Source organism: Orussus abietinus, unplaced genomic scaffold (genome assembly GCF_000612105.2).
Source record: "Orussus abietinus isolate OABI.00-Male unplaced genomic scaffold, Oabi_2.0 scaffold138, whole genome shotgun sequence".
Taxonomy (NCBI): domain Eukaryota; kingdom Metazoa; phylum Arthropoda; class Insecta; order Hymenoptera; family Orussidae; genus Orussus; species Orussus abietinus.
Genome location: NW_019394314.1, coordinates 121669 through 248858, shown reverse-complemented (window position 1 = coordinate 248858; position 127190 = coordinate 121669). Strand labels below are relative to the sequence as shown.

General features: G+C 39.7%; 5 protein-coding genes across 10 annotated transcripts; 1 reads left to right on the top strand and 4 right to left on the bottom strand.

Annotated features, from left to right (window-relative positions):
• Positions 1 to 60: 60 nt before the first annotated feature.
• Positions 61 to 13744, bottom strand: LOC105700417 (protein krasavietz). The gene is made up of 8 exons (XM_012426240.2): positions 13560 to 13744; positions 3017 to 3088; positions 2655 to 2935; positions 2271 to 2575; positions 911 to 1154; positions 607 to 826; positions 358 to 519; positions 61 to 279 (listed from the first exon to the last, which is right to left on the bottom strand). The coding sequence occupies exons 2-7, from the start codon at positions 3075 to 3077 to the stop codon at positions 368 to 370; spliced, it is 1263 nt and encodes a 420-aa protein (XP_012281663.1). The 5' UTR covers positions 3078 to 3088; positions 13560 to 13744; the 3' UTR covers positions 61 to 279; positions 358 to 367.
• Positions 13745 to 23747: 10003 nt separating this feature from the next.
• LOC105700403 (retinol dehydrogenase 14) lies at positions 23748 to 37506 on the bottom strand. Of its 3 annotated transcripts, none has more exons than XM_012426212.2 (8): positions 37418 to 37506; positions 31466 to 31561; positions 26583 to 26733; positions 24901 to 25137; positions 24621 to 24806; positions 24391 to 24497; positions 24026 to 24115; positions 23748 to 23924 (listed from the first exon to the last, which is right to left on the bottom strand). In XM_012426212.2, exons 2-8 carry the CDS (start codon positions 31469 to 31471, stop codon positions 23820 to 23822), a joined length of 882 nt encoding a protein of 293 aa, XP_012281635.1. In that variant the 5' UTR covers positions 31472 to 31561; positions 37418 to 37506; the 3' UTR covers positions 23748 to 23819. The 3 variants fall into 3 exon arrangements, with proteins under 3 accessions (XP_012281635.1, XP_023287503.1, XP_023287502.1); XM_023431735.1 differs by lacking the exon at positions 37418 to 37506 and adding an exon at positions 37341 to 37352 and having other exon boundaries at positions 31466 to 31554; XM_023431734.1 differs by lacking the exon at positions 37418 to 37506 and having other exon boundaries at positions 31466 to 31734.
• A 5708-nt stretch (positions 37507 to 43214) lies between these two features.
• LOC105700413 (esterase E4) lies at positions 43215 to 53965 on the top strand. Its single transcript, XM_012426236.2, has 8 exons — positions 43215 to 43800; positions 49337 to 49462; positions 49646 to 49817; positions 51317 to 51693; positions 52348 to 52519; positions 52619 to 52812; positions 52897 to 53044; positions 53484 to 53965. Exons 1-8 carry the CDS (start codon positions 43576 to 43578, stop codon positions 53798 to 53800), a joined length of 1731 nt encoding a protein of 576 aa, XP_012281659.1. The 5' UTR covers positions 43215 to 43575; the 3' UTR covers positions 53801 to 53965.
• LOC105700414 (retinol dehydrogenase 14) lies at positions 53934 to 71252 on the bottom strand. Its single transcript, XM_012426238.2, has 5 exons — positions 71181 to 71252; positions 59743 to 60016; positions 56482 to 56721; positions 54525 to 54907; positions 53934 to 54139 (listed from the first exon to the last, which is right to left on the bottom strand). The coding sequence occupies exons 2-5, from the start codon at positions 60011 to 60013 to the stop codon at positions 54035 to 54037; spliced, it is 999 nt and encodes a 332-aa protein (XP_012281661.1). The 5' UTR covers positions 60014 to 60016; positions 71181 to 71252; the 3' UTR covers positions 53934 to 54034.
• Positions 71253 to 73780: 2528 nt separating this feature from the next.
• LOC105700415 (esterase FE4) lies at positions 73781 to 109215 on the bottom strand. 4 transcript variants are annotated; one of them, XM_012426239.2, is made up of 14 exons: positions 108883 to 109215; positions 98102 to 98227; positions 97950 to 97994; positions 97694 to 97738; positions 97539 to 97583; positions 94181 to 94225; positions 93222 to 93260; positions 93048 to 93089; positions 87965 to 88133; positions 86041 to 86417; positions 83324 to 83495; positions 83038 to 83228; positions 82799 to 82949; positions 73781 to 74250 (listed from the first exon to the last, which is right to left on the bottom strand). In XM_012426239.2, exons 1-14 carry the CDS (start codon positions 109105 to 109107, stop codon positions 73940 to 73942), a joined length of 1983 nt encoding a protein of 660 aa, XP_012281662.1. In that variant the 5' UTR covers positions 109108 to 109215; the 3' UTR covers positions 73781 to 73939. The 4 variants fall into 4 exon arrangements, with proteins under 4 accessions (XP_012281662.1, XP_023287505.1, XP_023287504.1 ...); XM_023431737.1 differs by having other exon boundaries at positions 94181 to 94222; XM_023431736.1 differs by having other exon boundaries at positions 97694 to 97735.
• Positions 109216 to 127190: the final 17975 nt, after the last annotated feature.

Below are 127190 nucleotides of genomic sequence, written 5' to 3'. Positions count from 1 at the left end.
ATACAATTCAGAAATATTGCAAAATTTACAATTTTTCTCCAATGATAATAGATCATAGTATTTTCCTTTTTTTTCTTTTTATTAACAATTTAAACAGGATTTCATTTTTCACGAATATCTCACGGAATAGTCCTCCATATGGAAGTTATTTTTTGCATTATTTCGAAATTCTTTTTCATTAATGTTTTGCTGTCAAATATCAATTCGAGAATTCTGGGAATATTCGAACAGAATACTGACTTACTGCATTGCGGTACTGTTGCTTTTATGTGTGTGGCCCTGCAAATGTAAATATATTCAATATGTAAAACACGAAAATAGTATTAAATAATGCACGTATTGAACTATCCATTTTACCAAGGTAAAATTAGTCTTCTTCCTCCCCGGATTCGGATTCTTCCTCGGCATTTTGCAACCACTCGATGAATTTTTTCATTTGATCCAAAAACAGCATTTTTCCTTTAACTGAGTGCCCTTCCTTGTACCACTTTAGGATTACTTCTTCCGAAACAACATCAGCTGTAATACAAATGAAGGATCGTAAAAACTCTAGTCAACCGTAATCAATTGCCGGTGGCATGTGTATTATATATAGTTGGTATGTACTTTTGTAAAAGAGTAAAACGATTTTCTGGAAGACTTTCATGAAGTTCATATTCTCGTAACAGAACTCCTGAACTTTCAGGATGAGAGCAAGTTCAGATCTGGCAGTGGATGTGAAAGCACCAAACAATGGTGTGTAAACTTTTAAATGTTTCAAAGCCTGCTCGGCCACTAAGTCTTCCTTCTTGTTCCATTCCGCTTGGCCCATAACAACGGTCCAAATCTAAAATCCATGCATATTTACGATAAAAACACATTTATATTTTTTATCGAAACGTTCTTTACCGGCTTCCAGAGAAATACTCACTAATCCAATCACTTCGTGTTCAGGTATACCAGTTCGTTGCGCCATTTCTTTGAGATCGAGTACGATATCTTTAATCGGCCGATTGTCAGCTAGGTCGTCTAATAAAAGTTGCTGAAGATCTCGTTTCGCTTCTTGACTAGCCTGAGCCTTGTGTAATTTTACAATATCCGCCAAGCCAACGGTTTCGAATACGGAACGGAAATACTCCTCTGTTCTCTTATTCGGTGGCACGAACTCCATTAGCCTAAAATGCGATAACATGATTCAACGAGGTTACATTTTTTTCACTTGAAATTTTTTACATATATATTTTTTTTTACGATAAAATGTATCATTGAACTTTTATCTGAATTGGTAACACATGGACTGTGACGTGGTAGAATTCTGCGGTCATAATTAAGGATGAAGCGCAAACTTTCCACTCAATTCATTAATTTATTCATTGGAAAATTATGGTGAAGTGAAACACCTTTCAAATCAGTCGATTCGAATAAGACACATTTTTTTAAAGGGTATTGGACCAAACTGTCCGAAACTTTGATACATTATCCGCGAGCACCTAAGAATTATCCTGACATTTTCAAAATTTGAATGTTCCAAAAAAAATTTGTTTACTTACAAGGGAACATTCCCAAGTGTCCGCCTCCGATCTTATTGAGTTTCATATATGTTGAAGAACACAAAAATCTAAGAGACACGTGTTTTTTTTTTATATCTACAATGGTCCACAATTAAGGGGTTTAACAACCCCCCAAAGTTTAGCGAAAAATCGTTTTCTTTTAAATATTTTTCGTAGGAGCAATGGAGGGATTTCGACGAAACTTTGCATAAACGTATTCTGTATAAGGACGGTGACAACACAATATTGTTCAGCAATGTTGCACCCCCTCAAGGGGGTGAACTACCCTTCAGGTGACATTTTTTTGTAATATCCATTAAACAAGCACTCCTACTTAAGTTCCACTTACNTATATATAAAAAAAAAACGATTTTTCGCTAAATTTTGGGGGGTTTTTTAACCCCTTAATTGTGGACCATTGCAGATATAAAAAAAACATGTGTCTCTTAGATTTTTGTGTTCTTCAACATATATGAAACTCAATAAGATCGGAGGCGGACACTTGGGAATGTTCTCTTGTTAGTGTCAGGGACGGTCTTAGCACCTTCATAATTATGTAAAATTTTTAAAGAATAGGTTTATCCATTTTTTAAAAAAAAAGTGTATTCGCGTAACTGACCGTTTAAAGCTACCCTTCACATCACATAAAGAGGGATTGTGAGTTTGTTTTATTGTCCTTAATCTGATGATTCAAACTAGTATTTGAAACGCAAACGAAAAAAGTATGTAATATTGTAGCACCTTCCTTCGATACCACCCCGTTTTAGGGCTGTCATCAAACTGGATAACCCCTTCTCTTGTTTCCAAGTAACAAATACTTCTAGTAAGAAGTCCAGTGCCAGATTGTCCTTAACAAGATGCTCGTTGATCAAGACGCCAAGTACAGTGGGCGGAACTGAACCATTTGAGATCCATAAAGCCGTCATCCTTGCCAACTTAATTCTTTCCTTTGGTGAGAAGCCCTTCATAAATACCAGTACTTTTTTCATCTCTTCCTCAAACATTTTCTCCAGGTATTTATAACGCCGCATTAGGTGAATGAATACCTGTTGATAAATAAAGAATTGTTTAACGACCTTCGTAAACATTCCAAAAAATTTTGATACTTGCAAGTACACATCGGACCTGTTCAAAATTCCGCATGGATTCCATGTCCTCGGATTGTTCAAAGACGCACACGGTGGTCTTAACGGGTTTGTCTCCATCCAGAGCGATAGAACCGCCAGGAACCAGGAGACCACCCGCTATAAGAATGTCGAATAACGCCTCTCCATATCGGTGGTAATCCAGTTTGGATCCCGCGGTGTCCAAATACTTAAAGACCGCCTCTAGGTCGTTACCTGCCTTCTCCAGACCGAGCAAGATTGCGTCACGAAATCCCGTTGGGTCATACTTCTCTTTTTCATCTGCCATAAACAGACAAAAACTTATTCAAGTCATTCTTATATAACATGCCAGTGGAACTTACTCGTATAAGTTTACGTTACCTCTTTTTCTTGTTTTTATACGTTGGCCTGACAGCACTGGTTTTTCTATTTTTTGACTCATACAATACTCTTCTGAAAAATCAAAGAATACATTACTGCAACACAAGCATGGAAACATCTTGAAAATATTATACAGCTTTTGGCACCAAACTTAAAAATGCTGTAGACAAAAAATCTAACGATATGTATAATAATCATCTTTAAATTTCAAGACATGAGTTCGATATCAATCTAGCTTTCTTTCGCATTCGTCCAATTAAATAAAGCACGTAGGGGGCCAGTATGCAGAGGTCATTTAGACCGTTGACAGACTAATTCACAGATTGGAAACTTGGGAGGGACAAATATGTAATAGACTTCTCAATTGAGTTTTGCCATTGAGTTACTCAAGAAAATGCGTCGCGGATACATCCAAACGATCCGTTTTGGTTCCACTGAGTACGGTGCATTTGGATACGGACCATTTACACACCAGCACTTTAGAACACGTATTATTGTACACAGTGCAAAAACTGTGGTAATTCGGTCAGCATACGGTATTGGACGTCAGTTACTGGTCTAGCTAATCTTCTGAACACGATTATCAATACATTTTGCGGTAAACGTGGGGTTTAGGGGACCTATCTCCGATGACCCTGACATATGTTGCCAAGGACGTTTCCAGAGTGACCTTCACAAGATTTTAACCGTCGTTCGTTGTTTGTTAAAAAGTTGTGTTAAATGTAGGATCTTCCGGCACATCCGGCATTGCCAGAGGGACCGTCATCGCAGCCGCTTCTCCCGTCGTCCCGTCCCGTCAACGACTGCAGCTCGGCGTCGAGTCCCGAAAGGCGCCATACCGCCGGTTCCGAAGGGCGCCTTACCGCCGCTCCCGATGGGTGCCGTCCCGTTACGCCGAGGTGCAGCCGTTGAAAAAAAGGGGACTGTCCCGGCCTGAACGAACGTCTTACCGGTGAGCTCGAACCTGTCCAGGGGGCCTTCTAGACCGCCATTGTCCAATACCGAGCCGTGAGCCGATACCGCACCGTGATGGCCGCGAGTCCGTTCAGACCTGGGCAATGTAATTCTCGATCCCGTCCGTTTCTGCGACTCCCGGATAGCGTCGCGGGCCGACCTTTTGTCTAGGGAGGGTGGCTTCCAAAAGGCAACGACGTGGGGGAGGGGCAGCCCCCACGCGCCCAAGAGCCATCCGTAAACCTCCTCGTGGTGGGGCTGGATGCGGATCCCTATGGATCCGTAACGAAACGGCAAATGGCTACTGGGGAACCATGAGAGATGCTCGCTCTGCGGAGTTTGACCGCACTCTTGTTCCCCCTAGAGTTACCGGCGAAAGGTGGCCCTCATCATGGGAATACTTCTCGACCGGACGGCTGGAGGTGCTCCGGGTAACCCGTCCCGTGTCCTCGGTTTATCCGGGTGCGGGTTGGGGGCCGGCCCTACCGGCCGTAATAAGAAGGCCGGCGAGCTAGTACGGGTCGATAGGTGGGATAACCGATCCGATATTTGCCGGGTCAACTCGGCCGATGGATCGGGTTCCCACCCGACCTAGCCGGGAAAGCTCGTCAAACCACGCTGGAGCATTACGTCTCAGCTGGCGCCTTGCACGGATGCTCGCACCACGCGGGTGCAGGGGAGAGACCTCCACGTTGGTTCCCCGCGGGCAACGGGCGGGGTCAAGCGGCCTCCCTTCGGGGAGTGCGTCGCGGAGGCCCCGACCCGGCTAGCGCCTCCCCAGGGTTTGTCGAGCGGTCCAGAGCATTCGGATTTTTCCAGGTCCGTCATGGGACAACCCCCCTGATAGTGGGGGCGGTAGTGACGTGAGATTACGTATACCCTTCGGGGTGCCGCTAGAAACCAATGGTTTAGGCGCGGTTGGCCTTCGGGCCGGTACCTCGAGACTTGTCTAGGGAGGGTATTCCGGTTACCGATCCCGCCTCTTACGAGCGTGGCGGGCCGCGGAAAGTGTTTGAAATTTTTATTGTGGAATTCAGGCGGTGGAGATTCCCACCCGCTCGAGTGTATAGCGCCCCGTGTCGTTGTCGTTTTGGAATTAATAATGTTTCGTGATTACCGTGGCTGCTGGTAAGCAGGTCGGAGTGGGTGGGAGGTGACGGACCATACCGCGAGCCGGTGCCGAATCCTGTTGCGCAATTACCGAAGACACCGGGCTCTTACCGAGGTCCGATGGGGCACGTAAAAGGTCCTACCGCTAGGGCGTTGTGCCCTTTTCGAATTTCCACCGGGGAGTTTGATTTTCTCGATCGCGTACCTTATTTTGCTGAATTGGTCCCGTTCAGTTTCTAGTTCCTTGCGTTAGTTTTCCCTTTTCCGACTCTGTGCGTAGAGTCGTTATGGTATTGTGACGCGCTTCCGTGGTAGGGTCCCGTTTCACGGAATAAATCTCCCGAAGGGCTTGTCTGTCGCAACTTTGGTTTTATTCTTTCATTGACCTTGCCGTTCCTGCGAATTCTGAGATCGACTCCTTCTCACTCGTGCCTCCTTCATAACGACCCCCCCAACTCTACCTTGCCGCGAAGGGCGTAAGGTCCTCGCGGGGTTGAGTGGCCGGTCGGATACGCCCGGGTGGGTCCCGTCGACCGGACCGAGTCGGCTTGCTCGCGCTACCGGGTACCGGGATTCCGAGGTGCGCGCGCGCACCTGGCGCCCTAAATAAATCGGGCTCCCGGAAGAGTCGATGATCGGGCGCGACACCCTTGTCGCTAATGTACACCGGGCGTATGACTGTTTGCCGACCAGGGATAGGAATTCCCGTCGCAGTACATAGATACTCAGTAAGGTATTTCTTTAACTCAAGCGTGTTTTGCTCAACATGCTATACTACGAGTTTCTTGATTACAGTGTGCAGCAACTAGTTTCCTAATGTATGTATTGTGATGTAGCAAAGTTTTTGTTCGTCACAAGGACATTTTCGGTGCCGGAGCGTGGAGGAGTCCCTCTGGTGATCGTTAGGTTAAGATATTTTCTTAATGGTAAATATATGTCAAACTTGCGGTCACAAGGACATTTTCGGTGCCGGAGCGTGGAGGAGTCCCTCTGGTGATCGTTAGGTTAAGATATTTTCTTAATGGTAAATATATGTCAAACTTGCGGTCACAAGGACATTTTCGGTGCCGGAGCGTGGAGGAGTCCCTCTGGTGATCGTTAGGTTAAGATATTTTCTTAATGGTAAATATATGTCAAACTTGCGACAATCGTAGCTATGCGCAGGCGTAGCGCGAATGCAAAATTTACAGGATCGCGGAAAGCGCGTGAGACCCCGAATTTTGAGGTCCTACTGCGATCGCCCGGCGGTTGACCTAACTAGACGACTTAGTGACCAACTTCGACTAGGTGAGATGGCAGGCCGGAGCCCGGTAAGGAGTTTCGCGGGGCCCACTAGGAGGACGGCGACCCTTGAGCGGAAGATCTTGCGGTGGAACCGGCATTGCCAGAGGGACTACCGTGCCGGTATCAGCTCAGTAACGTCCCATCCTGTCTGCAGCAGCGCCTTGCGTTCCGACCAGCGTACCGAAGGATCGTCCCATCTCCCAAAGGACGTCACAGTGCTGCCGCTTTCGAAAGGAGCTGTATCGGGCTCTTACCGAGGCCCTTGGGGGCAACTATTAGGTCTTCCCGCTAGGGTGTTGTACCCTGTTCGAACTCCTACCGGGGTGCCCGAGTTCTTGGACGCGTGCCTTTATTTTATCGGTTAACCTCTCGTTTCCGTTTTTTTTTATATTTTAATTTTCGAGCTCCGTGCCTAGTTCCCGACTTCGTAGGTGGAGTCACGGAAATCCTGTAACGAGCTCCTGTGCACGTGTTCCGTAGGATGTTACAATAAATCTCTCAAAGGGACTATTTATCGCAAAACTCCATTCAATATTATTTCATATACCTTCCGGCTCCACAGATTCCAAGGCCGACTCACCTTCACTCATTCTGTTCCGTACCGAACCCAACTCTACCGTGCCGTGAAGGGTACAAGGTCCTGACGGGGTTGAGCGGCCAGTCGGTCCAAAATAATGGGCTAGGTCTGATTGTTTCGGCTACCGGGTACCGGAAGTTCAAGGTGCACATGTGCGCATCTGGCGTTCTTATAGAAATCGGACTTCCGGAAGAGCCAAAAATCAGGCTTGATTCTTTTTGGTACGCGAATTCCCAAGCGTATGACCAACTGCCGATGAGGGGGGGCCTCCAAAAGGCAACGACGTGGCCCCCACGAGAGGGTGGCCCCCACGAGCCCAAGAGCCATCCGTAAACCTCCTCGTGGTGGAGGCTGAATGCGGGCCCATTCCATGGGTCCGTAACGAAACGGCAAATGGCTACTGGGGAACCATGAGAGATGCTCACTCTGCGGAGTTTGATCGCACTCTTGTTCCCCCTAGAGTTACCGGCGAAAGGTGGCCCTCATCATGGGAATACTTCTCGACCGGACGGCTGGGGTACGTCGGGTTAGCCGTCCCGTGTCCTGGTTTTCCGGGTGCGGGTTGGGGGCCGGCCCCACCGGCCGTAATAAGAAGGCCGGTGAGCTAGTACGGGCCGATAGGCGAGATAACCGATCCTATATTTGCCGGGTCAACTCGGCCGATGGATCGGGTTCCCGCCCGACCTAGCCGGGAAAGCTCGCCGAACCACGCTGGAGCATTACGTCTCAGCTGGCGCCTTGCACGAATGCTCGCACCACGCGGGTGCAGGGGAGGGACCTCCACGAGGTTCCCCGCGGGCAACGGGCGGGGTCAAGCGGCCTCTCTTCGGGGAGTGCGTCGCGGACGCCCCGACCTGGCTGGCGCCTCCCCAGGGTTTGTCGAGCGGTCCGGAGCATTCGGGTTTTTCCAGGCCCGTCATGGGCCACTTGGCCCCCATGGTAGCCCGGCTACAGGTGCGGTTGGTCTTCGGACCGGTACGTGGTGTCTGCCGATGAGGGGAAGGTTTTCGCGTCGCAGTATATACTTCTTTTTGTCTTGTCGGTATTAAAATATAAATTAAGGTACCTGATGTTTTGTTACACTTTACACATTAATATAAATGATAGATTAGATTACAGACGAACAAGTTTGATTAATTATTTTATAATGTATAATGTACACTTCAATATAACATAAATTACAACTAGATGCAGTATTGCATGTAAGTATTTAAGAAGACTTAAAATTGACAAACTGATTTGTTACAAAATATGAAGTATATTATAATAAGACTTGTCACAGTAAAAATCAGTTGAATTTTATTATAATGAAAAAGTATGTTAATATCATTTCAGATCATGCCTTACTAAATCGTATGTCATATAGATGTATTATCATATTACAATAAATTCACCACTGTGCATTGTGCAACCACAAAAACAGCGTCGGTATATAAAAAAAAACATGCGCCAAATACATCCAATTGGAAAAACATATTTTGTAAAGGAATATCCATATAGTGGCGATTAATTGCACAAAAGCAATGAAATCATTTACTTTTGCCAAATACGTTAATGGATGTTATATGCAAAATAAAATGTTACAAAAGTATACCCATAATGGAATAATTCAGTACATAGCAGTAATGAATCTTGCTAGACACATATAGTATGTTGCATTCAAAACAAAATATATCTTAAAACTAAAAATATTTGGCGAGCCTTAACGATTATCCGTTTTGCACGTTTAAGTAATTGTACTGAATTCGAGATTTTGAGAGTGTAAATATTATTGTGGGGCTCGCCCAACATTTTTTTATTTTTAAGATATATTTTGTTTTAAATGTAACATACTACATGTGTTTAGCAAGATTCATTACTCCTATGCGCTGAATAATTCCTGTACGGGTATACTTTTGTAACATTTTATTTTGCATTTAACACCCATTAACGTATTTGGCAAGATCGCCATTATATGAATAAGACTTTGCAAAATATATTTTCCCAATTGGATGTATTTGGCGCAAGTTTTTTTATACCGACGGTATTTTTGTGGTGATTTCAACTCTTTTTGAAATTCCTATTGAGTTATATACTGAATGAATACTTGAATATCGAAATCCATCAGATACACATCGATGACAAGTTCAAAGGGAATTCAGGTAAGAAGCCTCTTTGCATTGATTGAAGTTGACTACAAAACTTCTGTTACTGTACGAAAAAAATGTATTTATTTAACTTATATGGGCGTGTTATTTTTTTAATTATCTAAATGATGACACTAATGATATATCATTTTCTGAAGTAATCATTATTTGATGTATCATGTGTTAACATTAAAAAATCGACATCAGTAAAGTCTCAAACTAAGGGTCAATGTTAAAACAATTTGACGGTAATAAAAGAATAAATCTACTGTACACTTTAATATCAATATAAGCAAACTGTCTGTTTGGAACGACCTACTAGAAACCACAAAACTAAGTGTCGATCTATGGTAATACTATGAAAGAACCAGCAAAATATTAGGTGTACAACTTTGCTTCCGCTGTTTTCCTATAGATGGCTTTAGCGGTAAGTGGCGGAAGCAAAGTTGTACACCTAATACCATATTAAAAGTATCAATGTAAGTGCCATTTCCTATTAATAGAAAGTTTTGAATAAACTGTATAATCTCGTATAAATAAAAGCATATAAATAATTTCCGTAAATAAATAAATAAATAAGCATATAAATATAAATAATAAAAAAAAAAGAAATAAAAACAAATAAATAAAAAAAAAATCTGTTTGGAAGGATCGATACCAGAAATCACCAAGCTAAAAAAGTCAATTGATGTCAAAGATATGAAAGGGCAATACCAATAAACGACTATGCTAAAAGTATCAATATTAATACAATTTGGTATTAATAAAAAGTTATGAATAAACTTCTCACAGTCTAATCTAATATAAATACAAGCAAGGTATCAGTTTGGAAGGATCGATACCAGAAATAACTAATTTAAAAGTATCAATCGATGTTAAAATTATGAAAGGACAATGCCAGGAAAGTACGAACCTAAAAGTGTTAATTGAAACAAAACTGTGAATGTGAATCTATATCAAATATCGGCAATGTCCCTAATTTGAATGGTTTTGATAGTGATAATTAACCTAAAAATGTCATCAGTGTCTAATCTGAAAAACTGTCAGGAATATTTAACCTGGAAATTAAATGTTTAACCTGAAAATGTTGTCGATGATTAATAACCTACAAATCATCAATTTTTCATAATACAGAGGAAACAACCGGAGTCTCACTGAGCTCGTTGTGTGCCACAGAGCTCGGTGTGTCAACACGTCGAAGATGAACACCAATCGCAACTGCAACATAAGTGTCCACGAGGTTAAGCGCAATTCTGATTGGTTCTTCACCCTTGACTCGTTGACGCATCGTACTCTGAGTCTACCATGGCGCCACTTGTGGTAACTCTAGAGAACTTGCGAGGAATGCCGGTGCGACGAAATGAATCGGGTAGAAGGTTATGAACACGCTAAGAGAGCGAAACGTGACCTTGAATATTTTCGAATTAGCGTACCGTATAGTGGATGGCTCTAAAAAATCTGAAAAAATTACAGGCTCTATAAAACAGAACATATTTTCATTATGCCAAACATGAGTCCATGATAAGTTCCATTATTCGAGAAAGAAATATTTATCAAATTGAAGTGCCGAGCTTTGGCGTTAAGTATTTGGTGCCGTTTGCACATGCTTTTAAATGTATTTGGCGCGAAAGTCTCCCAAGTTTCTTGATTAGTCACATCATTCGTGCGAAATTGAGAACATAGTGACTCCCATATTCGCATTATATTAGACAATCCAAATACAAGCACATGCTTGATACGCAGCCTAGTCTCGCTTACGAAACTCTTTGTACATTCAACTCCCCTAAGTCCCACCAAAAGAAGTAGTCGAGCCGATAGGATCACTTTCTTTCCTTATTTAATTGTTCATGTTACAGCGGCGTTCCGTAATTCTAGCCCCGAAAATCCAAATATCACGCCGGCCTTATCCGAATCTTGACCACCACGTAACAAGTGAAGCCAGGGATTCCGATACTAGTACTTGGATAGTATCTTTTATATAATAACGTGTTTATTATATATTTTAAGACTTATTTCATAATCCTAATTCTAACACAAATAGCAACGCATATCTGTCTGTAAGCGATAATCTTAGAAAATACTCAACCAATTTTTCTAGTTTTTGGAAACATCTAAAGAAAATATCTGGGAAGGTTTTAGGTTATTTGGTATTTTGGTATTGCAAAAAAATAGCTGAGTAATTGGAAATAGAGAATTGAGACAGGGAGCAAGTCTTATACAGTAGTAAAAAAAATTAACCCCAATGAAGTCGCTTTCCAAAAAGCTAATTATTATGTAAAGACAAAAACTTTTTTTTTTGAATGTACACGCAAAACATGAAAGCTACTAGACTGATTTTTATCGGTTTTTACGAATATTTTCCATATGATATTGCAAGTGTTATAAACATTATCTCATTGCTTTATGATGTTGGAAAACTTTTATAAACGTGAATTAAACTATTAAAAAATACGAAACAGGCCTGGACAATGTCAGGACAAGTGATATTTATGAAACAGAAGGATGTTTATAGTGATGCATGGTAATAAAAACACCACTGCGTGAAAAAAATATTTTGACTCCTGTGTGAAACCAGGAGGCAAACCTAATTATAAATAAATGTTGGCTGTAGTTAAAGTATTTTCTTATATATAATTTTGTCCCATTAAATTGGGAAAATATTACACTGTGTGGTACCTAGACCGATGATTGTCAAATTACGTGTTAAAGCTATCATTTATTTACATTGTATCCAACAAAAAAGTAGGTGCTGGCTCTGGTATTCCTAATGCATGTGTAAGCAACCTTCATATCACACTTATAGAGTCACACTGTAATTTTATTTAATCAGTTAGCCGAGTTTGACGAGTATACTCGTCGTGAAAACACACATTTCAAATAGGTCGATGCAGTAAACTGGTTAAAACAAAATTCCTGTTATAAGCACTGGACGACAACTGCTTTTGTATCATACTGATGGCACAATATCACAGAGAAGGTGTTCACATTAAATTATAAAAACATACTTAACATAATTTTGAAAAGTAAATGATAAAATTGATTTGCTATGTAAGTAAAGCAAGCAAAAAATTGTGACAAAGAACTTCTGCACTAAGCCTCGACATAAATATAAGTTACTATATATTGTGATTCTGGAAAACTAATACAAAGGCACAATAAAGTATTATTAAAAAAAAAAAAAGTACATCAAATGCTAATCAGAATGTAGGTGAAACAATTTAAAAAACATCTCTATAGTTGTGCTTATAGGTTATATTAACACTTTACCGACCGGCGAATTTGGAAGTAAATGGCGATCACGGGTATCGTAAAACCGATTAATAGGCTTCCGGTCGGTAAAGTGTTAAGAACACTCGAATCTTGTTACAAAAATGCATTCCCCATAAAATACCATAAATAAAGGCAAATTACAATTTCAGTTTGTACCATTAAATAAAGAAAGTAAAACTTTTCTTACTACATACAATTTCACTGATACTACTAGTATGCAAGTTTTTAATGTGGTAGGTTTGCTGGTATCTTTAAAAAATTGAAAATCTTTTCTAAGACTTATAATGTCTATTTTTATAATGATTATATCTCAAAACGTTTTTTTTCCCCCAATATTCATTCAAGATTGAAATCAAATTTTAATTCTTTCCCCCAAAAAATATCAATTTTATGAACATTAATGTGATAATGCACAACATTCTGCCTTTCCTTGAAGGCTTTACTAATTTAGTCATGATTACATACCATTCTTTGTTATTTGACTTTAATGTCATTAAACGAAAACAATCAAATTTAAAAATATCTCATTTAAATAACAATCTCAAATAACTCAAATCACCTACTTGATATGCATGAATATACTTATTCAAATATTTATACGAATATTGTATAATTGTCAAATACAACGTCAACTCAAGCAGTTGTTTCAGATAATTTAAGCATTACGCTGCAATTATAGGAAACAATTCTGATTTTAATATTATATAAGCTAGTAAATCATCTATTTGTAATGTACGGTAATATAGATAATAATTATAATTATAACAATGGCAGTCAATTGCGATAAAACTCAGGACATAAGTAATTACACATTATATGTTTCAATTTGGGAAAAAGCTTGATCTTCCCACAGATTACAAGAGAATATTCACATTCATATTCTCCATGCCATCCTAGCAACCAATTAATTTACTATCAAAGGGAAACATTTCACTACAAGGAACTGTCCATGAAAAATGATCTTGACGTATACAAACAATATCGAGTTAGCTTCGCGATATTATTACCCCTTCCGCATCCGAATGCTCGTTTGATTAGATTATTTATATTGAAATTGTATAAATTATATAAATTATAAATCTATAGAAACTGAGGTTAAGGTCACTCGCTTGGGCCACGATGGCTGAGATCGCCTTTAGACCTCTCATACTCAATAATCGGGTGGTTACAATGAAATATTCAATTCTGAGTGTGTACGCAGAACTCTCCTTAATTCGCTTACTTGAATGCACGTACAACTGTAGAAACGTTCCTTTCCAGGCGTGTACAACTGTGGTTAGATATTTCACGAAGGACCACGGGCAGTTGAGGTCAGTGAAACGAAGAAATAATAAAATGGAAACGGAAAAAGATGGCCAACTGCGCAGGTACAGTAAAGCGTCGGCTCCGCCGGAAGTATGGCCGATGAATTTCAATTACTAAGGTTCCCTTTCCACAACACCAGTGAACCGATGTTCAACTAGTTTATACGCAGTTTACACACGTAAACCGATTGAACTCCGGTTAAGTCGAACTTGAGGAACCTATTCAAGTAAGAATATAGGTTTGTTCGCGCAGAGATGAGTTGGGCGATTTCTACGGGTAGGGTCGCGCGATCGCATCCTGTGCTGCCCCCTGGTTTCGTACATTAGTTTTCACTGCTTTTGCCCCCAAAGGCGGCGCAATGAATTTCTGGTAGAGGCTCGTGCACTTGTGGTGATTGTCGAATATATTTCACCACTTTATCTATAGTTATTGCTTTATTATCACAGAAAAAAGAAGCGGATTTCCACGTTCGCTCTAGAATTGGTCACACAGTCTTCTCCTCAATTTTCAACCGTTTTCAAAATATTTTACGACTTAGTCGTCTTTTCGTTCGAGGTAAGTACAGTAATGAGCACGCGGGGTAACGCAGATTCCCCCGTCCTGAACGCATCGCGCTCGTCGCGCGCTAAGCCCCTGGTGGTCGATGGCCGGACTTCGTCCCGGGCCCGCCACACACTCGCGATAGCGGTGCCATCTACCATTCGCCGTTGGCGGCTCACGTACTTGTGATGGTAATACCATGCGACAGTTAACGGTGGTGGTTTACTTACTCTTACCGACACTGCTTGCATTTGATGGTAAGAGAAGAACACTCATGACGCCCTTTTTGCCTTTAGCCTTCACTTATTTTATTTATTTTATACGCAAATGATACAATAGGATATGAAACAAATAGGAAACAACAGATGATATTACTACAGGTAGTTGTCGGCTTAAGTGATAGTGGATGGTTTCGCGACAAATAAACTAATAATAAAGACAGAAAAAGGTGGTCGTAGATATCAAACGGAACATCAAATACGAATAACGTGTAGTCACTTGCTAAATTCATTTCTGATGTATATCTACCAATTGAATAAAATTTAACCCAAGAGCATCTGCCGCACTAGGCGGCTTATCTGTGTGCGAGATCATCTTACGCACCTGAGTATTACTCACAATCCGTCTGCATCTATCAAGGCGGCGGTCCTGGAAAACCGGAATTCCCTGGCCCGATCGGCAAGCCTAGGGATCGAGCCGACCAGTGACACAGTGACGTCGACGCATTGTACGATGGAGAAACACACCTGCACCCTATCGTTAGGAACCCCGCGGAGGCAGCATCTCTGCGTTCATGTGTCGGGGGAATTCATGCAGCACCCATCGGACGGAACAGGCGATTTTATTCGTATACTTCGACTTACTCGTTTGGTTTAGGAAGCTCCCCAAGGTCAAATTCGACACAATGCCATAAAAGACTTCTGTACTCATCGGACCTTGAAGCGATTTATGCTGTTATTAGTGGTCGGTTGGTCGAGGAAGCATCGGGTTCATAAGGCGCACGAGGCGCCCGTGAACCGCCAGCGGGGTCCTCTACACGTCTATTTCGCCGGTAACTCCTGGGGCGAGGAGTTTTCTGTCGTTCCTAACCTGGCGGTTAAACCGGTCAGTTAGGTGGACAGGACTTTTACTACCCAGCCTAGTAATCATTGGCCATTCTGCCGAGGGTTCCCCCGTTCATTGCTATTTACTAATTTTGGCGCTATTAAAGTGAATAGTTGTCGAGTACTGTTTGAGGGGTATGTGACGAAAATTTCACAAAACCGACATTGAGTATCGTGACAATTAATGTGAAAGGGGCCCATACTAAATGTGTATTTTTACTCTGAATCTTGTAATGACTCAAGGATTGGACTTTATAAATCTTCTGAAGGCGGCCCTACGTCCGCAGTTTCGGACTGCCGGACCAGTAATCCGCCAACAAACTTGGCGCCTATTTCCCGAACTTTGGATTTGGTAGCGGACTCACTTCCCCGATCCTCTAAGGGCGCCAGTCGGGTTGTACCGCCCAACGCGGTGATTCTCTTTATTTCCCTATCCGACCGGATAGCTCCATGCTAGTCAGAGAGGAGCTGGCTTCCGGCCACTACGATCGCTGAAAAGGGCAAGGTACGGTACAAAAAGAATACCCCGTCGAACGAACGATGTGCGAATTTTAATAAGAATGAAATGAATAAACAATTACACCCAAAATTACATAAGCGAGACTCTAGCTCGTTTGCATATCTTCTCACTCGGGAGCCCTTAAGCCCTCCACGAGGCGGCGCGAGTACATTACCGCAGGGGTCCCTTACGGCTTTAACCGTCCCCAAAAAACGCGACTCAACGACCCTGGCTCTCCCTTCGATCGCGCAGCCTCCCTCCGACGCTCGGTCCCGGACGTCTCTGCGTGTGGGCAGCCTTGGCGTAAACTCCGCCATAGTCCCCGCAGACCTCTGGCGCACACACGCACAGCACTTCACGTATCACGAAACTGACCCGAAACTACTCGCCAGACCGAAATAGGTCGTTTTCCACAATTTCGAAATCTAAGGCGAACTTTAAACGGCTGGCCGAAACACGAGTGCAGGCTAGACGCAGACTAAGGGGTCGGATCGCGACGACACCTTTTCGAGGTCCTCGCGACCCCCCGCGTCATTCCAGGCCCCACGGGGTCACATGGCCTCGCAGAAGTCCAGTAGAGGGACTTCGGATTCGCTTTCGGGGTGATAGTTCCTCGCGAGGCCCTCTTACCGACCGCGGGCCCTGCTCCGTGGAGTCTCGGTGCCAGGGCGGGACTCCAATCCGCCATGATCCCACGGTGCCATCGGTGCTCCAGGTCATTCTCTTTGCGTCCACGAGCCCTGACCTCGTGGATGCGCCGCGGTCGGCCCGATCGACTCCGCAACACCCTTGAGGGTCTGGAAGGGTCCGCGTTTCCCAATATGGCGGCCTGATGGAGGGCTCTCTCTCTTGACACAGGGTTTCTGCCACATTGAGGCACCTGCCTCGAGCCCTTTTTGACCACAGTTTCGCGACCTCCCCCCGTACCTCGGAAGCCTTCGGACCGGAAAGGGCACCGCTTTGGAACATGGAGGAGGCTCCACAATCCGCCGCGTTACAAGACAAATTTGTTTTCGAAAAGGCACGCAACCACCAAGTAATCACTCAATAGTACATACCCACATTATTAAATAACAGTCATCCTTATATTTAAGTACCGGCAGCAATATAACGAAGTAGTTTAGGCATTGTATTTTGTAAACTGAAAAATTAAACCTGTAAGTCGGTAGCAGGTCATATAAGCAAATATCTAGCGCCTTATGGACTTAGATTTCGGATAAGATATAAATAATCGGTTATTAAGTAGATAAATTCACGACAGTCCTGTACTTGGCGATACTGTTTTACACGTAATTGGTTTTAGAGGCGCTAATTCTTACTCAATAACAATTTTCAAAAAAATTGTTAAAGAAATTATTATTTTGAACCTCATGTTTTCAAAAATATGTACTCTACATCTGGAGGTGTTTGATGCTAGGAAATATGTAGTGGGCGTTCAGAATAACTACTGATGTGTTCGTAGACAAATTCTTCAGGTATTCGACTGGGACTTTCTCATCCGCTTGATTATACTGAGTACTTCACTACGAAATTCCAATTTTTCATCTTGTGTAAAACTACTCAAAAAGGGAAGGATGCTTTCGAAAAATGATCTGTCTGGATTTGCTGCTGGTACTACCGTTACAGTTGCAGGAGTAGCTGGAGTTTTTATGAAATCGATCATTGAAGACTCCAGATCACGTCTACGCTTCTTTGAGATTCCGTTACAGAGGGAAGGCCGATGATCCTCGGGAGATTCTTCTGATATTGTATTTACTGTGTTATCCTGCGATTGCTCTAGATTCTCATTTTCTGAATCAACAGGTTGGTTGCGCTGAGCGTATGTGGTACCAGCAGCTTGTTTCAAGAACGACAATTGCCGAGCATAAATGTATCGTCGCCCGGAGTCAGCAGCTTGTCCAGATTTTGATTTTTTCCTCAAATTTTTAAAATAATTGTCTTTAATGTTTCGCCACTTCTTAATCAATTTAGTGCCTGCAACGAAAAACAAGAATATGTATTGTTACGACAATGTCGTCAAAACAGTGACACCACCGACAACTACGTAGACCGATTTAGAAGCTGCATCTTCATCTTTTTTGGCCGCGAATTTAATCATTTGACCAGGGACTGGGGTGCGCGAGTAGGACAAGAACTAAGGAAATAAATTACACGTTTAAATTGTGAACAAAATAAACTGTATTAAGGATAAAAGACTAATTTGAACGAACTACTAAATGAAACAAAGTTAAATATTCAATAAAGTATGTGACACCTAAAAATGATGAATGTTTTCAGTTTTGTTAGCTCGGTGAGCCAACCGACGTTTTCCATCAATGCGCGTTAACCAGGTGTTAGGGAAAGGTTAGCCCTTCATGAGACTCGCGAGTTCAACGTTCTCATTTCGATCGATCTCAATGGCGTTCATTTCATAGTGAATTTCCTCGAAGAGATAACAGATGGCATTACTGACCAGAAGCGTACTAGCATTCACCGTCAACCCATCTTTCTTAACCGGTTTAGTTCCACGCAGCGCGATCGCGCTTTTCGCGTACTGTGGTGAACTGTGTCGCAATGTTTGGCCCCGATCGTCAATTCGCAACGCTATCGTGCTTCCTGGCACAATCCGACACGGATTTTTGAAAACCCCTGACACTAAAACGGTTAATCAGCTTCCCGTATACGTGTAACCAACATCGGCTCGGTAGTAAGCACAGGTCTTAGTGTTGAACGGAGATTCGAATCTCGTTTCTGTGTTGAATGTTGACGAGGCGTAAGGCTGGTGCGCATGCGTCTCACAGTGCGCTATGGACTCGTCGAAGATGACGGGCATTCGAATGTTCAACGTTTCAACAATTTTAAGACTAAATCTACACTTAAACGGTCAAAGTTTAAAGTAGGAGATAAGGTAAAAAAAATAAATTTAATCACGTTTTCGAGAAAGGCTATACACCTAACTGGACGACAGAAATTTTTATGATAAGTCAAGTTAAAAATACCGATCCAGTGACGTATAATCTCAAAGGCTATCAAGATCACCCCATTGAAGGCGGCTTCTATGAACAAGAACTTAACAGCGTTAAATGTACCGACGTTTATCTTATAGAGAAGGTACTCAGGAAGCGCGGAAATAGGCTTTTTGTGAAATGGTTAGGTTTTGACGATTCGCATAACAGTTGGTTTTGTAAGTCGGATTTGTAAAAAGTACGAAAATAATGGGTAGGCAGTTTTACACATTTACTGGTTTATTTCATTCTGTCCGCACCCCCACGGAAAAGTATCGGTCATATCTGGTACAACGATTCTTTTATCGTCCTGCCAACTTAGTGCTACTCTTCGTTGTCGAAGTGTGCATACTGTATTTTAATGGTATGCAGCTTTAGACCGTGCTTCTGCAACGTAAAAGCTACATCCTACGAGGGTTCGAGCCTCGCGATTCTTGAGACATGAAATTAATTTAGATTTTGTTTGTCGGCTTTCCGTTTTACTTGATCCGCGCGCAGAATTCTATTCCGAGCACAAGGCTAGCTGATACTAGAGGAATGAATTTGGGGTTCCTTTTTGAACCTTGTTCAGAGAATCCTAACTTTACTGTGGGAGTGGCTGATCAGCCTAAACGAGATCTATTCCTACTGATTGAGTTTTAGGACCGGGTTGCGGACTACTTGGCTCCGTGAATCTATGATTCTTCCCAGAGCTTGGCTCTACGGGGGTTAGTGCTACTTATTTTAAATTGGCCAGTACTCTATCACTTCGTCTCTCGCTTACCGTTCCTTCGCCTCTCTTTCGATATCGTTTAAACTTTTCATACAGAGATTTTAGTGTATCGATGGTCGTTAAGATCTTTGTCTTCTCCCTGATCGTTAGCGTGACGTTTTTTTTTTCAAAATTTTACAGAGTAGCGTAATATTCCGAATACCAAATTTTACCTACTTTTCAATTTTCGCGTTCGAACTTTGTTTCTTCAAAAGTTGATACGCCCCCTCCACAATCTCAATAAATTTCTTACACTTTGCAGTATCATTTTAATCGCATGCCAAGGCTTTGCAAAAATTTCAAGTTCTAGGAATTAAACGATAAGACTCTACCCCTTGAATGATGACATCCTTTGCGCGTTTTCAGACTATTCGCTTATCAATAAATGACGGCGCAACGACACCCTTGTGTTAGTATGCAAACGGTAAACGTTGAGGTGACATTCGGAAACGTAAATAAAAATGGGACAATCGCACGGAAGAGAACGACGTACGAGGAAAAGAGAGCAATTTCGACGAGATCGGTATCAAGAGTGGATACGGCGCTCGGATTTACCTGAAAGACGTATCACGTATCAATTTCGACGACAATAATTCACATGCAACGTTGAATCGAAATCCACCGAATCCTGCCAACGGTTATAGAGATTCTTCTGACAATGCAACCTCGAATCAAGGTTCTGGAAGAGGCGCCGGATAAAAATTTCGACTAGTTCCAATATATATTGGTTTAAAGAATAAAATATGAAGTTTCTGTATTTTATTTCTGGTTAGAGAATTATTCCACCCGATCCTCCTTTTAGATAGTCATGAACCTCCGCGCGTCGCAAAACATTGATCTCCTTACCACCCGATGCCTGTACCGTGAGTTCCCAGAATAACGTTGCGAATCTTCCGGTGTCGAATGGTTGAAAAGTGCCTACGGATTCCAACGTCGAGGAAAACAACGGCTGTCCTCCAAAATCGACGGACAAAAGTCTTAGAATTGCGACTGTTGACGGGTATCTGTACCGCGAATTTTTTGACCGATAAGGGCCGACAAATTCGCACAATTACACCGCGAATCTTCCGGTGTCGAATGACCGACGTGAGCCGACGAATTCCTGCGTCGAGAGAGATAACGGCTGTCTTATAAAATCAACGGGAATTCTCAGAATTTCGTCGCGTCTTCCGCCCTTGCGCCGCGAGTGGGAGTAAAGGTGCCGACGAGATTCTTGGAATCGAGTGGCGGATGGCAGAATTCGTGGAATTGAATGGCGGATGGCAAATTTCGATCTCAATAGTGTCATCCGCGGGGGGTGGGGACGTTGCGTCGACGTTTTGGTGGGTGGGGTGGAGGGGGGTCCGGCGGGCGGGGACTTGTAGGCAAGGCGGTTGAGGGTAAGGGGGGACTCACACTCATAGGCCGGCGGTGCGCATGGGTGCGTGTGTGTCCATGTACATGTGTACGCACACGAAGGGGTCCAGGGACTTGTGGGCAAGGGGAGATGGAAGGGGAGAGGGCTCACACGCATAGGCCGGTGCTGCTCACGTGTTTGTGTTTGTATATGCTTGCACGCACACTAATCTGTCCAGAACCGGCCCAGTATATCTACTGTCCCCCAATTTGACTCCAATTAATAATGTTTGCCCAGGCCTTGCAGGAGGAACGTGGAAACCACTCGCCAGATCGTGCGTCCACGATCTTCAAAGATTTGCTCAAAATTTGGGCAATGGCCTTTAATAACGGCGGCCGACTTTCTTCTGTCCAATGGAACACCGTTGAACCTCCTTGTTCCCTCTCTCTTCATCTCACATCTTCCAGAATATTCTAAGTCAAAATCCCCTCCTCTCATTTATCTATCTCTCTCCATTTCTCCCTCCATCTCCATCTATTTATCTCTCTCCACCTCTCTCTTTACCGATACGACTTATTATATAAGAATAACCACTACAATATATAGATGGGTTCATTTGAAGATGTATTATAATTGTATAAAGATTCGATATAGAACGGAGTATCTTAGAATCCTCAACAGTGCCTGTTTACTCAACTCACAATTAGGTAAAATCTAAGTTAGCCGATTTTATTGTTTCTGATATTGGCAGTGCCTCTTTTTGGACCAAATAGATTTAGACTCTGAAGGAATTTTAATAAGTGAAAAATAAATAATAGAACAACTTAAATAATGTACTTACATATTTCGTTTTTTTCACTATCGTTCTTTTCGTCGAATTCTTCGCACAAAATCCGACAAATATTGGACCACGCGCTCCTCTTTTTAGTGCGATCGTGGTATTCTTCTTTGGTGACATCCCAAATTTCTGGATAATTTTTTATTTCACCAATTAAAAGTTCTATGTCAAAAATGTCGTCAAAAAACTCCACCATGTCTTTACTTTGCGATAAACAACTGTTCCGTCTGTATCGGACAATATACAACAATGTATTGAGCGACCAGTTATGTGTACGACGCCGCTGCGGCGTCGGAGGGATCTGCGATGCAATGTCCGCAGCGTGGACGTGCGGCGCCGCAACGTCGCCGGCGGCATGTGTGCGGCAACCTATCTAATCGATAGTACCTCTGACGATGATTGCGGCGCCGCAGCGGAGCCGTACGTCCAAAATGCGAATGTGTGTATCAGCCTTAAAGACGCGGGTGAAATAATTATATCATTGCTCAATTTTTTCAATGAAACTTTATCCACGGCAGTGCGAGTTTTCCTGACGGATTTAAATAAAATGGAAAAGTGATACGCCAGACACTAGTAATAGTGAGTTGGGACGGAATGGGAGCGGGTGGCGTTCCTCATTCCTCACAAACTGTGAGTGGAATGAGACTGGCCTGTTTCACTTTTTCGTATCCTTCTCAGTTCGCCTCTACACGTGGAGTGAGATTAATAGTAAAGTGAAACTAACGTATTTCAAGTTTCTGGATTTGCTTACAGTTATTACAAGTGCGATGCATTGTGTAGCTTCACCGTATTTTGAAGGGGGAAATTTGTAACTTACAAGGAAACATTCCCAAGTGTCCGCCCCCGATCTTATTGATTTTCATATATGTTGAAGAACACAAAAATCTAAGAGACACGTGTTTTTTTNTTTTATTATTAAAACTACTGGTACAATAAAAAGTAATATTTTATTGTCCTCCCCCCCTGGTCGCGGGGGCTAAGTCAGGATGGTCCTCGGTTATCTAAACCTAAGAAAAAGTATCGAAACTTCTACGATTTTATGGTGTTTCTCTGAAAAAAACCTGGGCCTCCCGGACTTAACCCGATATATGTTACCTGATGCACGTGCAGGACACAGATGCACGTCTAGGGAGGGTTACATGGGTCGTAACATATTCCCGCACCTGGACTAGCCATCAGTGCACATTGTACACATTAAGAGTGTCTCGCGTAAAATTGCTAGATCTAATTTACTAATATTTACGTATGATAAATTTTAAAAATGATGCGTTTAGCAGATGCCGGATATAACCGGCGCTGGGTGCGACAGGGTTAACTCTTTCGCATTCCAAAAATATTAAGATGACATAAAAGGCACTGAGAAATTTAATCGACGTCGAGAAAATAAAATTCATCTATACCCTTTTTGGCGGTAATGTCATTCCGAGTACTTAAGTGGTAACATAAGCTGGCGAGTCACGTTGCCGACATTTATATTTATGTTGAAGTCTTTTACAGTCTACGTTGAGAATTATTCGAACTGAAGCGTTCCATATGTCATTTTGTAAAGTAATGATAAAAAGATCCACGTAAAACTGTCGAAATCCCGTGAATTCATTACTCTAACGACTGTTTAGGACCAAAGTCGCCTACTCTGACGTTTAGCTACAACTAAATGTTTGCACTAAAAACACGCGTTTACTATGAGACAAGCCAGCATTCTCTTACAACCGTTGGTGAAAGTATTTTCCATATTTTCCCGACTGACTCCGTAATATTCCATTTCTACGGTATTCTAAATTGTTCGAGCTAGGTCCTGAAACTCTTCATTTTCAATTCTAAGACTCCAAGAAGCGTAAAACATTGAAAACGCGCAAGAGTTACAGCATGTTGGTTCAAGACCATGATAAATAAATTAATTGTTGAAAAATGAAATTTCATGAGTTTCAGGACCTATTTTAGGACCTCCATATTCCCGTTGTACAATTTGAAACGAATCGGTACATCTAATTCGGAGAATACTTTCATCAACGATTTGACTTCTCAAATATATAGAGGCTGACTCTTTCATATCACCTTAATATGTTGTAATTTAATTTTCAAAATATATATACCCAATTTCACATAACTTGGCCTTAAGTTATTCTTCAAATGTTTCTCTCCTCAACTTTCAAGCCAACTAGATCGCAACATTTATCCCACAATTCTCTTGCTATCTTTTCGTCTCGCGCTGTTACTGAAGGAGTTACTTCCTGAAAATAATGTCGCAGATAACATTGTTTTCTCCATAAATAATATTAACAATGTACGTTCAAAATAATGGTTTTTAATATTACGTAATGATATACGATACCTTGCAATCAACAAAATATTTTCCCGAAACTCCTTCAACCTCATCACTTATTGATAAATATATTGTCGTCTGAGCTCCTTCCTTAGAGGTCTGAAAATTTGAGTAATAAAATATATTATTAAAGGAATATTTAATGAAATATGTATACTGCAGAATGGACAAATAAAATTAGTTTAATTATGAAGTTAAATTTATCTCTTGTCATGTGGCAGAATTCTGCCGTCACAATTCAGCATAATTAACGATGGCGGTGAGCACGAATTTTCTAATTTTTTAATTTCAGCATAGGTTGGTGACACTCGGTGTCATCTTGGGCGATCACAAGACTTACTAGAAAAACTACCTCTTAAAATAATATGACAAACCTTCAGGAATAGGCCAAGAACTTTCATAGAACATTTCCAGGCAAAAGGCATATTTCTAAAAAGATCTGTTTTCACCACTCCTGGATGAAGACTGTTAGACGTGACTCCTAAAAAATATCATAACATTGTTACAATCACACATGTATAAATTCCAATACGAAGTTACACGAAACGTGATTCGTACCTTTTGCTACAGTAAATATTATTAATAAATAATGAATTATTCTTACTCGTTTCAGATAATCGCCTTGCCATTTCATTGCTGCATATTAAATTATACAATTTACTATTAAAATAGACCTTCAAGTCGTTGAAGCTTTTTTCACAATTCATGTTATCACACTCGACTCTACCCAATCTGTGAAGGATTGACGATACGTGTACGATGCGACTGGGCGCCGACTTCTTCAACAGATCTGCAAAATATTTACTTCGAATAAATATCATACATACGTATAGGAATTATTTTTTGTATAAAAGTGTTGTTAAAATTGTATTCATATTACACACCTATCAATAGATAAGTCAATAAAAAGGGACCGTAATGATTAATCTGCATTCCTATTTGAAGACCATCTTCGGTCTTGTAATTCTCTTTTATATGTGCTCCAGCGTTGTTAACAAGAACATCTAGACGGTTTTCTGTTGAAATAATCTCTCTGGCAAATTTTCGTACCGATGTTAAAGAACATAAGTCCAAATGATGAACCAATATGTTTTCATTCTTCGATTGATTTATAATGTCTTCTGAAATACAATGTTAAACTTCCATTCTAGAGTTCATCTTGTACTGAGAAAAAAGTTTGGTTGAATTAAAAAAAATAAATGCTTGATATAAATGAGACAGTTACCAGCGGGGAAACTAAAATGCACTTAAACCAAGTACAAATACTCCCATTCGTACAAAAGAAATTTTATTATTAATATGAAGTATGTACTCAAAGAAATATTTAGTTGTAGATTGTGACGTCTCGATATGAGAAATCACATCTCGGAGGTCAGCGAGGTTTAAAGAAAAGAATAAATATGTAGGCCATTCAGCTGAGCCCTACGCGGACATTTCAATATGGATGGTGGTATGGTATAGTGTTACGCCCTACGTAACGCTCCCTGCACGTGCGTTCGTAATGAATAAATATATATATTGCAATGGTATGCACTTTTGACCGTGCCTATGCACCGAAAAACTGCATCCTTCGAGGGTTCGAGCCTCACGACTCCTGAGACCGAATTTAATTAAATTTCAAAAATAGGAAAGAGAAAGTGACTGGCGAGAGAGCGAGGAGAGCGTTTCACGAGCGATCAGCTGAGCTTGTCAATATTTCGGATTTTGGGAAGCCTGTCCGCGAGAACCAGTTCGAGCGAGTTTTTCTAACGCTAAACGCTCCGGCGCTGTCCGGTCTAGAATGGAATTTGGCAATCTGTTATGTTTACCTTTAGTGTTTTCGGCACTGTATAAGTCTCTACATGCAAGAATCACTCTCGCGCCCCTCTTAGCGAAATCAAGAGCAGTTTCCTTACCTATACCTAAAAGAAACTCGGTAAAAATAACAAATATGAAACATTCCCTACTTCGCCAATACGCAAAGAGAAAAATCATGATTCACTTCGTATTAAGTGTCGCAAAATTATGTTGATAAGCAACCGTTATAACGTTATTGCAAAGCTGCTCTTAGATTTTGTGATAGATGCTGTTTTGGAGAGTATCGAAATTGAGAACGCTAGCAGCAACATAAAAATAAGTGCAAGTACATCAATAGTACATTGTGCACCAAGGAGGCAAAATGGGTTTTTTAACACCCAGCATGACCTTGCGATACGAGTCATAGGCTCGCGAATGGGCACGCGGGGCGTAAAGGACCTCTGCATCCATGGTACACACGATACTTTATATAACAAAAGCATGGGTTACGCGTCCTTTTGCGTACAGATATGGACACTTTTTCGTTCTAGGACGTTTTGAGGCTTTTTCCTGTACTGCCCCCACTCCATCCCATTTATTGACATCTTCTGTTGCAGAAAGGTCAACTTTAGGTACCGAAGACAATCGCGAGAAGACGTGTAAACTATGCTTGTGTGACATAAAATGCATTTATACAATTATTTATTTACGCCGCCCTATGACATTAAAAAATTGTGAAATCAATCAGAATCTATTATGTCCAAATATACTGATATACAATTGTACACACCTCTGTTTGCACCAGTTATTATCACGACGTGGTCATTCAACGTCTTGTCCGTCTTAACTTTACCACACGTTAAAACGAGATACGTTTTCACCACCGCCGCCAATCCAGTTGCACATGCTGCATAAATAATTACTGACCAAAGACACGGATACTGAAAAAAATTAGTGACAAATAAGTATTTCCCACAGTTAGAACAATTATTAAATTACTACACACTAATAATTACACTTTAATAACTTTAGAGCCTCATGTTCTACATTCAATACCATTATCTACATGAACTATTTTGGAATTTATAAAAATTTATAATCATGTGTAAAAAAACCTTCGCCATATGCATATACAGTATAACGTGTCAAAGTATCAACGTGTGACACTGCACCTCAACGACTATTTCGGCGCATCCCAACCATGCGCAGCGATATCCAAACGAGAGAAGGGAGGTCGCGCGAGAAGGAATCACGGACTGCAAGTGCGAGGCGACGAACAGAGTTCTCTTCAATTTTGTAAGTGGAACCGCGAGGATCAAGAAGTCTCTCGTGGATTCTAGCAAGGATCGCGCGCGCATGCATTTTGATCATGGCCAAAAAATTAACTTCTCGAATTATTATCGGGATCGAATCGCGAATCGCGTGACGCTTAAGAACACTAAACGTTTGTGTTGGGATTCGTCCTTATCCTCTGAGGACAGGGCATTGCCTCTCACGACTCGGGCTAGGACTCAAAATCCCGAAGCGAACGTATGCCTTTTTATTTGTTTATTTTCAGTACCTAAAACCAGTGAGCCTGTCAAAGCCGCCATCCCACATCCTTGTCGCTCCAATCCTTCCACAAAAATCCTACCAACTTCTCATCGGCTCTGCATTGTGTCAGACTCCGACTACCATAACCTCTGACAAACCTTAAACCAGCCAATCGCTGCGATTGGATTATTTAATATAAGTCGCACTAACCCCCGTAGAGCACAGCTCCGAGAAGAACCATAGGTCGCGGAAATCATTAGTCTGCGGCCCCTATTACAAGGAACAGTTCGTCGAAGACGAACTGCCCTTCAGATCAAGGTTGATCAGCCACCCTACTCGGATTAGAATTCTCACTTCCAGTTTAAATAAAACATTTCACGGAAGGATGCATACCCCTTACCGTTATTTCAGGGGATTCTCGATAAATTATGCAAAATATATTACCACCCTTGATTTAAGTCAAGCTTACTTCCAAATTTCTCTGTCTGAATCTAGTAAAGAAATCGCCGCGTTTGCCGTCCCGGGAAAAGGCCTGTACCACTTTGTCCGAATGCCGTTCGGATTGACGAGTGCACCGGCTACCTTTCAGCGGTTGATTGACTGTCTTATCGGACCTGAAATGAAACCCCACGTGTTTGCGTATTTGGACGACATTATTGTTGCAGCGCGTTCCTTTGATGAACACCTCCATTAGTTACGGTTAGTGTTTGATCGACTTAAACAAGCTGGGCTTACTATCAACCTAGATAAGAGCCACTTTTGCGTTCTCAAGTTAAGTATCTGGGATTTCTCGTAGATGCGGAAGGCCTTCGATCCCGACATGGTTGCTCCCGTGTTGGACTTTCCTCCCCCTCGGACTGTAAAACAACTTCGCCGTTTCTTGGGCATGGTAAGTTGGTATCGACGGTTTATCCCTCAGTTCGCCCAAATTAGTGAACCGTTAACCCGTCTACTCAGGAAAAACTTTGTGTGGATGTGAGACCACGAACAAAATTCCGCTTTCCGAGAGATTCAACGTCGTTTAACTACCGCTCCCATTCTTCTGTGTTCCGACTTTTCGTTGCCTTTTATCGTGTAGACAGACGCGAGTTCCTTCGGTTTAGGCGCGGTTCTATCGCAAGAATAGGGCAATCGCGAGTGGGTCATCGCCTATGCTAGTAGGACGCTTAACGACGTCGAGCGGAAGTATACCGTCACCGAATTGGAGTGTTTAGCCGTTATCTTCGCAGTTGGCAAGTTTCGACCTTACATAGAGGGTTACCATTTCCGGGTGGTCACGGACTATAGTAGTCTGCGCTGGTTGCATAACTTGAAAAATCCAACCGGGCGATTAGCGCACTGAGCTCTTGCTTTGCAAAGTTATGATTATGAAATGCTCTACCGAAAAGGGAGTGCCCATACCGTCCCGGATGCCCTCTCGCAGGCGGAGGAGGATAATGTCTCAGTCTTGTGTACCGCTGAATTAGACACCAAGGATCCATGGTATTGTCAGCGCGTGGCAGAGGTACAGAGGGACCCTGATAGATTTCCTGGCTGGCGTTGCGAGGGTGAACGTTTGTATTATCGTAGGGCAGATCCGATAGTTGGCGAAATATCTCACGATTTCGATAGCTAGAAATAGATGTTACCAAAAGACCTGAGATACTAAACATTGCAAGAGTCTCATGATGACCAACAAGCGGGTCATTTAGGCGTCGACAAAACCTTTCGTCGGTTAGCCCGCGACTACTTTTGGTTCGGAATGTTTAACGATGTGATGACTTATGTACGCCGTTGTCAAATGTGTCAGAGCATTTAGGTGGAACAAGGGCGTTCGGCAGGATTGTTCGGTTCCCGTGTGGTAGCACAACAGTGGGATATGGTGGCCGCGGATATTATGGGTCCATTTCCACCCAGTAAGAAACAGAACGTCTATCTGTTGGTTATTCAGGACGTCTTCACCAAATGGGTAGAGTGCAAGCCGCTCTGGAGAGCTACGGGAGCTCTTATGCGAGAAGCAATGGAGGAATTGGTCCTTTGTGGGTGGGGCGTACCTAAGGTACTACTCACGGACAACGGTACCGAATTTGTGAATTTCGCGCTGAAAGAACTGACGGAATCGTATGGAATCAAGTTTTGTCGAATCCCTCCGTATCACGCTCAATCGAACCCCGTCGAGTGAGTGTATCGCGTCCTGAAGACCATGTTGGTGGCGTGTCTAGAAAATAACCATCGCTATTGGGATAATCACTTACCAACCCTACGTTTCGCGTTTAATACTGCCCATCATAGATCCAGAGAAGACCTCCGCCGTTTTTGACTTTCCCACGCTGCGCAACTTGAAACAACTACGCCGATTTCTAGGGATGGCCTCGTGTTATCGGAGATTCATCACAGAGTTCGCTACCGTCGCTGAACCCCTGATCAACCTCACCAGGAAGCAAAGGGAATGGGAATGGAGTTACCAACAGCAAGCGCTCTAGACGAATTAAAGCTCCAGTTAACGTCAGCACCAATTTTGGTCTGTCCTGACTTCACCCTCCCGTTTACGCTCCAGACCGACGTTAGCAGCGTGGGCCCTGGAGCCGTCCTTACTCAGGCCCGCGACGGTGACGAAAGGGTAATCGCATACGCCAGTCGTGCCTTAACCGACGTCGAGAGGAAGTACACGGTCACTGAACAAGAGTGTCTTGCGGTTATATGGGTCATCCGTAAATTCCGATATTACCTAGAGGGCTATGAGTTCACCGTGATCACAGCAGCTTGCGATGGCTCCATAACCTTAGGAACCCGACTGTGCTGTCTTCAGCCGCGAAAAATCGCTCCGCCAAGCTGGCTACCCCGTTCCACGGACCATTCGTCATTAGCAAGGCGCTATCACGAGTGGTCTATGTAATAAGCGATCTTCAGGGGAACTCCCTAGGGAAGGTTGCCATAGAAGACCTCAAACCTTTCTACTCTTAAACCTTCCCGCAGGATCTCCCTTTTCGCTCCAGTCACTCCGTTTCGAACCGGACAGCATTGAACCTGTTACAGTCACTTCTCTTTCAGAATTATAACCGCTTCCGTATCATCGCAATCCCAGTCTCAGACCCGATGGCGGATTTGGAGGGATGGGAGGATGTCTCCGCCGACGAGGGCCTGGATTCAGAACGGGAGGACGAACTCGTCTTGTCGGCCCAGCCCATCGAACAACCCGAAGAAACCAACAGCGATCCCGGGGACTTCGAGCTCGTTGACGAGGAGGTGAACTCTGATCCCGAGGGGGACCGCTCCTCGTCGGCCAATTCCACCAGATGGCCCGACGATTTCGAGATCAACGACCTCGAGTCCGACAACGAGGACGAGGCAACGTACCGGACGGCCGGCTTCGACAGAGAGACGACACGGAAACCCTTCCACGAAACCCTTCGTCGACGGATACGATTCCGAATCCGTCGCCGCTGCTGACCTATCGGTTGGTCGATCCACCAGAGGGGGTCCCTGACAGACTCCGCCTATTTAGAACCATGTCCGGGCAGATCGACCTGATCCGGCCCTACTTGGGAGGCCTGCTCTGGCTGGAAGGGTACCAGTCTGGGTTAATGAATGCGTTGGGGAAAATGGTCATCCGTTTAGGGCATCAGGGCCGCGAAGGGTGCGGGTTAGCCTGGCCCCTTCTCAACAGAACCCAGCCGGTGTATCGGTTCAACGCCTGGCTAGGGGCAGTGAACCCCTTCGTGGACGCGGCCACCCAAACCCGGGTAAAGGCGACGGCGCCTAAATGGATGCTGCCACGCAGGCTGGGGAGGAAGCCACCGGCACTAACAGGGGCACTCAAACGGAGGACAAGTCTCAGGAGCCGGCGGCCACGATCGCGTCGAACCCGGAGGGGCCCACTCTCGAGGCCATGGAATGAACGCCCTCGGACGTTCCTAGCCGGACCGCAAGGTCTCTACTATGCCGACGGTGTGTGAGTGATGTGTTATTTTGAACATTTTAATTTTAAACGATTGAACTTGACAACAGTGCAGCAGTCACTTGATTACTTTTACCAATTACTTGGTTATTTTTAAATGATATTACTTTAACAAAGCTATTTTCGAGCTCAGGTATAATTTTGTTTTCTCAGTGGCAAATCTCAAAATAGAGAATATTTTGCATATGTACTGAATCACTTACCGTCATGCTTCTTCTTTACAACCGGTGACCGTAGAGTCCGATTTTAATTAGCAACTTTCATAAGTATGTTGGAGTTTCAGATTTCCATACTGAAACCTTAGAAAGAAACACTGTCTAAGCACTGCACTTTTTTCACACGGTATTTCAAAGAACAACTAGGTAGGTAGCAACATTTAAGGGGAAATGAAAGGCGTTTAGAAATTTAATCGACGTCGTTAAAATAAAATTCATCTGTACCCTTTTTGGTGGTAACGCCGTATTGGATATTTAAGTGGTAACATAAGATGGCACGTCACGTTACCGACATTTATATTTATGTTGAACTGTGTTATATTCTACGTTGAAAATTATACGGAATGAAGCATTCCACGTGTCATTTTAGTAGAATAATTTTAAAAAAATCTAAGAAAAGTGCCAAAATCTTGTGGATTCACGATTTTTAATACTCTAATGGACCAATGACGTCATCTATGACGTTTAACTGCAATTAAATTTGTAGTCCAAAAACACGTGTTACCCGCGGGACAAGCCACCATTCTCTTGCAATCATTCGTGCAAGTAATTTCCAAAATTTCCCATCTGATTCTGCAACATTTCATTTCGATCCTGAGAAAAAATAATTATACATATTCATAAACCATTATATGTGATTCGTCAGATGTTATTAGGTCCGAAAAATGGCGCGACCTCATTGTATACGATCACGTATCATCATACATGTTTGTATATGTATGATCAAATCTAATTAGATCGCGACATTTTTTGCGTGTGCTCACATCTGAGGAATTAGATATAATCGCACATGAATATATGTAATTAATTTTTGTCGGGCTGTTGTCACAAAAATCAGGTTTCTCATCGGACCGAGTTAACTAACAAATTTCACGCTTTGTTCTGAGTTTGTCCAAGGGATCGTTAGTAAGGATTTGTAGATAAGCTCTGTTTGAGACCCTGGAAAGTTTATCAGAGTTGTCGGGAATCAAACCCGGGACTTATGGAAAGAAGTACCCGAGTAAAAAAATTACATATAACCATATGTAAATCTATACAGTCATGTACTCTTTTGTATATGGTTATTTAAAACTGCATATGATCAAGATAGAATGATGTCTGATCATGTACGAAACGTATACTGTTTATGTATGATCAAATGTAGTATCATATGTCATTATACATGGATGCCTACGTGACCTGATATATTTTTGAATAGCTATCAAGGAACAATATATAATCAGATATAATACTTCAATATAGATATAATCGGATATAATACTATATCAACTCAGGCAATGCAATACCTACTTATTTATGGATTCATGTATGACAAGATATAATTGTGTATAGCTCCAGAATTAGAAGTATATCTAATTATGTATGTCGTGGCCAAACTGTAAAATCTGGCTTTTTGTAAAACGTCTACTCGTTTTATTAAACGTGATCAAATAGTCAGATATTCATTCAATTCTTTGCTTTGTTTTACAGTTCAGCCAGCAATTTTATAAAGCGACAAGGCATTTCTTAAAACGACCAACGACACAACGTCCTATTATCAAACTCATTATATTGTTTTACATGTTGACTAAATCATTTGTCATTGTATGAAAAGTGTACATAGAATGAAGAATATTATCATCTACATATTTGTTCCATTCATGTATGTTCTGTAGATTACGCGAATAAAATAAAAATGCTATCTTAATCATTTTACCATTTTTTATTAAACTTTCATAATTATTATCATTCATTATTGGATATTAATAATTAATAACATATTATAACATTACACCGGTTGATGAAATCAAACAAACACTCTATGACAGGCCGGTCTTAGCTATTTACGACCCGGCACTTGACACGGGGGTTCACACGGACGCGAGCGCGATCGGATTAGGGGCTATCTTAAGTCAGAAAAAGGACAAGGAAAAACAGTTCATCTTTTATTATAGTCGAAAAACGACTGTAAACGAACAGAAATATCAGTCGTTTGATTTAGAAACGCTTGCACTAGTAACCGCATTAGAAGTCTTTCGAGTTTATCTCTTGGGAATTAAATTCACAGTCGTTACCGATTGCAGTGCGGTAAGAGCGACTGCCGAAAAGAAAGACATTCATTCTAGAGTAGTGCGATGATGGGTGTACATGCAGGATTACGACTTTGACGTGGTGTACCGCCCAGGCGCGCAATCGACTCACGTGGACTACCTTAGCCGAAATCCCGTAGATTGCTTACTTATCGATATTAACGAGGGAGAATGGATAAGGACTGTGCAGGAACAAGATCCGCGTATCATGGTGATACGACGAATCTTGGAAGCCGGAGGAGTACAACCCGATACGAAGCAATACTTTGAAAATTATGACCTTAAGGGCGGAGTAGTTTTTCGAAAAAGCGAATCAGAAAACAAGTGGGTGGTTCCACGGATGCCACGTTTTTTTAAGATGTGTCGCGACGATCAGGGTCACTTCGCACTTGAAAAGATTTTGGAAAAGGTAAGGGAAAATGACTGGTTCTCCGGAATGCGTCGGTTTGTGTTCAAGTATGTTCGAGCTTGCCTGAATTGTTTGTACTATAAGTCAACCTCGGGACAAAAAGCCGGGGCTCTTGCACCCCATTGAGAAGGTCGCCGTCCCGTTTCATATCCTGCATTGAGACCATGTGGGGCCATTTGTTCGGAGTAAACGGAAGAATACGCAAATTTTAGTAATTGTAGACAGTTTTACGAAATTTTTCGTTCTCGAGCCTGGCCGAGATACGAAAACAAAATGGGTGATCAAAGCACTTGATCAACTGTTCGCCATCTTTGAAGTTTCATCCCGAAGCATAAGTAATCGAGGAACTGCTTTCACGTCCCATCGTATCGCAGCATTCGTGCGAAAGCTCGGGGTAAAACCTATCCTAAATGCCGTGGCTACACCCAAGGCAAATGGACAATGTGAACGAGTAAATCGGACTTTTTTCAATTCGCTCGCCGCTACTAGTGCAGGGTCGCCTGAGGACAAATGGGACCAGTATGTCAAGCAGGTCCACAGTGTGATTAATAATGCTATTAATTGTACGACTCAAAAGAGTTCGGTACAGTTACTTTACGGGTTCAAGCCTTGTAGTGCTGCGTATTCGGCGCTGATCGCCGAAATTCAGGTATCCCTGGACCAGGTGGACCTCCGAGAGCTTCGCAAGGAAGTTAAACGAGCCACGGATGCCGAGCAGTTTCTGCTGAAGGCGCAGTCCGACGCCAAGAGATACAAGGCGCCGCGCTACGACGTAGGAGACGATGTAATGGTGGCTGCCAATCCTGCGGCGACGCGACAGAGTCGAAAGTTGATAGCTAAGGCTAAAGGGCCATTTAAAGTCACGGCTGTACTTCCCAACGACCGGTACGAAGTCGAGGACCCGCGGTAACTCCGAAAAGTCAAGGGACAGAAGAGTGTCGTTGCAGTCAACAGTTTACGTCGATGGATTGCATTCGACGCTCTTGAGTAGAGCAAGGTAAGATTCTTGTCACCCGAGCCTAATTTTTCTCCTGTATAGATTGAGGAAGGAAAACACGATCGGGGTTGGAATCGAGGTCGACCGAGGCGAAGCCAAGGTTCGACCACATTGGGCCGTAGGAGACCGATGAGCGCGCTGGAGTGAAATTCCGAAGGATCATTGGTAGTTGGACTACCAGATGGCCGCATGCGGCGCTGCTGGAGGGTCGAGGCGGCAAGGATGAGACAAGCGACGTCACGGGGTGGAGTCATCGTTGGCCGAGTCAGGGGGGCTCTAGCTCGGGTCTGATGGCGCAGACCGGGTGGTACGGGACCCATGGCGTAGGCCGGTGCCTTGAGAAAACCGTTGTTGGTCAAGTCACGAGGTGCTCTAGCTCGGTGTCGGTGGCGCGGATCGGGTGGTAAGAGGCCTGTGGCGGAGACCGGTGCATGTGAGAACAGTTTGGTCGAGTCTACAAGGCGCTCTAGCTTGGTCCTTGTGGCGTGGGCCAAGGGTTAAGGGGCCTCGCGGCGAAGACCGAAGCCACGGAAAGCCACGGGTCGGTGGGACTCAAGCGTAGTCCGATGGCAAGAAGGTACGGGTTAGAGACCACTGGCAACGCCGACGTCAAACTGCTGAGGAGTCGGGTCGCTTCTAGCCGAGAGAGCCTCCGGTCAGGTACTCGTGCCGCAGGTGGCGTCCAGCAAGGCTGTTGACCGGGGTCCGGGCCAGCTGTGCAAGACGAGAGGGCGGCTGAAATTGCGGACATTCTCACGATCTAAACCATCAGCTGACTGGACCAATGCATTACCTTTCTCAACCTAATCCCAGGCGCCGCCCTGATAATGCCGGCAACGCGAACCGTGTTCGGTGATGGGCCTGATCACCCCATCGCTAAGTGGACATGTGCCGGGTTGTGGACACGACCGTTACAGGTTCCGAGGATCCCACGTCAATGCTAATGCCAGCGAATTTTATAAAGTTGTTTCAGGTGGACATGAGAGGTGGAGACAAAGTGTGCCGAGGATGACACACGGGTCAGGGAGACCGAATGAAGGCGCCTTCCTTTTCCCTCTGGACCACATCACCCCATCTAACTCTTGAGAAGATGTAAACAACGCGAGGGATGACCCAATGTACAATTTGGCAATAATATCTGATTTGAGTACTTAATAAAATGAAAGTACTAACATATTTGGCAAAAATAGTTGATTCTCATTTTTTATTAAAAGAAAACGGTTTNGTAAAGTATAGATTTTTTATATTATATTATGTATTTATTAGTACAGTATTGTATCGGGTCCAAAATCAAAGTGCGCGAAACTGTACCATGGCCATTATTTCGGCATACGTAGGACATGCGCAAGTAGGATGGCGTAAGAGTAGGGAAGCCTCGAGAGAGGGAAGCGCGGCTCGCGAGCGCGGAGCGTCGCGAGAGCGCTCTCTGCGATATCGATCGTGGTACGATAAAGAACGATTTTCTCTCTTGGATGTCGACCGCGGAAACATATTAAAAAAAAAATAACGTTTTTCGGGGGTGAACTTTAAAGGTCCGTTTCACCCCTTAAATCGCCGAGTTAGCACGTATAAAAAAATACGTCCCTAATGTTCTTTCATATACTGTAACATATCACAGAATGAAGAAAATCGACGAGATACACCTCGGGTTCCTTGGTAGTTATTACAGGAAATTTATGCACTGATAGAAAAAAGTAGTACAGGACTTTTCGACTCCTTTTTCAATCAAGATAGCGATGTATCAACCGTAACTACGAGCTCTGTTATACCCTGTATAATTGGATATACTTCCGATTCTGGACCTATACACAATTATATCTTGTCATGTATGAACCCATGAAAAAATAAGTTTTGCATTGTCCTAGTAGACATAGCATTGCATCTGATTATATATTGTTCCTTGGTAGCTATACAAGAATATATCGAGTCACATAGGCATCGATATATAATGACATATGATGCTACATATGATCATACATATATAGTGTACGTTCCACATGTGATCAAACACCATTATGTCTTCATCATGTGCAATTTTAAATATCCATGTACGAAAGAGTACATGGCTGTATAGAATGATATACGATTACATATAATGCTTTCTTCGGGATGTTATTCGGAATTATTTGAGCTAGGTCCTGAAACTCTTAATTTTTTATTCTAAGCCTTCTAAAAGCGTAAAACGGAAAAACGCCAAGTAGGTTTTAATTCACATTGAATAAGATTTTATTTACGAAAAATGAAATTTCATGAGTTTTAGGACCTACCTTCGGGCCTCCATATTCACGTGATAAAATTTGGAACAAATCAGTACACCCAATTCGGAGAATACTTTCACGAAGGATGTGAGACCTTTCAGATATATGTAGGCTGACCCTTTCATATCACCTTAAATCGACGTACCATCTTACTGCAGTTTAAATGGACTTCTTACTCGATCACGTACAATATCTAGGTACACTCACTTTTATTCGTATACGTGTAGCTTAAAAATGGTATCGCAAAAGCAAGTCTTTAGTAGATATCGAGATTCCGTCTGACTGAAGCAAGTTTCTCATATAGACTTATTTTTTACATGTAGAATTTGCCAGCAACGGACGTGCGCATGTGTACGCCCTTATCCGGTTATACCTAATTGGATATCCAAGAGGAGAAATGAGGTTACTTATTTTCGCATCCACTTAGAAGACATACGTGTGGTAGAAGAGTTTCTTGTCTAGAGATCAGATAACAAGTTCGTCTTGGATCTAATCCGCTCAAAACACATGCTGTGTACAAAAATGTAGCCAAATACATTTATCTTTATTAAAGTAATTGCAAAAATAGCTGAAATTTCTCCCTTCCCCATGAAAAGCTCAAATCAAGTATTCTTGCGAAATATAGTAGAAGACTGATTTGGAGAGGGTTTCACTTCACCTTAAGGGAATCAAATGCATATCAAGAATCAGTCAGTATCAGGGCAAGGTTGTCCTTATCTCCTATATGGTATATCCATGTCGGTCAATTTGCCCTCTAATCTGTAAATATCTAACTGACAATAAACTAATATTTACTATTCTTATCCAGCAGGATTGGCTCAGTTTGCAAATGAAGCACTTGTGTACACTTGTGTATTTGCGGATCTCTTAATATTCAGTGAAAAGCAAAGAAGATTAGTTAGAGCAGAAGGTCCCATAACGTCATAATGTATTTATCCGTACACGAGTATCATCGCTCTCTCGTGCTTCTCTTGTCGAATTAATTTCTCCCACAACCACTCTCCCCAGAAAATATTATTCGTAATTATCCCTCTTTGATTTGAAGAAAAAAGAAGCACGCGTAAATAAAATCTCAAAAGACACCTTAGGTGTAAAAAAACTTCGCCAAATTCATTCTTCTTTCTTTCTTGAATTGCAAAAATAATTCAAACCGTTTTTTATTTTAATAAAAAATGATAATCAACTATTTTTGCCAAATATGTTAGCACTGTCATTTTATTAAATACTCAAATCAGATATTATTGCCAAATTGTACATTTTGTTCCACGTGATACAAGGTACAACATGGGCAAAGTCACGAGGTCGCGAGATGGAAACTCGATCAAATCAAATCAAACGGTAACATAAATCATCCCGATTGGGGGAAATGACCACGGCCTTGACCCCGGTGATCAAAGGGCGAGAAATTACGAATTCGTCTAAGGGTAACCATCGTGTCCAATAGTACGTCATAGAACGCGGGCCAGAGTGGGAACCCGACGATGTAGTAATAGGGCCCATGGATTCCGCGGGTATAAAAGGCGTGGATTTTCTCTCATCGAGGTCCTTTCTGATCGAAGGAACCTCTGGACGTGGTAGCCCAGTGCTGCTCCTCCAGGAAAACATCCTCAATTCGCGATACCCTCGCTAAGCGTGACGGTATTGCGCGGCTCCCCCTGGCAAGTGGATTTAAAAGCTCGAGGAAACGAGGCAATAGCTGCCGTTTCTCACGAGAATAGCAAAAAAGTTGATATGCTTTTAGTTTATGGTGAGTGTCATAAAAATGCAATCAGAGCCAAAGCTATGTATGCCGAAAGGTATCTTGAACGAAATCAGCCATCTCGAGCCATATTTGAGAGAATGTGTGAATCGCTTCGACGAACTAAAAGTTTTAATGTTACTAAAGGTAACGTAACGGAAACTGCTACTTCTGGTGGAAATACTATTGCGGTCCTAGCAGCGATAACAGAAAACCCTCATATTAGTATGCGGCAGATTTAACGAGGATTTGAAATTAGCAAAATAAGTGTACTACGAATTCTTCATAACGAAAAACATCATCCCTATCACCTAGCACTTCATCAGGAGCTCCGTGGAATGAATCAGGAATTCCATGGTATGAAAACCGCGTTCAGTTCTGTCAGTAGTTCCTGCATGAAATGAACAATGATAATTTTTTTTTTTTTACAAAAAGTGTTGTTCACTGATGAAGCAACGTTTACTAATCGCAGGTAAATTAATTTGAAAAATACGCACTATTGGGCACCAGAAAATCCTCACTGGATGAGATAAATCGACCACCAACGTCAATGGAGCGTTAATGTGTGGTGTGGAATACTGGGCAACCAATTGATTAGGCCATATTTTATTAATGTTCGACTAACAGGACAGAAATATGCTAACTTTTTGAATAACACTTTACCATCTGTATTGGAAAATGTACCATTAAATATCCGTGTACAAATCTGGTACCTGTATGATGGTTGTCCTACACATTACGCATGTATGTAAGGCAAGTACTGGATATAAAATTTCACAATCGATGGATTGGTCGTGGTGGACAATTTCTGTGGCCTTCACGCTCACCAGACCTTACTCCTTTAGACTATTTTCTGTGGGGCACATTAAAAGATGCAGTGTATCGGGAACCACCAACGACACCTGAGAATATGAAACATCGTATTCGCGAAGCATGCATTACATTCAGTCCGAATATGATTCAGAATGCAGTTTCTTCATTACTTAATAAATTGTATCACTGTATTGATGCCAATGGATATCACTTTGAACACTTACGTTAGTTGCGATAAGCCACTAGTCACTCACTGCCACGTAAACATCGTTGTCCTGCGGAAATCTGTGATAAGGTTGAATCTTCAACTTGATATTACGTGAAGAAAATTTTCAAGTAATAAAGTGAAATTACTCGTTAGCTATTAGGTTTAGGGCTAATAAAGGTCAACAATTTTTACCCAGAATTCAATACTCTACCATATTTTGCTATAAAAAATATAGTGTTCTGTTTAAAAAAACAAAGTTGTCCTTTAAATCTTTGAAACGCCTCGACCTATAAAAAAAATTGATGCACTACGTAGTGCACCATTTTAAACCATGTAACTTTTGTATATAACATTTTTTCGTGCGACGTATACTTTGGAAGTTATAACGGTGCACACGTTGCGTGGGCCATCCGGTATATATAAGATATATATATATATATGTCCTTATTTTTGGTCAGAGATTGGCAATATAAATGATATTGATTAAACCAAATTATAATTAAACTTATTACTGTGGTGTTTTAATATACGAAACGTGTCGCATCATCCATAGGACTACGGTAGCCTAGTGGTCAGCACTACTATAGTCTGTTACCAAAATGATTCGGGTTCGAATCCCCGGTCACCACCGTGGGGATTTTTTCAATGTCAGATGTTTGTATATCTCGAAGATTTCGGGTCCCTGAACAGATCGTGGTAAATTGTTCCTAAAAAAAATGCATTTAGTGCAAAATACATAATACTTTTTTTAAATTATTCCACCTACATTTAGAATACGTCTTATATATGTATAAAATACGTATAATATTATACGTGAATAGTATGTATATTAAATGAAAGTGGAATGTTCACAAATACATATACTATACTTTGACGGCGCGGACATTTGTACATGCCCCAGCACATTCCGTATACTTTTGTATACATCTATTAGACATCTGAATGTTTTAGCCAGATATCAGTATACCATATCTAGTTGTCCGTGTGGGATGTATATTGAAATGATTGGTCCGCATAAGTATCCGTATATTAAGGTGAAGTGAAATACGTGGAGAAACTTGATCGACGTCGGTAAAGAAAATTTTTCAAAATACCTACGTTACTGACGTTAGTTTTTATATCGACAGTGATGTAGAATTACATTGAGTGTTGTACTAAATAACATACTTCATCTGTCGTTTTCATACAATAATTATAAAGAAATCGAAGGAACACTCCAGAAATCCCCTAAATTCATGGTTTCTGATATCCTAACTGATTGCAAAGTGCCACCCTGCGCCATCTGTGATTTCCGTGTGAATTACATTCTCACCCCGAGATCTCGCGTTACCATCGTTTTGCATAGAAGCGCATAAGACACTTTCTTGCCTTTATCCCGTTCAAATCCGAATTTATTGATTATCAGTGTTCTAAATTGTAGTATAATTGTCCTAACACTTTCGTTTCTCATATTAGAGCCTACAATAATTGTATATTTATCGAAATACGAGAGCTCGACGAAATATGATGTGTACGTACTTTTGGGTTCCGGCCATAATTTTGTCGCATTTGTTCACAAATAATATATGTATTTAGCTACTGCCACCTTCGACCTTACTTGCAAGGATACTGAACTACAGGCCTATATCAAATTATCCACCAATAAGTATGCAATGTAATTTATGTGATTCCTAAAAGTGTCTGTATAGTAGAATGGCTAGTCCCCATATGTACCTATATATTAAATCGACCATTTCGAAGTATACGTATTTATGGGTACCAAACCTTAATTCTTATGCGTTTATTTGCAAATGATATGTATATGTATATGTTATATTGTATGTATATTATATTATATTATATACTGCCACTCTCTAACTTACTTGCAAAAATACTGAACTATAGCTTACTGTTACTTAAATTATTCATAAGTATGAATGCAAAGTAATCTATGCGGTCTCCATAGGTATCTAACATAGAAATGCCTGTCCCCGTAATTGTCCGTACGCCAATTAGTTGTTACACTCATTTCGATTTTGTAAAATCGTCATTTGTCGATGCAGAAAAAAAACCATGTTTCCTAAAATTTTACTCGATCACGTCTGATGCGAGAAATGCTTTGTACCGAATTTTACCGTATCTGATATGAGACGAATTTAATCAAATATCGGTTTTCCTGCTTTCACTTCACCAAATCAAGAGTTATCAATTTATGCGGGAATATGTAAACTAGATTACAACGTACGTTTTCATTAAATTTGATTAACGTTTCACAGCATGATGTTGCATAAGAGCAAAGGTATTTCAAGTTTATTCATATTTCTTCAGGGAAGATTATATTCCATGTGTTAAAGGAGAATTAATTTGAATTAAATTGGATTTATGTTTAATAGTATTCGTATTTTTCCCGAAATCCTTTATAAATAATTGATGAACAAATGAATCACAACAATTATTCGCAATTAATCTAAAATAATAGTGCGTAAGGTACTGCCATAGTTAACTTTTGGCTTTGTGGTCGAAATTTCAACGGTCTAGTAAGTACGTGAAAATAAAAATAATTGGATGGTTCTGATAAATTCTGATGCATATTAAAGGAAATGTAAGGATCTGTCCTGAAACGTGACAATGCATCTACAAACTTATGGGGACAGTCCTCGTAAGGGCTAAAAGTCTCCATATGTTCTGTCGGGTCTCTGAATTGGACCTGACAAGTACTATTCTGTAAAGATGTACATATATGTATGTCATGTATATACAAACAGTCTCTTTATCCTTATCAACACTTATTATTTATACACCGTTAAAAATATTCACGAGAGAACCCGTTTAGTTCATTAGGTTGTAGTAAAATTACAATTTGATGCCCTAAAAGTGAATCACTATACATTTCTAAATAATTTATAATTTTATAACATAAAGCAGGAGGTTAGTGCAATCGTGTAACACTTGCGCATTAAATGTATATTATATATATAAATACATAAATAAAATGTTATGAAATTAGTATGTGAAATCTGAATAGAACTTCGGAAATCATATAAAGTAAAAATATTTTTGTTTTACAGGGCAGAAGTCTTAAAAGTGAATGTCAGTGGTAGAACGTGAGGTTAACATATGTTTGGAAGATATCGAGAAGTAATCTAGAATTGACTTTACACACCGTCCGGGGCAAACCACCAACTCGTCCAATGTGTACCCGAGTGCGTCATTGGCGAACCAAGCTAATCTAGTCGTATACGCGCGAGAAATAATAATTCCTTAAGGAAAGTCAGAACCGGGTGAGCCATCGTCGGAACGTTCCAATGAAATACGATCTACTAGTGTCCGATACGAAATCGCGGAGGCGTGCGCTCATTCTGGAAGAATAACTTGTAAAATCTTCGGCAACCTCGGACTGCCGCGCACGGTAAACCGCCACCATTGTTCCCAGAAGACAATTGCGTTTCTCACGCTTCTTCCTCTTCTTGGGAGTATAAATTCTTTCGATCGAGCTCGCGAGACCTCCAGTATTTAACCGAACGCCGGACCGATCGTTTCGCAATCGTCGGATTTACCCGATCTTGCATAAGAGACGAGAAAGAACGCTTTGTCGTTGCCGCGCCGTATGCGTTATCTTGTGCAAAGATGAGGACTCTCGTTGCCATCTTGCTCTGCGTCGTCTCCGCCGTCTCCGCCGTCTCCGCCGTCTCCGCCGTCACCGGGAGCAATGACACGGAGAACACCTTCGAGGTCAGGACACCATTGGGATCCGTTCGTGGATCCTTTCTGACTACGAGACTCGGGAAGAAAATATATTCCTTCCGCGGCATCAGATATGCAGAACCACCTGTTGGGCAACAACGATTTCAGGTGAGTTATCGGTACTTGCTTTTTTCATATCATTTACGATAGATTGTATAAATAGACGTTTTGTATTCATGTAAATGACTACCTATGGATGCGTACGTTTATTATTCCTACGAAGGAAAACTGTTAAATGTAGCTATCTGTATTATGGTTTGGTTGATAGACGTATCACGTTTCTTGTTATCGGTAATGTTGCATACCCACCGAACACACTATGTTACAATTACATAATACTGGAATAACATGATATGTAACGAATGTTATTTAAAAGAGACATTGATATCATATAACGTCGAATTGTTACCGTTCGGAATCATTGTTACAAACTTGTAAGCTTTGCAGTTATACAATATTAGCATAACGTATAACACGTTACATTATTCGTTTTATAACAGTATTATATAGCTGCGGAGGAAATAGTAATACAAATCTTATTTACATGTTATATGTATGTTACACTACATGTTACAAACGTTATGTAACGGTTATATTATTGTTACGTGACCGTGTTTGGTGGGTACTGTTTTGGCAATAAATTCTATATCGTACGAGTTTGATCCCTAGGAAAATAATTTTATTAAACTATTAGGTAACAACTAATTTAAATAAAGTATATTTTTATTAATGCGAAGTGAAGTTAAGCCAAGTAAAAGGCAATACGATTCTGTTTATCGAAATAATTGATATTTTAGTTTAGTGATAAAAGACGACACTATTACGTGTTGTCAACTGAATTGTCATTCACGGAACAACATTTTTTCTCATAGTATATTTTTGAACTAGTACTTGTTGATTTGCAATTATTATGATAACGAAACCCTGTGATAATCTATCTCAGGTGAAATAGTGAAACACTTAAAGCAACATATTTGGAGATTGAATATAAACAAGACTGAGCTCGTTTAAAAGAATTAATTAATAAAACCACGCGGTGTCAATGCAGAAATCGTGGCTCGCGTTATCCTTCGTAGACTATATGTAATTAATAACAATATAGAGTGAATATGTAGGAAATAAAATTAACATCTCACAATTATGTTCGTCAGAAGCATTAAATGCCTCGGGAAGAAACGAAATCTTAAGGAACCTTCGTACAGGTCATATGACAGACATCGCATATGAACGGTAATTCGTCAAAACGAATCTAAACGACTCTTTCCGTCTCAACTGACTGGTACTCGAGTTATTATTACAGAAACTTCGGATGATTCATACGCACAAGTACTCCGACAAGAGACGTATACATACATGAGCCTCGTGATAAAAGAGCTTGACCTTCGCCTCTTGCTAGGTGTGTCAGGTGTGAATGCAATTCAGTTCATGAATTGGTCGCACCTTCTACGTTTTACAGAAGTCATTGGATTAGTAATTAACAAAAGTACAATAAGTGAGTTAACGACAACTATCAAACTAATTTATTCTGCATTGTTCCTATAACTGTGAAGTCCATCAAAGAGTCCTTGGCGAGGAAAGAAATAATACACTTTGCTTCTGTCGCTAAAACTAATTAAACAGTACCCAAGCAGTACATATATGTTATAAAAACGTTGAAAACAGACAATTAACCAAACGTTGTGTAAAGGAAAAAATACTACGTTGAATCAAGGATAAAATGTCGCGCGGATAAAAGAACTTTCTAACTAGAATAAAAACGTTATATCATCGGTTTAAGAAATACGCGATTTCCTAATAAACAAAAAATAGTGGAATACATGTTATAAATAGTGCAAAATCGTTGACTGTAGTCGTATGAAGGAAGCATACTACAAGGAAACGTGTTTTGTATGTCTTAATGTTCGCCCTTTCCACGATAAATTCAACGTTAATGTTGTGTCAATTGTTGTTTATTAAATAAACTACTGTTATAGTCATGTAGTGTGAACATTGTTTAAACATTGATTCACGAAGAAAGTGCAGGAAAGGGAAAACCACAACTGTGGTAACCGCAACTAATTTACGAGGCAACATGAGTACTTATACATAAAAAAAATTGACTTTTGTAATCCTGGGCGTTTATTATAGTTATCATGTTCCTCTGTTTTTACTTACGCGAGAAAAAATAATTATATATATATTCATATATGATTCGTCAGATGTAATTAGGTCCGAAAAATGGCGCGCCCTAATAGTAGTATGATCACAAATGATCATGTATGTTTGTATATGTATGATCAGATCTGATTAAATCACGACATTTTTCGCATAGTAAAGTACGGATAGACGCCTACGTTTTCACCGTATAGTTCTAAAGTCGTTATTTGCTTCCGTTTCCGAACAATTCCATGTTCATATCATACCGCCATATTTTATCTTCATTATATTCTACAATTATTTGCCTAGTATCAATGGTTGTTATAATAGCAAAGTTAACGAAGAAAGTTTTCAAGTTATCTTTAAACTTATAAAAATGAACAGAAACAGTTTTTAATGGTTAACATAGGCACAGGCGTCCCTCAATTTCCACGAAGTATCCGTTCCACGTTTTACGCGAATAAAAAAGCGATAAATAAAGTTTGTCAGAACAAAAGAAAAAATATTGGAAATGAAAGCTAGGACATATAAGATTTAGAAATACATATTTATTTCAAATTGCTTAACGAAAAAAATAATGACGTTCATAAACCGCGTAAATTGTGTTATAATTTACCTCGTAAAAAGAGACTCGCGTAAATTGAGGGAGGGGGGTATTTACGTTAGAACAATCATTTATTTCCTAGTTTAGATAACAAGAAGTAATTCTAAGACAACCCAAAAAACTTTGAAAATATCACCTTGTAGCTTATGAGACTTCAGTCGAATATTCCACATATACGTGACATATAATGCAATAATCCCCGTAATCTGTGCAATCCTCGTGGAACCACTTTCTATAAGAAATTCCCTGCATCCGCACAAAAATGTTATAGGTTAGGCATCTCTCCTTTATAGGCAACTATCCGGACCTTAAACTAGAGTATTCATCCTAGGTGCGGATAGACACCTTCGTACATATAAAAATAAACGTTACAAAGAGAGGTTAGGAAACCGTTGGAGGTCTTTATTTGATATATTTATGAAGTAGAAATGAGGTAAATATGTCACCTTACGTGTCAGTTTTCTTTTACTTTTACCTCTACAACAGTTGATTCGAGTTGAGAAAAACTACAAGCAAACCTGATGCACTGATTTCTTTAGGCGATCATAACATTACGCGCGTGCACACTTTGGGAATGTTGTGTTGTAAGTGAAGTGTCGGGGAGAGGGGCTATGCGAGCAGTGACGTCAAGTTGCTGAAAGTTCTTTTAATATAAAAAATATCTGGGAAACGTGGCATCTATCCATACTTTGCCTTATGCTCACATCTGAGGAATTAGATATGATTGTACATGAATATATATTATTAATTTTTCTCGTGTTGTTGCTACAAATATCAGTTTTTTCTTCGGACCGAGATAATTAACAAATTTCACGCTTCGTTCCGAGTCTGTCCGAAAGATCGTCAGTAAGGATTTGCAGATATGCTCTGTTTTAAGGTGAAGTGAAACCCCTCTCAAATCAGTCGATTCGAATACAACACTTTATTTTAAGGGTATTAGACCAAACTGTCCGAAACTTTGACACATTACTCCTGATCATCTAAGAATTGTCCTGACACGTTCAAAATTCGGATTTTTGAACAAAATTTTTTAACTCAACCCAGACCAGAACCAAAATGGCGTCGAGCTCTCATATTTCGATCGATATACAATTATCGAAGGCTCCGATATGAAAAACGAAATGGTCGGGACAATTTTACGACAATTTAGAACACTTTGATAGTCGATATACTCACATTTGAACGGGATAAGGGCAGGAAAAGTGTTGTATGCGCTTCTATGCTAAAACGATGGGAATACGAGATCTCGGAGTGAAAATTTAATTGATCTGGAAATCACAGATGGCGCAGGGGGTCCCTCTGCAGTCAATTAGGGCCCCAGAAAGCATGAATCCAGAGGATTTCTAGTGTTTCACTTCGATTTCTTGATATTTATTGTACGAAAACGACAGGTGGAGTATGCCATTTGGCACAATATCCAATATAATTCGACCCAGCTGTCGATATAAATACGAACGTCGGCAACGTAGGCATTTAGAAAAATCTTCTTTATCGACATCGATCAAGTTCCTCGACGTGTTTCACTTCACCTTAAAATCTAAAAAATTTGTCAGGGTTGCCGAGAATCGAACCCGGGACTTACGGTAACTCTAGTAGCAAAAAATATTTGTCTTATATGTTCTATATATTTAACGATCATCGTACTGTTTGCAAATATTTAGCAAACATTTGAAATATTTGCGAAAAATTTACTTTAGAATATTACTTTTATAATATTTGTATAATATTCGCTCCATGTCTTTTCGTAATATTTGTCTTATAGATATACAAAATATTTCTTTTCGTTTTAGTATAAATAATTTTTAATTATAATCTGCCGGATACATTATAAACGTTTCAAAAATATTTAGAATCAAAATCACATATTTTGCTACCATAATGAAATAGCGGAACATAAATATTCGCCGAAAGCGATAATCTGAACAGAGTAAATCTGTAATATCAACAGATATTTTTTGTTGCTCCTACAATTTTATAATGCTTCAAATACCCCAGTTTCATTCCTGTCAATATTAATGGCAATTTCCAGCTGCACTTACAGATAGCTCTTACAGAAATGTTTCTGCCGACTGTACATTTGAGAAAATTAAGTTAGCTGAATTAATTGTTTAATGAGACAGCTTCTAACTGTATCGAGAGCAGAAGTTTCCGATAGATTGGCATCTCTAACTTTTAAGCTCTTACTTTTCTCCGTGTAGAGTTCTTCTGCGTGAAACTTCCTTGCATCCTCGATATTGGAGGGTAGTTTCACCCCTTAGAACCGTTTTACCGCACGTATAAAACAATACGTGACTCTTAGAATATGTATTTTCAAAAAATATAAAAAATTAGACAAAATCGGCGAGGAACACTTCAGGAATGTTTCTTGTTATGGCTCGTGTCCACGTAGAAGTAAAACTTGCGAGAGCTACCCTCAGATAGTTCTTGCCATCGTGTACACGGTTTTGCAAAAGAACTTGCGCAACAATTTGCACTCTCCCGTAAGCTCATGTACACGCCTGCTTGCATAAGTTGAAGTTGCGCAAACAGATTTCGAATCGGTCCCGAAATTCTTGCTGCAAGTTCGGAGCGGGTTCGAATGTGTTTTGGGTGTTTCGTTGTATGACACTTTCAATTTCGAATATCTCCCACTCAAGTAAAATTGAAGCAAGTTTGTGATTACCGTGTACACGCCTAAGCAAATTACTCTCGCAAGTCGTCTTGCAAGAACTTGCTAGAGCGACTTGCGGGAAGAAATTTGCTGCAAGTTTATTGGCAGTGTACCTTCAACTGCAAGTCGCTCTAGCAAGAAGTGGTGCAAGTTACTTGCACGTGGACACGAGCCAGTAGACGTTTTACCTTCAACGCGCGTGATGGACAGGCATCGAATCTTTAATACCGTTCTACTAATTGTGAAAATTTCAGCAAGCTGTTCCGGTCAAACCTTGGAGCGATGTCTTCGACGCCACCGAAGAAGGACCATCATGTCCTCGCTACCTAGGAGAAATCGTATCAGAAGATTGCCTACGACTAAACGTATACACGACAAAGGTATACGCATGACACTTATATCCTATAAATTGCATATAAACGCGTAATTCAAAATAATAATTTTTAACAATATTAGCATCGTTAAATATGAATAATCCCGTATTCATTTTACCGAAGAATGTTATTGCATGATGATGTCGACAACATGGTTCATACCATTTTTTAACCGGAGCACTTTTGCAGCTGCCATCGCAAAATCCTGCCGAAGACAAAGACATGGGTCGATCGGTATTGGTATTCTTCCATCCTGGGGGATTTTACGGATTTTCTGGCCAGAGTTACATCGAGGGACCTCAATACCTCCTCGATCAGGATATTATCCTTGTCACTGTTAATTACCGGCTTTCAACATTGGGTACGTTGAGTTAGCTTAATTTACATCGATCAGTTGGTCCACGTCCTGCTGGAGTAGATTAATTAAATTGCCAACGTAAATGGTGGTATGCCGAGGGATCGGGGTAAACTAAAGGGGAATTTACCCGATGCCAGTAATTGGTACGAGTCACTAAAACCAATTCGTCTCATATAAACTGCCATTTCAGTACTGGAGTGAAGTCTCGCCCAAGTGCCAATGAGAGGCGAGGGAATAGAACGCAATCCTATTTTCTGGCACGAGTTGCAACCCCCACCATGTGTTTCACTCTACTGTTTTGTATACCAGACACGTGTAGACGCGTTTTTCTAGGGCGGCAGGCAAATTGAAAGAGCAAATTAAAGCAGTTTTTAGCAATTTTGTGTTGAATTTTGTGTTGAAATGGCTCAAAAGTGGACAGAAGACTCCACCTTGATATTTGTTGAATTGTATCGAGGGAAAGAATGCCTCTGGCATTCGAAACTATTGGGTTGTTCGGAAAGTAATTTCGTTTTTTTAATTAAAATTTTAAAAAATTAGAACAATTGGGGAAACTATGTCTACTTATGTATCTTAGTCCCGGGCAAAAGGAAGTCTGAAATACGGAGATATTAATTTTTACGGGTTTAACACGCCCCAACTTGAGGCGTTGAACTTAGTGGTATTCTATGCATACATATGATTTCGCGCACACATATGCAACGTATATAAGTGTATATTTGGCGCGAAACGTTACCGAGTTTTCTGATTAAATTAGAAATAATTGCTGTTGATGTAATAACGCAAAGAATCGGGAATCTACAAAGTGTACAATCTAGTGTTGAATAATTCAGAAAGAAGATATTCTAGATTAGAAGAGAAAATCTTTACCCTGTAAGGACCAAAGGCACGTATGTGTGTCCTTAGCTTATCGTACCGGTGGTTTAATTACGATTCTCAAAGAGTTCAGTGACTTGCATACTTGGTTCTGTAATATGATTCGAGTATTTCTTTTTTTTTCGCAGAAACTTATTGTACGGCAGAAATTGTAATTTTTGAAAGAAACATTTTTGGTGGAAATTTCATGCAAGCTAGAAATATTAATTTTTAAGAAGGTGATTTTTTACAGAAACAATGATTTTTGTAGGAGATATTCGTCGCAACCCTGAAGTTGAGATTTTTATTTTGAACGGTGGTATGGGGAGAGGGAGGAGGAATTCTGCCGAAGTCAAGAAATTTCTTTAACAAGATACATTTAGGTTGTCGGAAATGTGTAATAGAAATGGTGGTCACGGTTTAGACAGCGCTATTCTTGTTGAACAAGGAATCGAAAAGTCCTGTACTATTTTTTCCTACGGTGCATAAATTTCATGTAATAATTAATTGAAGCACGGTCAATCGAACGCAAGTGTTGCCACTGCTTGCCGTTACGTGGCAGCACGGTCACCCGGGCTTTTTTGAATCGTACCATCCCGCTTAATTATATATTCGATCGTATCGAATAAATATCGTTGTCATTTCAGGATTCATCAGCACTGGGGATTCGTTAGCACCTGGCAATCTCGGTTTGAAGGATCAAGTCGAAGCTCTTCGATGGGTTAAAAGAAATATCGTAGCGTTCGGTGGCAACTCTAACAGCGTTACTATTTCCGGATATTCGGCCGGTAGTTGGAGTGTCATACTCCACATGGTCTCCCCGATGTCGAGAGGACTTTTCCACAGAGCTATTGCGATGAGTGGATCACCCACGACTCCTGAACCTCTTCCCACCGAACAAAAACATCTCGCGAAGAAGCAAGCTGAGCTCTTAGGATGCCCAACTGATACAACTGGGAACATGTTGCTCTGCTTGAACACGAAGACCATAGACGAATACGTAGAAACTCTAGGGAAATTTTCGGTAAGTATTTTCAACTACATTTTTCTACATATGTTTTTTACGTCAATGTAATATAACGTTCTTTTTCTCTTTACGTTAATACATTGATTCTTCTATTGCAACCATTGGGCTCGACATATATCAGAAATAATCCGATTTGAGATAAAGAGTAAAATAACATATAGTGATATACAATAATATATATACGGTAAATTCGACTAGCCCCCACCCTGAGTGTCCGATGTAGTCGGTGTAGATCGGTCGATAGGATGTCGGGGGAAGTTGAAGGGTTGGTCGTCGATAGGCGGTAACACGTTGCCCAATTGTTGCTCAAAATCCGGATCCTTGGCTCATGAGGTCCTCCTTCGCGATGCGCTCTGGACGAAGGTTGCGGGTCAAAAGAGCGAGCGCTGGCCTTCCGATACCACCGAAATTGTAGCACCGGAGAGACTACTCGGACAACCCGATAGAGGCCTCACAGATCGGTTACATGCGATTTTCACATCAACTTAAAAAACACACTCAACATTGTTATCCTCGTGAGACCCTGTAAAATTGCTAGAGAGTGGAGCGCCCTTAAATTGACGAAACGGAGGAATAAAGTATAAAAGCATAATTTTAGTACCTCTGTATAAGTGATGAATGTTATATGACAATAAGGATGTTTTGTTCTAGGAATGGCACGGTGATCCGATTTTGGTCTGGAGTCCCGTTGTTGAACCTGAAGTTCATGGCAGAGAACGTTTTCTCCCTGCTCAACCGGCTGACTTGATACGAGAAGGAAACTTCCATCAAGTACCTCTTATCACAGGAGTTACCAAAGACGAATTCGGTGGCGTTGTCGTCGGTAATTAATATTAACTTTGGCAAAGTAACGCAACTTGTTCTTTTGCGATACGAACGTGATAAAAAATAATCATGAAAATTCATATGCCAATGAAAACAGGTCTGCTCGAAGAGTCCAAGAAGGGCAATGACTCGACTTTCCAGGATCTAAATCAAAATTGGGAACGAATTGCGCCAATAAGTTTCCAATATGAGCGAAATACCAATCGATCTCGAGAAATCAGCAACGCGCTCAAAGAATTCTATTTCAAAGGAAAACCAATCAGCAAAGACAACGTCGATGGACTCGCGCATGTGAGTAGATAATACAATTTTTGCATAAAAATATTATCATTGTAATGTATTTGATTTTATTAATACTCATATTTTTCAAATTAGATGTACGCCGACAGCATAATTATTTTCCCGGAGCACCGTCTCGTTAATCTCGTAGCTGCGGCTTCCAAGGAACCAGTGTACTATTATCAATTCGCTTATCAAGGACGCTACAGTTTTGCAACGTGGCCAGACACTAAGAAACCATACGGTAAGTTTTAGACCTACAATTAATTGGAAATCTCCCGTATAAAGGATTCCCCACAAAACACCTGTAGGGTAAAAAGAGACAAGCTCATTGGATCATATTGAGCTATCACATTTCACCTACAGAAGTAATGAGATCAGATGTTAATGACAAGCTTAGAAGCATTTTTAATTAATAATTCTCAGAAGCTTGGGTAGCTGAAAGCAACAATCAATCAAGCTCTGAAAAATCCTTGATGATAAATGAATCGTCCAAGGCATTAATTCCAATTCATTAATGAATTAATTAATTGGAAGATTAATCAGTCAATCAGTAATTTATTGATTTATTTTGTAGTTAAATCATGATTTTTAAATGAATCACAGAAATTAAAAACAGAATACCGTTTTGCCGTGTGTCGTCAAAATGGACGTAATGATGTTCAGATATAATATCTTTGCAGGCGTTGTACATCATGACGACATGTTGTACCTCTTCTACGTGAGCTTCTTTCCTTACTTCGAGGAAGGCTCACCTGAAATACCCACCGTTGAGCGCATGACCGCCATGTGGGCAAATTTCGTGAAAACTGGAGAACCGATACCGAAGGACAACCCAACATTCAAAGATGTCGTTTGGGAAGTATTCACGCCAAGTAATAAAAAGTATCTGCAAATCACCGACAACCTGACAATCAAGTCCGGCCTCTACGAAGATAGAATGAAAGAATGGGAAAAACTATTCCCTTTGAAGCCACTATCGCAATCAACGAAACACTAATAGTCTTGGGATTCTAAGTTGCATACTTGCGACGTACCACCGTTGAATCTCCGCAAAATGTGCTCTTGACTTCTGATTAATGTTATCCAGCAGTTTCTCAGCACGGTATATGATGTCAGATTTGTAAAAAATCAAATAAAAACCATTTATTTCCAACAAAAGTAATTGATAGTAAAAACAAGGAGTATGATTTAGAAGTAATCTCTGCGAAATTCTATCCTGTCAAGATAGTCTTTATATCTTTGGGTCCGTAGGCTGCAATTTCACCAGACCTTCGCTGAGTTCCCAAAACTTTTTTCCTTTTGCGGGATCTTTCACAGCTTGGGAAAGTCCATGTTCCTGAAATAAAAATCGATAGTCAATATAATTATATTTATATGTGGTGAGGCAAAATGTCGAGAAGTATTTTAATGTAAGTTTATATGTCGGCAAATTTTTACTCCTTCTTATTACAAAGGTCTATGTAAATTTTGCCAACCTTCGCTCTCCAAGACAGAGAAAAACAAAATCTTTGAAAAGCATCAAACGTTTAGATAAGTAATCAATAATATTACTTAGGAATTTGAATCTAGAATTTCAGAGATGGTTTAAGAAACACTACAATTATTTATCGTTTATAGGAATAATTAAATCATCTGAACCTCGTTTAAACCGAAGATTTTATACTTATATTCGCAACTGCCAACATTGAAATTTCTTGAATATTGAAATCATAGTTTCTTACTTGACAGTCCATGAAGTATTTCCCTGACACGCCAGACAGTTCTTCCGAGATGGCAAGATGAATACTAGTCTGAGCACCTTGTTCGGGGGTCTTGAAGAAAGCTTTTATGATTAACATCAGGCCCCAGGACAGAGGAGCAGGTACGTTTCTCCATATTCCACTGTCGATCATTCCAGGATGCAGGCAATTAGCAGTGACACCCGTGCCTTCCAAACGACGTGCCAATTCCAACGTAAAGACTATGTTCGCATATTTCGAGACGTAGTACAGATAGGCTGGGAATTTGGTTGTGGGGTTAACATTTTCCAAATTCAAGGAAGCGAAGCGATACAATTCGGACGCTACGACCACGATACGACTAGGAGCCGAACGTTTTAGCAAATCTGTAAGAAAACATATATAATAAATAAAAAAAATCCCACTGAACACCAAACCTAACAGTTACGTAACTTAAGGTGATGTGAAACCCCTTCAAATCAGTCGATTCGAATACAACACTTTTTTTAAAGGGTATTAGACCAAACTGTCCGAAACTTTGACACATCTAAGAATCACTTTGATCATCTAAGAATTGTCTTGATACATTCAAAATTTGGATTTTTGGAAAAAATTCTTTAACTTATCCCAGGCCAGAACCAAAATGGCGTCGAGCTCTCATATCTCGATCGATATGCAATTATCGAAGGCTCCTGATATAAGAAACGAAGGGGTCAGGACAATTTTACGACAATTTAGAACACTCTGGTAATCGATAAACTCGCAGCTGAACGAGATAAAGGTAAAAAAAGTGTTGTATGCGCTTCTATACTAAAACGATGGGAATACGAGGTCTCGGAGTGAAAATTTAATTGACCTGGAAATCACAGATGGCGCAGAGGTTCCCTCTGGAGTCAATTAGGGCCCCAGAAAGCATGAATTCAGGGGATTTCTGGAGTTTTACTTCGATTTCTTTATAATTATTGTACGAAAACGACAGGTGGAGTATGCCATTTGGTACAATACGCAATGTAATTCGACACAGCTGTCAATATAAAAACGAACGTCGGTAACGTAGACATTTAGAAAAATCTTTTTTATTGACGTCGATCAAGTTCCTCGACGTGTTTCACTTCACCCTAATTGACTGCAGAGGGATACTCTGCGCCATCAGTGATTTCCGTATCAACTAAAATTTTCACTCCTAGACCTCGTGTTACCATCGTTTTAGAATAGCAGCGCACAAGACACTTTTTTGCCTTTATCCCCTTCAAATGCGATTTTGTCGATTATCCGAGTGTTTTAATTGTCGTACAATTCTCCTGACACTTTCTTATCTCATATCAGAGCCTTGAATAATTGTATATCGATGGAAATATGAGCGCTCGACGCCGTTTTGGTTCTGGTCTGGGCTAAGGTAAAAACTTTCTTTCGAAAATCCAAATTTTGAAAGTGTCAGGATAATTTATAGGTTCTTACGAGTCATGTGTCAAAGTTTCCGATGTACTGCGACTGTCCTATCCAATGCCCTTAAAAAAAAGTGTATTGTTGGAATCGACGGAATTAAGGGGAGTTTCACTTCACCTTCTAAAATGTCACAGTGACCGTGCTTATAACTAGTGAAGGAAATGAAAAGTTAAGTATTGATGCCCACAAATGGAGAAAATGAAATGCGTGTTAAGGAAATTTATTTCGTGTAGCATTTGTTGCTCTTATTTCATGTGCATAAATAAAAAAAAAGAAGTTAAGGAATAATGTCTATAGTAAATGGTTCTTTGCTCATTCTATAACAAAGTCGGAAATGTTCAGTAGTCTTATTATTGATAAGATATTAATAAATGATTAAATATCAAGTTAAGTATTAGGATCAATTTTTTAAACGTCGGAAAAAGAGTATAATAAGGAAGCAAAATAATGGGCATGCAGCTGAAGTTGTCGTGTTCAAATATATATGTAGGCTCAATGTTTATTCTGGACGTACCGATCAAAAGATGAGTCAAGAGGAAAGGCCCATAATGGTTGGTAGCCATTGTCATTTCTAGACCGTCTGCAGTTACTTTCCTGGTGAAGGATTCCGCTGTTCCAGCATTATGAATCAGTACATCCAACCTGCTCTCTTCGCGATTTATTTGCTGAGCGAATTCTCGAACGGATTGCAGAGATGATAAGTCCAATTTACGGACGATGATGTTATTATTTCCTGTAGACTTGGCCAGCTCATCTGTAAACAAAAATTGGCATAATCAGAAACCCCGACAAAAATACGTTCGTACAAAAATATTACTTCATGTTTTTCTGGGAATTCTAAAGATTCTGACAAACCTTAACAATATTCCATATGCATAAAAAATCCAAGGGAAGTATTCTTTAATAAATTTAAAAAAAAGTTGATTATTTAATTAATAAAGAAATTTAAAGTCAAACGTTATGCAACCTTTAAACTGTAATATTAAAGTGTTTATATCGGAGTTTCTCAAAATTCCTGATTATCATTTTAATGGTATACTTATATTCTATACGTATCCAGTATGATAAAACGGAAATCAAAAACTTCTTTATAACTATCAAAAAGATTGAATATGATTAATTCTTTATTATTGTTCCTATTTCTGCTTCGATTCGCAGTTTAGATTTCTCATAATGTACGCGGAAAAAAAGAATGGTTAGGAAACCCACAATTGTGGTAATCGTAACCCTATTGCAAGACAATGTTTTAATGCAACAATGTTTTAATGTGTGAATATGCACAGTGGGACTATTTGAGTCCTACCGTAAAACAACAAACTTAATTGAATTATTATTATGTTTTTATATTATGTTATTCCTTTATTAATAAAAATAAATCAACTTTGTTCATTTAAAAAGAAATAAAATTTCTGTGCAACATGGGCCTTTTTATTTTCTAAAATTCCGTGCCTCAAAGGATTAACCAGCGTAACATAGTAAAAAGAACATAGTAAGGATTACTTCACGATTTTGTCAACGTAACTACCCAGACAACCCATGAAGTAGAATATACGTAAATGAAACGTCTTAATTAGGTGTATAAGTATAGCAAGTGTACATCGTCTATCATCCACCTAAAAAAATATATATACATCCTTTAGATATTTTTAAGAAACATACTTTTCATTTTCATAACGATCGGTTCATAACTTTTTGAGCTAGAATTCCCGAGAATCAAAAAAATGTGTGTTTCTTAAATGAAATTACGAACAACATGAACCAACATTTGGGATGATATCATAATTTTAAAGGTTTTTTTACTGCAAAATAAAAGAAAAAAAATGGTGAAAATCGAGATATTTTTATCAAACACCTGTCAACACTTAAATTTTTACAATTTTTACTCGCAATGAGGTTCATATTCTTAGAAAACATGTTAATAATGTAAAAAAACCATTTTATCAGTTTTTATCTCATCTAGCCTTTGAAATTATCTAAAATAAAGTTCATAGATAACTATATCTTACATACGTTGAATAAACATTTATATACGATTAATTTACGGATATTCCACGTTTCGCGGGGCCTGAGTACAAGGAACGAGATATTCCAGCATTGTGCATTTAAAATTTAATATCCATTTCCATTATCCATATCCCTATCCCTATCCATATCCATATCCATATCCATATCCATTAACATTAATATGCATTTAAAAATTTACCGTCGATATAAAAAATCCAATTATTATGATCACAACGCTATACTTCTGTCAGTGTTCTCATACATTTATAACTCAAGTAATACAATATCATTTGATGCTCAGAAATGTGGTTTCTCGACGATTACTTCCTTTTTCCCTCTTCGAGAAGGGGTAGGGTCATTGTAACTTAAGGGGTTATACCACTTTGAAATTTTACAAAAATCAAAAAAATTTGTAGGCGTTTATACTTTAAACGCGTTTTTCTTAAAACTGCATTTTAAAAATCGGTGGGCACTCTAGCTCCGCCAATTTTCAATCAATCGTCTTGATTCTTTTTTTATTTTATTCGTGATATATTTATCTAGCGAAATACGTATTATTTTTTCAATGTATTGATATTCACGTTTTTTATGCAACATTAATTAACGACATTTAGGGCAAAATACGTATCTTTCCTTTCAAGTCGATGTCATTTTGTGAAAAATGCATATTTTTGAAAACGGCTAGGTATTTCCCTAGCTTTTGGGCTACAGAAATTAATTCTTTTTCGTTCATTGATCTAGCTTAAACCTGGACTGAGTTATCGTGCCCACCGCACGATCATCGATTTTCGCAGCGCTCCGGTAAATCGCCTTTCATGTCGCCAATTTTGTAAATAAAAAAAAATACAACAAAATATTTTGTTGTTTAATAGTAGTATAATACATTACTGTATTTTAATTTGGATAACAACGTTTTAATTCTTAAAAAAAATTCTTGAAAAACCGTAATTTTTGGGTGGGTCAAAGTGGTGTAATCCCTTAACGTAAAGGGCAGTAACGGGTCTTATATGCATATGAACTGTCTACATCGCCTGCGAGAAGTTTTGCCACCTGGCGGCGCTGTCGAAAGTAACGATGCCAAATTATTGTTTCTGCAATCACATAGGCAAGTTTAGAATAACCTTGCAACGTGCATAACCTTTCTATAATACGTAGTTACAGCTCCCAGATAAACTTTCCATTTTCCTGTGCGTATTGTAACCACTTCATGTAGTTAATATTACCATTCCAAATGGTGATCGCTCCTCCACTTTTTAGGCGAAGCACCACGGATGCAGTACTTATTCGCAAGATTACATTTACCATTCCGTGTGGTAAATTTCATCATTTACGTGGTTTTACTTCCCACGGTATTTTAACTATGCCACTAAATTGCAACTAAACTCTTTTTTCATGTAGCATTCATATAATGGGATACTGGCAACTGTCATATATCATGGTAATTATCATGTATTAAGGTAATCTTAAATTATTACTTATGTTAAAAGGTGGCACATTTTTTACTTCAAATAACTCTATCAGTAACACCTATTAATAGCAAATTTCTTTTATTTTCTCCAAATTAACCTAACGCGTGTAATCTCGCAAGGAAATAATTTACTGTTAACATTTTTCATTCCGTTTATTTTCTTTTCTTTATAAACTTGAACTAGATAAGAAAAGAAATATTTTGAAATGTCATGCAAATTTTAATGGTTCTTTTCAATGACCATTCACAATCTAATACTGAAGCGTGTTATTTCTTTGTCTTAACTGTAAAATCAAAATGTACCTTTCAACTGATTTGCTGTTTCCAAATTTCGACACGCCATAATCACCCTGGCTCCTCTTTCAGCCATATCCTTGGTGGTTTCTTTACCGATGCCGGAAGTACATCCAGTTATAATTACAGTTTTTCCATTCATTTTCGCTGTGCTTTTGCAGACTCCCAATGTCAGATAAACGTACAATCGAAGTGCTATCAACAGAAGAAGTGCCCCACCTATTGCGACACCTGCTGCAAGAAAGCACAGCGTAGGGCAAGAAATGATGCTCAGGATCATGATCTGCAAATGCACAAAATGACATCATGTCTCATTGTTATCATATACCAATGAAATGCGATACAAAATGCTTAAGGTGAAGTGAAACACCCTTCAAATCAGTTGATACAACACTTTTTTTAAGGGCATTAGACCAAACTGTCCGAAACTTGGACACATCACTCCTGATCATCTAAGAAATGTCCTGATACATTCAAAATTTGTATTTTTCAAACAAATTTTTTAACAGCCCAGACCAGAACCAAAATGGCGTCGAGCTCTCATATTTCGATCAATATACAATTATCGAAGGCTCTGATATGAGAATCGAAAGGATCAAGATAATTTTACGACAATTTAGAACACTCTGGTGATCGATAAACTCGCATTTGAACGAGATAGAGGCAAAAAAAGTGTTGTATGCGCTTCTATGCCAAAACGATGCTAATACGAGATCTCGGAGTGAAAAATTAATTGACCTGGAAATCACAGATGGCGCAGGGGGTCCCTCTGTAGTCAATTAGGGCCCCAGAAACCATGAAGATTTCTGGAGTTTTACTTCGATTTCTTTATAATTATTGTACGAAAATGACAGGTGGAGTATGCCATTTGATACAATACCCAATATAATTTGACACAGTTGTCAATATAAAAACGAACGTCGGCAACGTAGGCATTTAGAAAAATCTTCTTTATCGACGTCGATTAAGTTCCTCACGTGTTTCATTTCACCTTAAACAGTATGCTAGAAATAATTACGAAAACAACATGTCAAACAACGCAGGCATCACTAAATGTACAGTATACGTAACGTACATGTATATTAATTTCGAAATCAAAAACACCTTCTTTAAGTGTAAAAAAAACTTCGACAAATATATACATGTACCCGTCAATAGTTCTTTCTGATCATAATTTCGGTTACATTATGTTATTCATATAACAACTGATATATCAATTATTATACATCAAATACAAACAATCTTGCTTCTCAGGTTCATTCGGATCTTTTATTAGCTAAAGAATTAAAACACAAATTATAAAGCTATACGATTCAAATTGTTAAAAAAGCTATCGAGATCCGTTGCGATGTATCAAATACAAAAAGTATATCGTTTCTGGTTGATTAATACCTTTTCTAAACTAAAGTATTAAAACAGAAGTAGACATAAAAAATACAACAAATTTTTTAAATATTATTGGCGCGCCGCAACTTTTAAAAATAAGACGAAAACGATAATTTTCTGAAAGCAATATGGGCTTTATGTTTTTACAGTACATTGAAAGAAGGAGGCCAACAATGATATGAATATATCATAAAGTGCCCGCTGATAAAAAGTCGAATATTTGGTGACATTGACATAGTAAAGTTTCAACACCTGTAAGGTAATTTATTGATATATTATTACGAGGCACGCCAAAAATGTTTAAAAAATTGTATATATTTTTGATGGTATAGATTCCGTATTTTAATACTTTAGTAAAGGTATTAATGATCCCGAAGTGATATACTTTTTGTATCTCATACATCGTAACGGATCTGGGTAGTTTTTTAACAATATGAATTATATAGTTTAAAAAATTCGATGTTTTAATTCGTTAGCTAATAGAAGATCCGAATGAACCTGAGCGGAAGGATTGTTTGTATTTGGGGTATAATAATTGAATTCAGTTGTTTTGTGACCGGATTAACATAATGTAACGAGAAGCTGAGTATTCGAGAATCTTTGTGCGCATGCGTAATGTTGCCACTACTGAAATTTCGGCCCTGTCGAATGTTGTAGAAACTTTTAGCACATGCGCAATGCGCAACTGGAAATTCAGCCCCATTGAACATTCTAAAACGTTCCAGGGATGTGTTACCGTCCCGAGGGGACGAGGGGAGAGAGGGTTGCGAAAACGTTGCTCGAGTTGGTTCGTGAAGTGTGCGTACGCAAGGAATTAGTACTGACAGGAATTTGTGGCGGGCCCCAGACGAAGTCCGGCCATCGGCCACCAGGGGCGTGGGGCGCGACGAGCGGGGTGCGTTCTGTCCGGTGCAACCCGCGTTACCCCGCGTGCGCATTACCAACCCCACCTAGAGTTCGAAAATTCTCGGTAACATTAAATTGGAGAAGGTAACTGTCAAACATCCCGTAAGTTACCGGGAACATTGAGAATTTAAGAAAACGTTAATTTTGTTATTTATACTTTAGGTTTCTTCGTTTAAATAACTTTTTTTTTTCAATCAACTTCAAAGTTCAAACTATAGAGTAATAATTACTATTAGAAAATATTGATTAAAGGGTCGTATTTACCTCCAGCTAAAAATATTCACGTATCTACAACTTCACGGAAAATTCCATGCGATTTGTTTCAAATTAACTAATATTTCATTCTGCGACGAAGCGAATGGAAGGTTTTGATTGGCTACGGAGAACGTACAACGGAAATTCCCCTCTACGATGTTTCTCTATAGCTAATCGAAACCTCTCGTTCGATCTGTTGAAAAATTCAAATTCTCATAATTTCTCGATAAAAAAGGCTTTGGAGAAATTACCGATAAGTTACCGGGAATTTCTCTTCGTTTCTGACGTAACTTACTGGATTTAGAACTCTAATCCCACCACTCCGACGGAAAAGACCGTCAGAGCACGATCGCTATTAACCGCGTCCAACCGTGTGCCTGGCTCTCGCGCTCGTGCGGAGGCCCACGTCCTCACTTTTGTAATATTAAAAGTACTAAATTATCAACCTAACTGTGTGGATCATTGCTTTCCTAATAATAATAGTGGGGGAATATACCCGCCAACCCTACAAATTCTCTTCCGGTGGCGCCATTTGTCTGCTAGGTTGAACTATCTCGAGCGCAAGGAAAAATCCAAAATCCGTTGCAGAATTCGTGGAATCCTAGCCAAATTGGAAGAATTTGTTCCGAAATTCTCGGTATGCTAAGTAAAATTTTCCCGAAATCACGCCCATAGTCCCATTTCCCAGAAGCAGGGGCCTGATGACGTCAACTCGCGCTCGATGACGGCTGCTTAGCATGGACGAGAACCGTCGAAGGCTCTCGAAGAGTGCAGGAATCTGTATTCAGAACGGCCCTGATTATTTGCTTATGTTATCAGCTCGCATTATTCTAATGTTGAATTTAATGAATGTTTGATGCAATTTTAATGTACTCTGCATGGAATTAGATCCTTTAATGTATTATGCATGAAATGAGAAACAACGTAAATAAGAAAGTCGTATTAATCAGCGCCTAATAACCTAAGTCTGTACGTGGTAGAAGGAAAATTTAGAAGTAGATGATTGATGAATCAGCTTGACCGAGAAATTCTCTCCGAGAAATTTACAAAGAAAGTTGTATCAGTTATTCTCACGCGTGTCGTGATTTTGCTGTGTGAGTTACATTCGTCATACTTACTGCAAGATTTCTAAGTTCAAGGCAATCCACGTCGTGGAAGAGTTCGTCGAGAAATACGAGTGCAAAAACTGGATATACGCGTGTTACTGTAATGGAAACTTGAGACTGTGAACCGGGAGAGCTAGTACGTTCTGCAAGTACTTGTTATTGCGCTTCCATTAAACACGTAGGCGCAGAACAAATATTAGTCGTAAAAATATATCATTTCTTTTTTATACGTTACGTTTGTATTGCGTTTTTCTCTGTTACTCCGGTATGCTTAAACGTAATGAAAGTTCCTTAAGAGTTTAAAACGATTGTAGCGCCATTTAGGGTGATCTATAGTTTAAGTGTTGTGTGATACATACACTGTTAAAAATATTTGTTCGAAATATACCTAGTTTACATGCAATCGATGTTTTTTCAAGATACAATATTTAAACATTTCCTGCACAATTCTGTTCGGAATTTTAATGTATAAATATAAGATTTTCTAACCTCTTTGTTTACCAATTTGCAATCGCATCTGTGAGAATTATTTCCGGTATATCTACAAATGTCAAAAGATCTGTATACGAAAACTCGGATACTTCTTAACCGACTTCGAAATAGAAGGAGATTCTTAATTCGAATCATACATTTTTATGTATGTTACATAACTTTTCCCAAGGTTCATCGATTTTAATAATTCTTTTTTTGTTTTAAAGAGGGTATTTTCAAGGTGGTCCCATGTAAGTTTCATCATGATCCGATCATAAAGTCCAAAGATAAACAACGAAAATCATGAACGCGTAATTGGATTATTTTATTTAATCGACCTCTTTTATGTTCTTTGTATATATAAAAGTCAAATACCACTTTCTCACTGACTGATTTGTCATTGTCCAGCCCAAACATGATATTTGGAAGGTATTCTTTTTGTAACATAGATGCTCAGTAAGAAGGGATTTTTCGAAATTCAACTACTAAGAAGGTGAAAAGGGGTAAAATGTGTTTTTACGAATTTCTACTTACACATATCGCGAGCAAAATCGCGACGGGGCATGCTAGTTTCATATAATTACAATTTTTAAACCTGAAGGTGATATGAAAGGCACTAAGCAACTTAATTAACGTCAATAAACTGAAATCCATCGATACCCTTTTTGGTGGTAATGCAATTTTGAATACTCCAGTGGTAATATACGCTGGCGCGTCACGTTATCGACATTTATATTTATGTTAACGTCTGTTATACTCTACGTTAAGAGTTATACAAAATGAAGCGCGTCTTATATCTTTTCAGTAGAATAATTATAAAGAAATCGAAGTAAAACTGTCGAAATCCCGTGGGTTCACGGTATTTGATACTCTAATGGACCAACGGCGTCATCTGTGCCGTTTAGCTGCAACTAAATTTTTACTCTGAAGACACGTGTTATCCACTGGTGAAGCCAGCATACTTTTGTAATTGTTCGGGAAAGAATTTTCTATATTTTCCCATCTGACTCTGTAATATTCCGTTTCTATGGTGTTCTAAATTGTTCGAGCTACGTCCTGAAATTCTTTATTTTCGATTTTAAGGCTTCAAAAAGCATAAAACATCAAAAAGGTACACGGACGACGTCATTTTAGATTTAGTCCATGATAAATGAAAAAAAAAAATTATTTAACTTAGATTTAATGAGTTTTAAGACCTACCCTAAAATCTCCATATCCACGTGGTAAACTTTGAAACGAATCGTTACACAGAATTGGAAAAAAAGTTTCACGAACGATTGAACCTCACAGATATATTATATGTGTATAATATACATATATATAGGCTGACCATTTCAAATCACCTTCAGTACATGCAATGTTCAATTTTTGTATCTATATGCACAGGTAAATTTATCTCACGCATTACTGAAAAATAATTTGCAGCGTCTGCAGCTCATGTTTGAATGATGGTGTGGCGAAAACGAAAACATTGAGCAATGTCATATTTACATCATACCCTGATTTTCCATTCCTCCCTCACCTCCTCCATTACATACCCCCCCTCTATTTTAATTAAATAATTCATAATTATACATAAAATATCAACTAACCATAATTATTGTTATAAAATGTATACATAAAAGACGGTAAACGCATGTGTCAGAATGGTAGTTATGATGAATTAGTGTATGATTAATTACTTGTGACAGTTGACTACTTTTTATGTCTGGTCTCTATTAAAAACAATAGTTGATATACAATTAGTTAATATATTATACCTACATATGTATATTAGATACACATTGGATTGTTACAAGAATTATTATTGTTCTTCAGGTTAATTTAATCAAAATTAATTTCACGTTATAATGAAGACTATTATTTATATATCGGTTTTATATATAATAAAAATCTCTTTTATTCCGATGGTTTCGAAAGCGTCTCTCACTGAAATTTCTGAATGTTCGGTATATTCTTTGCAGCATCTGTATAAAGAAAATAATACATGTAATAGACGTGAACAATCCCCAAGATCAGAAAACTGGGTAGAGTTTCGCGTCAAATACATTTAAATATTTATTTCTCAATTAAGAGAATTTATCATAGATACATGTTTGGCATAATGAAAGTACGTTCCGTTTTATAAAGCCTGTACTTTCTTTAGGTTTTGTACAGTCATCTGTTATATGCTATGCCAATCTAAAAATATTCAAGTTTACGTTTCGCTTTCTTAAGGTGAAGTGAAACCCCTTTCAAATCAGTCGATTTGAATACAACACTTTTTTTAAGGGTATTAGATCAAATTGTCCGAAACTTTGACACATCACTCCTGATCATCTATGAATTGTTCTGACACATTGAAAAATTTGGATTTTTGAAAACAATTTTTTAACTCAGCCCAGACCAGAACCAAAATGGCGTCGATCTCTCATATTTCGATCAGTATACAATTATCGAAGGCTCTGATATGAGAATTGAAAGGGTCAGGACAATTTTACGACAATTTAGAACACTTTGATAGTCGATAAACTCACATTTGAACGGGATAGGGGCAAGAAAAGTGTTGTATGCGTTTCTATGCTAAAACGATGGGAATACGAGATCTCGGAGTGAAAATTTAATTGACCTGGAAATCACAGATGGCGCAGGGGGTCCCTCTGCAGTCAATTAGGGCCCCAGAAAGCACGAATCCAGAGGATTTATAGAGTTTTACTTCGATTTCTTGATATTTATTGTACGAAAACGACAGGTGGAGTACGCCATTTGGTACAATACCCAATATAATTCGACACAGCTGTCAATATAAAAATGAACATCGGCAACGTAGGCATTTAGAAAAACCTTCTTTATCGACGTCGATCAAGTTCCTCGACGTGTTTCACTTCACCTTAACATGATTCTCATCGTCTTCTACCCGCATTCTTTCCAAGTTCTATAGAGTTGCCGCAAGTGGCGCCACGGTAGACTCGCCATAGGGCTAGAGTTCTAAATCCAGTGAGTTACGTCAGAAACGAAGAGAAATTCCCGGTAACTTCTCCAAAGCCTTTTTTATTGAGAAATTATGAGAATTTGAATTTTTCAACAGAGCGAACGAGAGGTTTCGATTAGCTATAGAGAAAGATCGTAGAGGGGAATTTCCGTTGTATGTTCTCCGTAGCCAATCAAAACCTCCCATTCGCTTCGTCGCAGAATGAAATATCAGTTCGTTTGAAAGAAATCGCATGGAATTTTCCGTGAAGTTGTACATACGTGAATATTTTTAGCTGGAGGTAAATACGACCCTACAATCAATATTTTCTAATGGTAGTTATTACTCTTTAGCGAACGAACCTTTAACGAAGAAACCTAAAGTATAAATAACAAAATTTTCTCTTAAATTCTCAATGTTCCCGGTAACTTACGGTATGTTTCACAGTTACCTTCTCCAATTTAATGTTACCGAGAATTTTCGAACTCTACATAGGGCTGGAATCCCAATGAGTGCGTTGAATATCGCACCGAGTTCGGCGCGTCAATCAGTCGAGAACAAAAAACCAATCAGGAAAATCAACCTCAACCTCGTGCATCACTTCCGTGTAGTTATAATTGGTTTTCATCTTCGACGTATTGACGCGCCGCGCTGTGTGGCACGCAACGCACTCAGCGGAACTCCGGCCATGAAGTACCGTTTCCTCTACATCGCGATAGATTGATAAACATCGACCACATTCATAGGTTAACCCATTCATTGGCAGCTAGAAAATATCTCGTAGTAAGCGTATATACCAAGCTAGCTCAAAATTTTCCTGGCAGGGAATAGGTTAAGCGTAAATGCCGTTTCCTCTGTATCGTGACCAATGAATACTTTTCAGGTTACTAAACATCAATGACAGTTTGAGATTAAAGATTCATGATATTATTGCAGATTAGACATTCATGACATTATTGCAGGTTAGACATGCATAAAAATGGTAGGTTAATTATTTAATTCGAGATGTTTTCGTCAAATTGTCAGGATAAATTGTTGACATTGACATTTGCAGATTAATTATTACTATAAGAACTATTCAAATTAGAGAGACTACTGATATTTGATATGGTTCCGTATTTAAAATTTTCTTCCAATTGATATTTTTAGTTTTATACTTTACTGGTACCGTTTTTTTATAGTTTTAACATTTATTGACATTTTTAGTTTGATGATTTCTAGTACCGATCCTTCCAAACAGACACCCTGCTTGTATTTATATTAGATTGTACAGTTAATTGTTATTTCTTATTCATACCAAATTGTATTAACATTGATACTTTTAGTACAGTACTTTACTGGTATTGTCATTTCACAATTTTGACATCAATCTACTCTTTTAATTTAATGATTTCTAGTGGACCCGTCCAAACAAATACTTTAGTTGTATCGATATTGCATTATATACATTTATGTCATAACTTTCTAACGATAGCAAATTGCAATAACATTCATACAGTCTGTTTGAGAACTTGTTAATGCAATTATGCAGACAAATCCTGCTGTTCTTGGCACAGAAATCTTTTGTTGCAATTGTCGGGATTTGAACCCAAGACTCAACTTGTAAACTTGTTTTTAAAAAAACCCGTAAGTAATTACACAATTGAAAAGTCATTCAAAATGTTATAAAATCATATTTTTACTTAGAAGTGCATAATAAATGTATTTAAATGTATATATATACCCACCAAACACATTATGTTACTGTTACATAACACTGGAATAACACGATATATAACGAATGTTATTCAAAAGATACATTAATATCATATAACGTCGTATTATTACCATTCGGTAATATTGTTACAAACTTGTACGCATTGCAGTTATATAATATTAACATAACATATAACATGTTACCGATATGTTATGCATACGTTACATTCTTTGTTTTATAACCATGTGTTATCGCTACGTAGAAAATATTAATACAAATCTTACTTATGTGTCATACGCATGTTACATAACATGTCACAAACGTTACGTAATGGTGATATTATTGTTACATAACCGTATTTAATGGGTATCTAATACACATTTTTGGTATGCGAGTTTCATGGCATTCCAGTACTCGGCGAAGTATTTTACACGGAAGTGTGTTTGTGGGTACATTACTTCTAAAATTATACCTCTCATTTCAATTGTATCCTTTATTTATAACATTTTTATCAGCAATATAATATTGATTTTTTGTTGCAAAGGGTCATTTTGACGTCAAGAGCTAGAAGTTTTTCAATTTTACTCTTATCTTTTTTGAAATAGGTATAATTCCAACATAAACTATTTAGGTTAATGATAATATTTTATTGTTGGCATCGCGATGATTGTGACAGGCGTTACTCTGCATGAGAACATCGGCTGTACTGCCAAAAATGGCTGAAATAATTATATCCTGTTTCGAGAAACGTTAATAACGCCTCATTGTATGAAAGAAATGGATTCAAATGTCATTAATAGTAATATAATAAATTTGAGTAAAACTGGGGTTTAGGGAACCAAACCCCGATGATCTCGACCTTGACGTATGTTGTCAAGGTCACACTCCTGAGTGACCTTCACAAAGTTTTAGCCGTCGCTCGTTGTTTCTTTATTAGTTTCTCGTTCTTGAATATATATTTCAAGATTCTCATATTGCTACAGTTAACTGCTGACCGGCTGCCTCGCGGCGACCGGTTTCAAATTGTTAACCTAACCTAACCCAAACTAACTTAAACTAAATCATTCCAAACATTAGAAATACGATACATAAAGTTAAACATACATTAATATCCTCGCCTATTTTAACACTTTACCGACCGGCGAATTTGGAAGTAAATGGCGATCACGGGTATCGCAAAACCGATTAATAGGCTTCCGGTTGGTAAAGTGTTAAAACGATTTAGTTTGAGCTGATTTGGGGTAGATTAGGTTAATAGTTACATCAAATTCTAATTCACTTAATCATATTTTATTATTTGATTATATTCTAATGAATATATTGAGCTAATAATTTTAAAGAAAGCGTAAATACGTTCGCCGAAATACCTTCCTTTAAATAAGTATTTAGCAAGATAATGCATAAAATGATGATCGTAGATACCATAACGAGGAGTATTTCTTGGCATGTTTTCTCCATATTCTTTGTAGATTTTGCATATGAACTTCACTTCTAGGATTCACAAAATTGCATACATGATTTGCTGTCGTATGTTCTGAGACTTTAAATGTATACTCGGTAACGGAAGTGTACGTTCACTTCATCAAAATTATTTTGTTCATCACTTTTTAACAAACACCAAGCGACCGCTGAAACCTAGAGGAGGTGACCTTGACAACATATGTCAAGGTCGAGGTTATTGAAGATGGGTCTCCGAAACCTGTTTTACCATAGGTTTTTTAATCAAAAAAATTCATGAACTCGTTTCTACCTAATTTCTTCCTTGCTGACCTTGTTACATGAGAATCTCCTCTTAGGAAGTTGTCGTATAAAATTTATGCGCTTGCTTTATATGCACTTCATTCATTTTACCGATTATCAGAATCATTACATTCCTCCAAACATTTTTTACCGTTAATACGTACCAATTTCCTTTTAATTTTAGACGGCATTTATCAACACAATTTACAGCTTCTTTCAGCTTGTACACTATTTCTTTTATCATTATTAATATATGACCATAACTTCTTAATTCACGCGACATATATTTCTTAACTCGAGAGAAATTACATGAAAGTAGCACTATTCCTCTGAAACCAAACTCACTTTCCTGTCATTACGCATTAAAATGTAGTCCTACATAAAAACTACTTAAATAAAATGAAACAAGTTATGTATACAAGTATGTATGCCTTTCCTATGAACATAATGCCGCTTGTGTATAATAATGAGTCATTTATGTTCGCTATGAAAACAATGCCGTTCATAAACAAATGTTTAATACATAAATATTTGGGTACATTTGGAAGAAATTCTAAATTTAATAAAGAGCCAAATTATTGAATAAAATTGTCGGTTTGTAATCATAAAATCGTAATAAATAATTTATTAAATGACTAAACCAATAAATAAATAAAAAAACGAGTTAAATGTGGTGTCGTCGTTGCGACGCAATCAAGAGACATTATATCAAGGAATATGAAATCGTCATTTCAGCAAACGTCAAGGCTTAATAAACTAGTAAAAGGAATAATAAATAAATTAGTAATTGAATATAGTAATAAATAAATGTAAAAGTAGTTAAATAAGTTATCGTCATCGCAGTCAAGTGGCAGCGCCAAAAATATATGAGCTGTAGTATAAGCATATCGATTGATTAAATTTCACTACAATTGAAGGAAATTTAATACGAACTTACTGTCTTTCGGCTACGTTCGGATTCTCATGTAGATGATTCTTATGCTTGTACCTCTTCCTTGATATGCTCGTATGCGACTGAACAAAGCGGTACCTGTCTGGAATAACAGGTATCCCCTCTTTGGAAAGCTCATCGGTCGGTGATGGCCTTGACTCTTCTTTCAGTTCCGGTTCTTCACACCGATAGCTTGTACCACACTACTACTTTTGTATCTTGAATTCTGCAACGGCTCTGAACCAAAAGGTGTCATTCTCTGTTCTTTTCTGTCCTCGAAGTCGATGCTCAAAACCTCGAAGATCATTGGACTTCGTGTTGGCACGCAATTACGGATTGGTCGCTTCTTCCGGAAGAACAGGCCAACGTAATGCATACTCGCAACTTGGTGCAATGAACGCGCGCACTACTAAACATTCATTCAATTTTAATTACGCTACTCGTAACGCGAGAAGGCCGATGCGAGTTGCATAGAATTTGATCGCGGATTTGAATGGTGATTACGAGCCGAGAAAAATTCCCACTTACGATACACATTTTTACTTGCTTCGGCAAACATGAATCACTTGAAAATGAACCCGCAAGATTTTCTTGCAGAAAGGTGTTTGCTGCATAGGCAAGAAAAAGCTGTTGCCTCTGCAATCATTTTTACCTAAAATAGCGAAATTACTTTGTACGAAATGTGATTCATCTGTATTTTCTTGCAAACTGTTAAAGTCGTGTAGAGTATTTTCAATGACATGTGGAATTTCGAAGAATAATTTAAAAACTCTTCGCAGTGGAGTAAATATTGCAGTAACTTTGATATTTTTACAAACGTCTCCGTTATTATTGACAAACTCCTACATGTGTTGTCTAGTAACTATTTCTTCAGGTTCAATATAGAGATTGGATTTTATAAAATATTACTTTCTCATGTGTTCCGGGTTGAAGCGTTCAAATAGATTTTGCAACAAACTCAACGTGTTTGTAATCTTATTATGTGACTCGGTGAATTGGTAATTTTTTCAAAAATTCAGAAATTACTTTTTTTAATTCCATTATAACATATAACATTAAGGTGAAGTGAAACACGTCGAGGAACTTGATCGACGTCGATAAAGAAGATTTTTCTAAATGCCTACGTTGCCGACGTTGGTTTTTATATTGACGGCTGTGTCGAATTATATCGGATATTGTACCAAATGGCATACTCCACCTGTCGTTTCGTTCAATAAATATCAAGAAATCGAAGTAAAACTCCAGAAATTCTCTGGATTCATGCTTTCTGGGGTCCTAATTGACTGCAGAGGGACCCCCTGCGCCATCTGTGATTTCCAGGTCAATTAAATTTTCACTCCGAGACCTCGTATTACCATCGTTTTAGCATAGAAGCGCATACAATACTTTTTTGCCTTTATCCCGTTCAAATGCAAGTTTATCGATTACCAGAGTGTTCTAAATTGTTGTAAAATTGTTCTGACCCTCTCGTTTCTCATATCAGAGGCTTCGATAATTGTATATTGATCGAAATACGAGAGCTCGACGCCATTTTGGTTCTGGTCTGGGATAAGTTAACAAATTTTTTCCAAAAATCCAAATTTTTGAACGTGTTAGGACAGTTCTTAGATGATCAGGAATGATGTGTCAAAGTTTTAGACAGTTTGGTCCAATACCCTTAAAAAAAAAGTGTTGTATTTGAACCGATTCATTTGAAGGGGGTTTCACTTCACCTCAATGACACAAAAACAATAAAATTAGTTACTTTTCCCAAATACATACATTGGGTGTTATATGCAAAATAAAATTTGGCGAAAATATATCCGTAAAGTAATAATGGAGTGCACAGCAGTAATGAACCAATCTTGCTAAATACATATAATATGTTACAATTAAAATAAAATATATCATAAAAATAAAAAATTTTAGCGAGCCCCATAATAATATTTATACTCTCAAAAATCTCGAATTCAGTACGATTGCATAAATATGCGAGACGGATAATCGATGAAGCTCGCCAAATATTTTTTTTTATCTCGAAGATATCTTTTGTTTTAAATGTAACATACAATATGTGTTTAGCAAAAGTGGTTCATTGCTGCTTTGCGCTCAATTATTATTTTACGGGTATATTTTTATCAAATTTTATTTTGCATGTAATACCCAATGTATGTACGTATTTGGCAAAAGTATCTGATATCATTGTTTTTGTGCGATTAATCGCCATTATATGGATATAACTTTGCAAAATAGACTTTTCCAATAGGATTACTTTAATTAAAATATTAAGTTATTTAAACATCTTATAACCGAATTGTGGTTTTCTCCTTGCGAAACGGCAAAATATGCATTCATCGCTCGTAAAAAAACTAATGGATATTGGGAAATTAATCCATTAATTATTAAAAAGATAATCGCTAATGGAATATGATTCAATTACCTATTACAAAAGTAATGAGTGATGGATTTCATTAACATTATTAATTAAGAAAATAATAACTAATGAAACTATATTCTATTGTTAAAAGTACAACATTATTTGCAACCCTGCTTTTACCATTATCATGACTGTTACCAACGATTTCAGAATTGGAAAAAGGTGTGAAAATGAATAGATAAATACATGCTTAATGTTGTTCCTGAAACCCCGATTTATTTTACTGAAGATTTCGAGCCATATAACATCATATCACGGATCTGATACAATACATTTATAATTACAGTACACACCAATATTGTGCGAGCAACAATGTTAAAGCTCACGAGATAAACTTTCAAAAAGGATATTAATGTCTTCTGTGGGACGAACGTTTCCAAGGGAAAAGTCTTTCCCAAATATTGAATCCATGCTTGTCATGACTTTTCATATGTCGCATGTCAGTTATGTGGAGATACAGTTGGCAAAGTGGGGTAAATGCATCCCATACGACGTTCTTGAATGAGTCGTTGTCCTGTGGGACAGGTTCTCCAGTCTTTGCGAAATTCGTCCACATGACGGCAACGCGCTGATCCGATAGCGTTGTAGCCTGAGTTAGTAGAACGTATTCATAAAGGCTTTCGTAAAATATGACCATCTGATCATCCTGGTAAGCAACGGCTGTAAGAAAAATGTATTATTACATTACTTTGGCACCGGATTTTCATAATAATATACCACTCCGCATATGAAACATTGAAACATGGGCACGTGACCACCGCGCCCTTAGTAGCACAATAAATATTTATTAGTAGAACGTATTGATAAAGGCTTTCGTAAAATATGACCATCTGATTATCCTGGTATGCAACGGCTGTAACGAAAATGTAACATTACATTACTTTGGCACCGGATTTTCATAATAATATACCACTCCGCATATGAAACATTGAAATATGGGCACGTGATCGCCGCGCCCTTAGTAGCACAAAATATTTCACTTATATTTTCCACAAATGTAACAAACATCGTACGTTATGTAAATACTTACCAAACATGTGTATTACTTGCAAAAAATTTACTTTAGAATATCATTTTTATAATATTTCAATAGTATTGTAGTAGCTCCATGTGTTTTCGTCAGACTTTTCTTTAAATGTACAATACATTTCGTTTCATTTTAATACAAGTGTTTTTTAAATATTATCTGCCGAATATGTTATAAAAGTTTTAAAAATATTTAAGATCAAAATCACACGATTTGCTCCCACAGTCGGAACGAAAATATTGCAAACATTTTCTCGTGTCTTTCGATACCAAACGAAGTGTTCGATAAAAATCGTAAAGTAAAAAATGTATTTGGCGCGAAACTCTACCGAGTTTCCTGATACGTATGTATTTTTATTATATGTTTGTAAATTAAAAATATAATTTAGATACATGTTTCTAAATTATTAAAATTAATTGTGATTGAGATTTTCTACAAATATTTCAGATATCTTTAAATGAAATCTACGAGACATTTCAAAAAATTTGTCGCTGGAGATATTAGCAAAGATTACAAAAAAATATTTAGAAATTATTCTGTGCTACTAGGGGCGTGTTGGAAGTGAAATGTTTAAGTTCAAGAAAATTATTACATATTAATAATTATTCTTAATTATTGTTTGGCAACAAGAGTTCGATACTGCTTTTCCTGTGCATAGTTATTACAATTTTTTATTTTTATTATTTTTATTTCGCTTTAAATATAAATAATTAATTAAGAGAATAACGCATTAATATTAACGAAAACGTTTATGCAAACTGTGGTAATACTGGAACACAACGATGACTGTACTTAAAGAGTAATTACCCAGGCAACCCTTGAAGTGGAATATTCGTAAATTAATCGTCTAAATTAGGTCTATAGGTATAGCCAATGTATATCGTCTATTATCCACCTAACAAAATATCTAAAGGATATATATATATAAATATCTATGTCAGTTGTAGATGAAAATGATTATTCCAATATTTTATTTAGTTTTTTTTTAAGAATAAGTTTACAACAAGATGCAATAAGTATCTTTAGCACCGATCGAGAAATACCGGAGCGGTCTTCATAAGTCCGAAAAATATTAATTCCTTCATAGGCTTTGGTAACATCATGGTCAGTGTTCCTGCTTCCTACCTGTGAGTCTTGGGTTCAAATCCCGACAATTGCAAAAGAATTTTTCTTTGTCAAAAACAGCAGGATTTGTCTGCATAGCTGTAATGAACAAGTTCTCAAACAGACTCTGCTCAAAAAGTGTTATGAATTTAATTTTCTTTACGAATACATATGTATATCTATAGACCATCTATTGTAGATATCGACGATATATATATAGTACGTACCATGTCGGAACATCTAGCCCTTGAAATTATCTCAAATAAAGTTCATATATATATCTTACATACGTTCAATAAACATTTATATACGATTAATGTACGGATATTCCTCGTTCCGCAGTGCTCGGGTAAAGTGATGTGAAAGTGGGGTCAAAAAGGTCTCGTTTATGAAACTTTTCTCCGTACTGGGTGTTGTTACGTCCCACGTAACGTCACCCCTCCAACTACATATATTAAATATGTTAAGCGTCGTAATTACTTTTCTCAAATACTATTTTACTAATATCGTGTTATATCGTCCTCGCTCGTCTGTCAATTTTCTACCGAACACGTGTTAGCAACGTGCTCAAAATAGGTAACCGTCACCATGCGAAAGGTGATAAGAACGAGAATCCCTTGTTCATAATCCTCTAGGACAACGATAGCCCGGGCCAGTGGTAGCCCAACTTAGGGCTTCGAACCTGCATTGTTAACACAAGTAAGAAAACTCATAGAAGTGGATAATGTTAAGTTGAGGGCAGTGTCCTCCCTCTACTAAAATTTTGAGACAATGCAGTTTAGGTACAGTATAAAAAGGGACGCACCTATGCACCCTCAGTTTAGTTCAGTTCAGTTTAGTTCAGTTTTGGTCCAGTTCAGTGACAGTTTATCGATAGACGACGAACGTTTCACAGAGTTTCAGTTTCTTTACAAGTACGAGCGACGAAGAAAACCAGTCTTCTCATTATTCAAGGTACCATATTTTCCTATGTTTTAATAAATCAATCATTGACCTTTATACGAACTTTTTCTTTTCTTCACCCTTTTGAAAGGAGAAACAACAACAATATCCAATTCCTACTATTCCTTTGATATAAGAGGGCGCGGGGCTTGGTCTATCTTCCCCTCTATATCTAACTCTTACTATCTCCTTGATATGAGAGGGCGCGGGGCTTGGTCTAGCTTCCCCTCTATATCTAACTCCTACTATCTCCTTAATATAAGAGGGCGCGGGGATTGGTCTAGCTTCCCCTCTGTATCTGATTCCTACTATCCTTTTCATATAAGAGGGCGCGGGGCTTAGTCTAGCTTCCCCTCTTCATCTAACTCCTATTATCCTCCAATATAAAAAGAAAACCGGATCTTTGCCTGGTTTCCCCTCTAAACTTATCCCTATAGACATTCCCGAAACTAACGGCGATAACGCCCAGGCGTTGGTACCAGGGGACCCCAGAAACTCCAAGCCAATTGTTGTAACCCTAGAGTAAAATAAAATCATCTTTATCTATTTCATAAAAATAATCAATTCATTTCTTCTCTCCCAGACGTAACAGTGTACCGAATCGTTTTAAACATTACAACGTGAATGTGTAGACTTCAAGGAAGGTCCTGACACTCGTGAAACTTTATTTTTATACATAATTTTAAAAAATATATAAACAAATTAAAAAAAAAAATGAAATTTACGAGTGTCAAGACCTTCCTTATAGCCTCTATGCTCACGTTGTGAGGTTTGAAACGATTTGGTACACCCAGTTCGGAGAAAAGCTTCATGAACAGTTGACCTCTCGGATGTCACTTTCACATCCCCTTAACTGTTTCAGAAAGTTTAACTTTCTGAAACAGATCCGTTTCATCGCATGCACACTTACACGTACACTACCACGCCATAAGAAGTTTCACTTTCAAACATTTAGAAACGTTCAAATCGGGCACGGATAAACTTCGGTCAATTTTGCTTGGTCATTCGACACTGTGAAGTACTTAAATGAGGAGATATTTATTCGACTTTTAGGAAATTAATGTGTTTTTTTTTACCTGGTGTATTTAATGTTTGTGAAAAGTTTCATACGACACATAAAACTGTAGCTAAAATCAAAACTCATTTGTTACATTTCAGCGGTTTTCTGTATGAATCCTTTGCTGAACAAGTTTATTCTGAATGAGCTCAGTAGCGATGAAGAATTTAGAAATTTATTGGAAACCAAGTCAATCTTAATTGATTCATTGCCTCACTTCAAGATTTAAAAAAGAAATTTGTTTGATAATAATTAATTTATAATGAATAATTATGAATTTTTTTAAATCAACAGAAAAACACAAAATAAGGAGAGATAATTGCTGATATTTGAGGAAAATTCCTGTTTTTCTTAAAAAATGTTGTGATAAATTAAGGTGATGTGAAAACCGCTGAAGAAATTAATCACGTCGGTAAAAAGCAATTCTTCTAACTGACGTTGACCACCCGAACCAATCTGCGATCTTCACCCTTTTCGGCCATTACAATATTTATGATACTGAAGTGATAACACGCGAGTCGTGATCGCCTAGTGAACTCCAGAGATCCGCCCCCTAGTAGCACAGAATAATTTCTACATATTTTTTTGTATTCTTTACTAATATCTCCAGCGACAGATTTTCTTAAGATATCTTGTAGATTTTCATTTGAAGATATGTAAAATATTTGTTTAAAATCTCACTGACATATTTAGTTTTAATAATTTGTAAGTATATATAAAAATGATATTTTTTATTTTATCAACATATAACAAAGATTTGTTCATTATTTGGCGATTAATATTTGCAACTCATTATTAGTAAGCATTCAACGACTTTATTTGCGGAAAAATATCCGAAATGCATCATCGGGATTTGAACTCGGGTCCTCTTGGTAGTGGCCCGGTAAGAAGGCTGGAATTCATTGGAATTAAACATTTTAATTCCAGTGAATACCTGATTTTTCCACTGCCCTTCATTCCATTGGCGATAAAAGAAAAAAGCAAAATCTAATTCCTATCAATTCACTTTGAAAAATAGAGAGGAATGGGATTCAAAGGAATTCAAAAATACGAGAATAGGAATAGGCAAAGGAATATGAATCTCAATACTCTTTGTGGAATTGAAACAAATTTTTTTATTTACACGGAAAAAAAGAAAAAAACGAAAAAAATTCGATTTTTATGATTACGTACGTTATACTTAAGTTCCTGTCAGTGTCCTCATATATTTCTACCTTAAGTAGTAAAATAATATTTGATGCTCAAAGGGATGCTTTCTCGATGATAACTTCCCTTTTCCCTCTCCTTCGAGAAGGGGTAGGGTCATTATAACATAAATGCAAGGAATAATAACAGGTCTTATATGCAAACGAGCTGTCTGCATCGCCTGTGAGAAGTTTGGCCATCTGGTGGTTCTGTCGAAACTAATGGTGCCAAACCATTGTTTCCGTAATTACATAAGCAAGTTTAGAGTAACCTTGCAATATGTAAAGTCTTACCATAATTGTGGTTACAGCTACCAGATAAACCTTGTATCTTATTATAGTTATTATAAGCTGTTCATAAAGTTAATATTACCATTTGAAATGTTGATTACTACTGCACCTTTTAAGCCCAGCGCCATGGACACAGTACCTATTGGCAAGGTTACGTTTATCATTCTATGTGGTCAATTTCACTATTTGTGCGGTTTCATTTACCACAGTACTTTGACCATGTCGCTATAGTAATTATAATAAAATTATTTCTTTCCGTGTATTGACATTAAAGGCGTAACTAATTATTGCGTAAATTACAATGGCAATTTTTTACAATTCTTTCCAATGATACCTTCTCCTCACTTTCGCACATAAAAAATGTGAAATTTCATGTTTATTTAGTAAATACTTTTTAAAATGCATGAGGTTTAATCAAATTTATATTTGGAATTCAGGAGAAAACAATACATTTGAAACCAATCTCAAATATTGGAATTCAACTACTTAATCTCTCGGGTATATAAAGTGGAATTGATTTAAATTTGAACTTATAAACTTATATTCCAAAAAAAGAATTCAAGGCAATTGAATGTACAAATTTTTTAAAGGAATTGGAAGGAATTAGGCATTCCTATAATGTATTCCTCTGAACGGAATACAAAACAATTTAATATCGACATTTCTTGCCGGACTAGAAGGAATTAAAACAAAGCAGAAATATATTCCTCTTTTCGGAATTGCACAAAAATCAGAGTACAAAAGGAGAATAGATTATAATTGATTCACAGAAAATATAATCCTGCTGTGGGAATTGGACCTGGAGAGAAAAATCAGGTATTAAATAGAATAGAAAAATCATCACTTTTATGTTCAAACTGTGAGACATTGAATCCTATTGTATTCAAGCCTTTTTACCGGGGGTAGTGCATTGTCCATTGATCTATCTGAAACATATGTACTGTCTACACTTCTAATCAGGTATATAAGATGTAAGTCGACAATATAAATATATTGCAATGTTAAAGCAAATTATTATTGATTTATCAATAAAAAGTCTACTAGTTTCTCTCTTACATTCTGTAATTTAGAAGAAAGACATATCAATTTATCTATTTATACATCTACAATCGCACAATATCGATGCAGCCGCCAAATGTTCGTTATGAATTTCGAGTATCGTTGATATACCTGAGTACCTGATATACGTTCGAGTACCGTGTATACCTGATTAGAAGAATAGGTTGTACTCATCAGTCAGATAGATCAATAGACAGCGACTAAACTGCCACCAAAAGGATGCGACTTCAAATCTCGAAGATGCATTTCAGATATCTTTCCGCAAGTCGTTGAATGCTCACCAATAATGAGTTGCAAATATTAATCGCCAAATAAAGAACAAACTTTGTTATATGTTCTTAAAATAAAAAATATCAATTTTATATATACTTATAAATTATTAAAACTAAATGTCATCGAGATTTTTAATCAATATTTTAGATATCTTCAAATGAAATGTATAAAACATCTTAATAAATCTGTCACCTAGATTTTTTAGCATGATTACAAAAAGTTATTTTACAATTATTCTATACTGCTAGGGTTATTAGCTATCCAGTTAGTATATGTAGGATGTAACAGAACTGGTAGTCACGTTTTATACAGCGCTATCCTTGTTGAAAAAGGAGTCGAAAAGTCTTGTACTATTTTTTCCTACAGTGCAAAAATTTCCTGTATTAACTAATTGAAGTACAGCCAATCAGTCGCGTTTCCCAACGGAAGGTTGCGTTCGGCTGTCTGCGGAGTAGCAGCCTTCCCGGCGTCCTCTCCACTATGCGATCCGTTGGGGAACGCGATTGATTAGCTGTGCTCAGGGGGTCGACACTGCCATGTATTGGGGTGTAACGCTTTATGCACTACCGCCATCTTCGGTTGGAGTAAACCTTCTTCGCGAACTAAAATATTTGGCGGGCTATTCAAATTCATTTATTAAACGAAGGGATATTTTCGGGATTTAAAAAGTACTTGCAATGATCAAAACAGACGTTGCTTAAACTGACACGCAAATGTAAGAAAACAGTATATTAAACATAAAAGAAGTTACAAAAGTGTCAGTGGCGCAACGCCTGTTTTAAATCACTGTAAGAACTGAAATAATTACATTAAACATTAATTAAAAAGTAACATATTTATTAAGATAAAAATATTAATTATTATGAATGTATAAATATACAAATTCTATACAAATTTAATTTTTGTTATAATTACTTTCATGAATTAAATGCGATCTATAGATCGCATTTAATCCGTTTAATTATTACAATTATTATAGTAAGAAACCACAAACTGTTCTTGATTTACACTTTTACTCACAAACTCACGTTCGCGATTTAATACCCGAGGTAATCGAAATTTGTAAAAATATTGCCACTAATCGAGGTTAGGTTCACTTTGGTTCACTTGTCCCGACTATTTTTATGCGCATCTACGCTGCGCCTCCTGGAGTCTCTTGCTATTGGTTAGACAATTTTTTCTCTGTTCTTCTCTTTCTATTAGACTGAAAAGTCACCACACCAGCGCAGTCTTTGCTAGGAGTAGGTGAACTAACTTTAGCGTTACACCTCTCCCATAAGGAGTGTCGACCCCCTGGCTGTGCTTCAATTAGTTATTACAGGAAATTTATGCACCGTAGGAAAAAATAGTACAGGATTTCTCACCTCCTTTTTCGAAAAGGATAGCGCTGTATAAACCGTAAGTACCAGTTCTTGACCCTGCAGATCACTGAGTTGCCGCAAACCGTTTCTTGATATACGGCCTTCGAATTTTCAACATTTTTCTACTTAACCTAGACTGGGAAGAAATTGGCGTGGTTCTTTCGTATTTCGATCAATATCTAAATCTCGAATGCTCTGCCGTGAAAAATGAAATTGTTAGAATCGTCGTATAACAATGTAAAACACTTTTGTAATCGGAAAGCGCAAATTTGAACATGATAAAGGCAAAAAAGCGTCTTATGAGCTTCTATGCCAAGACAAAAGTTACACGAGGTCACCGAGAGAAAAAATTGTTAGCCCTGAATGCTACAGATGGTACTCTGCAGTTAATTGAAGTATCAATAATCACGAATCCATGGGATTTTTTGAGTTTTACTTTGATTTCTTCATAAATTTTGTACAGAAACGGCAAATGGATTATGGCATTCAGTACAATACTTAATGTAAATGACACAGCGATAACGTAAGTCATTAGAAGAATCTTTTTTACCGACGTCGATTAAATTTCTTAACGGGTGCCGCTTTCATTAGAGTTTTTAGCTTTGGATTTTAAGCAACTTAGGGCATCCTGCGTAATATATTAAATCTAAATTTTTAAAAATCGCTCGTGTTAGTATGGATAGCGCTACGTCGACACGTCGCTATGACAACGCACGTCGACACACCATATACCACACACGTACATGACGTCACAGACTTGGTATGCGGGAAAGAGAGAGGGGATATATTCCAATGCGTAACGCTTTTTCGTTACATCTCATCTTTTCCAACATTTTACTCCTCAAATAGTCGAGGCTCGGGCGCCGCATAAGAAGTTTTATTTCAAGAATATTTCTGTTGGTTAACTTACCTGCTGATGCTGCAGTATGTTCTTGTACTGCATAAACAGTAACCGGTTGTTTATATTCGATTTGGTAATAGTATACGGGTTCACAGGAAGCTGCTGATACCAGATCCACTAGACGATACACTGGGTATGCAACTATGCTGTCTAGATAGAACTGAAACATAAGAATATATCAAATAAAAATTAATTTAATTATGTTAAGTGAAAATCAAACTTCTTGCAATTATTGTATCTGGACTTACATTTGCGAGGGCATCAGCGGTTTTATCATTAATAGGATATTCTTGAAAATAGTATTCTCGAAGCTGATCACCAATTTCATCACAGTACTCCGTTCCTTCATATTGCAAAATTGATGCTGCGATTCTTTTCCAATTCTCATTCATGTAGGACAAAACCAAATCGGTGCTATTGTTGTATTCATCGATGATTCCTGTTTGATTGGCACATTCATTATTTCCGTAAACAATACAACAATTTTTTTAAATATTCTATCCTAATCCTATTAAAATTCCACAGGAAATTTACCAGCGAGGATTCTACCACATTCGTACTTAGTAAATCCGACAATAAGAGGTACTTGATGAAAGTTTCCTTCTCTCAATAAATCATAAGGTTGTGCCGTAAGGAATCGCTCTACACCATTTATTACAGGCTCCACAACGGGACTCCACGTTAAAAATGGATCATAGTATTTTCTCTAAAATAATAAGCGAATAATTAATTATGCTTTATTTAATAACCGACAGTGTTCATCACAAATATTTCGTAGGTATGTTTCTCGTCATGATTTATTCTTTCAGCAGTAATTAGAAAAAGAATTGAGTACCAAAAAGACTCATACTTACTTTGTTTCCTCTTTATTATATAAATGATAAATTATAATTTATAGGAGATACTGATGTACATGTATTTAATGAAAGTAGACGCAAACAGCGTCATGATGTATAGGGTATTCCAAAAGTAATAATAATCTTTTAAACTGATGGGAGTTAACGATATTTCCATTTGGAAGTTCTTTGACCACTTTCTACATAAAGTAAATATTTGGCAAATTATTAATGTTTAAAGTTGACCACTCACAGTCACGCTACTTAAATCAGCTACTTATATCATTATAAATGATAACGATAATACTTACAATTAGTTACTTCGAGTTAAAACCGTAAAAATTGTATCATATGAAAGTATCCAATTTGAAATATGATAGATAGTGAAATAAGATTTGATTTCTTCAAATGCTCTTACTTTTAATTTAATTTAATATAAAAAAGTCTAACACAAGCAAATAAGCGAAACTTGTGTAAAATATGAAATCATAACGTCGTTTGTGATTTCATTCATACGTGTCCTATTTATGTTTTACGATTAACCCTTTTGCTGCCACGCGACTTTTTGAACTTACGCCAGTGGGCCATAATATAAATTTCATATTAAAAATTGTATAATGGCAAAGAACTGCGAAATATATTATGATAATGGTACAATCTTGCCAATAGCACGTTTCTTTTATAAGGTATCCCAGGTCGATCTCTGCGATTTGATTTCTTTTATAATATGTTATAATAGACTAAAAACTAAGCGACACGTATTTGTTTTTATATGACATTAAATACTTTAAGGAGGTGAAACCACCATCCAAAGTAAGGCTTGTGAGGGATGGCTCATCCCTTAATTGTTTTTTTCAATTGAGAAAATTATATTTCACCTTTTTCGTTATGAGAAAGCTTTTCCAGATGGATTGGTTAAAAAATATTGTTCTTGTGGGTGAAACTGCCAAATCGCTTCCTTGACATGCCTTACTTTGGATGCTGGTTTCACCCCCTTAGTGTTTAATGGCAGATAAAAAAAAAACATGTCGCTTAGTTTTTAGTCTACTATAACATATAAAAGAAATGAAATCGGAGAGATCGACCTGGGATACCTTCCTTGTAAGTGTACACCATCGATATCACCTATAGAATAGTCTTCAAGCAATTCCTCTGAAGATTTACAGTAATTACCGCAGAAAAGAAGGTGTTACCGCATTGAATCTTACAGTGAGAGTGAAAATGAAGGTGAAAATAATAACATGGAATGGTCAAATCCTACCGGGAAAATAGCAAACGTAATGACATTTTCTGGATCATCTACGAGCGTACCATATTTCTGCAATTAAGTGCAAGATTTATATTTTTTATTTATCATGGATCAGATGTTTCCAATGATTTCCCCGAAACGAATAAATATGCTGCACAAAAAAACATATCGAAATTTAAATCTAGTCGTGTGAATAAATTGAAACCGACTAATAAGCAAGCGATCATGCGTTTTTTTGGCCTCATTATATGGATGGGTATTGTTAAATTACCTAAAATAGCTTTTTATTGGTCACTATTGTTGACCCTGTTTTAATACATTTCATTGAAAAATATAATTTTTCATAAACACGAACTATACTGATTCATAAAATAATTTGCGAGAATTTTTAAGTTACTGAAAGTACGTACATGAAAAAATTCTGTTTTATTTAGAACCTTACTTTGTTTTTGGCTAAAAAAGAAGATTAAATATTTTATATATTAAATAAACATTTGTTATTATTGAGTAGCCCACTTTTTAATTTATAAGGTTATATACATATTTGCATAATTCATTAATTTTTATTCCAGAGCATTTGTCTCAAAATGAATGATTTTAGAAACAAATTCATGATGGTCACCGGTGAACACCATGGCCCAAATGAAAAGACAAGCGCCGGTCCCATGGGACCACCGTGGCAGCCAAAGAGTTAATAACATTTTTCGAGTATTTATTTAACACAGTTTCTTGAAAAAAAGAAGTCATTTAAGCTCATATTGTCCACAGCATTTGTTAAAATTTTGTTTCAATGTCATTAAATCTTTACCTTATACCATTATATAAACAATAGAAATGAAGAGCACTTTTGGTTCTCAATTTTTTTCTAATCATTAGTATAACAATTAATCGTAAGAACAGGTGTATAAGATGTTCTTACTTGATATAATTAAGATTAATAGACTTCCCGATCTTGACTTCAAATACATATTAATAACCAACCCGATTCTAATAAATACTACATGGAAAATGTTATGGTTTATAATGTTGTAAATAACCTAACGTTAATATTATATATATGATAAAACTTAACAATATTGCGTATCGTTTATTTTTACTTGAGAAAAATGTTGCCAATTTTTATGAATCATTTCATGAGAATTAAATTAAAGTTTAATTGTGATTACCTTTAACTTAGATAAAGTTCTTTCGAAGTCATCAATGGCCCTAGTTTTCAAGCAACGTATCATGTTGCTACTGGTATCAGTAGGGCAGTTCAAGAGTTCTGCTTGTTCTTCCGCGATATCTCTCTGATGTGTAGGAAGAGGTTCTGGGAATGTCGGTGCGCCATTCATTGCAATGACCTTGTGGAAAAGCCCTTTAGACAACGGCGAAAGCATGTGAAGTATCACATCTCGAGCGCTATTCGAATAACCAGCAATGGTAACACTATTTGGATCACCACCGAAAGCTGCTATATTTTTTCTAATCCACCTGAGTGCCTCGACTTGATCCTTCAAACCGAGATTACCAGGTGCTGCCGAATCACCCGTACTGATGAAACCTAAAACAAGTCAAACTTATACGTATATATTTACCATTTAGTGGAAAATAAAAATAACGAAGAAATGGCATTTTCAGATAAATGTCCCAAGAATTAATGTTGCACAATATATACGACAAATTTAACTATACCAAGTTGGTCGTGTCAAGTAAAATATTGAGCATAAATTGATATTACAAGTCGTGAACAATTTTACCTTACCATTATTTCTTTGTACATCGTGCTTTTGTCGAAGAGTTATTAAAATTATTAGATAGAGTCCGTTCAATTTGATGTCCGCAAACACCAATTTACGAAGCACAAAAGTATAATAATTGAATTTCCGACGAAATCATAATTGTTTACTGCAATGCGTACTGAAGCAAACGCAATTACTTGTCCACTCTTGAATTTTCATGCAACTAACAATTGAGCCGCTCAGTGCACACATTGATTAACTCCATAAAACAAAAAGTTGAGAAATGCGATGAAGTAATGTAGATTCTTTTTTAAAATTCCTATTATAATATAACTTCAAATATATAATGTAGAGTACATAAATACAGTTATAGTTTTCATCTAACGGTATATAAAATTAATAAGAAAGAATAGCCAAAAAATAATCGTCTGCATTTTATATCGACAAATATTTTTGCAGGTATTAAATTTCCTCCCCTATTCCTGTATGCCAAACCTTTTGTTCCGTTATGCTTTTGTAAATTTCGTGCCCATTTATCAGGATTACGACTTCTTTTCCTCCCAATCGATGTGTTTGTTGGGGAATTTGTACCGTTGCAATCAGATGAATCCGAGAAACACGATAAACGTCTTCTTGCCCCAGACTTTCTGCTGATAAATCGTATTGAAGAATCATCGCTGCTTTCCACATCCACATTGTTATTAGTTTCGCTCATCTTGATTATAACGGTATAATATTTAGTTCTTTAAAAACAATCAGGGAGTAATGCCGTGTAATATTGGTGAAGTATACGGTAACATTCAGCGTGAGAGATCACTGTTATACTAACTACTGTCTGCATTGCACTTCTTTCTATCTGTTTGCTGATGCGATTTTATTACTCATATTGTTGAAAGGGGGAAAGCATCTTCGGCTGTTTCAAAAAATAAGCGTCGATGTACGGCCGCAACAGATAATCCAATAATACTATGCTGCCAGGTATTCGTCTACGATTTACATTAGAGTACGGAGTTAATCAAAATGGCTTCTGAAATAAATTACTTATTATTCAATGCCCAAAAAAATTTTGCCGTTTAATGGTGTTAATCTCTATTAATCAGGAAAGATATTATAAATATAAAAAGTGATGACTATACCAAGTGCTTTGACCCCTAAATTTAAGATTTTTCAAAAAGTGGAGTTAGTCGATGTGTGCACTGAGCGGCTCAATTTATAATGCGAAATATTTTCCTTGCATATCCTATTCATGATTTCTACGTGTAACTTTATATGTTATTTTCCCCATATTTATTGAAAGAGAACGGGCGTTTTTAAAATTTTTTGTTTATTTGAATAAGTAATTTTTATTTCTATTTAGTGTTAAACATACCCAGTGCCTGAACACGGTAACTGACAGTAACTAAGATAATGTCCGGTCTCAACAAATTCAAAGGTCCTTCTACATACTCCCGATCAGAGTCTGAGTAGTAACGATCCGGTGGGAAATACACCAATATTGGTATTCCGGAATTTTTATTCTTGTCAGAATCTGGATGCGTCTGCAATCATTGATTTAAATGTTAATTCCTATTTAATCAATATAATGATAGAATAACAGTACTAAGGTCAAGTAAAACCCACCTCAAAAAAGTAAACATTAGTACATGATTTGTGAGCACCTAAGGAAGAGTAATCGGAACGATTGTTGGTCACTCTACAATGAATGGTTACCTTGTTTAAATATAATAATATTAAGGGGTTACACCATTTTGAATCACCCAAAAATTACGGCTTTTCAAGAATTTTTTTTTAAGAATTAAAACGTTTTTATCAAAATTAAAATACAGTATGGTATTATATAAAAACAAAATAAAAAATTAATACAAACGCCGCTTCGACGGCTTACTCACTGACATCGAACGCAGGACAGAAACGGTACAAAAGACAGACTCAACGGACTGACTGTAGGCGAGCTTGACGGACTTAAGGACATAGTTTGAAACAACCTCAACCCACTCAACGGGTTGGTCTGGAATGGACTTAACGGACTCAATGGCAAGACAAGCTTGAATCAACGCCATCGGGTTCGGCTGTCGGAATTCCAATTCGACTCCGACACCCTCGATAACGCCGAGGTCCTCGACGACGGAATCCAGGTAACGTGGAAAACTCGACGCCTGCGGAATCCAAAGAACGCGGGCAATCGACACCCGTAGAATTTCCTGGGCGCAGAAAAATCGATTCACCCCGAATTCACTAGACATGGATAGATCGATTCGCACGGAATGTCTTAGCTGCCGAAAAATCGCTACAAATGTGATTGGGCTTCGGAAAACCTACGCAAACGTACTCAAGGGCGGCCTTACGAAATCTAACCCAAACCGACTCAATGCAAAACTTATTAAATTTTTCCCGGACACTCTAAACTAATAACCTCTCTCATGTGATCAGTACTCTACCGGATCGCAGCTTCTTCTTCTGGCCCTCCGTGCTACAATATACGAAAAAGCCTGAATTTTACTAAACGCGACCTCCTCCTCTGTCTCTATCGGAAATTACAACACGCGACTCAACCGTTGTACTCGCGACACTAAATTGACAAGGCCAGTCGCTTACGCGACACGAGAGGGCAGAATCACTTATGCGACACGAAAGAAGGGTCAGTCGTCTACGCAACACGGGAGGAAAGTAGTCGCCTATGCGACACAAAATGAATAAGGTTTCGCCACGGGACTCCTCGAGAACGTAAACGAAAGTCGCCTACGCGACATGTACTGTGATGTAGCAAAAATATTTGCTCGTCACAAGGACGCTTAAGACCGGAGCGGGGAGGAGTCCCTCTGGCAATCATTAGAATAAGCATTATGTTTTTTTTATAAGAATTTAAAATCTGCGATAGATTCTACGTCGCGCCGGTGCCGGTCGCATAGTGCGCGCGTAGAGATCCTCTTTACAGGCTCACGGATAGCGCGTGGGGCCCAGAATTCGGAGGTTCTGCTGCCATCAGTCGGCGGCCGCCCTAATTAGGCGGCCTAATGACCTAATATAAACTAGGCGAGATGGCAGGTCGGGGCCCGGTAAGAGGTTCCGCTAGGCCCGCCAGGAGGACACCGGAGCCGGAATGTAGGATCTTCCGGCGCATCCGGCATTGCCAGAGGGATCGTCAGCGAGGACAAACTCCCATCAGCGAGGACACACTTCCATCAGCTCTTCCCGTTCCGCTAGGCGCCTTACCGCATCTCTCGAAGGGCGCCGTCCCGTCACGCCCAGGCGAAGCCGCTGAGCCAGGAGTGTCCCGGGCGTAGCGGACATCTTACCGGTGAGTCCGAGCCTGCCCAGGGGACCTCTTTGACCGCTATCGTTCCCCTAAAACCGTGAGCCGATACCGCGCCGCGATCGCCGCCATTACGTGTCCAACCGGCCGAATATCATTGTGAGGTCGTTATTTCCGTGCGTGCCTCCCGAGTGTTTTGGGAGAACTTTCGCCTTTATCGAAGGGCCGTTTCCGAGCCGCGGAAAGTGCGTCGGGCTTTTTAATGTAATTTTCCGACGGGCGGAGACTCCCACCCGCTCGAATGTATCGCGCTCCGTACCGTTTATCACATACTCCCGGAATTGAATAGAAATGCCGTTTTAGGCTCCCAGTGTGCCGGTCGGAGTGGGTGGGAGGTGTAGGGCCGTATCGGGAGCCGGTGCCGAATCCCTTTTGCGCAATTACTGAAGGCACCGGGCTTTTATCGGGGCCCTGGGGGCACAGTAAAGGTCCGTCCGCTAGGGTGTTGTACCCTGTACGAATCCCCACCGGGGAATTCGTTTCTGTAATCGCGCGCCCTAATTTTTTCCATTGGTCCCGTTAAGTTTCGATTTTCCCAATTAAGTTTTTTTCCCGTATCGACTTGGCGTAACGTTCCGTAGATTTTGTAACGCGCTACCGTGTAGGGCTCAGGCGAAATAAATCTCCCGAAGGGAGGATCTATCGCAGTTCTGTTTCTCGTTACTTTCTCTACCCCGGTTATCGAATCCCGAATCGACTTCTCCTCGCTCACGTTTCTCGGAGTACGAACCCCCCAGCTCTTCCGTGCAGCGAAGGGCCTAAGGTCCTCGCGGGGCTGGGTAGCCGGTCGGATATGCCCAGGGGAAGGTCCCGTCGTCGGACAAAGTCGGCGTGCTCGCGCTGCCGGGTACCGGGATCCCGAGGTGCGCTTGCGCACCTAGCGCCCTAAATAAATCGGACTCCCGGAAGGGCCGAGGATCGGGCTCGACCCCTGTCTCGTACTATATCCCTGGGCGTATGACGGTTTGCCGACTAGGGATAAGCAATTCCCGTCGCAGTACTTAGCGCGGGAAGGCGCATACGTGACTCAGCGGAGGGCTTCTCGCACGGCGCGAGAGAGAAGGAGGAGGTTTCGGATACTTTACTAAATAAAGTTCTGATTGCTCGCCTGTACTGGAAGACGGTTAGCTGCGGCTCCCCGTTCGTTGCAAAGCGGCTTCTTGGGACACTCGTCGAGCACGGACGCACAAATACTTCGGTATCGGCGCAAGATCGAATCCAGGAAGCAAACACACTCGGGCACTGAGGAAACTCGAGAAGAATAAGAACCGGTCGTGCTCTGGTCTCCCTTAAATAGATCAGATCATAGGCCAGGATGGCGCGAGCTTTTTGGCCGTTTTCGGAAGGTGGTGAGTCGCGACCCAATTATTTTTGCGAATTTACTCAAAGTTCGAAATTTCTAGGTGAACGGAGCCACAGTGGGGTGGCTTAGCGGCGCGCGCCGCACTCACACGTCCAGGGTAGCTGTCTTGGGGACCCCTGCCAGGCCCTCGAAGGTGTCCTCACCAAAATTTTCCTCCTGGGTGCTCTGGATGTGGTGAAGTCGCCACTGCGTCCTCATCGACTCCAGGTCTACTCGGGTGGCTTCTCCTCCGGCGATCTCCCACCGCCTTCGAGTGGGCGGTTGGTCGGTGGCTATCAAGACCGAGACTTGTAGTGGAGTCTCCCCCTGTTGTACCGATTTGCTCTAAAGTGCCGGAGAGTCCTTCCTTCGGAGAGCTGGATGCCTGCGCCTGACTCGAGCTCGGTGGCCCTGGCAGAGCCCTCGAGGCCCTTTGATGGGTGGACGGAATGGCCGGATGCCCTCTTCTCGTGCCTTCTTACTGGTGCGCTCTATGCGCCCCTTCTCGTCGTGGGGGCCCGATCCTGGCGGTCTTTTTCGCGGTCCTCGGTGTCGGTGACGGGTCATGCGGTACCAGGCGAGAGGCGAGGAGCTACCTCAGACCTCACCTGATTCTAATCGTTCGCGCGAGCCGGCTCGATCCGGTTCACGCGTACAATACACGTATCACTTTTTTTTTTTGACCGAACTGTTAACCTGATATTTAGGTGACTCGGAAAATCGTTACGACTTCTAGATGTTTCGATCAAATCGATTCGAATATCCGCGATGAGATTTCGACAAACAAGATTTTTCTGGTCCTGTCCTTTCTTACGGGGCCACCTTTTGTGACGGGCATACCCACAAAATGCCACATTACACTGTACAGGAAGAAAAGAAGTATCACAACCCCCTCCCCCCTTCTTTCTCCTTCCCGCTCCTCACCAATTACCACCAATATATAAACTGAATAAACTGAATCTGTAATGTTTATAGATATTTTCTCCTGTAATTACAAAAAACTCTTGCAGAAATGTTTCTGCTTACTGTACATATAAATAAGTAAAGCTGACTTAATTAATGGGACAGTTTTTATATGTATTGAGAATGAAAATGACCAACAGATAGGCTTCTGGAACATGAAGTCTCTTATTTTTCTCTGTGTATACCAACGATGATTACGTTTCCCGGCGGGTTTTACTTTACCTTTATTATAATAACTAAAAACTATCTGGATCTTTTGGGGCGACTTTGTACAGGCATGCGTTCGCGAAGGATTAAATGACAGTTAATTATACGTAATTATAAATCGGAACATGAATGAGTAGTAACATTTTCAAACTCACACATAAATACATAAAAATCATCTGTCAACCCCGATTGGGCAAAAAAGTAGATATGTAATCGTGATTTGTGTACTTTGCATTATAATATTATTCAAGTGCTTTTGTATGTAAACTTTCTACGTAATACATATTTATTTGTATCAGAGGTTGAGTTAACAACAAGATTGAAGGCGATCTTAGTGTTATAGAAAATGTAGTGCTCCTTATCGTCTAATCCGGGCATTCTCTCGTAGGTGCATATATTTTTTAAGTACTTATAAAAAACATATTCTCGTGACCTTTGACCCCCAGTAAAAAAAATTGTCCCGACACTCTATACATGAGGACTTTCATGAAATTACTTTCTATGTTAAAAAGAAACTAAGGGAATAAGATTTTCTTGCGCAAATTACCTCCTGATTTCGTTAATTTTATATCTATTTTTCCTGGGGCAGATAATAATCATTAAGGTAACTAAAGAATATTTATGTACTTGCGCATGTGTCTCTTGACGTGGTCTGCCATCTGGAGACGACTGCAATAGTGACGAAGTTAATAAATAGCATTTACTCAAACAGTAATATACTATTTGAACACTTTTTTTTTATAAGGTGACTCCTCATTTGGTAATGTTTCTAATTAAAATAACTGAAAAATACTGATGTACCTCTTTATCTGCAATTTGACTTCTGTTATCTAGAGGTTTCTGCAACAATGATGAAAGCATAAAATTTGAATTTATCAACTGATTATGGTAATCATTAGAAAATATTAAGTTGATATGAAAGGACCATTATATATATACACCTGCATGTGTGTATATATGTATGTATGTACAAGTATATGTACATACATACATACATACATACATACATACAATACATACACATATATATAATACAAGGTGTAACAGAACTGGTAGGCGCGGTTTATACGGTGCTATCCTTGTTGAGAAGGGAGTCGAAAAGTCCAATACTATTTTTTTCTACAGTGCAGAAATTTCCTGCAATAACTAATTGAAGCACAACCAATCAATTGCGTTCTCCTGCGGATCGTATAGGGAAGAGGACGCCTGTAAGGCTGCTACTCCGCAGACAGCCGAACGAAACCTTTTCGGCGTCCTCTCCACTATGCGATCTGTTGGGCAACGCAATTGATTGGCTTTGCTTGAATTATTTATTGCAGGAAATTAATGTAGTGTAAGAAAAAATAGTACAAGACTTTTCGACTCCTTTTTTTCAAGGATAACATCGGATAAACCGAGCCAATTCTGTTACACCCTGTATAATTATATATACATGTAACATTCATAAAACCTTTAAAAAAGGTGATGTCACCTTAGTAGTATTAACACATTGTTGACCGTCAATTTGACAACGCTAATCGTTCCGGTACGAGTTAACTCGTAGCCGGTCAACAATGTGTTAAGATATTTTTTAAACTATTTATCTACCCGTTCGTATACGTTTCGATACGCGATACAATTCTCTTGAGACTTCTGCAACAACAACGAAATTACAAAACTCTATCTATCCGTTGTTTAAAGTACTGTTCGGGAAATATTTTTTTTTGATAAAACAACTGGTTGACATTTTTAATACACATAACTGAAAAATATTAACTTACCTGCGCATCTGCAATTTCATTTGTCGTAGAGCTATTTGGCGGCTGCTGCAACAATGATCAAATTTAAAAAGTGTTTATTAACTCAAACGTGCATTTATCACCTGGCTAAAGTAATCTTTATAAAATCATTGTCGATAAAATTGTGGTTTCATACTTTCTATTATAATAACTAATAGTATATTGTGTACCAAGAAGGCAAAGCGGATCTTATTACATCCAATGTAAAATTGGCATAAAGAGTCATAGGCTCACAGGCGATCAAGTCGAAAGCATGTGCTTCGATGGTTCATATGGTACGTTATGAGGGAAAGAGAGGGGGAAAGAAGTAGCGAGAGGGATAGAGAGGCAGGAAAGGGGCAGAAGAGGGGCGAGGGTCGCCGGTGTAGGATGTGGGGAGAGGAAAGAGAGAGCGATGGGGAGGAGAATAAGGGGGGAGGAGAAAGGATGGGTGGGTAAGCGGATGGCAACAGTTCGTAAGTTGGCCAGACTGCGAGTAACGATTGAGTTGCCACGCTCGCCCGTGCAGTGCACGCTCCTCCTCGCTCGAAAGACATAAGTAAAGGGAAATTTACACGGTGCGAGTAACTAAAACTAAACTATAACCGAGTATTACTCGTCTACTGGTAAACTGCTATTCCAGTACTGGAGTGGAGTACTCGCTCACGTGCCAATGCGAGTCGAGTGAACAGAACGCAATCCTATTTACTGGCGCGAATTATAACCCCCACTAAGTGTTTCACTCTACTGTCTTGTATACCAGACACGCATAGACGTGTTATTCTAGGGCGACTTGCAAATTTCAATAGCAAACTGAAACAGTTTTGTGCAATTTTCTGTTGAATTTTGGGTTGAAATGCCCCAAAGGTGGACATAAGACCCCACGTTGACATTCGTTGAATTGTATCGAGGGGAAGAATGCCTCTGGAATTCAGAACTATAGCAGGACAAGAATAGGGAATACAGAATTGAGTACATTTTTTCGCCCAACACGTTCAAATACCGTTTAATCATTTCGTTCGAAAAATGTTTAAAATTGCGTCGCCCTTTCGACATCCTTGGGTATTAGCACATGACTTCCTGCTTACTGCTAAGCAAGTACTAGAAGACTGTGTAAATGCTACTATCTTATAAAGCACTCGGTTTTAGTGACTCGTGCGAGTTACTGGCACCGAGTAAATTCACCTTTAGTGACTCGTACGAGTTACTGGGAACATGTAAATTCCCCTTAAGAGACAAGCAGTATTGTGAGGGTGTGAAGTTTTTAGAAACATGCTTTACATACTCCTGTCTTCTTCACCATAATTAAATTGTATAATGAAAATCCACTTCTGAATCAATTTCAATCATAAAAGGTGTTAATTATGAAAATTATCTTTTCGACGAATGTATTCGATGAATATTCCGCGGATACGTGTACATATGGCACGACGAATCCTACTTCACGCATTTAGCAATAAAAATTCTCAAATTCCCAGTATTTCAACGTTAATGTCGAAAGCAACTTCCTTTCGCGTTTCTTTATTGCTTCACTATGGTCGTAGCAATTTATTTAAACGTCGAACCGAACGATTTATGTTTCTTTTCCCCCACGATTCAATTCACTTTAAATAACTCTTGGATTTCCTATATATATGATATATCATATATCATGCATTATGCGTCATGCATCATGTATCATATATCATATAACATTTATATATCATTTCCGAGTTTCAAACAACCAAAAACTAATAAATCCATAAAAACCTTAAATCCAAGGCACCCCATTGTACGACTACCTAGCGTTACGTACAAGGAAAGTACCAAATTCTCACCTTAAGCATTCTAAAATGGAGATGTGAAGACTACATCGAGATGAAGTCATTTGAATCACTATAAGACGATAAGAAATATTAAGTAATAATTAGCCCATGTAGTGAGTTTCTTGCAAAAATTCCGAGACGTAAATTTTGTTTCTTTGTGCTCTGTCTAACAGAATCGGTTAGATTCAAATCGACATAATTTTGTATCTTTTACATCGAAAATATTGTCGACAAATGGCTATCTTGTTTTATAAAATTTAAAGGATGTAATCCTTTGGGGTAAAATGATAGCCTATAATATCGTCTATACATGGCGAATAATATGACGTTCATCTCGTTACAAAATTCCCAATAATTCTTGAGATATAACAAAAAAACGTTTTTAGGGCGTGAACTTTGCGGGTCCATTTCACTCCTTAAATCGCCGAGTTAACACGTATAAAAAAATACGTCTCTAATGTTTTTTCATGTACTATAACATATCACAGAATGAAGAAAATCGGCTAGGCATAAAATACCACTAAGTTCAACGCCTCAAGTTTGGGCGTGGGACGTCAGGTTTTGCTCGTTCAACGTATTCAGTCGTCATCGTCGCGGTCGTCATCTTTCTACGAGCTTTTTTTCACCTCTAGATGAGAAATTCCTCTTTTCATTCGCTGTTTCCTTAAGGTGACGTGAAACAAGTCGAGGAACTTGATCGACGTCGGCAAAAAAGATTTTTCTAAATACCTACGATGCTGACGTTCGGTTTTATGATCACATTTGTGTCTAATTATATTGGGTATTATACTAAATGGCATACTCCACCTGTCGTTTTCGTACAATAATTATAAAGAAATCGAAGTAAAACATCAGAAATTCTCTGGATTCACGCTTTCTGGGGCCCTAATTGACTGCAGAGGGAGCCCCTGCGCCATCTGTGATCTCCAGGTCAATTAAATTTTCACTCCGAGACCTCGTATTCCCATCGTTTTGGCATAGAAGCGCATACAACACTTTTTTTGCCTTTATCCCGTTCAAATGCGAGTTTATCGATTACCGGAGTGTTCTAAATTGTCGTAAAATTGTCCTGACCCTTCCGGTTCTCATATCAGAGCCTTCGATAATTGTATATTGATCGAAATATGAGAGCTCGACGCCATTTTGGTTCTGGTCTGGGCTGAGTTGAAATTTTTGTTTGAAAAATCCAAATTTTGAATGTGTCAGGACAATTCTTAGATGATCAGGAATTATGTGTCAATGTTTCGGACAGTTTGGTCTAATACCCTTCATAAAAAGTGTTGTATTTGAATCGACTGATTAGAAGGGTGTTTCACTTCGCCTTAACTAATCAGCATTGAAGAAATCTATCCTTCACATCTTCTCGTATCTCCTCTTTCAGCTAATGCGCCTGTAAGATTAGGCCTCGTATTGCAGGGTTTTACACCGGGTATTAAAGAACCAACTTTGCCTCCATTTATCCACTCATTAATGTAATCTTTAAAAAATAATTCTCGGCATGACGCCTAGAAAGAGTCGACATTTCTAATTACTATTATCGAAAAATATTTGCCTACCTGGGCATATACATGTTGATTTGTTGCATGGTTCCCAGGAGGTTCCTGTAACAATGACAGAATGATTCACTTAATATTGCAATTTTTATAAATATACGTCGATTAAATAACGATTATTTAATCATTTTATTTTAAACTGCAAAAGATTTGCTTACTCTTGCATATATATTTTGACTCAAGACAATGTTCCCTGAAGGCTGCTGAAACAATGAATGTATTAAAAGGATGAATTTCCACTGTTAACACGTTAACTGACACGGTGGTCATCAGTGACCGGCAACCGCCTCGCGATTGTACACTCGTCATTTGTTTGGGCAGTCAACGTGTTCAAGTAATTTCTTGGAAACATTTTTTCATAAAATGACGGCTAGTGAACTTTTTAATTGTAATAACTGAAAAGCATTTGTCTACCTCAACATATGCAGTTTGACTCATAATAAGGCTCCCTGGAGGTGGCTGTAACAATGAAAGAATTATGAAGTTCGATTTATCCATTCGTTAAAACAATATTTCAAAAATATGCTTTCATAAAATGATCTGTATTTATATATTTATAAGTTTACTTCCGTTGTGTAAATGTTTAGTCGCAGACAATCTTCCGAAGAACTTGTTCCAGTATGATCAAAACACGATGGTCCTTGTTTAGTTGCATCAAAAACGTTCATCCAAGGGTAAACAGGAACAGCTTGCTAAAAATAAAAAATAATCATCAAAATATGAAGACGAAAAAAGTTAAAAACGTTTTCTTTCTTAAGAGTATAGATATTTTGGTGCCCCCCTCCGATTTTGTTCTACTTATGTACATTTAAAGTTCATATAATTCTAAGGAACGTGTATTTTTTATATCTGCTATACAATGATTTTAAAGGATAAAATTACCCTACAAATCTAATCCTGCAAGGGGGTGATTTGGCAGCTTCGCATAGAAACACCTCGTCGATTTGACGGCAGAATGTATTTTGTTCGCAAGGACAAGGTCCTAGAGTATCTTGATGACAGATTAGTAGTCACGGATACCCGCGAAAAGCATATGAAGTTCTTCAGGAAGTATTCGAGACGGCCAGAAAGCACCGGCTATAATTTCTGCTGAGCAAATATTTCTTTGCATGCAGGGAGATTATATATTTAAGCTACTAAATTAACACTAAACGTACCACCACCTAGCAGGAACAAATTACCGTTTTTCAATGCTCTTGGTAATGGGGTTATACATTTTCGGTAGGTTTAGTGTTAACGGTATGCTCCCCAGAAAGGAAGATGTCAAGTCTGTTATAAACTACCCGGTTTCGCGAAGGACGTAAAAGATTCACGGATTCGTTGGTTTAGCGATTTATTTCAGTCATTTTTTACCAAACTTTTCGATAGCGGCGAAACCGTTGTACGATCTTATCAAAAAAGACGTCCTGTTAAAATTTGGAACGGAAGAAACCGAAGTGTTCGAGAATTTGCAGCGAGCTTTTCGAGCTACTCTAAATCGATCGTAGAGATCAATTTCGGTTCAGTTATAGGGAAATGCTATTACTAAAATAGAACAAGACAGTTTAGATCAGTGTTCTATTTTAGCAAGCGAACAATAATAACGAAGTCGACGTATTATAGCTCCGAACACGAGTGCCTCACAGTGATCTATGCGATCCAATGTTTTTATATTTACCTCGTTAGTATTAAGTTTAAAATTATAACTGCTTGCGACACTGCGGACTGCCTCACGCTGAGCAAGCAACAGCAAGGAATCCGTTAACCGACGCATATCTCGTTGTATGCTCCTATTATAAGATTATAATTATAATCATGGATGGCACATGTCGAAGAATCGTTCCAATGCCGTACAGAGATGAGTTGGGAGATTGCTCACGGGCAGGGTCGCATGATCGCGTCCTGTGCTGCCCCCCCGATGGAGGATGCGGACGGCTAACGTACTTGCCACCTGCTACCCCTCAGTGGCAGCGCAACACATTTCTGGTGGGGGCTCGCGCAATTGCGATAGCAAATACAGGGTATGAGGCTTTTGTGAGGGTTCCATGACTTTTTCAGCCGGTTTTCGGGCTGCCATGCCCTCCGGTGAATTTTTTCGCAATTGCAAGCACAGAATCTCGACGACGAAGATTGTTCTCTTCAAATTGATCTCTTGAGCGTGTGGTTGCGATTTACTTCAGAGGAGATACAGAGTTTGAAGCTTTTGTGAAGAATCGATGTCTTTTTCAGATGATTTTCGGGCTGCCCAGGCGCCGGTGAATTTTTTTCGCACCTGCGACTACAGGAGCTCAATGAAGAAAGTTAGTCTCTTCAAGATACGTCAGCATTAGAAGTTCCAAATTACTCAGAGGCATGCGTTTTTCGGAATTTCACCCAAAAACGATGTCATCCGAATAGCAATCGAATCCATCGACACTCAATTTCGGCGGTAGCACGAGGACGGAGGGTCGGTGGGATAATTGGACTTCATACTTGTGTCTCTATATCCACCCTAGAGGTCGTGCGTCCGAGTGAGATAGACTATTTGATGCGCTATCCTTATAAATTGAAGGACAGACTTATGCGGCCGGGTTTCGGGCCCTGACCAGGAATAGGCTTCCTTTCGTCGTGGCCGGCTCGGGGCTCGAGGGTCCTAGACGAGACGATCCCTCTTACTCCTACGGGTCGCAAAGGCCCCGGGCTTCCACTACCGGTCTCAGAACACCAGTCTCGAGCCTTCCACCTCCTGCTGTGACGTTCTCTATATCAGTTTTCCGATGAGCAGATTATTGTCATTGTTTCCACGCCGGTAAGGAAGACTCTCTTTCTACCCCGGGCTACGGTCTCGTCCCTGAGGGCGCGGTGTTCTCCGTTGCTCTCTCGTGGGTCTTATGTCTCCCGACGGCGTTCTCGCTTAGAGTCGTTCACCCTCGAACTTTGTCGCCCCTTCAATCCGCGGCTCGGATAGCGGATTGTCATTTTGCAACGACCGCGATGAAGTAATTGGAACAGAGAAAGAAGAATTGATTCCTCAGCGAGAACTGTCGTCTTGAAGATACTGTGCCTTCTACTCATAACGTTAACCCTTCATTGTCCATGCTTTATTCGGACACGTAATTTTATGACTTGTATTTGTATTTAAAATTCAAGTAAATAATTTAATTTCTTTAGTTTTTGCGAAAGTGGCTATTTCCAGTTATGCGTATTGTGTATCTTTTTCAAGAGTTGAATCAATTGATAGAACATGTATCATTCTGATCGATTTTTTCCTAACATTCTCATTTCTCTGAAAGTATTTAATTTCAAATGGAAATAGATTCAAAATATATTTAAAATAGGAAATCGAAAATAGTTTATTGTTCTTATTTCAAATACGAATTTCGCGGCCGAAGAGGGCAGTAGGTCCGCGAGGTAATCATCGATGAAGTGTACAGAGTTCAGAGTTTAGAGAACCCCTTTAAATGCATTATTCATTATGGAAAAACATGTAGTAATTAATCATTTTTGGATATTAAGTCTGCAAGGGTGCTCTAAACGCTCGACAGGGGCCTCAGGATGCTGAAGATGTGCTAGGTAACGTCCATATTGTCTGTTGGCCATTCTAGCACGTGATTAAACTATACGGTCGAACGGCCGATACTGACAGCGCGTGCGAGCGTGTAGCTTCGGTGCAACTCTATGGCTGAATGAAATGGCGGTGGCCGTGCACAATCAGGTCGCACACCCGTAGCCGGATATTTTTCGATATTTCGTGAAGGCGCGTGATTGCGGGGTCCAACGACGACTCGAACTAAAGCTGCTGTCGTGCCCGTCGAGTATGGTATCATCTGGATTTCGATATGACTCGGTGCGCGCAATGCGGTTGTGTTAACTGGCGAAATGCTTCAGGCGTTAATGAACCGGCATCTATTAGGTCCGGGAACATTTGCTCAGGAGCAGCGATAACGGTTGCCTGAAGACATCGATCGGGCCGGGCCTCGTGGGTCGTTTAGAGACTCGCTTCCAGATGGTTGAAACCAGCCAAAGACCTCGTCGAGTAAAGTAATAAAGATACTTTATTGCAGATGGCTCGTGGTTTACAGGAATGAATTGTAGACTCGTCGACTTAGGGGGTTATTCACCCAGAGATACAGGTGCCTCGCACGCAGGTTATAGAATTAAGACAGTTGAATTCGTAGATCGAGTTCAGACGTTCAAAGCTTCGCTGGTTAGAGAGCGAGCCCTTCAGAGCGGGCTTTGTTATTCTAAATCGGAGTGTTCCTAGATGTGAAGGAGTGTGCTTCAGCGTTTTGGAGCACGAGACGCGCTGCTTAGAGTTTCTTTCCTAATATTAATATATACCAAGTGTATAAGCTTAAATCCGCTGTTTTTCAGTCAGAAAAACACATGTTTTTTTTTCATGAAAAGTGAAAAAATAATTTATTCAAAGTATTGGCCCTCGCTAGCTGTACATTTGTCCCATCTCTCGGGCAATTTGTGGATACCACGCGAAAAAAATTTCTTCTCTTTCGAGGCAAACCACTCATCAAGTTATTGTCGGACGTCTTCGTAAGAATCGAAGTGTTGCTCAGCGAGCGCGTGGCCCATCGACGAAAACAGGTGGGAGCCAGAAGGGGCCAGGTCTGGTGAATAAACGGCACGGGGTAGCACCCCCCAGATGAGTGCCTCCAAGTAGTTTCGGACCATTTTTGACGCGTGCGATGGTCAGTTGTCTTGGAGGAAAATCAGTCTGTCATGTCTTTGCTGATAATCCGGCCTTGTTTCACGCAGAGCACGGGGCAATTTGATTAGTTATTGGTGGTAGCTATGGGCGTTGACAGTTTCACCAGGTTTCAACAGCTCATAGTGGACGATACCCTGCTGATCCCACCAAACCCACAGCATCGTTTAACGTCCGAAGCGATTTGGTCTTGCGGACGATTTTGATGGTTGGCCGGGATCAATCCACGATTTCTTGCGTTTAGGATTCTCGAAAAATATCCACTTTTCATCGCGTTACAATCTGATAAAGGATCGACTTCCTTTTTTGTCTGGCGAGCAAGACTTCGCATGTGTTTTGACGTCGCTCCATCTACCTATCGGTCAAATCATGCGGTACCCATTTTCCGATCTTTTCAACCTTTCCCATAGCACGTAGGCGCATGGAAATGGCTGGTTGAGTAACATCCAATTGCTCGGCAAGCATTTTTTACGATTGGGTATCGTCCTCGTCCAAAAGAGCCTGCAATTGATGGTCCTCAATCTTCCTTGGCCGATCTTCACGCTTCTTGTCGCTCAGGTCAAAATTGCCATCTTTGAATCGACGAAACCAATCTCTGCACGTTGTTTCCGATTAAGCACTGTCGCCATAGACCTCCACAAGCATTCAATGCGATTCAGCAGCCGATTTCTTCAAATTGAAGTAGAAAAGCAGAGCTTCCGCATATGCTCTTTTTCTGGCAAAAACTAGACATGATTACCAAAGGAATAATGTATGTTGTTGTATGAAATTGCTGATGATGTGCACTGATTACTGTTGGCAGATGTCAAACTCATACAAAACAAAAGTATGGCGTATCTATAGTAACTTAATATGCTCATTAACGCAATCTATGAGCAAACAGCGGATTTAAGCTTATACACCTGGTATATACATTGTTGCCGATCGGGTTTCCGCATCAAACTAAATGGTGACCGAGAGTCACCTCTTGAGTTGCTGCATCGGACCAAGTGGTGACTGAGAGTCACCTCTCGCGTGGAAAGGATTAATTATACTTTCCAGGGGGTGCCGTGCGCTTGGAGATGACGCGAACTATGCTCTACAGATCGGCGCGGGACTCAAGGTGACCCAAGGATGGGAAAATTTTCCGGCTCTTTTATGTATACATGATAAGTGTAATTTTCTTATTTGTTTTTCTTTTATCTTATTAATCTCTTTATACTGATACAGATTTTCCTGAGCCCTGGGGGGCCACTCTTGAATGCAATGGAATCAGTGCCCATGCCATCAATGCATCGTGGAAGTGAATCGTCACCCTTCCTCCGATGTTCCGAAGAAGTGTCAGAGATTTAAGGTATACATTTTATAATTCGTTCCCCATTTTGCTGGGTAATTAATAGAATTGATACTTTTTCCAGGTGGTGCCTTAATGGCACGGTGGTCTGGATGGATGGTCTAGACAGAGTGCCTTGGACTTTTCGAGTGAACGTTCTTTCTGTCGTCCACTCATCCCTTTTTATGTTTCAAGTAATTGGCATGGGTTAAATCATACATCATGGCCCTTCAACTCTTTAAGAACCCATGAGTGATGATGCTGAGTCATTATTCAACGATTGTTAAGATACGGCGGCTCTGATTTGACAAGTGGCTGTTCATTCAGCATAATTGGGGCTTGTCACGGTAAGATCATGTCCGGTTGGTAAACTAATGAAGGCGAGTGAGTGATTGGTTATTTTAACTAAATTTAGAAGCTCTTTAGTAAACTATTAATATTTCCTATAGATCGACAGGTAACTGGACACTAAGTGGCCATGTTGACCTGCTGCTGACGGTTTGTTGGGGTTCCAGCTGGCACTTGCTTCTGGTGGCGCCCAGGGAATGGCATAGGTCGCAAGGTTAAGATGGTATGAAAGACGCTGATAAATTTTATCGAGGTCGATAAATTGAAATTCATCTATACCCTTTTTGATGCTAGTATCACTTTGAATACTCAAGTGTAACATGAGCTGGCACGTCCCGTTACTGACATATATATATTGTGACGTGGTATATTTTTGCCACCCCACGGCGGCCCCAAATTTCGGCCAATATTTTTTTTTTGCATTCTTTAGTTGCAGGGTCCGAGGTCCGACGGTCACCGACCCGAGGGAGAGGGAAAGCATGCCTAATTAATAACCAATTTAGGTTTAGTATTTTGTTGCAGCCTAATTTAGCGATCCGCGGGAACTCTTCCCAATTTCCTGTAAGGGGTCATCCATTCGTTTTTTTGAGTTCCCAGGGGTACTCTCGAGCACTCGCAAATATTCGGAATGAATACTTGGCGAGATGATCGAGGGCTCGCCAAATTTCTGTATCGCGTAGCGAGGCTCCGGTCGCTAGGCCGGAGTGTCAACATCGGCGACCTCTCGGAGGTCGCGCTCGCGCGCGCGCTACCGCTCGTCGCCCTGACCGGGAAGAAAGAAGCCGTCGAGGAAGCCTCGGCGGCCAAGAGCATCAGGACCGAGCTCATCAGCCTCTCGCCAATTGTTTCTTTACAGGTATGCAATTTACTCTTTACCTACGACGGAGTCGGACGTAGAGATATACCATCTGTACGAATAGCCCAGCTGCGGAGTGATAATATTTTATATAATCACGATTTTCATTTGTTGCTTTGAATACATGGGAATTAAGGGGGCCACTACAGTGACGCTTCATAACTAAAGGCTTCAGAAAATATGTATCAAAGGCGCGTTAAAGAGTAATGTTGTTGAGTTAATTAAGACAATTATTTTATTTACATCATTTTTGATATACTTTTATTAAATTCAAATTATTTTTACGTATTTGCCCGGAAAACTATTGTTATTAGGTGAACTATTATATATGAGCCGTATATTTTGAAAGTGGCGTAAGTCCATTTTTCAAAAGATATCGAGTTAGCTACCTTTATAGTTACATTTTTACATAATCTTTTCATTCCGAAGCAACTTGTTACTAATATATTTAAAATCATTAAGATTTTGTAACACGAAAATTTGCTGGGTTAATGAAGTGATGAAAAAGTTTATTTTGAAAGTGGCGTAAGTCCCATTGTGAGAGCATCAAATAGATATGGAAAATATGCAATAAAATTATGAGATCACAGCTTTATGTTTAATTATCGAAATAGCAGTTGAATTATCAATGTGCAATGAATTTGTTATAAACAATTTAATTTCAAATTTCACTTTCGATCCGCTAACGGATTCATACAGGTCTCCGGATATGCCATTGTAATTTTCAGCAATTTGTTAATAATTTGTTTATAACAAATTAAATTGCAAAAAACTATAAGAATATTGAATATATTAAAATATCCCAAGAGAAAACTTGTAAATCTTCGAGTATGAATTTCAATGTAAAAATAAAAACTGACAGTGAAAAAGTAAATTGGTTCAAAATATGTTAGATGAGATTTTTGAGAAGCGATCCACATAAGTTATTCTACAAAACGACAACTAACGAGGATGCACCATTCAAAACATTGGATTTATCACCGCAACGGGGAAGACCGAAAAACTTTAATAATATCAAGTTGGCACCACTCTACAAAAAAACTCAGAAACCACTCACAAACCTAAAATACAAGGACTTAATGAATTTATACACTATATAACACCTGCACATCATAGTTATTTTAAATCCCCCCCGCATACCCAAACTGGAGAAGACTGAATAATAATTAATAAAACAATATCAATTTTAACGTAAAAATTATTTAACAAAGAATATGAGTTGAATATTTTTTTGATTTTATAACATAAAAGTGTATACATTTATTTTTATTTCAAGGAAAATTTACTTTTCCTATGGATTTGTGCTTTCTTAAGAATCGAAAACGTCATTTCATTGACTTTGAAAGTGGCGTAAGTCCATTTATAGCCATCAAAAATATATTATTTCTTAAATAATATTAATTATACTAATTGGGATAATAAATTTGACACCATTAGAAACCTAAGCATATTATTCTACTATGTTATCTGTTACCCATATTTTTATATTTAATTCAACGCAAACCCTTCGATATCTTGATTCAAACATAAATAAGCGTTTGTCGCCTCTCCTCCCACTTAACACCAAACCTAAAAGTTACGTAACTTAAAACTAACAAATAACATAACGTTTGTTACAATGTAAAAACCAAACATTTACGTAACTTAAAACTAACAAATAACATAACGTTTGTTACAATGTAATAACCTAACAGTTACGTAGCATAGAGCTAACTAGTTACATGACATTTGTTACAATGCAGTAACTTAACAGTTATGTAACATGGAGGTAACAGGTTACATAACATTTGTTACTGTCCTGATATTACTGTATATATGCAGCACATATTTGTAACGAAATAGAACTGTATTGTTGGCTGTCACCTATTTTATTACATCGTCGTCATCATCATTGTCATAATTCATCGTCAAATGTCATAAGATTAATATATGTCATATTTTGTTTACTACTCGTATGAACAAATGTCACTTTAATTCATACGCGCATATACATTATCAGTCGTTGTTTGCTAGTCGAATGAAATCATAATAGTCTCTAAGTAAAATCAGATAGTTTATCATTACATAATTTCATTGAAAGTCCGATCTGTCATTTAATAACTAACTATTGCCAAGTACCAAAAAATAATAAAAAATAAAAAATTATATAATTTTGGATAAAATTGCGTGATTTTTTTAATTAAATGTATGAAAAATTAACATTATTTTAAGGTAATATTAAGGTGAAATTATAACATTAATATAACATGTTACAAAACACGTTATCTTACTGAGTGGGAAATAATATCTAACATCTAACTTCCATGTTACTTTTATGCTGCATAACATGTTAGTTTCGAAAACGTAACATTTACCCAACAGTTATATAACAGTGTTCACTGGGCTCGTCCCGCGCTTCTGTCCTGGCAGGGTGCGAGAGAGAAATTCCAAGATTGGAGATTGGGACCAGAAGGGAAACTACCCATAGTCCGGGTAACGATGGGTTTGATAGGCTTGTTACCGTGAATGACCGAAATTGGAGAATGTCGACTTTCACCGGTGAATATCAACACATACCAAATACGTCGGTGAAAGATCGAATATTTCATTACATTGTTGTACATTCGGACCCTCTCCAGTGTGTGTCGACAATCACACACCGGTGAATGTCAACATTTACCGGTGTAAGTCAGAAATAAGGGTATTCAGCAAATATTTCGGACATACACGAAGCGACTATGTGAATGTTGACATTCACCGGTGAAAGTCGACATTATTCAGATTTCGGTGTTTCACTGTAACAGGCTCACTCGCTCAAATCCCGCTCCTCCTCACTCGAAAAACATTAGTGAGAGGCAACGAGTATTGCAAGAGTGAGAAACATTTAGAAATAAGATTCACCTATTCTATCTTCTAAACTATAATTGAATTAGGAATACAAATCTGACAGTATTTTAGTATTTTTCTATTTTAAACGGTGTAGTATGCATTCAACATTGCATTGAAAATAATTTACTAACATAAATGAAATATATTGTTAAATAATTGAGAAGGTATAACTTAAAAGTAAAGTTTTACTTGTAAATAATTTTACTGCCATTCAAAACGATGTGTAGTAAGAAAAATAAAGCGGAATTTGTAAATTGAAAAACAGTTTTGAAAATTGTTAAGATGCATTTTTACTAGTGAACCGTTTGAAATATTTTTAAAATTTTAAAAATAGGTACATACACGCATCATTGATACAATGTTGTACTTCAGAAGAAAGTTTCCAAACAATATAAGCATCCTAATTTTTTAAACGCCTTTTAAACTCTAACATCCGATTATTAGATTATTAGAAAATTGAATATCAGCAAAATAAGCACTTCATCGTAAGAGTACTGCTACATTCAAATTGTTTATTTTTTAATACCCACTAATTTTAAGAAAAGCGTACAGTAAGACGCATTACCAATAATATAATGTTAATATTATGTAACCACTTCTTTATTAAATAAAAATATTAACTTTATATCATTAAAAAAAATCTAGGACTCGTTGCATGTTTAACTTACGTACAAACAATACATCATTATTTTTATCAAAATATTTATCCTATATTTTCTATATATTTAACGAATATCGTACATTTTGCAAATATTTACCAGACATTTGAAATATTTGCAAAACGTTTACTTTAGAATATTATCTCTATAATATTTATATAATATTACCTCCACGTGTTTTCATAACATTTCTATACCAGACATACAAAACATTTCGTTTCGTTTTAATACAAGTATTTTTTAAAAATTATCTGCCGAATACATTATAAACGTTTTAAAAATATTTCAAATCAAAATCACACGTTTTGTTCCCATAATGAAATAGCGGAACGAAAATATTACAAAAACTCGTGTTTTTTGATACCAAATGACGTGTCCGATAATAGTCCTGAAGTAAGAAATGTATTTTTATTATGTTAGTAAGTTAAAAAATATAATTTCTCTATACGTTTATAAATGATTGAAACTAAATATGTCATTGAGATTTTCAACAAATATTTCATACATCTTCGAATGAAATCTACAAGAAATCTTAAAAAATCTGTCGCTTGAGATATTTAGCAAAGATTACAAAGAAATTATTCTATGCTACTAGGGAATCGTACAATTGTTACACGATAACTCACCTGAAATCTGTACTCGCCGACAGGTGGTTGCGCGTACCTAAGACCTTGGAAAGCACAAACACTGCTGACCGTCTCATCCTGTAATCCCTGACCATCTTTTGCTTCCGAACATGATCCAATAACAGATCCCGAGGGAGTTTCTACTTGAACCGGCGTCGCCGAAGGTTGTTCTTCCGTTGCTTTAGCAACGGCACACAATAACAAAGTCAATAATGCTGCACTCATTTCTGCAGACAGAGATACTGCGGTATATTTGGTTGTTTATAATTTTCGTATCCCGAAGTTGAGTCAAGTAGTTTCGGTAAGTACTAGCCCGTTGGTTCTACGCGCGGCTGCATATATTGAAAGAACGAAGGACGAAGTTGCAGAAACGCATTTTCTTTCCAAGAACAATAGATGCAAATCTGACGCAAATGCACCAGAGATTGCCGAAGTTGTTGGAAGTTAATTCAGAGATATATGCATTTGAAAATATTCGCAACTAAATGGAATAAATGAGGTATATCGCGGGTCCAACCATGTCCGTTTTCAACGTTCTAAATTTGCAGTGTACTTAAAAAAATAATTAAATGTTCAAAAATGTCGATTATAATTGCAAGACTAGACAACAAAATATTGTACATTTAAGAGATCTTTCTCGTGCAGTTCACTTGCATTATATTTATAGTCCCTGATTTTGAAATCTTCTTTCGAACATTGCGTTGTTCTCCATCCAATTTGATTAATTACTGATGTCTGATTGATTTCAATTTCGAGGAAAATTATTAGATATCATTAATTATTCTTTCATGAAATGCCTTTACGCATTCTGTACTGCTTGTTTTAGGGCATAGTTATTTTTATTTTTATTCAATATGCTTATAAATAGTGTCTTATTCGAGTCAACTAATTTGAGGGGGGTTTGACTTCACCTTAAATATTGTCAACTCTCATGGAAAGCATGTTATTTATACTACTTCCAAATACAACATTATTATTAGTATAATGGTTTACGATTGCGATTTGGTTGTCACCTTCCAATCTGTACTGAATATTACTAAAAACTTTGCTCAAATTAGTATCGACAATACCGATAGATGGCGAGACTGTCTCGCAAATGATACGGATTGCTCGTTCGTATGTAAGATACTACTTTATCGTTAATTAACGCGAAGGCATGCAAGAATACAGACAGATCAAACATAATAAGTTCAATAAATGTTTCATAATCACCAAGTAAATTATTTTTAGAAATTGATTTATTGATTAACAAAACTATTCACAGCAGTGAAAAATATTATCTGGGCATGTAACATTTATGAATCCATTTATGTTGACAATAACGAAATGAAACTTTACCATATAAATAGTAACATTTTTCGTTATTCTTACTAGAAAAGTGTAGTAAACGTAAAACAGTTCATTTTACTACTTCCAAATAGTAAAAAAATATAGTAACTGTTACTAGATTCCCTAAAACGGAAAAAAAGTTTTTTTTACTTTAAAAAGTACCTCAGCCCTTTTTAACTATGTAAATTAGTTAGAAAGTAGTTTATTTAACTACATTTTTCTCTCAATGTATTCTTATGCGTAAGTACTGCACCATAAGAAGTTACATTTTAAAACAAATGCAGCATTTCAGTGTGATAAATCAATTACGTCATTTAGCTATCGGAATCGTTAATAAGTAGAGAGAACGTTTGAATAAGTAATAAAAACAATAAACATGGTTTCTGAAACGAACATGTCTAAACATAACAGTTATTGCATTAATATTATTAGTGATGTCAAAAAAGAGTAGGAAAATAAGCATTATCTCTGCCGGCACACATGCAACGTGAGGAGCAATACAACTCCCACATATTGATAAAGAACTGGTCAGTCTTTGTCATTTGTTACCTGAATCATTGTTCAGCTGGAATAATATACCTTCATCAGGTGCAAAAGAAACCTCGCCAAATACGTATATGTACCCGTGATAATCCTTTTCGATCATAATTTCAGTTATATTATGTTAATGCGGTCTCAAAATTGCACGGAAAAATAGACAATTTGGACCTTCAGCAAAGAACTATATCGCCAATAAAGTTTTGCTTTCACTGTAAGAGTAATCGCACATATAACAAAAATGTTTGCAATTGTATCGAACCATAGATGTAACTATTGGAAAGCGCTCTTAAAAAACATGCTTGCTAAATTATTAAATGAATTGTTGCAACAGCCAAACAAATATTGTCCCGACTCGAATTAATGAGCGCTTACCATTTGTTGTTACTGGGAAAGAATGCTACAACTATAAATAGAATTTGTGTTGCCTCAGTGAAGTAATCGTTTCTTGTTATCAATTTAATAAGAATGTTTCTGGACAAGAATGTTGCTGACCTATTTCCAAGTGTTCGCGTTTATTGCGGAAAGTAAAATTTCTTGTTATTACTGTAAATTCTTTTACTGCGTGTCCTGAAATCAATTATTATGCACCGAATATGTAAATATTTTTCTCCGGTCCATTAAGATCTTTTCTCAGCTGAACGGCATGGCATGTGATCTCGAATATTATATGGAATATTCGTTGAATGTATCATAGAATATTCGAGAAACCTTATAACACGCCTTAGATCGACGTCGAGTCCGGTACGTCAACAGCGTTGACCTCCAAAAGGTCGCGGGCACGTCGTCGCTCGCCGCTTCAAGAGCCGCCTCGAAGACAACAGTCGACGGCTACCTGGTAAAAAAAGGCTTGAATAAAATAGGATCCAAGGCCTCACAGTTTCAACGTAAAAGTGATGATTTTTCTATTCTATTTAATACCTGACTTTTCTCTCAAAGTTCAATTCCTGCAACAGGAATATATTTTCTGCGAATCAATAATATTCTATTCCTCTTCTGTACTCTGATTTTTGTTCAATTCCGAAAAGAGGAATATACTTCTGCTTTGTTTAATTCCTTCTAGTCCGACAAAAAATATCGGTATTAAATTGTTTCGTATTGCGTTCAGAGGAATACATTATAGGAATGCCTGATTCCTTCCAGTTCATTTAAAAAATATGTGCATTTAATTGCCTTGAATCCTTTTTTTGGAATATAAATTTGTAACTTCTAAATTAAATCAATTCCACTTTATTAAATTATTTTATTAAGAAGTAAAATATCATTACATGCTCAAAAGGGTGGTTTCTCGAGGATAACCTCCCTTTTTACTCTCCTTAGAGAAGGGGTAGGATCATTGTATCATAAACGTAAGGAATAATAAGAGGTCTTATATGCAAACGAGCTGTCTGCATCGCCTGCGAGAAGTCTGGTCATCTGGTGGTTCTGACGAAACTGATGGTGCCAAACCATTATTTCCTCAATTACATGAGCAAGTTTAGAATAACCTTGCAATGTGTAAAATTTTACTGTAATTGTGGTTACAGCTACCAGATAAACCTTCTATCTTATTGTACTCATTATAACCTCTTCATATAGATAATATTACCATTTCAAATGTTGATCACTACTGCACCTTTCAAGCGCAGCGCCATGGACACAGTATCTATTGGCAAAGTTACGTTTATCATTCCATGTGGTCAATTTCAGCAATTGTGCGGTTTTATTTACCACAGTATTTTAACTATGTCCGTATACTGACATTACAGGGGTAACTGATTAATGCGTAAATTACAATGGCAATTTTATACGATTCTTTCCAATGGTACCTTCCCACTGAACCCCAAACCTAACAGTTACGTAACGTAAAACTAACAAATAACATAACGTTTGTTACAATGTAATAACATAACGTTTGTTACAATGTAATAACATAACGTTTGTTACAATGTAATAACCTAACAGTTACGTAGCATAGACCTAACTAGTTACATGACATTTGTTACAATGCAGTAACTTAACGGTTATGTAACATGGAGCTAACGGGTTACATAACATTTGTTACTATCATATCTACATAAATGTAGCATAACATTGTTACTCTCATCTTACATTATGTTATTGTTCTGGCATTACTGTGTATATGCAGCACATATTTGTAACAAAACGGAACTACATTGGTGCTGACTGTCATTTATTTTAATATATCATCGTCATCGTCATTGTCATAATTCATTGTCAAATGTCATAAGATTAATATGTCATATTTTGTTTACTACTCGTATGAAAAAATGTGACTTTAATTCGTACGCGCATATACATTATCAGTCATTGATTGCTAATCAAATGAAATCCTAATTGTCTTGAAATAAAATCAGATAGTTTATCATTACATAATTTCATTGAAAGTCTAGTTTGTCATTTAATATCTAACTATTGTCAAGTAGCAAAAAAAATTAAAAGTAACAAATTATATAATTTTGGATAAAATTGCGTGCTTTTTTATTAAATGTATGAAAAATGAATATTATTTTAAGGTCACTGAAATTATAACATTAATATAACATGTTACATAACATGTTACCTTACCGAGTGGGAAATAATAACTAACATCTAACTTCCATGTTACTTTTATGCTACATAACATGTTAGTTTCGAAAACGTAATATTTACCCAACAGTTATATGTACTTACTGAGTGGGAAATAATAACTAACATCTAACTTCCATGTTACTTTTATGCTACATAACATGTTAGTTTCGAAAACGTAACATTTACTCAACAGTTATATAACAGTGTTCACTGGGTTCTCTTCACTTTCACATGTAAAAAAATTGAATCTTTATGTTCATTTGAATATTACTTTTTAAAATGCATGGGGAGGAATCAGATTTATATTTGGAATTAAGGAGAATACAATACATTATGAAACCAATTTGAAATATTAGAATTCAACTACTTAATCTCTCGGCCCACACGGAACAAAAGTTCTATTATACGAATATAGAATGTTTTCATGGCTACGGGATGTTTCAGTAAATCAGAAGTTAAAAATATACGTATAATATATGTTCACGGAATGTCAAAAATATTCTATAGGATTTTAGATGTACATTATACGTATTAAATGTTACTAGAACATCAAAATTTGCACCAATTAAATACGTTTAGTAAACGTATAATACATCTCTAACAGACTCCTGTTTTTGCGATATTACACATGCAAAAGACATATAATGTACGCATGTTATGTGTATATTAAGGGAAGAAAAATTGACGTGACACGTACGTAAAACATACATATGTTTTACGTACGTATATATGCATTATTTTACTCACATGTTTGATATATGTATGTTATACGTTACTAGAGCATCCACATATTCACCAATTGAATACGTTTAATAAACGTATAATACATCTCTATTTAATAGACTCCTATATCTGCGATATTACACATGCAAAACACATTTAATAAACGTATGTTGTGTGTATATTAAGGCAAAAAATTGACCTGCCATAGACGTAAAATATACATACATTCTATATAAACAAATATAAATTATTTTATTCGTATGTTTGATATGCGTACTTTATAAGTTCCTAGGGCAACCACGTTTTCACCAATAACGACGTATACTAAACGTATAATACACTTCTATTTAAGGCGCACTTGTGTCTGACATATCACACATGCAAAAGGTATGTAATATGTGTAAGTTGCGCGTATATTAAGGAAATGAACATTAATTTGGCGTATACATATGACATACATACATATTACATACGTACGTATATTAACAAACATACAGGGAAATTTATTTCTACCCATAAAGTACATAATACAACAAATGCTATTAATATGTGCCTAGATGTATTCAAATAATATGGTACATTAAATGCTTCTTTGCTGCATGTTCGTTATATGCTTCATTGGTGTGCGACCTGACTACTGCAGTCTGAAAGTGAAGCTCATACAAAATCAAAATGATGTCACGAGACATATCGTTTTGGCTGCGACGGTTTTCTTATACAAGTACAAGTATTTGCAAGGAATATATATATACTGCGACGGGAATTCCTATCCCTGATCGTCAAACTGTCCTACGCCCGGGATTAATTGCAGAAAGGGGTCGAGCCCGATATTTGGCCCTTCCGGTAAGCCCAATTTATTTGTCGGGGCGCCTGGCGCGCGCAAGCGCACCTCGGGGTTCCGGGGCCCGGCCGTACAAGCACGCAGACCCGGCCCTTGGGTCAGGGCCACCCGGGCGTAGCCGACCGGCCACTCAGCCCCGCGAGGACCTTACGCCTTTCGCGGCACGGCAGAGTTGGGGGGTCCATTACGACTTAAAATGAGCGAGGAGGAGTCGGCTGCGGAATTTGGAAACAGATTGGGTTGTGAAATAATCACCAATGAAATGCGATAAAATCCTTCGCCAGGATCTTTATTTGGGGCCCTATTTTGACTTCAACGTGCGAGCGCGTCCGCGAAACAATCCTTACGAGACTGGGGGCGCCTGTCGAACGGGACAGGCGGGAAAATGGGAAATATCAAATTCTAAAGGTTGCGCCGGTATTGGTAACCCCTCGGCAGGGGCCCAAAAGGGCACAACGCCCGGTCGGGAGGACCTATACTGCCCCTCGGAGCCTCGGTAAGGGCCCGGCACCCGGTAACTGCGCAGCGGTAAGGGACGGTTGCGCCGGCCCGCGGTATGGCTCCTACGTTTCTCGCGCACTCGGACCCACGCGCACGTGGCCACGGTAATTTTCCCCGGCAACATCCGGCGGAATTCAAACGATAACTTCGATACTTGAGGGACACGGTACAAAAAGGCGCGCGAGAATCTCCTCCCGACAAATTCCAATACAAAACGCGCGATGCAATCCGACGGAAGTCGCCTCCACACCGTGGATCGGACGGTGCCGCCTGAAGGAAGGGACCCGGTCGCATCATCCGCGGTCCGAACATTCACATTCGAATCCAGCCGGCCGGCACCCTGCGAACCGCGGAGGAACTTACCCGCTCCCTTCGCTAAGGAAGGCAGGAAACGAGACGTTACGAGACTTAGGCCCGTATTCATAGTCCTGACTTAAAATGCAGTTCAACAGCGATTTGCGTGAACCTTGCTCAAGCCACAAATCGTAGTTCAAACGACTCCTATATTCATGGACATTTCTCAAGACTAGCTCAGATGAGCCTCGATTCACGTGAGTCATTCATTTTCCGTTCAAGTAAACCACGATTCAATCGCGATTTACCGTTAAACGAGTTTTAAATAGCAAATTGAACGTGTACGCATACGTCGANAAGGTTAGAAACAAAGCAATTTTATGGGTTAATAAAAAAAATGTTCATTTATTAAAAAAATGTCCTTCTTTTAGAATTGGACCCCAAGCCCTTTTTTTGAGAAATTGTCCAGAATATTGGTATTTAATTGAACTTATGTATATGCGATGTACATTGTGCTATTTGTAAAATAATACAAAATATTTTTATCTCACATTTATTCTGTCCATTATTACTAGATGACGATTTTGCTATTCTAAATAGCATTGATTATCCCGAACTAATTCTATCTCTATCAGCCTCACTAGGTAATATTTGGAATTGTGGTCAGTCGTTTTCTTATTATTCATTTCTAACTGGTTTCATTTGCCGTTATAGATGAAAATACAAAGAGACCTGCAGAATCTGCGGAGAATCCACCAAAACGGGCATACCAAGAGGTTGGACATAAGTCCGATAATGAGGAAACCTTTTTAAATCCTACGCAGTTTGCACCCGTTCAAAATGTTTCCGTCCGTGGGCAATCTACCTCAAAAAGAAGGCGTTTCGTTAATTCCTCTCGTTCACCATCTTCATCTGATCCAAAATTAAATGCGATTCAAAAGGAATCTAATGCCCGTTTAAAAAGATTAACCCAACTTAATATGCAAGAAGTAGAATTACACGCATTATGTATACAAGCCGAACGTTATAGAGTTGACGCAGAACGTCGGCGTGCAGAGAACGAGGAAATAAAAACAGAAATAAACAAATGTAAAAAAAAGAAAAGCTGACTTAGAATTAAAAATTGTAGAACTGCAATACTTAAAATTGCAAAATGACGTTAATTTAACTAAAGATATGTAAGAATAAATCGTTATGAAAAATTACAACAATGATGTTCGAGAAAATAATTTTTAATATATTATAAAACTAATATTCTGCTTTATGACAAATGTGTCTCAATTTATAATATTTTTATTGTGTGATTTAACTGATGTTACTCCCGTTCAAACCCTAAAATATTGATTAATCAATGCTTGTCGAGCGGCAATGCCTTCAAGTAGTTGTTCAGGGATAGGATTATCAGGCTGTTGTTCTTGTGGAATTTCAAATTCATCATCTTCCGGCATTACATCATTAACTTCTATACTGATATTATGTAGTACTGCACAAGCCACAATGATGTAGCTTACAGTTTGAAGGCTGTTGCCTAGGCCTCTTCTCAGGCATGGAAACCTTCTTTTCCAAATTCCGAAAGTTCTTTCGATAACATTTCGAGCTTTTCGATGCGCTCTATTATATCATTCTTCTGCCCTATTATACGGATTTAATATCGGAGTGAAAACAAATCTTGATGACGGATATGCAGAATCCGCCAAAGATCCGTCAATCACCCTGTCCAAAAATTTTACATAAGCTCTTGATGCTCGAAAAGCTGTGGAGTCGTGAGTACTTCCAGCATGTCGAGCGGTAATGTTTAAAAATTTCAAATCAGGTCCAGCTATGGCCTGAAACATCACGTACAAATTGATGCCAATTTTCCCGTCGTTAGTAACAGTATGATTTCTTTTAATTTACATAATATTCTAACGTACTTGAACGTTTATAGAAAAATATGTCTTTCTGTTTCGATAAATTTCTAATTGTGGTCTTCCAGGTGTACTGACTAAACGGATATGTGTTCCGTCGGTTGCTCCAACGATTCCACGGATGCCATCTACATTGCCTGTCGTTCCGAGTCCTTGAAAGGCAATTTTATTTCTTACAGCAGCTTCTGCTGTCCTTGGAAATTTGATAAAGTTGTTGTGTTGCATCAATTTTGATTAATGATTATTTAATTGTTTTTACCTTGTTGCGATGGATTTAATTTGGATAGGAATTGAACTCTCAGATTGACGATTTATCTCATGAGAGTACGCCAACTGTTCATCATCGAATCCGTATAAAAAGGATTCAAGGTGTGGGTGCAAATGGGTTGGTTTCCTTCGTATTTCGGAATCGTGTTAATTTAGTAGTGTCTACTTTCAGACAATTCTCGAATTTTACTTGAATGATTTTGTTAGAGCTCTGTAGCACTGCTTTACAGGTGTTAGTATCAACTTATCTTAGGACTTTTGATTGCTGGTTTTGCCGCTTTCGGCATGAATTTTATCGCTATCTTCTCCGTCTTCCGTAGCTTTCCCAATTTGGCTATGGCCTGAATCGCATCCTCGAGATGTTCTGTGAGGCTTTTGTGGATCTCGCTTTTTATTTCCTCCTCTTCTTTTTGAAATTGAAAGTACGCCTCTTCGGTCTGTGATTGTTTGTTCTTGATCTGTGTGTTTGTGGTGTGCTTAGTATTTTTTGTTAGTGTTTATTGTATTGTTTCTGATTATACTTTAACCGTTTGACTGCTACGCGGCGCAAAAGCGCTGCGTTCATTTGTCTCGAAAACCGCGACGCAGCGCTTTTGCGCTGCAAGTTTCAACGCGTCTCAGTTGCTCCGCAGTTTTCGTGCGTTCTTGCAAAAATTGCTTAGCAGTCAAATGGTTAACTAATCGTGGCGGTCGATTCCTATCTCGCCTTGGGATACACAGCGTTTATGGCTGTATGGGTATCTCCCATCCTTGTGGATTTGTCTCAGCCTGGATGTAACGTTCCATAATTTCTTCTATCACTTCTTCTGATGACCGGTTTTTCAATACTGATGCCTAGAATTTGAATCCGAGGTCTTGGAACTTCCCTTCTTGTCTTTGGGGACGCCTTCCGTTTTGTGTTGTCATCCTTCTCTTCTCCCCCCGTTGTTGTTAGTTTCCTAGCCATTGCCCTTATTCCAGTCGCTCGCGCTTGGTATCCTACCGAACTCCTCTAGCCTATCCGTTGTGTTTATTCGTGCTGACCTCAACGCAGGTGTTTCTCGCTCGCGTGCTTATTTCTAATTCTTTCCCTAACTAATTCCTAACTACCCGAAATCTAACTCTTTTCCCTTACTCATCGATATTTCTTAATTCTAAAACTTTTTGCTCTGGCTTTCTTGGTAAGTCCTATCTCTACTTTTATTCTATCTTAGGTCTATTTGCTTAAAATTATTATATTTTTCTTTTTCTTTTTTTTCTTTTCTTAATTCTAATTTGGGTTCGCATTTGGGAACTGGAATGAAGGTTAGAAACAAAGCAATTTTATGGGTTAATAAAAAAAATGTTCATTTATTAAAAAAATGTCCTTCTTTTAGAATTGGACCCCAAGCCCTTTTTTTGCTCGCCCTCTCGATCCTCTCGCGAGGGTCCTTCGGAGCCACTGCACCGTCTCGCTTTCCCATTCTCGGTACCTCGGCTCAACCTGTTCCAGGCCAACCGGGATGGCCTGCATGGGGATCCGCGGCACCGTAGCCGGAAGGGGTCGGAGATCCTCGGGTTCTGCCTGCCCATACTTCCTGACGTCTACGGCATATGTTGTGAGCCGCTCCACACTCGTGATTATCACTCTCCGCCATCCCTCACTCGTGCTCTGCACAGCCAGCTGTCCCTCTTCCCAATCCCATGTCGTCGCAGGGTGGCGGGGCATCTCCCTCTCGAGCCAGGATTGCATCCTGCGGTACTGGCCTTGCCGGGCATCCAGTTGGACACACAGGCAATGGGGGTCCCTTACCGAGACTACATGGACGGCTATCCGTCCCAACGTCTCTACGGGCAGGTTCGGCAGAGTCCTCTCCATGTAGGGCCTCGAGCTTTGGACTGAACGAAATCGGGAATATCTTAGATGTACTCTTACATCTTTCCCTTTCTGTTTCTTTCGTCCTTCGTTTGGTACTTACTGTTCATTCTTCTGGCCATTTTTCTCTTTCTTCTTGCTTCTCTTCTTTTCTGTCTCTTCCAATGTGTCTGCTGCTTCGATCGCTGATCGACTGATTCGAATTCGGTTTCGTTCCAACGTTCGCGAGATTTCATATGTCTTACCTCACTTCTCATCGAGGGGTTGCCGGTCCCTAGAGAGGTAGTCAGGGTGTTATGATTTGCCCGATTTTGATTTCATATCCTTAGCCATCGCTTAGTAACAGGCCGTTGCTCCTTGTCGTTTTCCTCACTCTGTTAATTATTTGTGTCCAGGTCGTTGTTAATATCTAACGCCTGTGGGTCGGTGTTTCTATCGGTCTTAGATACGGCTTCAAATGGATGCTACGAAACATGCCCTTTTCTTTCTTTGTTTCTGGATGCATTAAAATGAACGTCGCTGGTCCTATAGCTTTTTTGATTGTATATGGGCCTTCGTAAATAGCTAGGAATCTAGCTATCAACTTGTTTGTCGGATTTGACACATTGCATGCTTTGACTAATACCGGGTCACCTTCGGTGAAGCTTGTAAGTTTATGCATCTTATTGAACCTTTCGGCTCGTTTCTTTCCCTTCTTTATCAAATTTTCTCGTACTAGCTTTAGCACCGTTTCTCTGTCCTTCGTTAGTATTTTGTTGTCGATCTTGATCCATTTTTCCCAAAATCGGGTGGGTTTTTCATTCAAATGTACTTCCAATGGGGTGAAGCCTGTAGTATCATGCTGGACTTCATTTATGCTATCTTGTATAATTTTTAACCAGTTGATCCAGGCATTATGTTACCCTTGAATCAACGTTCGGAAGAATCGTCCTAGTTCGCGGTTCACTCGTTCTACGATGTTTCCTTGTGGGTGTCTTATGGATGAGAATACCGGCTGAATTCTTTCTTTTTAATTTGTTCAGCCATTGCTTCGAAGTAAATTGCGTTCCATGGTCGAATTGTAGACGTTTCGGTTTTCCGCAATTCTCAATATAGTGCTCAAATATACATATGATGGTTGCGCCTGTATTCGCTTTTTGTAGTGAGTATAGTGCGACGAATTTGTTAAAAGCATCGATTTTTACAAGGGTGTGTTTGTATCCTCCTTTCGCCGTTGGTAAGAGTCCGAAATAGTCGATCGAGACTAATTCCAGAGGTTGTTCGGGTGCATTGCGGCGTAACATGTTTAGTTGGTCACCTTACATCTTTGACATGTGTCACATCTTGAAGTAATGTTTTTTATTAGTTTTCCCATTTTTGGGAATGTGAATTGTTCTTGTAGAATCGCATGCGTTTCAATTCCACCAATGTGACCGTAAATTTCATGGCATTCTTGGGCTATCTTGTAAAATCCTTCCTTCGTGAGTAAGATCTTGTACGTTTCGAGTCCTGTTCTCTTCATTACGATGCCATCTTGTATTTTGAATCTTCGGTTTTGTTTATTCGGCAATTCTTCCAGTCTTCTTAATTGCTGATATTCGAGGATCTTGATTCTGTCGCTCTTTTATGTTCTTTAAATAGTCAATTATGGTTGGTAACGGTTCCCTAGCAAGGAGTGTTGAAATAACTTTCCTGTGATCCAAGTTTTCCGATGCGTGATTTTTCACATGACGACTGAGAACGACTGCCACCACATTGTCCTTTTCCGGGCAATGTTTAATTATCAAATCATAATCTTGTATTGAAAGAATCCATCGGGCCATTCGTGCGTTTGCAAATTTGCAAATGAGAAGGAATGTTAGCGACTTATGATCTGTTATGATGGTTATGCGTGCTCCAAGGATATAAGATCGGAATTTCAGAAGTGCCCATACCACTGCTAGTAGTTCTTTTTCCGTTGTAAAATACCTTAGTTCTGGTCCTTTCAGAGTTCCACTTGCGAATGCAATAACCCCTTCATTTCCGTCGTCGTCGATTTGGGATAATGTCCCCCCGAGTGCGTAATCACTGGCGTCGGTTCGGATCAGATATTCCTTTTTCGGGTCCGGATGGTGGAGGATAACAGCTTCTTGAAACAGTTGTTTTGTTCTCTTAAACGCCTCCTCGTGGGTGTCTTCCCATTTCCATTTCACGCTTTTCCGTAACAATTCTAGGAGTGGTGCCGTTTCATGTGCATGTCTATTTGTGAATTTCGTGTAGAAGTTTATGAGTCCTAAAAATCCACGCAAATGCTTTATGTTCTTTGGGCGTGGGAACTCGTGTATAGCTTACACTTTGTCCAGCTGTGGTTGGAGTCCTTCGGGCGTGAGAACATGTCCGAGAAAGTCCACTTTCGTTCGGAAGAAGTGACACTTCTTGAAGTTTAGTGTCATTCCGTAGTGGGTCATTTTTTTGAAGAGTTCTTCAAGGTGTTTTATATGTTCTTTGAAGTTTTCCGATATACACAGAAGATCGATACGAAATTGATGATATGGTCCCCCAGACCATGAATTACCATGTCAAGTCCTCGTATCAGGCTTGCACTGCTGGTTTTTGACCCGAATGGAGTCACCAGGAACTCATAGCATTGTCCCTTGTGCAGGAATGCGGTATATTTTCTGGAATCCGGATGGAGTGGTATCTGCCAAATACTGCTGATCAAGTAAAAACTCGAGATGATCTTAATTTTATTGCACTTCTGAAAAATCTCTTCGGTCGACTCCATGCATCCATGGTCAGTGATCATAACTTCGTTCAGCCGGTGAGCATCTAAGCATAAGCGGACTGACCCATCTTTTTTGATGGCTGTTACCATTGGATTCACATATGGGCTATTGGATCTTTGTATTATCCCAAGGTCCAAGGTGGGGGCGGTAGATCTTCCTGGTCGCTGCTGGTATCGCCGGCCGCCGTCGGCGGCGGGGGCCGCGGTATCTTGGGGGGCCGCCCTCGCTTCCGGCGGGGAGGAGGCGACCGCTCCTCAAGTTTCCGACAAGTTTCCTCGGCACCGGGATGTCCGGACAGAGGTTCGTCGTGGTATTCACGGAGGACGATTCCACGCAACATGGGGGGCACCACCAGGCGTCGGGTTCCGGTGTTTGGGTTGACCCACCACATCGTGCCCGCCTCGCGGCGATACCCTGGCCGTTGAGGATGGGGCTGCTCAGCTAGCCTCTCCAGGCTAGGATCCCGCAGTTGGCCTTGCCGGACCGCTTCTGCCAGGGCCGGCGCGGTAAGGGCGGCCACCGTGGGGGGATATCCTCAACGTTTGGTGGGGCCCGGCGGGACCAAGCGCCCCTCGTCCGGCTGCAGGTCGTCCCTTGGGGCTGCCGGGAGAGTGCATCAGGGACCTCGTTGGCCCGTCCAGGGACATGCTCCGTCTAGAACGTGAATTCTTGGAGGAGAAGGGCCCAACGAGTCAACTTCGTCCGGCAGTCCTTCAGGGTTTGCAACCAGGTTAGTGCCCGGTTATCCGTGCGTAGGATGAATGGGCGGTCCTCCAGGGTAGGGGCGGCAACTTCTTGATTGCCCAGATCACTGCTAAGCACTCTTGCTCGTTGCTGTGGTACCGAGACTCGGCTGAGCTGAAGCGAGAGCTAGTATAGCTAATGATTCACCCATTCCCATCGGTTCCCTCCTGGTACAGGACCGCCCCTACTCCCAGAGCGCTGGCGTCGGTTTGCAGGATGAACTGCAGGGCGGGATCAGGTCGGTGGAGATGTAGCGGCTGCCGGAACATTTCTTGCAGCCGGTGGAAGGCGGCCTCCGCCGCGAGCGTCATCTTCCACTTCGCGGTCCCTCGCAGCGTGTCCGTCAGGGGGCCGGTGACCTCGGCGAAGCGGGGAAGATATTCCGGCAACCAGCCGCAGGTCCCTAGGAAACTCTGCAGTTCCTTCTTACTTTTTGGAAGAGGGGCGTGGGTAATCGCCTTCAGATGCTCTGGATACGTGGTGTTCCCATCGGCGGTGACTATGTGTCCCAGGAAGGTAAGAGACTCCTTCCCGAAGTGGCACTTTTCGTTAGCACAGGTGAGTCCAAAGGTTGACAACCTTTCGAACACCAGGCCCAGGTGGTGCAGGTGGTCCTCCTAGTTCGACGAATACACGATGATGTCGTCGAGGTAGACCAGACAGAACTGCTGCATATACCCCGCGACCACTTCCTGGCTCATAAACAGTTGGAACGTGCACGGCGCATTCTTCAACCCGAATGACATTACCCGAAATTGGTACTGGCCTCCGTCGCGGGTGGAGAACGAGGTAAGGGGTCTCGCTTCTGCCGCCAACGGGATCTGCCAATACCCGCTTCGGAGATCCATCGAGGAGAAGATCCTGGCGTTACCTAGGTCTCGCAGGGCCTCCTGGATCACCGGCATGGGCTGCGCAGCATCCTGAGTGATGCTGTTAAGCCGCCGGTAGTCCACGCAGAAGCGCGCGCCGTCGTCCTTTTGTTGCACGACGACGATGGGAGAGTAGTACGGGGATGTGGACCGCTCGATGATGCCCTAGGCCAGCATCTCCCGGACTTGCTCTTGGATAATGCACCTCTTAACGTCGGAATACCGGTAGCACGGAGTCCAGAAGGGGGTATCCCGCGTCAAGTGGATCTCATGGACCACGCTGCGCATCTGCCGGAGCGTGCCGTCTCGAGAGAAGATGTATTAGTGTTGCCGCACCAGGTTCCGGAATGGGGCTTTCCCGGCCTCCTGGAAGTCCTCGTCGTAGTCGTCGGGGTCGGCGAGGGCGGCCTCGGTCTGGGTGGGCCGCGAAGCGTCCTCGAAGAGCAGGCGGATGCGGAGGCCCGCCCCCGCGAACAGGCACTCCCGGTCGTAGTCCATGACGACCCGTTCGGCCCGCAGCCAAGGACGTCCCAGGACGAGCGGGAAATGTAGTCCCTCGGCCACAAGGAACGGGCCTTCCCAGTGGTAGTCGAGGGCCTCCAAACGTAGCGTCGTCTCGCCCAGGGTCTCCAGCTCGTACGGCCCTCCGGCCAACCGGATTTTCTCGGGAGCAGCGTCCGTGAAGTGAGGATGGGGACCCAGAATTTCCCTTGTTGCGAAGTTCCGGTTGGCGCCGGAGTCTACCAGGGCGAACACTTCCGCGCCCTGGCAGCGGACCCGCAGGAGCGGCAGGTCCGGATCGGGGGTGTGGGCGGTCCCGCTCGCCGGGGCGGGGGTCCCCAGCGGCGCTCTCCAGTTTTCCGCCGGTCGCTGTTGCCTTTCGGCGAGTACCGGGCAGTCTCGATGTAGGTGGCGCCCCGGACAATGCCAACATTGGGGCGGTTCCCCGGAGCCGCGGGCTGGTTTCACGACGGAGGCGGCGTCGGTTTTCGGAGTCTCCTCTCTCCGCGTCCGGGACGGCTTGTTATGGCGAGGAACCTCTCCGCTTCCACTCGCTCGAATGCCACAATGCGGCGTTCCAGGTCTTCCAGCATGGGGATGTGGAACTGCGACAGCAGCAGTCGCAGCCGTGGGTGGAGGGTCTCCACGATGGTTTGCACCATTTCTGCCTCCGTGGCCCCAGGTTGCACTCACCGGAAGAGGAGGATCTTTTTTTGCACGAAGAGCCCTGCTGGCTCTCGCTCTTCTTGCCGTCGGCCGTACAGCTGGACTTGCAACTTTACGCGCTCCCCCGGTCCGTCGAAGGCCTCCGTCAGTTTTCGGCGGATTTCCTCAAAATCCTGGCATAGAGTGCCGTGGCCCTTCCACCAGGCGACAGCGTTCTTCTTGAACGCGGGGGCGATGCTGCGATGCCAGACTTCCCGGGGGGTGCCGGCTCGGCGGAAATGTTCTTCACAGGCCGTAATGAACTTTCGAGGATCTTCGTGATCCTCGCCCCCGAACTCCGGTAGGGGAGTGGCATTGAAGGAAGCCATGCCGGCCGCCATCCGGCGTAGCAGTTCCTGCATCATCGCCTCGGGGTCGATACTCTTGGCCTCGTTGTCCATGGTGGGGGTGGTAGGATTGGGCGCCACCGGGTGTTTAAGGCCCCTCCCGGAAGTGATTAGTGGTGTCGACGATCCGGAGGGGCTGAGCTCACTCCGGGTCTCCTGGTCGGGGGAGAGGTCACGTGATTCGCCACTGACATGATTGAAAGATCTCCTCGGCGCGTCACGCGCGCCTCCCGTCTTCTGGATAGGTGATTGCAGGCGGGTCCGGCTTCTCGTAGTCCCCGGAGAACGGGGTGAGGGGCATGGGTCCGATCGATGCCCTTATCGGCCCCGAGAGATTCACTCGTGGCCCCACGTTGGGCGCCAAATGTTGTCGTACGGGGTTGCTTCGGGGTTTCTTCCTTGAGAGGGCGTGCTGGCGACGGGGGTTCGCGCCCCCTTACTCGCCCCCAACCTCCGAGGGTTCGAAGAGTTCCTCGAGGAGGCGTCGTCGGGAACGGCGGAGGCGTTTCGGGCGAGGGACCAGCCCTAGGGTCTTTCCGGGAGTGCGAGGGAGACCGTCCGGCCGAAAGTCGAGATCGCCCTCGGAGGGTACGGCCATTGGGTCGATCCCTAGAGGTGCCGGCGGCGGCGGCGGCGAGGTCGATAGCGGACTCGGTGAGATTCGCGGTCTCACCGCGACCGACGGGCGGATCAACTTTCCGTTCGGGCCCCGCGGGTCGGATCCCGTCGACGAAGGACACAAGAGAATTGGTCCCCTCACGGACCCGTCCGTCCTCGGAACGAACCCCGATTTCGCGGAGGAACGCGAGGAGTCGGCGCTCCTGGAGGCGTTTGCCTCCGCGTTTTCCGCGGGCCCGGGACATCCATGGGCAGCTCCCGGAGAGCGCCTATCCGCTAGCGAGACGTGGAGAGGGTGAGAGGGAGAGAGAGAGAGAGAGAGAGAGAGAAAGGAGGCAGCTCCAGGGGAGCGCCAACTCAGGCGGCACAGTGAGAGAAAGGGAGAGGAGGAGGTAGCTCCGGGGGAGCGCCAACTCGAGAGAGAGAAAGTGGAGAGAGGAGGCAGCTCCAGGGGAGCGCCAGCTCGGAGAGAGAGCGAGTGAGAGAGAGGAGGCAGCTCCAGGGGAGCGCCAACTCGGAGAGAAAGCGAGTGAGAGAGAGGAGGCAGCTCCAGGGGAGCGCCAACTCGGAGAGAGCGAGTGAGAGAGAGGTAGAAGAGGAGGCAGCTCCAAGGGAGCGCCAACTCGTGTGGGAAGGAAGATGGGTGGAGAAAGTTCCGGCGTGAAATGATAAGGCGACGTTTTTCGGTTAACTTCGGGAGACCGACTGCATTTATTTCAGTTTTTGGGCCCTCTTTATATAGTGAGGGTCCCAACGCGTCAGCCAATTAGAGAGCTCCTTAGGGGACCTCTCTGTCTACTTTACCTATGGGCATTTACCGCGGTTACCTGGGCGGCGGCCGCACCCTTTGGTTTCTCGGCGCGGCGCAGGTCAATTCGTGCGAGCGGTAGCGGCGCGGCGGCTCGGGCCTGGTCGCCGCGGCGTCCAAGGCGCGAGCCCCGCGACGCCACGCATGGCACACGGGGTTCGGCCTGAG

Coding starts and splice junctions, on each gene's coding strand:
- LOC105700415 (XM_012426239.2), bottom strand. CDS start 109,107: ATGAGTGCAGCATTATTGACTTTGTTATTGTGTGCCGTTGCTAAAGCA. Junction 93,261..94,180: donor ATGAAATTGCAGATGCGCAG/GTAAGTTAATAT, acceptor TCATTGTTGCAG/AAACCTCTAGATAACAGAAG. Junction 86,418..87,964: donor TTACCGTGTTCAGGCACTGG/GTATGTTTAACA, acceptor GACTTGTTTTAG/GTTTCATCAGTACGGGTGAT.
- LOC105700414 (XM_012426238.2), bottom strand. CDS start 60,013: ATGATCCTGAGCATCATTTCTTGCCCTACGCTGTGCTTTCTTGCAGCA. Junction 54,908..56,481: donor CTTGACTCATCTTTTGATCG/GTACGTCCAGAA, acceptor GTTTTCTTACAG/ATTTGCTAAAACGTTCGGCT. Junction 54,140..54,524: donor AATACTTCATGGACTGTCAA/GTAAGAAACTAT, acceptor TTTTTATTTCAG/GAACATGGACTTTCCCAAGC.
- LOC105700413 (XM_012426236.2), top strand. CDS start 43,576: ATGAGGACTCTCGTTGCCATCTTGCTCTGCGTCGTCTCCGCCGTCTCC. Junction 49,818..51,316: donor TTACCGGCTTTCAACATTGG/GTACGTTGAGTT, acceptor TTGTCATTTCAG/GATTCATCAGCACTGGGGAT. Junction 52,813..52,896: donor ACGTCGATGGACTCGCGCAT/GTGAGTAGATAA, acceptor TTTTCAAATTAG/ATGTACGCCGACAGCATAAT.
- LOC105700403 (XM_012426212.2), bottom strand. Junction 24,116..24,390: donor TTCTTGGCCTATTCCTGAAG/GTTTGTCATATT, acceptor TCAAATTTTCAG/ACCTCTAAGGAAGGAGCTCA. Junction 23,925..24,025: donor AATATTTTGTTGATTGCAAG/GTATCGTATATC, acceptor CATTATTTTCAG/GAAGTAACTCCTTCAGTAAC.
- LOC105700417 (XM_012426240.2), bottom strand. CDS start 3,077: ATGAGTCAAAAAATAGAAAAACCAGTGCTGTCAGGCCAACGTATAAAA. Junction 1,155..2,270: donor CGGGGTGGTATCGAAGGAAG/GTGCTACAATAT, acceptor ATCGCATTTTAG/GCTAATGGAGTTCGTGCCAC. Junction 827..910: donor AACACGAAGTGATTGGATTA/GTGAGTATTTCT, acceptor CATGGATTTTAG/ATTTGGACCGTTGTTATGGG.